Source organism: Pagrus major, chromosome 23 (genome assembly GCF_040436345.1).
Source record: "Pagrus major chromosome 23, Pma_NU_1.0".
In the NCBI taxonomy this organism is placed as follows: domain Eukaryota; kingdom Metazoa; phylum Chordata; class Actinopteri; order Spariformes; family Sparidae; genus Pagrus; species Pagrus major.
This window is the reverse complement of record NC_133237.1, coordinates 7698713-7812891: the sequence shown is the minus strand read 5'-3', so window position 1 is coordinate 7812891 and position 114179 is coordinate 7698713. Positions and strand designations below refer to the sequence as shown.

Below are 114179 nucleotides of genomic sequence, written 5' to 3'. Positions count from 1 at the left end.
GACTTGGGCTTTAGGCCAGCTAGCATGGATCAAATTCAGCTTGTCATATTAGGTCCATTCCTAACCGATTTCATGTAAATTTTAGGAATCATGATGCATTTGATAGTGGTTTTATAAATGCACCCATTCCCTGCACGCTATACCCTGTGATAATGGAACTGCAGGCTCCTTTTTTCCCCAGGAACACAACAACAGACAGATAGATGAGAAGTGTACCTTTATTACCTTCATTTATCTTTGCTTAGTGTTTTAAAATCATGGTAGCCTCTTGCATGCTCATGTCATTACTAATGTTGGAATTTTAATAATTGCATCACTTCAACAAATACAGGTTAGCTCTATGAAGTTAGAGCTTTCCATAGTAGTTACTACTACAACGGTTTTTTAACCATTTTTTAACTTTGATACAATAAATTGAAAAATATCAATACTAGTTACTACGAGGGCTATGTGGGCACCACAGCATTGTGTGTGTCAACTCGCTGTCAGAGAGAAGAGTGGAAAAAAACCCTGCAGCTAGTACCAGTGTATTGATACTGTGAAAAATGAGTATTGAAACCTTTCAAATATTCAGAATTGATACGTATCAATAAACCTGACCAAATAAAAAAAAACACATCATCATGTTATCATCTGAAGCAAATGCAAATCCCTGCATACTACTCTTTACACCTTTGCGAAATTTGCAGAAAAAAAACTCATTCAAATTAATACAAAAAATGTCTACCTACTGTACATGCGTGCCTAACTCTAAAGAGTAAACAAATTAAAAATAAAAATTGAAATCAATAGTTTGTTCCAGATGATGCCTGAAGCGTGTTTCGTCCTTCTGCCAGACTGAATTGGAAAATAAAGTATAGACCTGTGGATAATATCGATGAGTGTTTGAGCAGGACTGTCTCTGCGGGGCCATGGCAGCAGCTGGAGAGACAGACGGAGTTTCACTTTTAATATCGCAGGCATCTCGTCCAGACTGAAATGGCTCAACACAATGTGGAGCGGCTCTCTCAGAGGGCTCTCGGTGTTTAGTTAGCTCACACAGGACTCTTCCTCTTCATCATGGATGCAGAGCAGAGGAGCTCACTGGAGGATACAAGACTGTACATCAGGTTACACACACTCAACTTATAAATATGGCGGGTAATGTGTGCAGAGGCGTAATCATAGACTTCATGCTCAGGGTGTGACGGTGCCCCCCTGCTGCTTTCCTCCCGCCATAATTATTCCATATATAACAAATACCTGTATGTCTAATTATCCATAGCTTTTTTGATCAACCAGAATTACCCTAAATGTCTTCTCCTCTTTTTTCAAAATCTACATCTACAAATGATATCTCTGCTTCACTCTGCTTTTGCTGCTTATAGCTGTTTTCATTTCGACAACAGCCAATTTAAAAACAATAAAAAGAGAAATAAACCTTCAAACAATCTTTAAATAGAGACTTGAAGGCAACAACAAGTGTTTCATTTTGAGCCCTGGGTAGTCTGTTCCCTTTCCTTACCACCCTCTACAGTGCCACCGGTTGTGTGTGTGTGATCAGCCGCCCCCGTGTTGCGCTGCTGTGTGGTCAAAGAGGTTGTCCAGGTAACGTTTTCTTTCATCACCTGTCAGCACTTGTTCTGGGTCAAGGCAAGGTGCCACACAAAAGACACGCACAATGTGGTGCCAAACAACTCAACCGCATTAGATCTATTACTCTCAAAAAATAGTCAAGTCTTTCGAGTCCTTCGCGAAGTAATGAAATCACAAGCGAGCACCGACAAAAGAATCGGTAAGTAGCCTCAAGTTTGCGCGGGTCTTGACGTGGGGCAATTTTTCAGACTCCTGTTACTTATTCTGCCGCTGCTCCTTCTTCTGAACCTCCCATCATGACATTCTCATTTCAATTAAAAGGAGAAATGAAGCCACTACAGCACGCCTGACTAAGCGGTTAAGATAATGTACTTGCACCATGGACTTTTCGAAGTCATCCGGAGAGATATAGAGAGATTGTCTTTCTGTGCCGTCTTGTGCTGTCCTCCTAAATATCAAACCAGGCAATAAATGTGAAAAATTGCCCGTCGCCTTTGTCCTCCAGTTTTCATGCAAATAACACCATCGACAAACCTGACACTTACCACATAATGAGAAGAGGGCGATGAGGGAGTGTGAGCGCGCGAGAGAGATAAGTGGGAGAATTGAGAGGAAGCATTGTTCGAAGAGACAAAATGATAAAACAGACGGAGAGAAAGAGATAAATAGAGTTAAAATGAAAGAAAGAGAAAGAGTGAATCGGGGAGGAAGAGAGCGATGGGCGCTTCATCGTCCCCTCTTTCTGGAAATAGACACCATTATGCCAGTGGATTGGTCCTGGAGCCTCAGTGAACATGTGATTGTAAAGCCTGGCTGGTCTGCTTCAGTCAGGGGGCTGGTGAGTGGCTGCTTCAGAACATCATGTACAGACTCAGGTCCAAACACATCATCGCACACACACTCGCACACATCACCTTCCACCTCCACAGCAGGCTGCACAGACAGGCTGCATGAATATTTATCAGAGCGGTTTATAATGAGTTCACGCATTAGACCAGCGTTTCCTTCATATTCTCACGTATCGCAGGTTGGGCAGCGATTCCAGTATCCAGCTGATTTCGCCGCTCATCGGTATGCAGCACAGTGACCCGCTCTGTGGCCCTGGTCACATCCCCGGGGCAGCATGGGCCTCGTCTTCTCGAAATGCTACCACGACCTGAGAAATGATTTTAATATTGTCATGTGCTGTTCGCCGTTGAATCAATTTCAAATCAAAGACTTCTCATCGCTAAAGATTAGCACTCAGGTTACATTTTTCTGCCGGCTTTCATTTGGACACAAAACGTAAATGTCAGTTCTAAAAATGCATTAGGGAGAGCAAGGCACTGCTAGCACTGTTCACAACCTTTCAAACCGAATTCATCAACTATACACATGCACATTTCCACTGGCGCACACACCATTCTTGGCTGTAATGCTTCCTGTCCTGTGTGGATTTATTACTCTCAGAGCAGAATATGTTGTGATTGGAACAGAGTGCTGCTCAGTCACATATATTAAATACAAAACTTGAACAATATGGTGCCTGTTTGCTCACCTGTAATGCCAGGCGAGGTATTTTGATAGACTGCAAAGCCAATTTTCCTGATTGTGTGTGTGCGTGTTGCAGCTAGTGTCTGACCCGTCTAATAGTTGGTCTGCATTTGATACATGCAGAGATCCGCTGTGGACTCCTGCTCGTTATAATTGTGTGATTTATAGCTGACAAAAAGAATAAAAAACAAAAGAGAAGCCAATTACAGAGCTGTAATATCTGCGTCATGCCTTATATCCCCTGCTCCGTCAACTTTCCACATCAGCAATATGAGCCATGTTAGCCTTGGCGTTCATTAATGACCATTAACCCGTTTATTGTCCATTTGGGCCCATTTAGTACCTGATTTTGTTTGGTTGGGGTGGGTAACTACCTGAAACACCGTGCTCTCACCTAATTGGTGGATGCTTTGTTGCACCTGTACAGTAACAGAGGCTGAAGTAGTCATAACCAGGCAATAGGGACCGGAGTCTTGCTGTATCAGTAAAAATGTTTTCTGTATTTGAAAAAAAAAACATGTCTTCATATCCTTTAAGAGTATGTTTCACTGGGTTCGTCCTCACAGATTGCTGTATACAGCATGCAAATTAGCTATTCATCAAAATCTTTTGCGATGTGTTATTAGTAGGAATGCACAATATTGTTTTTTTCCAAAAAGCTGATAAATTTTGCCCATTTACCTGACGCTCCAGATGGTTTGTTTCACAAAATAGTTTGTTTTGTAACTGGAAAGTTGCCCTTAGGAACTGTTCATCTGTTCCATTCATCAGAGGCTAAAGTCAACCAATGAGATCAACAGCAGAAGAGCACCTTCACCAGCAGAGCCAGTTGGTAAATCAAACTTTGTTGACTTTAAGAGCAAAAACATCTTTTCCACGAAAAAAAAGCCTTCAGTGTCGTTCCTTTCTCTTCTTTCATGGAAATAAACTCTCCAGTTCTGATATGACCAATGTTATAGCAGCTGCTATGATAACCTCTTGAGGAGCCACCGTTTTTCTTTTCAATTGAACAGTCGCTTCTCTTGCTGGTCGTCTCACCTAAACCACATCTGTAGCTGCCAGTAGTTCCTCAAAGGACGCTGATTGGTTTAATGCCTGTCTTCAGTCACAAGTGCATTTTACTCTTTGGCATACAATGACTTTTTCTTGCATAGTGGAACTTCTTACAAGCTGTCAGTACCCTTTCATATCTAGGACATATCACGCCTGGGACAGAGAGAAGGCTAAGGTGCCACGGAGCACTGCCCGCTTCCTTTTGGGGCTCATGTCAACCAATTGGACTGTTCAGAGAGTGAATCTGGCAAGAAAACACACTAATAATCTATTAGAAAGATTGCATTCGCTGTTTGTGATTGTGTTTTCAGCCACCTTTTTCCAAAAATGTACAAACGTCTAATAAAGGTTCAAGATTGGGAAAAACATTTAGCTGTTGACATGAACTCCTGGATAAACACCTGTAACAACATCTTTCCGGTGTCTTTTAACTCCAAACTTCACCTCACCCATATAGAACTACTCAAAATGGGACTCACAGATGACGACACCTGTACTCACTGCATATTAGACTCTACAGATGGTTCATGCCACCTGGCTCTTCCCACCCATTCAAATGTTCTGGACAAACATGACACGTACACTCTTCAACCCCCACTGAAAAACTCAAACAGGTTGCCTTAACAATCGCGGAAAAGACAATTCTAGAAAGATAGAAATAACCGTTCAACATGCCAGCGGCCCCTTCTACTATCTGGATACATGGCTACAAAAAGACAAATAGCATTAAAAAACAATCAAATAGACTCATTTCACACATGATGGACCCCATTTATCAATATCACCTCTTTACCAATGGAACATAAACCAGTATATACACATGGACACATGACCAACCAACAGCCAGATAACAACCTCCCCCTACGGCCAGTCAAACCAGTGCCCTCCCCTCACCCACCTCATGCTTCATACAGCCCTCAAGCCCTGCCATGACCTCCCATACTACAAGAGCTGACAAAATAACAATAACAAGCCATTTATTTATTATTTTTTATATTTACATATTTATTATTCCTTCATCAATGCATACATTATTTTTTTCTTCTCCCCCATGCACACACAATCATACACACGTAAACTCAACATACTAAAACAGATCTTTTTTTCAAAAACACTAATTTAATAAGAAGTAAATACATGATGTCTATCTATCATTTTTTAAGATTATTTTGACTATTTCATAGTTGTTATACGATATCAAGTTCTGAACATCATCTTGTTTGTTTTTATCTGTTTTTGTCCAGGTATATTTTGGTAATACGTTTTGTATGTTGTAAAATCAGAATCAGAATTACAGGAGATTGTGAGGCTGAGGATCAATGAGAAGTGCCCATAAACTCTTTTAAATACTTTGAGGAAATTAAACTTGTCTACAATATTTTTTCTCCCACTATTTAATTAAACGTATGCACACATTTTTAAATAAATGCCATCACACACTTTCCCAGTGTAACATATGTTTGTGCATGTGCATTCCATAAACGTTCCCCATGTAAAAAAGATTTAAGGAAAAGCAGAAAAGTGTGTGGGGGTTGGGAGTTCAGGAGTCTCGGGCTGGTAGAGGCTATCTGCGCTCCAACCGTGTGTAACTGATACGGACGCTGTGTGCGCTGGTGTGGCTAATAGAGCAAATGGTGGGTGAGACGCTGAGGGCTGGCTGACGGGGAAATGGGGTCATTTAGTGTCACAACCTTGCTCGTGTAATCTACAGTTTAATACACGCCTTTTGTGTTTCTTTATGAGACATGCTTTGACTCTCTGTGGGACTTTTTAATGGCCTCATCTTTCTGAATGATCACTGGAGTTACACAGTGCGTTGGCTAATATAATCTGTACCCTGGGGGGAGCGTGTGTGTGTGTGTGTTGAGTGCCTGTGTGTGTGTGTGTGTGTGTGTGTGTGTGTGTGTGTGAGATATGGAGGGAGAGGGTGAGTTCGGTGTGTGTATGCATGAAAAAGAGTGTGTTTTTTCTGTGTGTGTGTGTGTGTGTGTTCGTGTGTAAAATGTGTCAGAGGTCTCAATGCTAATCTGCGAGTGAGAGGAATTGGTGTGTAAAATGAAGCCATTTTAAGGATGCACAGCAGAGTGAGTGACACGCCAGACCACATCACTGCCTTTGCATGATCAATGGTTATTGCAAAATGTGTGTGTGTGTGCTGCAGTGTGTGTGTGTGTGTGTGTGTGTGTGTGTGTGTGTGTATCTCTATGTCCATCAACTGTGTCTGTATGTGCGCACATGTAGGCCTATTTTAATTGTTGCCATGGAAACAGAGTGCTGCCAGAGAAGTCCAGATTCAAAGAGGGCATATCTCTCTCTCTCTCTCTCTCTCTCTCTCTCTCTCTCTCTCTCTCTCTCTCTCTCTCTCTCACTTTCTCACCTCCTCTCTGACTCCCTTCCTGTTCCTCTACTTCTCTTCCATCCTTCTTTCTTTCCTTTCTCTGTCTCCCGTCGCTCCTTTCTTCCTCTCCTCTCTGCCGTCTTTCATCTTTCTTGTGTCTCACCAAGGTTTTACACTCTCCGTCTCTCTCTCTCATTTCCTCCCACTCCTCTCTTCTCTGTCTCCTCGTGCCTCTTATCATCCCTCCCTCATTCCTTCCCTCCCACCTCTCCATCCTTCCTGGAGAGTGCTGTGCAATTGACTATTAACACAGGGACCTGTAATTAGAGCTGACGAACCTCCAGCAATTAGTTTTCCCTAAAGAAGTTGTTCTGTCATCTCCACATTACGTCCCTTTATCCTTCTCTCAATCTCCTTCGTGCTTTTTCTTCCTCTCTGTCATTTCCTGTCTTATTAGCTGTCAGCCTCACACGGTGGTTATTGTTTTAGTGTTTTTGTTTTTCTTTTGTACCGGCAGTCATGTATGAGATATACACACAATACACCAGTCAGAACAAGTTTATGAGCGACTACACCCCCACTGTCCTGGGTATCTCTGCCCACAAAAACAAAGTGAACATCTATTCCCACCGACTGTACACCCACGCCGACTATAGGGTGAGAAACTCAAGAGGACACATGCCCTCCCACATACTTTGATGTAAACATACAGAGAACACACACATCTTTCTCAGAAAGCTTCTTTTTTATGTCTCCAGCTGTGTTGCTGCTGCTGTCCCACCTTGCTGCCGTCATCTCCTTTCTCCCCTTGTCATCTCTGGATCGTGCTCATTTCCCCTCTCACTCTTTCTTTTTTCGCTTTCTTCACCGGCCCTTCCTCCCCTCTGCATCCCCATTAATGAAAGGCTCTATAAATAAGCACAGAGAAGAGGGAGTCGCAGAGAGAGATACGGTCAAGTAGAACGTGGGAGGGAGGTAGAAGGATGGAGGGACGGACAGCAAGCGGCTGCGAGTGCTAAACTAGGCCAGTAGGGGTTGAGGGAGGAGGGTGGGTATCATATCAAAGTGTTGCGAGTTGCTCCGAGCGCCTCCGCCGTCAATCACTTAATCAATTTCGGCGTCAGTCAGTTTGTCTGCGTCTCGGGTCGGCGTGTCACTCATCTTGCTCCAGACAGTTTGTCAGTCAATCGGAGTTTGGCATGGAGCCGTCTTTTCCTCCATCTGCCCTTTCTCTCGTTTGCATTCCCTGTTACCACTTCTTCTATCCAGCCTTCCTTCCTTCGTTTCTCTCTCACCCTCCTCCCCTGTCAAAAAGCCAGTGTCTCATCTGGAGGGACAGTTTATATCCTCCATAATATATACCATAATGCTGCTTGAGAACATTCCACATGAATTATTGATCCGTGTGAGATTATACGTAAACTATATGCCATCGTACCGTATGTTTGTGTGTGTGTTTATGCACTATTTATGTGTGTCAAGTGTGACCTCTCCTATCATCCCTCTTTGAGTCTTTAGAGCCTCGTTTTTCACAAGGTTTACCTCCTCCCCCTTTATTCTCCCCCTCAATGCCCCATTTCTGTGTACTGACATTGATATGCACTGATTCATATGATGCATGTAGCCTCTCGGCAATTCACTTTATTTAATCAATGTTGCATGGTGCTATGTTAACCTCTGTCTTCTTCTCTCTATCTCCCACCTCTCTTTTTTCCTTTATTTCCACTCTTGTCATCTTGCTTTATCAAATCTCTGCCTCCCCCTTTCTTTTTCTTTTCTCTCTATCTTCATCTCCTTCTGTTCCTCTTCTCTTCTTCCTCCATCTCTCCAGGTATTACTCTCCCACTCCTCCACCATGCCTGTCTGTGGCTGCCGCAGCCCCTCCCCGCCTCACGGCCAAGCCGGGGCCTCCTCCTCCGCCCCCTCGGTCACCCAGGAGCAAGAGAGGCGAGTCCGACCCCTGCATCCGCCCCCGCCTCCATCGCTCCACCGCCGCACCAGCGCCTCGCTCTGCCTCTCCCTCCTTCTCCTGCTGCTCTGCCTTCTCCACCTGCCCCCGGCCTGCCACTCACGGAGAGAGAAGGGCGGGGGAGGCGGTGGCGGCCACTACGTCCCTATCCCTCAGCCGCCTCCCCACCACATGGTCCTACCCAACATCCTGCGTGGCCTCAGCATCGCTGTTCTCCTGGTGGGCAACTCCAGCGAAATGGCGCTGGCCGGGGGTCGGGAGAAGGAGGACTTCCTTCACATGGCACCCAATGTGGAGGTGCTGACAATGAATGAGACGGACCCTAAAAGCATCATCAAGAGCATCTGCGACCTAATGACGGAGCACTGGCTGCAGGGCGTGGTGTTTGGGGACGACACCGACCAGGAGGCCATCGCCCAAATCCTCGACTTCATTTCAGCCCAGACCCATATCCCCATCCTCGGAGTCCGCGGGGGCTCCTCCATGATCATGGCTGCCAAGGTAGGACACTCAGTCTTTCTTCACTAAAAAAAATTTCAAACAGCACAGGTTATGTAAGAACAAAAAGTTTCCCATTTACAGTAATTGTACGAGGAAGTATGTGTGGGTGGTTTGAGTGTTAAAATAAAAAGAGCGGCTCACCTTGGAAACAGTGAATGGATGTGTTGGTCAGCACTAAATGTAGTGTCCTGAATTTACCTGCACTGAATGCTGAATGCTGTTTTTCAAACAAAAAACATCTTTCAAAATTCTGCTAAACCAACTCCATTGCTGATATAACATACAGTGTTTTTTGTTTCTTCAAAGGCCAGTCTATGAACTTCATCTTGCTCCATTTTATTTCGATTGGCTTCACTTTGCTGTCAATCATGACTTTATTTTACTGGAGTCACTCCTGTGAAACCTTGTTATGGGTAGAATACATAACCGTATAGAGTCTTTTTTCCATCAACAAAGATAGATGTAAAGACTCTTGCCCAACATACACAGCTGAAACTACTGTAGAGGTTTTGCTGTATATTTTTCTAAATTGTAACACTGTTTTGGCATTTTCACCATAAAGGTCTACATGTGCTACACACCCTGGTGAACTCAGCAGTATTAACCCAGCGTAATGTCGTTAATGCCCGTTGGATACATTTCATAGACCTGATGACGCCTATTGGTCACAAACCAATTGGTATGTTGACTACCGTTTTGAAGCCTCAAGTTTGGCATGACTGCCGTCGTCATCTTGGTTTTTTGGATTCATAAGTGACCATATTTGGACAAGAGGTCGGAGCTGGGGAGGATATCCTGATTGGATCTAACTGAGAACCTAACCTAGCAACCTGTCATTATTATCATTAGCCATGCCAAAAGCATAGCCTGCTCCATCATCTTATTTACTTGAAATGGGATCATTATTTACAAAATGAAAATCATGCTGTATTGAAGAGAAATTGAAATTAATGATTGAGACAATGATCTCATTAGGAAACTGTTTACTGAGTTCATAAATCAAGTGATATTTAGGATAATTATCTCATAACCTTAGATGCTTCTTTTTGAAATCAGTGGAGTTTCTTTCTGCTGGCCTTCAGAAACAATGCAGTTTTAAGGCACTTTCGTGTTGGTAGTGCAGTACAGTCAATGCAGCCAATGGTGTAGGCCTGGTGAACCTATTGCTACTTTATGGTCCTCCAAATATCAACATTTGCCCAAAGCAGTGATGCCATTTCGACTCATTTGGATTTCTCATCTCATCCCCTTCTGCCATACTACATCAGTATTATTAACTCTAGGCGCAGACAGAGACACAGATAGACAGGCAGACAGACAGACAGGGTAAGCTCGGGTGTTTGACTAGAAAGACACACTGCCAGCAGTTCTGATGCCAGTGACAGGATCAGCTGGAGATTGCACCAGAACAGAGAGCTAGATCTCTGCCTATTTACTAGGCCTTGCCTAATGGGATAAAGCAATCTGCTGCTGCTTTATCTGTGTCCGCCTGGAATCTGGGTTTGGACCCCATTCCACAAATATCAGTTAATTCATTTTTCTACTTTGTGCATAAATCCAGTTGTATTAAATAAGGAATAATGAAACTTAATGGGTCTTTTGTGCAGGGAAAGTGAGACCTTTGATACAACGCAGACGACATTTGCTTGATGCTGTTTGAGCCTTCCTTGTCTCCATGCTGTTGTCCTCCTGTTTGTCTGCTGACCCTCTGGTGTCAACAGGTCTTTGTACCAGCCGAGACATGAGCCGCGGTGACGTGGCCAGGCCAGCGGCCACCACTGAAACTCTTCTCACTGTTCCATCTTATTAGAGCACTAAGCAGAGAAATGGCAGGCAACCGTCCACTCCCATTTAAAACTGCGCTCTTCCAAGCGCACATGCAAAAACACACATTTTCTCACAGCCCAATGCTCATACATCCATATATGTTCTCCACTTTTTTAAATATCTAAATAACCCTAACCCTTCTGAACTGTGGCCTGTCTGTAACCCCCTAACCCCTTCTTTGAGAGCACTCCAACTGTCCTCCTGGCGCATGGGTGGCATGGAAAGATGCAGGGTTTTGGGGGCAGAAGGGAAACGGGAAGCAGTGGGGGGATAGTGAAGAAATGCACGAGCCTGTGTGTGTGTGTGTGTGTGTGTGTGTGTGTGTGTGTGTTTGTGTGTGTGTGTGCAGGGACAGTATCATTCATTAAACACACGCGCCCTAAGTGCACCAGGCAGCCGGAAAGAGCAGCGTTTTGTGGCAGAGGTTTAAATGGATTTCCCCCGGCCACAAGCCAGAGTGTGCCTCTCCTGAGAGCTTCCTCCTGGCTGCACCAGGGCCCAGGAGAGTGAGGACGGGGCTGCGCTAAGGCTCAGTCTCCAAACGGATTTGTGTCTGCCTAATGGGCTGAGACAATGGAGTGGCGAAAATACGATAGAGAGGGATCAGAGGGAGGGAGAGAGGGAGAGACATGGGGAAAAGTGGAGAAATTGAGATAGTAAGGATGAGATTGGGTAGAAGAAATTCTGCTTTGAGTGAAAGCTGGTAGGGGAGGAGAGGCGGGATTTGTTTGAGGGGTTTTGGGCCCGATCAAGTAGAGGTGATGGACAGATGAGAGGTGAGGACAAGGGCTGAGTCAACAACAGAAGATGGGACAGAGTTTGACACCTAGGGGAAAGGGGGGAGGGAGAGGGCAGGAAAAATGTCTCTGAAAGTGAGCAGGAGAGATAAAGAGAGATGAGGAGGGGAAAGAAGAAGTAAGTAGAGGAAACTTTTCTTCCTTATGGGCAGCAGAGATGGAGAAAATGCGATAGAGAGTAATTGTGGAAGGAAGAGTGAGAGGCCGAGTTTATGGAGCTAAAGAAAAATTGGGCTGCGGATGTGTATTTTTTTTATTGTGAGCGAGTGTCTCAAGGAAATGGACTGACAAAGATTGGGAAATAGGGATTGCAATATGAGGTGTTTATCTTACGGCCTCGCTCCATCACACACACACACAAAATACACACACAGATATGTGCACCGTCAAAACTGAAGGCCAAATGCTGCTATTACAGTTGGCAAGACAACCCCTCCTTTTTCATTACACATCCAAGGAAGGATGATAACAGGGAGCGACACTGAAGGCGGAGAATACAGCATTTAGATTTTTAGTGCGGGCAGAATAGGAAAAGAATTTGGAGGAACGGTACAAGATAATTCCATAAAAAATATCCTCTTGGAGCGGACTACTGTAGTGCCGCGTGAAGAGTCAGGTCGAATCAGAATCAGGAGAACAGTTTTCTCTTCACATATGCGTCTACAAGGAGTGTTACTTGGTATTTGTGGTGATGAAACACAAAGCTAGGCGTAGCATGATGTGCCAACGGGAGATACAGTCCCTCATCTAGGCCTGCACCATTGCATCACAACTGCCTCTCAATTGGCCTAATGTGAGACTTCTGACGTCTGTAACTAGAAAACATTTTTATTTTTTGGAACAGTTCCTCTTGGGGTTGAAACAAACAGCAGCAGGAGCCCAGCTATAAAAAGTGGGACTACAGCTACCAAAGTGGCATCTGTACATATAGCTTGCCAGTGGGAAGTGGCTATGTACTGTTAGTCATACAGGTGGGCGATCGGATGATTTTAGATGGTGGTTGACCTTGAAAGTGAATCGCAGAGATCAGGGTATTAAATGTCTTCTTACGTCTGTTTCCAACACTATTAGTTTGTGCCTATGTGAAAACTAAAAATTCTTCTTGTGGCTCTTCCTTGGGTAGCAACATAGAGATGGAGGAGCTTGTGTCAATAAACAACTATCTTTTATTGGGCTGTAATGATTTTTTTTTTACTGTTGATTAATCTGTGTATTATTTTGGAGATTAATCTTTTAATTGTAAAAACTTGATGATGTGACCAGGAAATGTGACCATGAAATGATGTGAAAAATGCTCATCACTAATTCCCAGAGCCCAAAGTGATGTCTTCAAACTGCTTCTTTTGTCCAACCAACGATCCCAAAGACTCTTCATTTACTATCATAAATGACAACAAAGCAACAAATTCTTACATTTAAGAGGGTGGAACCAGCAAACGGTTGTCTTTTTTTACTTAAAAAATGACTAAAACAATTATTTAATTTGTTATTGAAATAGTTGGCATGGTTAGTAGTTTTTTTTTTGATTGACTAATTGTTTATTGGTTAATCATTGAAGCTCTAATCTTTAAAGGTTTCAAGTCTGGCTGTAGTCATGATTTGGATTAAATAGAACGTGATACAACTTTTTAGCCTTATCGTCCTCCCCTCGTCTGCAGTCACTGTTAGTGCAGAGAAAGAGTCAACTTGTGTATAAGCTTGAAAGTAAGAGAGTTACATAGATGAAGGGATGGAGAGAGGAAGCCAGGCAGCCAGTATTAACAAGGAATGAGGAAGAAGGCGGAGGAGGAGGGGAATGGAGAGAGACGGATGGAGGCAAAGGGCACTCACATCTATATCAATGAGTAAGATCAGTGAGGGAGGGTTGGGCAGTAAGTAAGAGGATGAGTGCACTGAGTGCACGGCCACACGGCTGAGAAAAAGAGAGATGGAGAGAGGGAAAGGCAGAGTGACATAGAGCGTGTGTTTGCAGGGAGTGCAGCAGCAGGTGTATCAGCATCTATCCAATGTAGCCAATGTTACAAGAAAAAGAGAAGCATCCTTTTTCCTCAGGAAATCACAGCCTAAATAGAGGAGGACTGAAGGAGGAGAGAAAGATGGATAGAGCACAGCTGTACCCACATCTGTGAAAGACAGGACAAGATAAAGGAGGAGGAGGAGAAGAGAGAGGGAAGGCGTCCAAGAGTTTAAGGGTGTGTGTGTCCTTGTACATCTGTGTGTGTGTGTGTGTGTATGTGTGTTGTTACCTTGCCAACATGGTTGTATCTTCCAGTCTTTTGTCTGGAGCAGTTTCCAACACCACAACCATGCTTGTTGTCCCCTTACATTGTCTGTTAGACTGCAGCAATCAGCACAATCTAAAGCTTTGGCTAATACTCATATTATCAAGACATGGCGAGCCATTTTTCTCAGCTTGTCTAGAAGGTATGGCTTTGTAGTGGTACAAATAGCTGTAGTTGTCGCTGATCACCCCAGGGCCGCCACATAATATGAACAGTGAGCTAATCTGTGAGTGGAGGCTGCTGGTGCTGTAGATTAGGAGAGAGATAGCATCCACTTGTGCACAGGATTTAAATGTAAGATCGTCAGCAATTAATGAAAAAAGGAACAGCAGCCAACTCTGATGACCCGAGGGAAACTATAGTAATATATGAATAACATTTGCACACATGCAGGCAGACACATGGGCACGCCCACACACATGTGTTTTCATAAATATATTGTAAGATGTGTGTTACAAGGGCAATTAATGTATGAATATTAAATAGATAATGGCAGAAATGCTAAGCTGGATCCACGATGAGCTGCAACGTTCTCATCGCATACACACATGACATCAATTCAACGCAAACACACACATTCGCTGCCACACACCCACAAATCTGTTCCCGGCCATCTTTTGTGCAACTGGCAGCCTTCTTCAGGAACAAAACAGCAGGATGTGATCAATTACCTTTTGCCCAAATAATTCAGGCTTTTCAACGTTTCCAGTGTGGTGGTTTGACTGTGGGTGTCCAAGCCTTTTTGTAAAGAGAGAGACAGCGTGTCCCTGTATGTGTGTGTGTGTGTGTGTGTGTGTGTGTGTGTGTGTGCGCTAATTCTTCAGAGGAAACTGGCTTGATGATAGCGTAGAATTGGTGTTGAATTGTGTCCAGAGATAATTGTTATTGAGGATGTATATGTGTGTGTGTTTGTGTGGAGCGAGCCAGTTGAGCCATTTAATGACAGTGCAAGGAGCAATTAAATGTCCACACCTGATTTTCCAAAGAAACATGTTCCCCTTGTCCTAATATTTACCCTATGTTTAGGGGAATAATCCTATTTAATTTTTAGTCACAAAGTAATCAACTTACTCAGGTGTCATTTCCTGTTCGATGTACAGTCCATGTCCTTTTTAGTCCAGTGGGTTGAACATAAATGTGCCTGCATTTATATTCCCAATTAATGTCCTACAATAGCACCTATTGTTGTAGTAATCACTGAGGTCCTGTACTCTATTAATGTAATGTGCTGTTCAGCTTGGCAGCACTGCGTCCTTGCTAAAACATAGACGCAATTAGGAGCATTTGTAAACGATAAGAGAATTAAAAAGCGAGTGTTCCTGTGCCTGATGTCTCTCTCAGTGTTTCTCTTTGTCTGTTTTTATTTCTCTTCCCTTCTTCCTGTCTCTGTTCTTGTCTCTTTCACATCTCTCTCCCCTAATTGTTTAGTTCATTCATGGATTTTGTTGTGTTTAGTAAAGCATAGTAACCCCCCTGTAAGAGCTTTCTGATCTGGTCTTTTGTCCTGGATATGTTCTCTCCCTTTTTTTTGCTGCTCCCGTTGTCCAGTTTTTCTTTGTTAGTTGTTTTTCTGTCGGTTGTTTTTCTGTTTTCATTGGCAAAAACTTCACATTGTTTTTTTTCTTTTCTGGAAATGTTCAGAACCTGCATTTATCCTGAGTTTAGATCTTGTTTATTTTGCCAATACATCGCTATCATATCAAATATTAACTTGGTGCTTGTCATTATTTTTGTGGACATCTGGATTGGCAACACTCCATTCAACCTTGTAATCGTTAAGATTTCAGTCCTGGTTGATTTGCTGACACCTGTGGTCACTGGTGGTATCAGTAAGTGTGGTTAAGGCCAAATTCATACTTAACGCTCCTTGTCCATGCTTCTGATCTGTTGCACCAATGTGCGGTAATCTTGTCCTTGGTCCTGTTCTCGTTAAGCCATTGCTTCTTCTTGATTTTTATGGCAGTTAGTAACAGCCATATAGTGCATTACCACCACCAACTGGAATAGGGTAATGGGAAATACATCTGTGTAGAACGCCAGACCGATGTCAAGTTCATTGCTTTTCTAGGACGTGGAATACAGAAAGTAGTTGAGCCTTAAAAGTCTATAAACTCTGGGGGACCAAGCACTCCGCAGCTAGACACTACTAAAAATACAACAATGATGCAGCTGCTGTAACTTATTATAGTTCCCTAATCGTGCCACGAGCAACATCAGTCTGATTTCATGGTGTCCACAGTGCTGTAGTTTGTTCACACAACACTATGACACACCCAGTGTTGTAAAAAGTACACAAAAAGTATTTGAATAAAAGTCTTAAAGTATCTGACATTGAATGTACTTAAGTATCAAAAGTACAAGTAAAAGTAAATTATATATATTCACATGTATGTTTATACTAGAGGCTGTGGGTTGAACATTTATTGGCTATTGGAATCAGTGTTGTTTTTTTGTTTTTTTAAATCTGATTGCTGTTAATAAAATAAAGTAAGTACTTCTTTCATTGGCTACTCCCTCATCTTCCATCACACCTTGCAATATTTAAAACTGACAGAAATTGACCATGGTCTTTTTTCGTAGATATGTTTTGATAAATGGTTTTAGCCAAATGCTAACCTCAATGAAAAACACATTGTGTGTCTTGAGGTTTCTTTCACAATAAATTCCTCCCCTTGTTTTGCCATTTGAAAGCTTTGAATGTGGCGCAGCAGGAGGAGGAAATGTTCATTTTAAATCAGCAGTAACTTGACACAGATCTGATATGTTGTAAAGACAGTAAACAGAAGATAGTGAGTCTGCTAAAAATAAGATACAATTTTGCTGGAGTGCATGCATATCTAGGAGGACTCATAGACAGTCCTTTGAATAAATGAGAAAAATAAAAAACACTAAAAACGTGATTCAGAGAGACATATCATCTATAGAAAGATATTCAGAACCTGTGAACTGGGTTTCCTGGTCCAGCATGGCAAATGTCCCACTGCTAGTCTCTTCTTACCTCCTCATTGTCCTGGTTTAGAAAATGTGACAACCCACTGTGTGTGTTCCCCTTTTCTGGAGAGAGAAAGATAGAAAGAGAGGGAGAGGGAGAGGGAGGCAGAGAACGAGTAGGATAGGAAGAGGTAGTGAAAAATATCGAGAGTCCTAAATTTATGTGTCCTATTTTCCAACCCCGCTGGTCTCAATTTACTCCGGCCATTTAGAATGTGGCCATTTTTAAACTCACCCCATAACTTTTTTCTATACCTCGCCCTCCCCAGACTGCCTCACACTCACTCTCTCCATCTCACATTCTGTTTCTCTCATCTGCTCTATTGCTTTACATTGCAGACAGATTGCTCCCATACACTAGATTAACGCTGCCACTTACAATGGTTATGTGTACTTAGAGAGAGCAAGTGGAAGAATTAGAAATAAGACAAAATAGCTGACGTTTAAAGACAACTTTTTCAATGCTCTGTTCTATTTGCCCTGTTGTTCCTTACCCTGCTTCATCCTGTGGCAGCTAACAGGAGGCAGACAGACAGATTGATACCAGATGTCCAGGTGTGAATCCACCGTGCTCCCCCACCCACTCACTGCCATTCCTCTATGTGGTTCTCCTCATGCCCAGATGCCAGTAGAAGCCAGTAGAATAGAACAGGATTCGTCGGACCCATGCATCCTCACCTCCTTTTGTTTTTTTGTCTTTTTTACCTCCTCTCTCTTTCAGGCGCTGTCTCACTCCCTCCCCTCCCTCTCTTTTTCAAGCATGCCCTCTTTTCCTTCATTCTCACTCTCTGTCCCCCTGGTACAGGGCCAGCTACACCTTCCCCCCCATCCCAGCCCCTCCACTCACATCTCCTGACTCCCTCTGGACATGCCCTTACACCCCTAAAATCTCCTTCTCCATCCCTCCCTCCCTCCCTCCCTCTCTCCTCCTCTTCTTACTACATTGCAACCAGCACCAGCCTCATCTTTCGTTCCCACTCCTCTCCTAAGTCCCAATCCTTCCTCTTTACCTCTCTTCCCTGTAGACACAAATAGTCTAGCCCTCCCTTTTCCCACTTCTCCGTACATCACCACCACCACCAAGATCTACAAGCAACTCCTCCCCCTTTTCCTCCCCTTCTCTGACATCCACTCTCCCCTCTTATCCCCCCGTGGACCTTCCATCGGCCCTTTGCTGGGACCCTTATTAGCCTTATCTCCGCCTGCCCCCGCCCTCATTCAGAGGTGGAAAGGGAATGGACCTCTATCTATTCATAGGCTCAGATGAGTCAGTGCTTTCCAATAAAGCATACCATATATACAGAGAGGAGAGGAGGGGAGATACGGATGGGAAAAGTAAAAATTTTGGACTGGTTAATTATTGCCCCAGAGGCCTGACCATGAAAGGATCAAAGGGACCCTGTCCCACCCTGCATAACCCAGACAACCACCGCTTTAACCTTTAACACAACCATATCCCTCCAACTGTTGATACGTCCGCCTAGTTATAGACCTCCATCTTTCATGTTACTGGTGACAGTTGGTGAGTTAGGCCTGTAAACAAACAGTCTCAGATTCAGCCATTTTGACACCGAGAGTGAGAATATAATTGAGTGAGAGTTCATTGTAAAATACTCAAGATCAGAGTGTCATTGAAAGGTGATACAAGTTGTATTTTAACAGGCATAAATCAGTACTGAATTCATTTTGTGTCATTAGTATAATCGCTGTAAACAAATGAGACCATAGCTGACGAGCTTGGCAGCCTCTGTGGTGGATTTTATAGTCTGTGCTGTTTGGGTCAGATTTGGCTGAAACAAACCTAAAGGAGGCTGCTTCTCTTCCAATGCAAATAGAGATTTTTGTTTTAAATTAAAGGCCAATAAAACAACATGTTTCTCTGTCATGGCTGAGTGGCTTGTGTACAGGACTCCTACTGAGACGGCTGGTGTTTGTCTGTCATTTTGAACACATTATTATACTGTGCGCTCATTATTTTCACACTAAGTTAACTTAATATTTTCCGTTTCTGTTCGATGTTTGGTTAGGTTTAGGCAACAAAATAATTGGTTAGGTTTAGGAAAAGGGTTATACCCTTTTTCCTTGAGTCGCTAAGCTATGACATTACAAAAACAGAATTGGTCAGTTTCAGTGAGGGCCCTGGAGCAACATTAATTATGATTTTTCCAATGACAGCGCAACACAGCGATATCAGTTTGTGTGTGCACGTGTACATATATATATTTTTTAAACGGGTATGTTTCCCCTCTGTTAAAAAAAGAAAAGTCTCCACTTAGACAAGCCTGTAATTTGCGTGTGAACAAGATGCCAAAACACAGAGGAAATGTTAGTTTTGTTGAATATCCATATACCTGTGGAAAAGGCAAGAGGTTGTGTGTCTCGATCATGCCTTTTATTTGTTCAAAATAATACTAGTTTATTACAATTATTCAGTCATGATGTATTGATTTTAAAATGCTGTTTCACATTACATGAGTACCAACAAAATAGATATCTGATTAGAAGACTCCACTCTTTTCATATAAGTGCATTGTAACATGAGAGTTATCATTTTATTTTCAACCATGTATCACGAAAGTGTAGAATTATTAGTACTTTAACTTCATACTGTAAGCATAGTCATGAGACTTCACTACTTATAATCTACGCATCAGTTTCTGACTTCTGCTGTATGACTATGTGACAGTATACTAGATCAAAATCAATCTGTCTTTGAATATGGCACTGAGGGGAGATACCTGTATACTCACTGAGACTTGAGGTCTGTTTGTTCAGTGTCACTTGGCCCAGAGCTCATGAAATAGAGAAGCAGAGTTTGACAAAGGAAGATCACTCCGTGTGAGTCACTCGCATGCCCGGTCGTATCAGCAAGTCTGTCCTCACAGTGGGAACACAGTGCAATGTAAATAAAGGAAATAACGTGCAAGAAAACCGGCCAAATGCACATATAGAAAATCCCCGTCAACAATTTCCTAACCAGTAGCAAGTGTGAATAAAGCTGTGCAAAACTTAAAGCTAGTCGAAAGCATGATTTTGGTTATAAACCACTGCTACTGGGTGACAAATATCAATAGCTATATCACATAAAAGCCAATAAATATTCACATATAAAATAATCAAATTTATCATTAATAATAATAAAAAAACTCTTCACACACATCTATCCAAAATATCAATAACTCATGTCTGTTTTTAATTACCTTTAGTTTGGATACATTAATTTGTACAACAACACTTTGTAAAACAATAACCAAATATGATTATATTATTAAAATCTGATCCCGCTGAAAATGAATACATTGATATTGAACTATGGCTCATTTACCTGCTCAAACACATATTTGAATTTCATTTCAAGGCTATTTCCCTCTTCACTCTCCTCTAATACTTTATTTAGTTCACATTTTCCTTTTCCTTCCTTTTTTGTACTCAAGTTCCGTCAGTTTATCTCTCCTTCAGACCTCTTTTCTAATTTCATCCTTTTCTTCTCAGCGCCGTCTCCCTGTTTGCCCTTGCTTTGTCCATGCTCCGCCTCGCCCGTGGCCTCCTGTGTCGAGCAACTGTTACAAGCCCTGTATCAATGGAAGAAAGAGAGTGAAGGAAGGGAAGACGGAGAGCAAGAAAGACATTTGAATAATAGAAAGAAGGGAGGGAGGGAGGGAGGGAGGGAGGGAGAGTGGGAAAGAAAGACAGAGAGAGACAGAAGGAGAGGAAGTAAAGGAGAGAGTGAGAGAGAGAAGGAGGCAGGGATGTGGAAGAAGAAAGGCGTTAGTGAAGACTACAATGTGCTCGCTCAATTACTCACCAGTGCTGTGCCAAGCTGGCCCTCGTCAGAGCCACATGCTGTGATTCACACACACACACACACACACACACACACACACACACACACACACACACACACAGAGCAGTCTATACATCAGACCAATATGTTCAGATGTGTTCCTGCTGACCTACAGAATAAGAATTATTCAACCTAGACACTCTCTGTACTGAGCAGGGACACACACACACACACACACACACACACACACACACATATTTGCAGACACTTACATAAACTCCGCTGCCCCTTCGTGTGTGTTCATAGCCATCCAAACACATGTGTAGAAAATTATATCTTAAGCATGAGAGCATTGACAAACATACACAATCCTGCAATTTTCAGGTGACAAACCGAACTGTTTAGGTGTCAGAGGCTGTTTCCATCTGAGCCGACCCTTGTTAGCGCACATTGTTTTCACCCTGAGATGGATGTCAGGTGGGAAAACAGTCCAGCGGTCCACTATCATCAACACTCCTGACACCCTGTATGGGTGCGGTCACACACAGCTGGATTCTGATATAAAGCAGACACAGCAGCTTTCCCTGTAGATTTATTTTCTGTTACATTTGTTTTAGAATTTCCCTGAGTGCATTATTTTGAAATACCAACATTTGTCTGTACTTTTTAGTTAGAAATAAAAGTGCTCTTTTTCTCTCAAGCATTTTCATTTTTCATTTTCGTTTTTATCTCATTGCAGTTCATAGATTAGATCATTTCAAACAGATCCCAGAAATATTATATTTGCCTTCTTTTTGAAAAACTAAGAGCCGTGTTTATGGATTCATTGCCACAAAAGCGTTCCTGGGGTTGAATGAAAAAAAAAAAACAAGAAACACAGAAAAGATCTTTTTGCTCAACCCCATTCTGTCTCGTTGCATCTCTCCCTCTCTATTTTTTATCTCAACCGCTCTGGCGCTCTCCTTTTCTCCTCTCCCTCTCTTTCTCACGTCATGTGAGTTGAGGCGAGGCGAGGCGAGGCGAGCTCCTGTGATGAATGTAAATGTTGCCCCTCCCTCCACTTGTTCTCCTAAATTACAGCAAACACCACCTCCTCTTTAGTCTTCACTCCCTCTGTCTGTCTGCATTTACCCACAGCCCTGCAGTTCGTCCTCGCACGTCGACCGGCGGGCACTCTGCCCAGCCTTCAGCATCCATGCAAACACAGTTAGAGATACAGTACACACACATATGAGTCAGACGTGACAAATAGACAATGCTGCGAGACGAAAAATACACCTCCAGCATGTATGATGCTGCTCACTCTGTGTGGATACTTTCAGTACCGTTTGAAGGCCTAGACTGCCAACACAGCCTGAATACACTTGGCTCATTATCCTCATCCTTGCATTAATCCACGTCAGGAACGGGGAGGATTTTATATTTATTTATTTTAATATTTACTGTACATCAGTAGTTCTTTTTTGTGGAGTTCACATTTTGGCAGGGGAGATATTGCAAATGTGATTTAATGCAGTACAGCACTCATGGGGACAGGATATTTCTGAAATGTTGTGATCTCTTGGCACCGATCAGACTTGTAGATGCAGCAGTAAAAAGTCATTTACTGAAAAATATTTCCACTTATAAAACTATGCGGACAGTTCACTGAAGTCATACTGAGGATGCCAGTTAAACAAGACAAACTATGGATTAGTTATTTTTTTAATATAGAAGTAAAGCTGCCACCAATCTCGTCTCCACTAACATAAACCTATTGTGCTAGCAAGTGCTGTATTCTTTGTCACATTAAATTATTTCAACTGTAGCGTGCAGAGAGAGTATAGAGCTTCACACACATTGACATGCAAGAGTTGACAACATCCAGCAGTCTTTTCAGTGTTGTAAAGCCACCTAAGAAAAATGAAGCACATGATGTTTTCTCCAGTGGGCAGCACACAGCTTTTAGGAGTTCCACAACAGGCACTACTGTGTTTGTCTGGTTATCTTATGCTTTTAGCTACTGAATGAACCTTGAGTCCCACACACTGAATATACTAGGCCCAGCATCCCCATGTTTATGACTAAAGAGTCACATAATAAAACAGCTTAGAGGAGATTGCAAAGGATGTTCTTTTTAAGGAATTTATGTATAAAACCGTGGCCAATTCTTTGACTTCATCATTTGGTCAAATTATGTAAATCCCACTGTGAAAATTTGTGAAATAAGGTTTAAACCAGGAACTCATTAGGCACCAATACAGATCTGAATGATACATTACAAAACAAGAGAAAGTCTACAGCCATGCTAGCAGCTCTGTGAGGCTCTAGCCACACTGGTACTATGAGCTAGATGCTAAAATAGGCATTCCAGCCGGCAATGCTAACATGCTGATGTTAAGCAGGTGTAATGCATAGATGTAAAACAGTACTAGATAGTTCAAGGTTCATTAATTTATCATTTTACAACACCAGGGTTGCAAAATGAAACTGAGTTTAAGCCCCTTTATGCTGCATCACAGACAAACAAAAACAAGACAAGTATTTTATAGAGTGGAGTGTGGAGGAGGAATTGAGGAGTCTCACAGCCTCACAATAGAAGGTGCTCTGTAGTCTTATGATACGGCAGCAGATACTTCTGTATTTTTTACCCGATGGCAGCAGGGTGAACAGACTGGCTGGGGTGGGTGTTGTTTGGATAGTGAATCCAAAGATGGTGCCTATTCAGTCCAATGAGAATTGTTCACCAGGTGCATATGCCAAAAAAGATTCCCACTTCCAGGCTTACTTCCAGGTTATTTGGCCCACTGAGTTTGTGCAGTAGAGTTTCTGCCGCTGGCCCTGCCCTTGAGTTCCCACTCAGCCCATAGACTTTACATTGTGATGACGTCATAGATTTTTAAAATCGTTTTCCTTGGCTTATGGAAAGTTTTACAAATATAAACACCCCATGGATCAAAAATTCATAATAGAAAGAGTCAGAATTGACCATCTCTGTGGGTTGAGGTGTCCTGCCAACCTTTTTACGAATCGCTTTTATAATGGCGGTCTATGGGGAAAAACCTTTTTGGCAGCAGGGACTTTTGCTGCAATACAGCGAGTGGCCATTGGGCAAAATTGGAAGGATGAGCAGCTCCACCGCGTGGAGTTCTAAATAATACATTCATGGTATAATTTTTACCATGTATACCCGTAACTAATTTTCTATGTAATTTCATTAGTTTAACAGGTATTTGGTTAGAGGTCAAATTTAAATTTTGACCTGACGACGGCCCTTGATGAAAAGTTGCAATTCATTCTGAGGGGAACATGAATGTGTGTTCCAGATTTCATGGTAATCCATCCACTAAATGATGACACAGTTAACCCAAAACCAAAGTAGGGAGGGGGAGGGAAGTCCCAATGTCCAAAGTTATTTGTATTCATTGTCTTGGAACTACAAATGTTTGAGCAAAACTCTTTTTCCAATCTATCTTATAATTAAGTATAAACTTGATGCTAAATGAAAAGTCAGGGGTTCACCAAAGTTCTAGGATCTATCGTCTGGACATCAGGAGTGCCTGTACCCAATTTTAATGAATTTGTTGCCATATTTCAGTCTGGACCAAAGTGGTGGACTGACTGACCTTGCTGCCCCTTTAGTCACCCCTTAAGCATAGATCAGAAGATGTTCATGGAAGTTCAATCAATATCACTTTTACACAGTATGACTGTGGTCATTAAAGTTCATCCTCATCATTATGATCTTGCCACTGGACATTTTATTATTTGTCATCCCATTATCTTTATCACCATTACCATGTTGAGAAACATCATTCATCACCATCATCATCATTATTATCATTAATAAAACCACCCCCACTGGGCATTTAGTTATTGGCATTAGTTTGTTTATTTGTTCTCTGTCACATCAGTCCTCTGTCAGGCACTTGTTTAGTAGACTGGAGCTTTGGCTGGCCTGTTCTCCGCCAAAGACTGATTTGCATTAGCAAAGTCAAACAGGCTTAATAGACTTTTATTGGCATGAGGCGGCTGGGCGCTGAGGGGGGCTTTTAAACAATGCAATATGCTAATAAACAGAACGCTGTGTGCTAGGACAACAGCTAACGCAACAACAACAACAACAAAAACAACCAGTGCCATACACATGCAAGCAGTCAATCCATACGCCTGCTTAAATGAATCATTTGACTTTTTAAAGTATTTGTTTGACACATTCTGCTGAAACGACTACAGGAAAGATGGCATGTAAGTCAGGCCATTGACTGTGGGAAAAATTGATGACGCTGTAATAGTTTTTTGTGCGTCCTAGCATAGTTTCAACTTTGCCAAAGAGACACAGCTGATACTGGCTCAGCAGTCTTTATATCGCTCCTCCAACTTATGCCAAGGTTATTTTGTTAGATAAGAAGGTGGAAATAATAGACCAGACCCGTGCTGTATTCTCATCTTGTTCTGGATAAGGGCCAGTTGATAGTAGCACCTACCTACAGCATGCTGTGCATCACATCCGATCAAGAACTTCTGCATCACACTGTAGCTGAACTTTTATCTTTGTTAAGTGATGCCAGCAACAAAGATAAGGGAGTCCAAAAAAGAAGAACCAAATTTGTATCCCCCCCTTGTACGATTAGATCTTACGCTGTGTTCAGCATGATTTATGTGACCACACAAAACAAAATACATTTATCCTCTTGAAATTTGGCAATGTCATGAAAGAACACGTGTTTTCATCTTGGGGCTCTGCGCAACAGCCATATAGCTATATACTTTGGCTGTTATGTGCCCTTGCAGAACAATCATTGGACCAAATTATTCCCTCAAGATGGCTGCCTGTACATAATAGATCCACCATCTAGTTCCACAGCTGGCAGTTTATGCAGCCTTGCTTTCAGAAATCAAGTACAAATCCAGAGCCCAGTATCGCACTTGACTGTAGGAACTACATCTACAGTATTAGGCAATTTACTTTCAGTTGCAAAGCAGGACGTATTTGGGCTCTATATTTAGCAAAGCAGAGAGTAAAGGGTGTAGAGGATAGGTGCACGGAGTCTTTCAGAATTGGTGTTCCAACACAGAGCTTGGATTTAGTAACTGTACCTATAACTTTCCCAAACCATAACCAAAAATGTGATTTCTATAAAATCACCAACCTCTCTAGTAGAGTTTAGTCACATCTAAATGTAGAAAAAATCCAAATTATGTCTAAATCCATCGTGTTGACCAACTGTTGGCCACAGGCGGACGGTGGTCTGTTAATGCCCATAAGTTAGCCTCCATTTTAGAAAAAAAGTCTTGTGGTCTTAGTTGTTGATTAATCAAACTTTGATTTGAGTCTAACCCGTTATTTCCACTGGTTGCATGTACGTTGCGGAACAGCTCCACTGCGGTTTTGCTCCGTGCTCCGTCAACCCCCACCGACTGCATTTTTGAGTGCAGCACAAGTTCCCACAATAATTACAGAAGCACATGCGACCGCACTTATACGTATAAGTGTTATAAACACAACAACAAACAGACAAAAGGTTAGTGTTCCCAACCGAAGATTAGAAGAAGTGCTTGGATTTGTCTCTTTTTTTTTTAGATTTTTGTACTGGCGTCAAAGCGGAGTGTTTTATTATGAAAATTAATCGGATGTTGTTTCGGTGTCTGACTTCTGGTCTGCTCTGTGCTGAATTCGGTTGGCTTTCAACAATTATGAAATCAAGATAATTAAGATAAAACGTTTGTTGTGCCCCTCCATTTCACAGTGATGCTATTGTTTTGTGTTATAAATCTAGCACACCCTTTTACATTACAGCAGTGCGCTTTTCACCCAAACTCACTCTTAGCCAGGCTGTGGCATGTTTAGTACAGCTCACTGCAGTCAAGTGAGCCGTCGTTTTGCGAAAAACCATAGACACATCAGTCAAGCAGCTGCATGGGTTTTGATGCACATCTATTCTTGCCATTACAATACTGGTGCTTGGACCGGCCAAAAAGTATGAGCGATATGCATTTGTGCCATCATTTCTCACATTTGATATACCAAATAAAAATGACAAAGCATATATTAAATATGCCTTCATTTTAAACTATAATTACACGTCATGTTATTATTATTATTATTATTCTTATTATTATTATAATGTAATTATTATGTAGTTTTTCAATTGAAGTATATCTAAAGTTCAAAGAAATCCACTGTTTAAATACCTTTTCTTCAAAGTTTCAATAAATGCATGATGTTTCCAATGTCAATGAGTTATCATGTTAAATAATCGTGATCTCAATATTGACCAAAATAGTTGTCATCGTGATTTTTGCTTCAGTCGAGCAGAGCTACTTTGAACCTTGTTCATTAAAATGTTGACTGTCAGATGTGTTTTTAAGCTCACAGCTAATTAGAATTCACATTTTACTGATTGCCCTTCAAGTTGATGTGATTCTCTTGTGTAGCTGCACTTCTGTTTAGTCACTTCAAAGGTCTTTTTTTAACATGGTGTTTCTGTTATGTTCACCCCTTGCATATTGTGATTTACTTTAAATGCTAATGAACATTGCCGCCTCAGTAGCATTTGAAAAGCACAATCATTATATGGGCATCAATTGAACTCCCATGTTTTAGCAGAGAGTTAAACAGGGAAAAGTTGTGGCAGCGTTTGATCCAAGGTCAGCAGGGGGACACACAAAGGCTTCAGGGGTGGCCGACTTATCCACTCAGCTATCTCTGGGCACAAGCATCACTTTTCTCTGTGTTACACCCTGCAGGAGTTTCTGTTATCAAGAAGACCATTCACCCATTTCTGTTTTAGCACTACACTATTTTCAAAATAATTTCTCCATCATGCTGTCCTGCTGACTTACATGGAACCATCAACACAATTTTTTGTGCTAATGAGGGAAAGAGTCATGAAACATGCAGTTCACACCTTAAAGCCACACCTCACCCCTGCACACACACACATAGAGCACACACATCAACGCATGCTGCTTTCTAACACAGCAGCAGCTCCTCATGCATAAACCCTACCTTTGTATACACAGAGCATTTTGCACCTGACCCATATGGTTGTGAACAGCTTTTCAGCTCCGCAGTGCTATAAGTGAATAACAGTCTGTTTCTGTACGGAGAGCAACAACATCTCCCGTGCCCCAGAGCAATGCCGAGGGTTGGGAATGTGCTGCTTCCAGTACTGCTATCAACATCATGATTCTCAGTATCAGAGGCCTGATAACATTAAACCCTCTGCAGATGACCTTATAGTATCATCCCGCAAGTCACTGTGTGCTCTGGCCATAGAGTTCAAGCACATTCTCACAAGTAATTCAGACTGTAGCGACAGTAACTTCAACCACTTTTCCATCACAAGGTGGAAGTGCACATGATTAAATATAATTGTGATAGAACAGCAAGATTTACAGTGCGAGGATTTCATTTCAAAATAAGCTATAGTAACCCCTGATATGTTTTCATACCATTACTTTAAAAGGCAGTTTTTTTTTCCAGTCTCATTTTGGGATGAAACTGTTTTAAACATTTGTTTGTGTGAGCTCTTTTGGCAATAAGGAGCAAAACAAATCACATTTTATTTTGAGATGAAATTTCAGTGACACGTGGTAGGTTATGAACATGCTCTGTTTGGCTATTCGGCCCTGCAGTGGAAACTAGGTTATTGTCTCTGATGCCCTGGAGCAAAGCAGAGAGCGAGCAACATGCCTGCTGCCTATAGTAATATCAACATGCTGTCTAGTATCAGGGCTTCGAGAGAGTAATTGTGCACACTGCATTTCAGCAGCTTATATCACAGCACATGGGTTCTTTAATTTAGATGAGATAATAATATGACTTTCTGAGCTGTATTTGTTATAAATGAACAATTAGTCATATGTACTTTTGCACATAGACAACAGGTACAAGAGCATGTTCTTTGCCTCCTCCTCTCTGCCCCTTTGTCCTGCTGGACCTATCAAGATGCTGCAGAGCATTGCTGAGAGGATTCAAAGGGTCAGCAGCATGCCTTTTGTATAACAAACTATCCACATGTCTCCTGAATACTAAAGAAAACCATTTTTTGCCTGACTTTTATTCATTCCAAACGAGAATATTGTTTGAAGGGACTTCTTCAATGTACAATGTTGCTGCTATGACCTTCACGCTCCTTACCAACGGCTGCTTTATTCGCTAGTGATTTACAAATTTAATCTCTTCCTCTTGTGGATGTTTTTTGTGCGTTTCCTTTTGATAAGAGCAGCAGCCTAACTCCTTGAATGTAAATGTGTGTGTGGGGTCAGCAGTACAAAATGCGCATCAAAGTATTATCACCCCTCTGGCACATCGTTTCCAACAAGTGCACGGTGCGGAGGGCATCAGCAGAATGTGGACGCAGCTCCTCGGAGCCTGGGTGCCCCGCGGCGTGACGAGGCCTCTGTGCTCAGCTCTAAGTGTGAAACGGTTTGACATCATATAGGAGCCACGGCAGGATTAATCGCAGGTGTGAGACAGATTAGTATATGTCTGTATTAGTTTGAGCTCCTGTGTGGGCAGTGGGGAAGCGGCAGCAGGATGTGTGTTGAGTTGTGTGTTGAATAGGGGGAATAGAGCGCCGTGTGGGTGGATGCATTTGTGTGTGTGCGTGTTCAGCTTATCTTGAGTGCTTGTGTGTGTTTGTTAGTGTAGTAGCAGAACGTATAAACGCATGTAGGTGACTGGTGTGTTTGTGTGTATCCGTGTATGTGTGTGTGCGCGCCATACCAGCGGTGAGTGGCATTTCTCTTTTTGTTCCTCACTAATGGCATCCTTAGCAGGGCTGTTACGATGGAAACCACGTTGCCACGGAAACGCAGCCTGTCTCTGTGAATTAGAAGTATTTCACTCCCTCTCTCCACCTCTCTCTCTCACTTTCTGTCACACTCTCTCTCCCTCCCTGTCCTCTTTCCCTTTCCCCCGTTCCTCTCTCTCTGTCTGTCTCTTCATCTCTGATTCTCTTCTCCACCTGTCTCCCCCCTAAACCCGACAGGGCAGCAGCTGACGCCTGAGGAGAGGTGTGCATGTACATGAAAGAGCGAGGGACAGACTGACAAGGGAAAGAGAGGAAGAGGGAGAGAGTGAGAGCGAAAAAGAGGAGTGGGAGTGGAATTTTTTATGTGCAGTAAAAACTCTCTCTGAGCGTGAAGGAAAGGCGAGTGGAGGGACACATGGAGGGATGTGATGGAGCTGTTTGGGGATGGGAAAGAGGAGAATTTAAGTGGGGCAAATGTTAAAATAAAAGAGCAAGAAGCAGTAAGGCAAATAGAGACACTAAATGGGTAAAAGTAATGAGACACATGAACAAAGATATGTCATTCCAAAGCCATGCGAAGGACAAGTCTGGCATCAGGTGTTTCTTAGCCCCAAAGTCATCCATGACAATGACGATAACTATAAATATGGATACTTGCCAACAAAATGCCACATGTAGTCAAATTAAAAATATTTTATGATCACCATGCTGTTCTGTTTTTAAATATCATGAAATATGGTTCCTCTGACTCACGATTTCTGCCATTTGCATTGTGAGGCAACAGCAAGCTAAACAGGAAGAGACTCACAAGGCTGAGCCAAGAGATTAAAAAAGCTTGACAAGCTTTGAATTTGGGAGTAAAATACATTTTACAGCTTGCTTTAAAATCTTGAATTGACTTAACCAATATGAATATAGTGCTGTTTTCTGTTATATTCAAGCCAAAATAACAAACTGTCCTTTCAGTGTAGCCAAGGTAAGCTACATAGACTTGCTAGTGTTAGTTATCCTATTATTATTATTTGGTTGTTGGTGTTTAGACAGCTAAGCCTCACTGTTACTGTCTTTAGCTACAATGTAATACTGGTGCATTGATTTAGCAAGATAACAACAGGTGTATGGTTAAACTGTATGGTTACTGACAGTGAATCCACACCTTCCAGCCAGTCAGAATTGGGAATTTTTACTTCCCATGGTCTAACAAACTAAAACTCTTGACTGAAGGCTTTCCACAAAAAATGCTCCAGCTAAGGTAGAGGATAATTAGTAGGGTCGGGCAATGATGTGTCAGTAAAGCACGGCTGGCAGTTGGTGTTCCTGTTCAACCCACAGCACACTCCTGTCTAAAATGTGCTTTATGCTGTAGCATTAAAGGTGTCGTGTGAAGTTTTCTTGTAAACAAAAAATGTAATGTTTACATTCAGTGTCTCTAGCTAAAATGCATTTAGTGTGTCCTCAAAGTCTCACAAACTTGTTGAACCGATTTCTGAAATATTTTAAGATCTGCACAGTTTACATCTACATTTGCTAGCTTGCAAGCTCATCTTTGCTTTTGTTGGAGCATTGCTATTTCTGTTGCGTGTTATCATAGATACCTGTCAATCAGTGGATTAACGTGAAACCGGCAACAGTGTTTATTGTATTGCCTGCATGCTCGTACATCATGCATGATACAAACATGCTAAAAACATGGCTCCATATAGCTACTAGCGATGAATTCTACAGGGTAGCTTTAGAGGTTTAACTATGACAAACCAGGCCATATAGAGTATAAAGGTATGCTCAAGTTAACAGACGTTTAGAGAGCAGTGATAAAATATTCAAACAAAGGGTCGATTAGAACAGAGTGTCGCGATAGAGAGAATCAAAGGAGGCAGATAGTTTGAGTCCTGTTCCACATATGGAGGGAATATAAAATAGGGTGAGAAAACAGAGAGATAGAGGGGAGAACTGTGAGAGAGAGAGAGAGAGAGAGAGAGAGAGAGAGAGAGAGAGATTGATTATGTTCTCCTAAGTGCTTTCGGCATTATTGGAACTGTACTGTCCTCCCAAACCAGGCAATTTGAATTAACATTGCAGGGAGAGTGATTTAGAGAGGGAAAAAAATGGAGAAACGGGACGAGGCAGAGATAGCGGGAAAGAGTGAGAGGAGGGAATGGAAGGAGGGCGGGAGGGCGAAGGGGCGACGGGGTGGGTTGGCAGGGAGACAGAGAGTGAGAGAGAGGGTCTGGAGGGAGGACAGAGAGATAGATAGAATAAGTGGGTTCAAAAGTAGGACAGAGAGAGAGATGGCAAGAGACAAAGGGAAAAGGCGAGAGAGAGAGAAAGAGCGAGAGAGAGAGAGTGAGAAAGAGCGTTTGGGGTTGAGAAGGCTCGCAAGACGAGCCAAATTAAAAAAATCAACACGCTAAACTCTACTTTATAAATTCCAGCTGGGTGCTGTGCATAATAATCCATTTGGAGGATAATAACTTTAGAAATTCCACTTTAAATATTCATTCTAAATGCTGAATCGTCAGAACAAAAATCCATTTGGGGAATAATAATAATCCAATCAGGAACAGGAGGAAAAGATAACACAGGGGAGTGAGAGACAGAGGCATAACATGAAAGAGAATGGACAGATGGGTTTGGATAAAGTTCTGATGAAAAGGGGGAAATGATGTCGGGTGTATCAAGAGCAGAGATGGTCGGAAAGGACAGTTAAGGACACGCGAGTAAAGATGGTTGAGCGTGGGAAAAAAAGGAGGAGAGCGTGTGTGTGTTGGGCATAACAACGTACAAAGAGGAGAGAGGCTGATAGAAAGTGAGGGATGAGAGTGACGCATGTGCAGGAAAAAGTGCAGATGGGAGGAAGGGAGACGGATGTGAAGCGACAAAGCTGGAGGAACAAAATGTGTGGTGGTGAGAGGGAAAAAAAAAAAGTCATGCAAACTTAAACAAGGTTTGGAGCATTTGTCTGTTGTCTCTCCTGCCTTCACTCCCGGCTCCCTCTGGCATCTGACTTTTCCTCTCTTTTTTACCCATTCCTGCCTCTTGTCCCTACTCCCCTCTGCCTCTCCTAAACCCGCTGCCTGATTGAAGAGGAGTGACCCTTGCCCTATCGACTGCACAGGCCAGACAAATAAAGCAAACATTAAGTCACGCTTTCCGCTGCATGCGAAGCGCATTACTCTGAGGAGGACAGGGGCGGCGGCCTGATGGAAGCGAAATGCCAATGATGGAGCACCTGCCTCTTTAGTCTAATGAGAATCCTGGTCAGGTGATATTTTAATATCGCTGAGAAGAAAGAGGCAGAGCTGGAGCTAGGACGCTTTGCATTAGGCTGGGGATTTTTCAGGTTATGTCGGATTATAGTTTGTGGGCACGAGAATCCCATTGATTTCTCAATAATCCCTGTTTTTCTTCCTTCAGCTTTTACATTTGTCCCTCGGTCATGTCATAGGGCAGGTATCCCAACATATTGGCATCTACTGTTTGAAGATTAGTCTTGGAAGAAATATTCAGACTCTATTTAAAAATATGATATTTATGATTTGACCTTTTGTTAAATATTTTGTTGTGCACATCATCCCAAATGCTTCCAACAATGTTCAAACCCAGAGAAATAAGTAAAAAAAAATTTACTGAAGGTAGTGGTGGGTTTCATTTGGTCACCTGTTGGTATAACTTTAAGGAAAAGCCAGACGATGCGTGGGAGAGTGAGGAAGTCGGTGAACATGACTAAACATACTGTAATGTGACTTAGACTTTAAAACAATACCTCGTCCTTTAACATTTCTGTCCGAGTCACGTCAGAGAGAATTTCGTTGGCAATGGTGGTTATTTAACAATGAAGACAACAACTCCCCTGATCACAGATTAATTCATAACACCATCAAACTATGTGTTTTTTGTTTTTATTCTTTTAATTGAGAGACCCCTGGTGGCAGAAATTAACATACTGTGTGTTTAAGTAAAACCCCAATCCAACAATGTACAGATAGTCTATTCCAAGTAAACATCATTCAAAAAATCAAGTGGAATTACAGAAGTACTAAAAGCAAAATATATTTAATAAAATACTGACATACTGTTTTAGTGAAGGCTGATATGACATTATTAGATGGTTAATGCTGATGCATCAATGTGTAAACAACATTTTTCTGTCCTAGCTGTTAATAGCGGAGCTGAAAAATATTATATGCAAAACTGCTGCATTAAAATGTCTAAAATCCACCAGGCTTTTGTTAAATATTTTGTTGATAGGTGTACTTACATTATCCAAAATGTTTCCAACAATGTTCAAACCCTGACATATCTGTAATTGCACTCAAGGTAATGGTGCATTTCATTTGGAACATAAGATGATACGTCAGAGAGTGTGGGAGGAAGTCAGCTAACGTGACTAATCCTGATTTGGATAAAACTTTAATACATCACCTCGTCCGTGAACATTTCTGCCTGAGTCACGTGAGACAGATTTTCATCGGCAGTGGTGGTTGTTACAGAATGAAGACAAAAACTCCCATGATACCCATGGCTGTGGCAGTGTTTATGCTTTGTTAGTAAGTGTAGTCCAGATGTGACAAGGGTCCCCAAAACACTGCTTTCTGGAGGGTCTAAAAACAGCTGGAAACTGGTTTCATCTTTGATAATCCATTTAATTTAGTGGTTTATCGTCACTTTTTATGTAAAATCTTAATCTCTAACTAGTAACTATAGCTGTCAAATAAATGTAGTCTAGTAAAGGTAAAAAGTAGCATAAAATAAAAAAATACTCAAGTAAAGTACAAACACCTTAAAGATGTACTTAAGTGCAGTACTTGAGTAAATGTACCTAGTTACTTTCCACCACTGCTGAAGACGACAACGACGCAATATCTCATAAGACAGCATAATGTTAGCCTTCTGTCCTATGTGTGTCTGTCAGTGTGCTGCGTTTGTCCATCATGTCCCAGCTGGTCAGTCTCAGCTTTATAAAAAACGTAAATAGGTGAGCAGTTTTTCAGCCGGTGCACCTGCAGTTTGGACACAAATGTTTTGGCCTCTTTGAAGCTCTGTGAGTCGACTCGTGTTGCTTTGAAAACTCAAATATCAAAGTGCACCCTTTGTCATAGCTGACAAATGCAGCTAATTGGTGTTGAGTTTAATATGGCCTAACTTTGTAGCAGTGTTTGTAAACTGTGATGATTTTAGTTTCATTTTTTCATGTCATCTCTCTCCCTCTATATATCTGTCTTTATCTTTAGAGATTATGAAATTCATAATTTGACACAAATAATGCACGTTTACTTTGACAAAGTAATTCTTTGTCAGTTTACTTGCGTTTTAATTAGATTTCTTTTCTTTCACAACATCTTAATAATTTGTAGTATGATTATATATTAATGGCATGCATTTAATATGTGAGGACAAGTATATATGACATAGAATAATTAGCTAATTAAGGCATTAATGAACTTATCTAATGACCCTTTTAGCATACTGCAACTGGTTATGTTTAATAAAACAGTGAATATTCTGGGACAGTAGGCAAGTGTTTTACATATTGGTTTTAATTATGTCCTAAACAGAGTGAATGCAGTAGATATATTTGTGCATATGCATTAGCTTGTTATTATTTTTATATTATATCTCACCTCATTTCCTGGACTGAAGCCCAGCTTACCTGTGCAGTAAATACTGTTACTCCACTCGCCCTCGGCCGCTGATTGTGCTATATATTATACCCGCTTTCAGAGTTCATACCCTTAAAGTACTCTCAGAGGCAAGGCAACTCATCACACAAACTCACTTTAATGCAAAGCACGCCGCCGTACAGTGCAGCACTGTACCTCCATTACCTGCTGTGGGATTTGTCTGGTGAATGCAGCCCGCCTGCCTGTCTCTGTCTAATTCATGTTGTCGAAGGCGCTGCTTGGGTTTGCAGTTCACATGTGTCTTACCTGTATTTCAGTCCTATGTGTTATGTTGGTGGTTTCACGCTTTAGGTGAGAAACAAGGTGCGACATGTCTCCACAGCTTTAATCTCAGTGTCCAGCATTTGTTTTACTCAAAGTAATGTGCTCTCTATGTTTGATAGCTTCTTCCTTTGTTGCAAACAAGAACAGTGGTTAAATTGCTAATGTGTGTTTGTGTGTGTGTGTGTGTGTGTGTGTGTGTGTGTGTGTGTGTGTGTGTGTGCGTGTGTTTTCATGCCCCACAGTGATGCCGTGTTCTGCCAGATATTTTTAGCATCTTTTCAAAATTAATAGATGTTAATTAAGAATTCAGATTCTTTGGATGGAGAGAGATGCAGAATAGAGATGTGATGAAGCAAACAGACGTATGAGGGAGAGTAATATGAACAAGGTGAGAGGGAGATAACAATGCACACATTGTACAGATGTAGATAGAAATTATTAGACTATTTTTGGCATCTTCTTTCCTCTCTCATCACTCTCTGACATGAAGGCTGGATGATACTGCAGTGTCTGTATGTCCAATAAATACTTGTCATTATGTACCACTGCTCAGCACTAAAGCTTTAGTGTGCGAGATAGATGCATGTATTTCTATGTGTGTGTATTTCTCTGTGTGTGTGCGTGTGTGTGTGTCTGTGAGTCACCAGCTCAGTCTCCAGATGCAGGATTCAACTTCTGTTCAGTGACACAGCGTGCAGGGAGGCGAGGAGAGAGCGGATGCGACTGCCAAAAGCTGGCTTTAGTGCCACAGCTGGTGTATGTGTGTGTGTGTGAATGTGAGTGTGAGTGTGTGTCTGAATGTACACAGGTGCACTTTATGTGTATGTACACTTTCATATGCGCGTGTTGCAGCACAGAAGCCTTACATGTGCATTCATCCATGTGTGCATGCGCAACAGAGGCACAGCGAGGAAGAGGAAGAATAGCTCGCACCTCCACAGTGTGTATTCTGTGGCTGCTGTTGAAACCAACTGTCAGGCAGAGAGGAGAGAGGGAGGAGACAAGGAGGGGGGATGGGAGCAGGCTGACTAGGTGTGAAATCATAACCAGTGCTTATGGATGTAGAAAACCATACATCAGAGGTGTTTATGCGTATGAAATGACAGCCAAGGGGGTTAATCGGCCAGCAAAGGGTTCATAGGCAGCTTCCATTCGTTATAAATCCAGCTGTGCATCAGTGGCTGGGAAGAGGTGCTTGCATTGATTATTTTTAACCACCATCATTCAGGATGATCAAACACTCCTCATCAAAATGTTTGATTCAATGCCCAGAACCTTTGGTTAATATTCTCATCCCTGGTGCCTTGGGTTCAAACCTCACCACATTTCCAACTGTTTTTATAAATAAAATCAAGATATTTTTTGGCTGTGGAATCCTGTGTAGCTTGATATTTACACCAAAGCGGATCAGAAAGACTCAAGTCAGGTCAGGCTGAGTGTTCCTACGTATTTTATGGGCTGAGTTTGGCTCAACCACGCACAGAAACATATTTTTTTCAGTTGGTTTAAAGTTTCAGGCTTAAACTAAGTTTAGACTTTGAAAAATCTATACATTTGACCAGAAGTAGTGAAGGTTTCAGATACAAAACTCTCCCACAGTTACATACAGTAGGTGATGGGGGAATGCATACTTAGATCATAAACTTAAGTAAAAGTATTAATACCCCAATGTAAAAAGACTCATATGTAAGTGCAAATTAATGCACACTGTGATTAATAGGTACTCTTACAATAAGCCATTGCAATTATTTTCAAGTATAACAAAGAGTTTGGGGGTTTTGTGGCATTTAAAGCCCATATGATGGACAGAGGAGAGATGACAGGCAATTAGGTAAAGTGAGATTCTACAAAGGTCCCCATCTGGGCTCAAAGTGGGCACGATGCGGTTCATGGTCAGTCACTAAAGACCCTTAAACCTAGAGAGTTTTTAAGTAAGTTCACAGCAGGACAACTGACTATGAAAAAGTGTGTCCACAACACATATGGAAAATGAAGTTTCCAGTAATACAATAAAGGGATTTTTTTTTGTAATGCTTTTTGGCTGTAAATGGAGCAGCTCTTTCAAAGAGATCCCTCAGGACAACATCTTATAAACTCAATACAAGTAACTCCGCATGAAATAACTGCCTCAGAACTTTGCCTCTATTTTCTCTGTAACAGTCTCTGTAAATCACATTTTACATCTGGCAGGGAATTGTGGATTAATTTATTTAAATTCTTCTTTAAATTCTTGATTTAAACTTAAATTCATTTAAGGAAAGTTTAGTACAAGTAACTTGTAACTTTATCAAATAATTAAGAGTACACATTACTATATATCCGTATGGAAGGTAGTGGAATAAAACTATTTTAGAAAATGGAAGTAAGTAATGTAAGTAATGGAGTCTAAAAGATAGAAAACCCCAAATAAACTAACTCTAGCCTTTTATCTGGTTGTCAAAATTCACTCTTTGCTCATTACACAAGAGAACACTTTTAAGAAAAATCTTATAAAGCTCAGCAGTTTTTCAGTCAGTCTTTCCTGTGTCCCACTGTCCATCTCCCCCTTTTTTCCACCCTTGGATCAAAGGTTTAGAGGTGAACTTTATTGGCATGACGGACGGGTGTCGTTGCCAAATCTGTTCCACTGTTGGACCGGCAGTGTGTACCAGCACAGAGCAGGCTCTCTTTTATTTCCAAGTGCCACGTTCATGTACAGTAGTTCCTCCACAGGATTGATGTGCTTAAGTGGCTACAGTATCCACTTACTATTGACACGGCACACGACAGCAGCACGCTGAACCTCGTCTCTCTGTTCTCCTTATTATCTCGGCCTGCTCCCTCTTTTCATTTCATCTGGTTCTTTGTAAATGCCGTGTCCAGGGGTGTGAAATCTGTTAATCGATCGTGACACTGATTGTGGGCCGCTGTTGTAGGGCGACTATGGCGACAGAGAGCGAGAGAGAGAGAGAGAGAGAGAGAGAGACAGGGGGATAGAGAAAGACAGTGGATTGGTGTGAGGTGTAGTGCACGTGAGTGAGAGTGTGCACGTGCAAAAGAGAGGGTGAAAGGATGGGTGAAAACAGAAGAGGAGGAAGAGATGAAAGAGAGAGGGAGCACGTGGATGAGAGACAGGAAGAGAATAATGGATGGGTGTTTGTGTGTGTGTGTGTGTGTGTGTGTATGTGTGTGTGTGTGTGTGTGTGCAGGGGTGGCAGGGTGAATGAAATATTCCTAATTGCCAGGCAGAAGGTTGCCGGTTGCTGGTTTAACGGCTTGCTGACTCTGGGCCATTGTGTGCCATTTAGATATTGTTGTGGTTAAAAAGCTTTGGCAGCCACAGAGGACGGCTGTCACGGCAGCACGCAGAGGGAAAGGGAAGATGAGCTACACGTGTGTCAGTGTGTGTGTGTGTAAGAGAGAGACAGAGAGAAGTAGTGAAGAAACAGGAGTGTTTAATGTGAGAAGGATAAAGTACAGCTGTTTCATCTTTGAATTGAGGTGGTGGTTATTTATTTATTGAGTATATCCACAGGTGGATGCATAGAAGTTCAACATATAAACATGAAGAAGGACTATATTACATCAACAAACCACAAACAGATCCATCTACACACATACTCACATATGCATACAGTTGTGCATGCACTGAAGCAGTCATAGTAATCTACACATGTACTTACACATGCTGTATACTTTACATCTACGCATTCACAGCATCTGCAGCCAAAAAAAAAATCAGCCAGAAGTAAAACTTTTTGCGTGGCCTTACAAGATCTTAGAAGAGGAGAAATTGAAACTCAAGTGTTAAGTGGCCGCAGTCAAGAAACCAAAATAACCATCAAATGACCCATACCCAAGTATTGTATATTACTGCCCAATGGCAATACATTCCTGGCCCCTACATCTTAGTCCTACCCCTCTGTTCTGCATGGTCACGCCTAGGGATTAGGGTGTCCCTATTCTTGTTGCGATAGAGGGGTAGGGTGAAGTGTTAGGGCTATATGGCCCTCCAAACTGAGGTTTTTCAGAGGCACACTTCAAACCGAAACCTGCATCTGTTTACATTAACCCCACAGACTACAACTGACAACGTCTGAGGGTCTTGAACTGTTGTCCTATTTCAAAGAGGGAGATTTCAAGCATTACCCCGAGTAAAAATGTTCTGAGGGACAAGGGAGCAGGGGTAGGGGTAAAAATTGGAAATGGACTTGAATGAACCTTTGAATGCTGAGATATGAATAGAGAAAAAGAGGGAACAAGTTGACAAAAAGTGACAAGATGTCATCTGTATAAAGCGTCAACTTATGACTGACAGGGCCAATATGTGCTGGCTTTAAGACGAGAGGACGCATCAGTGGGAACGGGCAAAAGGTGAAGAAGGAGCATAGAAGAACAGGAAGAATGTTGAACTATTTATTTGGAGGGTGATATCTGATACCTGATACCTGATATCTGGAAGAAAGGGAATTTAGCGCAAATCCATATGGGTTATATATTTGAGCCAAACAACTTTTGAGGCAACCCCATGTCCTAAACTCTGATTAGTTTTACACCACATTATTGTACACCATACCACCCAACTATAGCTAAAAGGAAAAACAGAGACGCACATCAACTAAGATATCTACTACAGAAATGGAAAATAAACTTGAATGCTGTCTGACAATGATCAGACAACACCAGACTATCAGGGCTCCATGAGTGACCAAGAACGGATGAAGGCATGAACTATATATAGACTGAGTGACCACAAACAGACTATTGATGCTGATGAACGCAGACGAACATGGCAACTCGGAGAACAAACAACTCTGTCAATTCTGACAATAGCAAGAGGCAGACACAGCAACACTTGCTGCTACACTGCAGCATATATAGAAACACTGTCTCAAAATATAACACAAATACCAATAGTTAAACACACTCTCAGACCAAAACACAACTCAGTATGTACTTGGGGAAAATACTGACATTGGCTGACATGTAGAGGACACAAAATATGTCCCAGCATGTCATGGCGCCAACACATGGGCTCTTTCAAAATCAGTCAATGACACCTCCTTTGATTTTCTATCTTTTCTTCCATAGTTCATACTATTACCATTACTTTTTATTCTTATCATGTATAATCTTTAATTCGTATTTTTTTAGATTGTTTGTTTGCATGATCACTTTCTCTTTCATAAAAGTGCACTATATTGTATTAGTTAGTGATGTATTTGTATTCTGTATGTTGTATATTGTATAAAGTGTAGTAGTTATATTGTACACATTTGTGATTACTGTACTTAACGGTACAATCCCTAAGATTTTAGTCCTAGTCAGTGTTGCCAGGTGGTAAATGGTAAACTATTGTACCAGAGACTTAAAATTGTGGGAATTTGGGGAAATTGTGAGTCATGAGTCATAACCCCAGTCATAACCACAAGAAGAAATACGTATTTAAACAAAATTTTGACATGCCTAGCAAAGCATACTGATGTAGCTGTGATGCGTGGAAGGGGGTGTCCCTAAGTCCATCAGATTTTTGTGACATTTTTTGTGTTAGCCTTCTAATACAAAATCACACTACGAGACAAAACGACTGGAAGCATGTTGATATTCTGCATGAACAGTTAAGGCCAAAAAAACTAAGCTATAAATAATGGGCTCACTGTTGCATTCAAAAGAAGTCTACTGGACACACACACAGCATACCTCAGTGAGAGAGCTCAAGCCTCACCTTCAAATGAGTGTCGAGTGGTGGGATGGAGAGAGAATGAAAGTCGTGCTCGCAAATCAGCCATCACATTTTGCCATTGTGATCATGTTTGGAAATTAAGTTAAATGAGATAGCGTGAAATAAAACAAACTTCTAGCATCACGAAATGATCAAATTATTGTAAATTACAGCACTTTTGGCATTATTGATCATACAGAGGGCAAAATTAGGGTACAAATCTGAAAATACATCTGGCAACGCTGGTCCTAGCTGATATGATGTCACCAAGATGTGGTGCCAGATGTACCATAGTGTGTCTGTTTTACAGTACAGCCAAACAAACTCAAATGTATTTTAATACAGAAATCAAGAACCCATTCTTCAAAAAAGGATTCTTCGCAAGCAAATGGTTCTGTGCCCTTCAGAAAGAACCCTTCTTGGAACCTTTACTTCTAAGAGTGTATAGTCTGAAGTATTCATGAGTCCAGCAGCAAGTTTTGACTCCATCTGTCCTAAAGCCAAACAACCTCTCACATCTCCAGTACATGCAACTCTGGCTCTATGCTCTCTTGTCTGTTTTTAAAGCTCCACTGGCTCCACTTTCTTTTAATGAGGACAAACACACACACACGGACACAGGTAACCACAAGTGCACGCCAAGAAGGGATCTGATGGTGACATAATGAGGGAGTGTCTCTGTGCGTTAGCATCTTGACTGTGTAAAGGAGGGAGGGCAACGTGCGGAGGAGAGGAGGGTTTTAAGTGCTTGTGCACGGCTTTACGCAGCAAAAAACAGGGTTAGTTAGTCAGGGAGGGAAGACTGGAATGAGTGAGGCACGAGAAGAGGAGCATACAGATTGGCTTATTGTCTTAGCCTGTCTTCTAACATGTTCTGTTGTGGAGACAGCCCCCCGCCACTGTCACGCCAATAAAGCAGATTTGAATTTTAATTTTCATCACAGTGAATGAAAGGAGTCCTCAGTGGGGGAGATTTACAAGTGAGGGATGGGGAGGTAGAGACAGAGACGGGGTGGTCTGTGTGAATCAGAGATGAGAGAGGACTGAGGCGATCGTGAGAGGGGGAGCACATAAACCTTTCTCAGTTTTCTCTTCAGCACGTGCCTCCGAGTAATTTCTTTCTCTCATCATTCCAGTGATACAGAACATTTGTTACATCTGTCACGGAGCCGCTGCGGCGTCGACCTCTGCGCCCCTGCTTCTTGAGGTGTCTGCGAACGAGGACTTGAGGCTTGCTCTGCAGTTGCACTCGTTAAGTCACTGTGGATGAGAGCGCCGGCTAAATGCCTGAAATGTAAATGTAAAATGAGGGGACGGGGGGAGCAGCGGAGATAAAAGAGGAGGGAGATAGAGAGGGTAGTCTTTGCTTTGGGAGGGATGGGATTGGAGAGGCGAGGAGGACGGAGAACGGAGATAGAGAGGGTGGTCTTGCCGCTGACAGTGACTGAGAGCAAGCCTTTATCGTGTTGCCATGAAAAGAACACAGAAGCACATATCAACTATACTCTCTCTCTATTTCCCTTTGCTCGCGACTCGCCTCTCGTACCCTCCCCCTCCTCCTCACCCCTAACTCCTTCTCTTCCCCCTGAAGAGCGGGTGGTTGCATGTTTCACTCGTTTCTATAGGTTGAAGATGAGGTAAATGTTGACCTTTGCCCTTGCTGTGATGTATCTTCGATAAACTGCAGAATTGGGGGTTAGGGGAGGTTACGAAACCCTGAGAGTGGATTCATGTGAGATGAGAATGTGTGTGTTTGTGTTTGTGTGTGTGTGTGTGAGAGAGGGAATTCAGTTTTCATAGTGTGAAGTGGCGAGAAACAGCCCCAGCATGATGATGGCTCTGGGCCTACAACTGACAGCACAGCCCAGGTGCACCCTGGGATGTATGATAGATGGAGAGAGGGGAGGTGGAAGAAAGCAGACAGAGACGCAGCACAGGAGGAAGTTACAGATGTTGTCAAAAAACGGAGGGGGAGAAGGAGAGAAGAAGGCGAGCGAGAGGGAAGGAGGGGGAGAGGAGGATAATGTGGTGAGGGGGTAGAGAGACGAGTGTTGAGGGCAAGCCGGCGCAGGAGATTGAAATCAGCAGATATGACAGGAGTGGAAGAGATAGCAGTGGACAGACGGAGAAAGTGGAGGGGGAATAAATGGATTAATAGCAACCCTCATCTGGACTTTACTCCCCCGCCACTTCCCTCTGTCTTGCTTCCCTCCTGCTTGACCCGCTGGCACCTTTCCCCTCCTCCCCTCTGCTTGGAGCAAGGGACAGGAAAAAAGATGTCTGACTACAGAAGCATGCTCACCTCCCTGACTCCCTAAACCACTTTACAGCCGCCTTGGGACACTCTGTGGTCCTCCTGAACCTCAGCGTCTTCACTGTCCCTACTTCCACTCCCAACCCAGTGACTTTTATCTCCGTCTAGACTGAGGAGAGTCTCTTTCTGAGAGTTGCTTTGTTGACTCAAGTTGTGTTGATCATTCTTTACCACTCCCTCTTCTTTTTGGGGGTCGCTTTTTTGTGACTTTTGGTTAAATCTGTACATGTCTGTCCTGCATTAGCACCCTGGGGCTTTATTCTTGTTTGAAAAGAGAAATTCTTAGCTCTTTGCTTTGGTCACTGTGGTCAGGTATGGCTGTGGATGAATTGGCCTGAGCAAGATGTAATTTCAAACAGCCAGATTTTCTTTTTAGTTCTTTACGTCATTGAGACAGTACCATAAATCTATTCTTCATATGTTGCTTAATTTTATCATCTGTCTAAGTCTTTTTAATGGTTGACCAAAGTCCTTGTAGGCAAATCTTGTGACTCTGCAGTCATCTTGGCAACACCCCCAGTCAGTTATTTTGGGCTAACAGGACCAGGCCTATATCTAAAAGAATGGGGAGAGAGCCATAACTCCACTTTCACTGAATGTATAGAATCACCAGTAAAATCTGATTAAATCACTGTGATATCCTTCTCTTCCATTACTCTTAGAAGTCCAGTGCAGTTGCGCTAAATTGCTTGAAACTGAGTTGTGAATCTCAACTGTGTGCTTGCATCTGTGCAACAACACGACTGGCTGATGTGTGCTCCAGTTTGGCTGTGATAAAGCAGATGATTGGCTTTCACAGGGATGGGTGGGATACGTGTCATACAACTGCTATCTCTGGTTTTACAGACTTTGTCGCCTCTCTTATAATGTCTCTATCAGTATCCTCAGCATACATGGAAATAAAGCTTCAGCTTTGTTCTTAGTACAGTATGCAGTACAGGTTAGTATTTTAAGAACTGTAAGATCAGACAGTTTTTTCATTCTAAGATTATTTTGTCGTTGCTTAGGTTACAAAGACCTATTTGCCCAAGCAAGACAGGTTAGATTTGCATTATTGTCTGTATTTTCATTTTCACAGTTGCACTGTTAGCGAACATGCTTTTAGGATGAGGATGGTCCAGTGCACTTGCCAAGCATAAGGCTTTCTCAGACAACATGTTTATTTGAGAGAATTCTTGAATAAACACTTTTGGGAAATACTGCACAGTGGATGTACTATCATGGTTAGGTCCTTTTTTTAGCGTAAATTTTGGTCCCACAAAATAAACTTACCAAATTAAATTCTCCTTAATTTTGGAAGCAACACTGGGTTACCTCTGTTGGAAGTAGGGTTAAAGTGCACACCACATAACTGCATTGTCCACACTTTGACTCTGTTGCATATACCTTCCTCTAGCTCCCCACATTTCTTTTGGCAAAATACCCCCCTTCAAAAAAAACTTTGGTAGGAAGTAAGCCAGTTAGCCAGGCATGCTGACAAGCTGTAACAGATAAACAGGCAGTTGAATCCATTATTTACAACTTTACCTTTGTTTTTTAAAAGGCTAACTCTCTATGGCCAACATATCCATTGTGTTTTCTAATCTTCTTTAATATCCCACAGAATGCAGTCATACACGGGTAACACTTACTTTTCAAATGATTTATTACTTAAACCAGATATTCATTTCCAGAGACAAATGCACAGATCTAAACCATGTATACCATGTATATATATTTTGTAGACTCACCCTTCCTTCCAGCCACCCTATTTAGTCTCCTTAGCCTAACTCCAGCAGACACAGACACACACACACACACACACACACACACACACACACACACACACACACACACACAGAAAGAACTATTACCATTCTACAAGGACCAGGGGACAAACAAGAGCAGCAGCAGGAAAAGCATCAGACTGCAGAGGCCCCTCGGTGGGTCGTCTGCTAAACTTAGAGCAGAAATGGGCCAGAGAGAAACGATCTGTGCATTTGTGTGTGTGTTTGTGTGTGTGAGTGAGTCTGTGTGAGTCTGTGTGTGTGTGTGTGTGTGTGTGTGTGTGTGTGTGTGTGTGTGTGTGTGCGCGCGTGCGCCTGTGTCTGAGTGTTAAGTGGTATTAACTTCCATTCAGACACTATCTGATTATGTCAAGATGTCAAAACAAAACACCCTCTCTCCAGCAGCGTGTCTCTCACCCAGTTTAATTTGTTCCTTCCACTTACTTTTTGGGTTTTTCTTTTTTTCCTTTCCTTCTGGAAAGGTGCGGTTAGCTGTGCCAGCGTAGCCACATTGCAATCGAAATTAAGACGAGGCAAAAATTAGTCAAATATTTTAATGAAGACCTGCGTTTTTTGGGTTTTTTTTTTAATTAAGGTTCAAAAAGTACTTAAAATAAGGTCACTGTTAATTAGATGATGGTCTGACAAATGTGCCGGCTAATTAAGCTTGTATGTGTTTGATTAAAGATAAGTAGGCTTCCATGATAAGAAATGTGTTGATGAGGCACGAGAAGAGCGAAGTAGAGGGAAAAAGAGATACGCCGAGTGAGGGAAGGTTTAATTGAGGTAGAGATGATAAGTGTGTGTGTGTGTGTGTGTGTGTGTGTGTGAGGCGACAGAGAGCGAACAAGGCACAGAGAGAGATGGAGGGGGAACGGAGAGGAGGGCTTGTCATCAATACGTAATTCCAGCGTGCGGTGGCGGCTTGTGCTCACAGGCTTTATCAGAAATGAAGGCGCTTTATGTGTGTGTACCCCTGCATCCATCTCTGCTAAGTGTGTGTGTTTGTGTGTGTGCATGTGTGTGTGTGTGTGTGTGTGTGTGAATGCCTGTGGCTGTGGTGAGTTTATATCTCCAGCCCACTGTCTTTTAAATTCACTACATTCAAGTGAAGGCCAGCTGTTCCCTCTTTCCTCCTGCCTCCCACTTCAGCTCTCTTTTTTTCTTATCCCTCCATCCTCTTTCTCTCCATCTTGCTCTCCCACTCTTTTTCTCTCTCATTCTCTCTCTGGCTGGCTTCTCTTTCCATCAGGCAGTGCAGCAGCAGTCAATAGCACCCCCCCTCACCCTGCACCCCCCCCCCCGCTCAAGTTCAAAGGAGCCTTTATAGGAAGGATAGAAATATGCATTGCCAAAAACCTCCCAGCAACAGACACCATCATCTCGCTCTTGCTTGCTCTACCTTTTCTATCTCTGTCTTTGTCTTTCTACACTGTTTCTTTCTGTCTTTGCCTCCTCGCTACTTCACCTCACCAAGAAAAAATACCTATATGGTATATAGTGCACTTACTGTTTATTAAAAATGCCTTGAAATCAATATTGTTGCTAAGGGAATGACAACCTAGTATTTCTTCCAGGGATAATTAGGATGTAAGCTCCTGTTCCACAATCTCCCACATTATCTGTGGTGCTTCTTGTATTTTATATCAGTATTTCATGTAAGGCATGAAAGGTAGGGCTGCAACTAATGATTATTTTCACTTACAATTAATTTGCCTATCAATTGATTAATCGTTTGATCTATAAACTGTCTGAAAATAGTGGAAAATGTCCATTGCAGTTTCTCCAATTCCAAGATGATGTCTTTAAATGTCTCGTCTACAACCCAAAGTGATTCAGTTTAATGATATAAAACAAGGGAAAACAGGAAATCTTCATATTTCTCATCGTCGAGCTCTATCTCCATAATCTATTCAGATCCAAACAGTCATTAAAATAACCCATCATACAGAAGTTGAGAGTATGCTTCTGTTTCATGTGTATTATCCCACATGTATTAAGAGGTCTTCACAGGTCCAAAAAGTTGTACCCGATCCAAAACAGATCCCTGGAAACCTACCTGAACCTGATGTGCATCAATATGTGAACAATAGAGATCAACCGTCTTATCAGTTCAACATACCCAGGTTGTGTCCCGGCTTAACTAATCCTAACAATCACAATAATGCTAAGTGGTCAAACGAAGAGCCATTTTCCAGAGAATTGGTTTGTCAGCAGGAGGTGCTTTTACCTGTATTGATCTGTTGTCAGAAACTTAACCTGCTCCGGAGCACGTTAGGTGTTCAGCATAAGTTACCATGGCGATGTACTCTGATAAGAAGTAAACCGCTGTCCTAGACCTGAAAACCCAATTTTAACCCTAATGTTGCCTCGCTTACCACAAATCCTGCTTCGTAGCACAGACCTCTAAAGATGATTAGATCCAAAATGCATTTAAAACCTGAGAGACAGAGAACCAACGGCAACAGCAGCAGGATGTGCTATCAATTATCAAGCAGCTGTGGGATCGACATGAGCAGCTATATAATAATAACAACTATTGTGAAGACATAGGAACTCATTCCAAAGATAATTAATTTATATGCTTCATAGACTGATATGAAAAAATTATTGAAAGTATTATTATAAAAATAATGGAGGTAACTGGGCAATAGGACGATGATTTTCAAGCCAAGTTATTATCCGTGAGTCATATTCCAAAAATTACATTACATAGGGGTTTTAATATTGGGCTGACTTTGGACCCAGTCCGACTCAGGTGGTTATTCATATACAAACACATTGAATCTAAGAGATAACATATCAAAGTGACAGCACTTAGTCTCGAGATGTTAAAAACCAAGACAAACAAAATTATGCAAACACCAGTACAAACTAACTGCACAGTAAATATTCATATCAGAAAGCTCAAATACAGAAACAGCAACAAACATATCACTGATTACTAATGCTGACAATATTTGTATTGCTTCAATTTTCTGGGCAATACACACTTTGAATCTTGGCACTATTTTTGTCCATCATGGAAAATGAGTTGCTTCGCTTTACCAGTAAGCTGAGCACTAGCTGACATGAGCCGTATGTATCTGACAGTAATGTATTTCCTGGATTTATTGTATATACTGGGTCTGTCAGCTGTCAGTCATATTGGACACAGAGGAAACATACAGCTAGACCCATGGCACAGTGTATTATATCATGGCGTTTCCTGTGGTTACATTTAAAGGCAGCGTGTACAGAACGCAACGGATACAAGTGCAAATGTGTGTAATGCACTTGACCTGTGAAAGTGTGTTCCCATGTTCCCCTTTATGTGATCGCTTTACAACACACTTAGCAGTTTAGCAGTGTGCCTTGTGTTTTATCGTGTCGTTGTGTGTGCGAGTGTGGAGCCTGTTTGAGTGCTTGTGTGTCTCCACAGCAGCGCTCCAGTATTAGTCTGCGATTGCATCGTTGATTTGTCATTTTGTGTTGCTTGTTTTTGAGTGCACCTTTCTGTTTGAGGGTGGGTTTTGAATGCGATGTGTGTTTTTGTGTGTGAGGATGTCAGTGTCTTTGTTCAGAGCCAATTCAAATTTGTGTGCATTTGTAGGCGTGTGTGTTTGTGTGTGTGCATATTCCAAAGCGAGATTGGAAGTGGGTCCATTTCTTTTGCAGTCACTGATGTGCCCCTGTGTGTGTAATTGAAATACCTGAGTTATTGACTCTCTCTCCCCTCCAAGTCAAATAACTGCTCCAGGAGTGTGTGAGTGCACTCATTTGGAGGCTCTGGGGCAGAGCAGGCAACTCTGGCAGACCAAGGCCTGTCAAGCATGGACTACACACAAACACACACAGAAGCACGCACGTATACAGAGAGCCCTACTGAGGCCAAACAAATATAGACATGCAGGCAGACTAAGGCAAAATTAGAGGCACAAACACGCACATATGCATTGATAGGGACATACAAAAAACACACAGACAGATGCTGATATGTCTCTATCCCCACACACACCTCCCGTTGAGGAAGGCACACATGTGTCCCGTCTCTCTCTTCCTTTCTCTGACAGCAGCGGTCCTCTGTGGCTGAGCAACCCAGGCTTAGCCTCCTCCTGCCTAAATGGCTGGCTGACTGGCTGACACACACGCACGGCCACGCACACACACATACACACACATACACCTCCTTTTGCCTGCTCCTTCACTGACTCCTGGCTTCCTGCCCCTTCACTGCTCACTCGCTCCACACAGGATCACAGCCGTCTGCCAGGCTGCCCTCTTCCTCTCCATTCATCCTATTGTCACCACATTGTCCTCTCCCTCTGTCCCTCCGGAGGCTTCAAATCTCGGCTACATCCTCGCTGCTTTTTGTACATCTCTATCTTTTCATTCTCCCTTGCTTAATTCCTTTTCTCTCCCTTTAGTTTCCCTCTGTTTTCCTCTTTCCTCTTATCTGCTCCCTCCTCTCCGGTTTTATCTGCTCTCTTTCTATCTCTGGCCGTATCTCTCCATCTCTCTCTCCTGTCTCCAGCCGGCCATTCATCCCTCTGCATTGTGTGGTGTAGTGTATTGTTGTCTGTGTACAGTAGCCAGCGCTGACGTCAGCTGTGGATCCACAGAGAAGACAGTGACCGGCTCAGAAGCGTATTCAAAGCCTTGCTGGCTGGCTTCCCTGTGTCTGGCCGACTGACTCGCTGGCCTCGCTACCCCCTCTGGGAATTTTAATACTCACTAATCGATCACCTTGTGCCAACAGAGGTGATAATGTGGCCAGACCCTAATTATTGTTGCTGTAAATGAAGCGGTGTTTTGCAGCACTTCATTTTATTCAAGGTTTCTTAACATTCAACCCACACCCTCAAGTGATTTTTTTTTCTAAGTACCATATCTCTCACCCTGCCTCTTTCCTTGCTTCTGCGTCTGTCTTGCTCCTCTTATAGCATGTATTTTTCTCAAAGGCTAATGAAAATTCTGCAGACCTCTGGCATCTGAATGAGCGCGTTGGACAGTACATTAATACTGCTCTTAAGAAGAGAGCGATAGAGAGAGGAAGCCAGAGGAAATGGTGTGGGGGGGACATGGTGGCTGGGGTGCCGTGTAGAGGATAAAGGGGGGAGCGAGAGTGCGCGAATCTGGAAATTCAATTATAACTGTGCCCTGGCAGTAATTCCACTGGTATAAATGGGATGGCGGAGCGAGAGGAGAGATGGATAGAGATGGATGAAGGATGAGAGAGAAAGAGGCAGAGATGGAAAGTTGAGGAACAAATGGATCCAAGTTGGCCGAGAAACAGGAGTACAACATCAGCATGTGTGCATCATTATTTCATGATTTTCAAAACAAAGCATTGAATGCACATTGTTTTAATTTCACACAGCAGGAGATGATAATGACATGTTTCAACCTCACGGATGCAGCACATTATGCTCATTATTTGAAAGAGCTTTCGGCAAGTGTTTCACATGCGCATTGTTCCTCTCGACATGCCACCTCAATGGTATAGCCCTGATCTCATTAATGCAGAAACAAGGTAACGGATCAACCCATGTGCATCCCCTGGGAGGGGCAGGTTAGCCTTTGATGTTGAGTGAAGCTCAGAGAGAGTCCTAAGAAGCCAGGGAGATTTCCTCACCCTGCCTGCCTGTCCTGTCTGTCAGCTGCGATACACACATAGAGTCCACAATGAAAGACAAAACTCATAACAAACTCATTCTCATTCATATAATTTGCCACATTCAAACATGAATATCTAAGAAATATGGCTATATTGAATAGCTTCAAAGCTTCAGTCATGTGCTTTTAAATGCATGTCTATTGAGTCTGTTTAAACCTGTTATGTCTGCACAGCTCCAACTCATGTGATCCAAGCATTTCCAATTACTTCAGAGCGTTGTTAAGTCTAAAAGTCAACACTTATCAAAAAAAGATGAATAATATAATTTCCAAAATTCACAACATGTTTTTATCTAATGAAATATTCTGCGTCAATCTGTATTTGATTTCATTAAAAACATTTTAACTGGCCACAAAACAGTTGTCTCCCCTGCATGTCACACACTAAGGGAGACTTCTGTATTAACAGGGCGGTCTAGCAGCACTTCAAAAATTACATTTATATGACCACAATAACAAATAATCTATTTAGGCTCTAATACTATTAAAATTGAGAATTTTAATAGTGTTTTATTTAGTGTGATGATGCCATGAAATATTGCAACAGATAATATATTCAAAGCTTAATTTAAAAAACGTCAACAGAAGCTTTGAATGTTAAAAAAAAAAAAAAAAAAATCACATTCTGTTCAGAATGGCAGTTCAGTCATACCAAGAACATAAACACACTACTGTACATTTTATATTGTACATCACAGGAGTTTGGCTCACAGACTGGCTCAGCCACACACAGTAACAAGCTCATGTTGCAGAATTGCAGAGTTCTGTCTAGACTCGCATTTCTCACCTCCTCCTCTTCTTCTGTCCAGCTCAATATTCCATTTCAACACTGGTGGCAGGCTTGGATATCAGTCTGTGACTGATGTTTATTGGAGTGTCTGTCTCTGACTGTACTGCTGTTTGGTTTGCTGTGCATTCTGTATCACTCATATTTAGATTTAGCCTCTCCAAGGCGAGGGACTTGTGAGTGTATTATGTACCCTGTGTCCAGAGTAGGTGTGTGCCATTTCGAGTATATTCATCGTCTCATATCTGGCACCTTGCAGGTTACATTGAAATTGCATTGTTCCAACACGGCTATAATAAAACAAATTGATGAAAATGATCGATGAGATTAAGGACAGCAGCTTTGAGTCCCCCAGAATTTGCTCCAGCCGCCCCCGTGTACAAACTCATTAAAGGAGTCATAAAGGCAACTAATGAAAATCATGACCGGTATCATTACAAGCCCACTGGTGTCCTCTCGCCTTTCTCCTCTGTGAGCAAGAGAATAAAGGCAGCTAAATTAATGTTCGCACCAATATTGTTACAAAACCGCCGCCGTGCTTTTAGTAGTATCTGTTCTCCTCTGTGTGTAAAGCCAACTAAATTAAAGTTCAGGCCAATATTGTTACATAACCATTTACACTGCTCCTCTGTGTGCCTCTGTCATTTTCCAGGATGACAACTCCATGTTCTTTCAGTTCGGCCCATCCATCGAGCAGCAGGCTTCCGTCATACTAAACATCATGGAGGAATACGACTGGTACATCTTCTCCATCGTCACCACATACTACCCTGGTTACCAGGACTTTGTCACCAAGGTAACCGCGCTCAGCTGTGACAACATGCACAAATAATCAGGGCGTAAAGGCACGATGACACAGAACGGAAGATGAATTCGCTTCCATCTCTGATTACTTTAATGTCACACTAGAAATACTGCAGCCCTTTCCCGGTTAATTGACTGTATAAATAATGAACATGTAACATTTTAATATATGATGTTGGTTAGAGCCAAGTTTGCTAAGCATTCAGTGATTGGTATTACCAACTCCTGGACCTTCAGGGGTTGATTTTCATCAACCATTCTTTAATGTGAAATCGATTCTGCAGTGGTAAAATCATCATCCTCATACAATAATGCAAAAGTTACTATGGAACAAGTGTCAAATCCATAATAAAGTAAAAGTATCTTGTGCAAATGTGTTAGTAAATGACAGATAATATTGTTTAACCCCGATAACAAAGAGAATTGGGATGCTGTGTAAAACATGAATAAAACAGAATGTGACAATTTGCTAATCCACCCAACCAATACTTAACACTTAATTTTACTTCATTAACTTCATTGATTTTTTAAAGGTTAACTTTACTGAATGGGGCAAGGTTCACCACTTTGTATGTATAAAGGATATTAATAAGAAGACAAAAAACAAAAGTCTTAAAATGTAAACGCTACCATCTTCTGATCTGCATCTTCTTCCTCTGTCCGATCCAGATCCGCAGTACCATCGAGAACAGCTTTGTGGGCTGGGAACTGGAGGAAGTTTTGCTACTCGACATGTCCGTAGATGACGGCGATTCAAAGATCCAAAACCAGCTGAAGAAGCTCCAGAGCCCTGTCATTCTCCTCTACTGCACAAAAGAAGAGGCCAACACCATCTTCGAGGTGGCCCACTCTGTCGGGATCACCGGCTACGGCTATACATGGATAGTGCCCTCGCTGGTAGCTGGAGATACTGTCGTAGTGCCTGCAGAGTTCCCCACAGGTAGGAAATCTCCGATAGCAAGTCGTGGAGGTCCACTTGCAAAATTTCCACACATACACTAACTTTTGATGTGTCATCAAGTTTTTTCGGTGACTGAGATGGAATCTGTGGTTGCAGTGCTAACGGCACTTACGGCTAGCTTGAAGGCAGCAATGTCAGGTATCACTTGTGGTGATGTTAGCCTGCTGTAGCTTAAAACATTGCCCTTCAGTTACTACAGACAAATTTACTACATATTACTACAATAACTTTCTTGACTAATCGATTAGTTTGCGTCAGAAAATGATGTAAGTGTCAATCAGTGTTTTCCAAAGCCCATGATGCGTCCTCAAATACCTTTTTTATCTTGACTTTTTTCCCCCCTTAAAGCTTACTCAAACCAGTTAATCGCTTAAAATACTGTATTTGTGAATAATTTGATAGTTTACAACTAATCAATTAATCGATTAATCATTGCAGCCTTACTGAAGTGTCTAACCTTGGCCATAATGAGGCTAAAACACAAAAATGTCATGAACTACTCATGAAAGACGTGCCAATATATAAAGCTGCGTTCCAGACAATGTTTAAGGTGGAAATTTCCCAATTAAAACTTCCAACTCCCAACCTCAAAGTATTCCAGGTGTAAGATGCCAACAAACAACAAACAAAAACAAAAAAAGTTGAGGAGGAAGAAAAATGAGTTAACAGGCGTCATTATACATTTTATTTTACAGCACTTTTGTATTTGGAAACGTATCTAAACTTTTCATTCACTCACCTTGCACAAATGCTGTGATCTACAAAAACACTGTATCGCCTTTCTAGTAAGACGTCAAAAATTCTCGAGTTCCGAGTTGTCTGGAACGCAGCATAGGTCTTAGACTTAAGTTGAGAACACTGAGCCTTTGAAATGTTACTTTCAAAATTTCATTTTCCGTTTTATTTTCCTGCAAGACAAGGAACTAACTGACCTTTCCTGATAAAAAGCATGGGAGCGTTTCTCCCCCCGCCCCCCCGCAACACCACTGGAGGTCATTCTAACCTTTGAAGGTCAAATGTGGAACCAAAGTGACATCTAAGTTGGGGTGCATTAACCACACGACCTGCTCACGCAATCTGTCAGGCGCACCTGTCAAAGTGCCTCATGTAACTGGACTTGCGGTACTTGGGGGTGGACAGACAGTTTCAGAAAGGCCAGATCTCAGTGGGACTCAAACCTTTGACTGGTAGTGATGTTGCCACCATGAGAACTAATGGAACTTTCCACGACTTCAGTCTGTTTTACTCTCTGTAGGAGAGTAAACCTCAGAGCAGGTAGTATATATGAGCCTAGTAATTTGTTGGTGTTTGGCTTGTTGATTTACAGTGAACAGGAGATATTACACTGCTGCCTGTCCTCAGCAGTTTCTGGGAATTGGTTGCCAGACACAACCTGGGATCGTTGTGCCGTTCAAGCGCCGTAACTCAAACTTTTTACCTCTGCTCCCTTATTGGCATCCATGGATGATTTACTCTAAATGGGAGTTAGGGGTGTGTTTGTGAGGCTGTGTCTGTGCCAGTATGTGTGTTCACTGCCTTTTTCGTGTAATGTCTGTGTGCATTTGTCTGTGAAATGTGCGGTTGGTTCACGGTTTAATTTGCATGAGAAAATAATGGGTGAGTGTAATCAAATGGGTTGTGTGTTTGTGCTTTTGTGTGTACCTCATATGGCAAAGGGCCAGAATGTTTGCTTGTCGGCCAGATTGAACAAAACTCTGGTCGTGTGTGTGTGTGTTTGTGTGTGTGTGTGTATCGGTTTGTCTTTTCCAAATTAGGGTTCCACTCTATAAAGTTTGATATATCACCGTATCAGTTATGTAAATCACACAACAACTTCCCTCTTGATTTATGTTACCACGAAGATAATCGTGACTTGCTCATGTACTGCCTGGATGATTACAAAGTGGAGCTGGTCGTGTGGCTGCGTTGATGGACACACACAAACCTCTTTCAGTTCACACTGACTTATCATGGGATTAATCATATGCGACATAATGACAGATAGTGGGCTAAATGTCAGCCACTCATTTAACGTGCAATGAAGAAGAAAGGGAATGTGGCTTTAGTCTAAACAACAAAATGACAGACATTAGATAGAGTATATCATTTATGTCTTGTGTTTGTTTAAATACAATTGATATGCTATGTATTTATGGGACTATATTTATTGTGAAATATAGCAGTATACGTAGAGATCACATAAGAGTACTGCTGCAGCAGGATCTGTGCTTGTCACTTCTGTCGACCGCCAATAAGATGAACATAATGGAAGGATGTTACTTAACAGCTTCTGCAGCGACAGTCTGTAAAACCTGCTCTGAGAGCAGGCTCACCTTCATAATGAGCTGCTACAGCATCTGAAGGACGTATTTGGTGGCTTTTAGCTGAGTTTTTTTTTTTTTTTATCGTGAGAAAGGGTATTTTTAAACAAAATAGAACCAGTCACAATGTTTGTTTAAAGTAAGGTAAAAAAAAATAACCTGGGTCACATAGCTTACATCCACTTTAATGTTCTTTTTCCATGATGTTATACGTGTATACATCTGATTCATCTAAAATGCATGTTTGTAGTTTGCCTGTTGGACCACAAACTAAAAAAGCTCACAGCTTGAGTTTGCCCAAAAATAGCACCTAGTGAGAGTTGGATAGATTGAGCTTACAAAGCAACACAGTACATTAAATAAGCACCACAGAAACATAGCACAGGTCGAGCCACTGTGTTTAGATATAGTCTTCTATGGCTTGACAAGATATTTATATATTGTTCAACTTCACCTTTTTTTGTCTCTGATGGGCAATCGGTTTTGCAGCAAGACATAAAAAGAGGGCATGGGCAAAATACAGTAGACAAAAAGACAAAATGTAAAAGTCAATGGGGGGGGGGGCGATATATGGTATTTGATTTTGGATAACGTTATATCATGATATGACATAAGTGTTGTCTTTTCCTGGTTTTAAACACTGCTTTACAGGAAAGTGATGCAATATTCTAAACCAACCAGACTGTTGTACTCGTTCTAATACTTGCCTGTACCTTCTTAGTCATTATATCCACATTACTGATGATTATTTATCAAAAATCTTATTGTGTGAATATTTTGTGAAAGTACCAACAGTCATCCCCACAATATTGTCGCAATATTATATCAATCATTTGCTGATATTTGATATTTGATTTTGTTGCTCTGTCCTAGCATTTATGAAGTGCATTTGAGGAGATTTCAAAATATAGATACATATATAGTGTAACACAATATAGCCTTAAAATATTGCGATATTATTTTTATTAAGGCCATATCGCCCAGCCCTAATATCTCAGTTACAGCTGAAAATGACAACAGAAAATAAAGTTTGCCAATTTCACATATCTTCACGACAAAGATATTCCATGATCAAGGGGAATCATTTCAACCATCCGAAGTCAGGTGACGACATTAAGGTCAATTACATGTAATACTAAATATGTGGTTTTCCTATTAAAATGCCCGTGTAATATGTATTATTTAGGCAAAACAAAACAGGAGCTAAAAACCAGAATCTGTGAGCATAAGTGTTCTATTCGTAATTTCGATGTTAAATCATCGGTGGCTAGGCACTTCAATAGTCATAACCATAGTTTGAGTGAACTACATTATATGGGCATTGAGGCAGTGAGGATGCGTCGGAGTGAGAAGCGAATTGGAGAGACTTTGTTGACACTTGAATAAGGAGATTTCATTTGCTTGTTTCTTCTGATATAAACATTTGCTATTTTGTTCTGATATTTTGTTTGCGTGAGACCCTGTGCAGACCCGTGCTCTCCTTAAAAAGGATGCAGCTCCCCCTATTGGGATGTACCTGTCATGCTGATTGTGGTAACCTATAATGAACACACCTGTGTAGATTGATTGTGAATTTTCCAGAACGCACGCTGAAGAAGGGCATCTTTCCCGAAACGTCCGTGTTGTCATGACAGTGTCACATGATGCACACTGGCCCAAAAACACTTTCCCCCATAATTTTACATCGTGAAAGAAGCTGCTGTGAAATGCTGGATTCATTTTTTGAACAGCACAGTTCCTGCGAAATGACTCGTTTCACAATCAGAATTTGATCCATTTTCGGATCCAATTTGGTCCAATAACATTTGGAAAGTCTAGAAGAGCCGCACCGTTACATTGTTTTATGTCCATGCCCGTCCAGTGGAAGTCTCTCGTGTGCATGTTCTATGATTCCTCTATACTGGCCTGAATAAACCAAGATGATTCCTGCTGTACAAGACACTTGCACGACATTTCTAGACTTTAGGCATTCGACTGTAGAACTCAATCATTCAACCAAGCCTTATTTTTGAGCTTCGACCACAACACCATAAAACCATGTGAAGCTTGTAGCGGCAGTCAACCATACTAACTTCTGAACAGCGTGAAACAGCACCATGGCACAGCATGCCACTGATGGTGTGATGGTGTGTGCCCTGGCTGAATCCAACAGTTCAGGGTTCAGCAGAAGGTGCGTACTCGCTGCGGGCTGAATTTGCTTACAAGGCACACTTAATGATTTGCACCATGTGTGATGAAGAGCCTCAATTCTCATGGGTAATTCCACTGATGCCTTCCTTAAGTGGCGCTCTGGGGAACCATCTCTCCTCCCACCCTCCTTCCTTCCTTCCCTTTACTCCTTATTTCATGCTGTTGTTCCCTCACTTCTCTGAGTTTCCTGTCTCACTATTTCTGCCTCCTCTGACTCTCTCCCCTCAGTTTTATCTTTGTGTCTCTGCTGCCGTCTGTCTTTTTCTCCCTGCTCATTCTGTCCCTTTTTCCCTCCTCGTCGCTCTCAGCTCTGTCTCTCTCTCTCTCTCTTACTAACAGCTTCTCTGTCTATATTCTTCCTGATCAGAGTTACACACCACTGCTGCACAGACTGCGCTAACGTAACCACCCAATCTGACATCACTGACAATAATAAGCTGTTTCCAAAAATACCCACTGATACGGTGGTTCTGCTGTTACGTTCTCCAATCAATTTGGCTGCCTGTGGATACTCTGTGTCTGCAGTCTTTGTGATTTTCCCTGTATGTGTGTGTATCTGTAACAGGGAGGTAGCTTTTGCCTTTAAACAGAGACAGTAGCTTGTTTACAGGCCAGAAAAAGGCTTTACAGCTGCCATGGTGCTGGTAAGCTATAACATTGCCAGTTGACATGACTGTGCTATGACATTTAACCATGTCCTGAGAGATGTATGAACATATACGCAGCAGTTCCCAAGACGGAGAAAAGAATACATCATGCACATCTTCCTATGAAAGAATCTTACCATAAAATAATAAAAGTGAAGTGTGCAAAAAGGAACAAGCGATGGGAGTGAGTGAGTGAGTGTTGAAAAAGTGTCAACAGTGTGTGACATTAGATGTGGTCCTGGAGGGCCGGAGCTGTCAGTGCTGAGGACCCCATGAGGACGGCAGGTTGCTAGGCCGCCTGTCTATTTCTGCCCACTGACATGGTAGTGGAGTGGCTGACATGTGGTCATACTCTGTCAGATAGACGCGGACCAACTGATGGACAGAGGGGGGGGCAGATTGAAAGGCAGACAGAGAAGACAGATAGCCAGATAAATTGACTTGAAGGCAGTCCGTGCTTCACTGAGAGCTGTGTGACCTGAACCCGGAAGCGTCCAATGGGCCCCAAACAGAAAGATCGGTTATTGGCCATTTTCAGAAGTCATAAGGGCACTTGATGCTGACACTTGAGCTGAGACCTGCGTTTTGATCTGGAAGTTTCACATGTTAAATTGACCATTCACTAGATTCACCCCCCAAGTAACTTTTGCTACAACTCAAGCTTTAATGCTTAAGCACATCACATATGCAGCTCAGAGTGACGGTAGTGGCAGATTTCCTCCTTGAAGTTGTTAAGTAAGCTTTAATCTCACACATACCTCTTTTCAACCAAATTATCTCTGGTTCTTGAGGCAGTTTCATTCAAGATGTATGGAACGTTGTCAACAGAGGGCATTGCACCGTGACCTGTAGGATTAGGTTCAAACTTCCAGTTAAGGAAAACTTGCCAATTTTTTGTTCCAGCTTGGAACCAACTTATGTGTTTAGAACCAATTTATTTTTGGTCAGAATACTCAGATAAGTTCAACTAAATGGGCAAAAACAAGAATAGGACTGGTTCCATCAAAAAAAGAGAGGAAGACATAGGCCTATGACCAAAATAAAAAATGGCATAAACGATCCAGGTCTAGGCACACAAGGTGGTTTGAAAAATGTAAAAGGCCTTTATTTCATCAGGCTAGAAACATTCAAATACACTAACGCTTATTATGCGTAGTGGCTTGTGCCTTCAGGGTGTAGTGAACGGGTTCCATGTTGGTGGAAATGCCCCCAGCAGCCTTCAGCCTTCGTGGCTGTTACTCATGGATTGTAACTAGCAGATTTATCAGCTGTATTGTAGCTAGCTAACGTAAGGAAATGTTAACGCTAAAAGTCAAAGTTGCTTTGGGATTCTTTGGATGAAGGCATCAGCTAAATAAATGTAATGTAATGTATTATAATGGTTTGAAGCATGCTATAGAAAAACATACTTAATTATGCTAGTTATTTGGACACGCTATGTTACATAAGTTTGTCTTGAACCAAATAAAGAGCCGGACCGAGCTGTTCAAAAATCTGATATAAAGTAGTAGTACCCTGTAACCATAAACCAGCATAATATATCTAGCTAATGACCTGTTGGGTTACTTCTGAAGCTAGTAGGTTAGTTAGCCAGGCATACTAACATTTGCAACTAGACCGCCGTGCCTAGTTACAGGGTGGCTTTAGTAAAAAGTCAATAGTCATGCAGGCAAATCAGGGTGAGCAACGTATCTGAGCAACACTCTCTTCTTTCTTAACAGCTGCCTTGATGTAAACCTTATGGATGGCCATGACTGTGCTACTGGATCTGCTAATTTGCCAAGGATAAATAAAGATCCATGTTTCAAAATGGATCGAAAAAAAATTAGACCCCTTGTGAGCTGAGCTCAAGGGCAATCCCACCTGTTAGCTCCAACTTGATAAAATCCTGACAGCAGTGAGCAAGAGAGCTAAATGATTGGTCATTAAAAAGAGATAAACTTTGCACGCCAGGCTCAGTGCTGGGCAGGGTGCACTGTGTGTCATCAATTAATGGTGACTATTTGTCATGAGTTAATCATATTATCAATAACGGCCGTTTAATATCAATGAAACTCATTATCAAAATGTCAGCTGTGTTTTAATTGATGCATAATAGCTGAAGTTTCATAGTTAATTGACTTTGCTCATAGCATTTTTATCTTTTTTTCTTCTAGATTGATAATACTGCAAAGATTGATTAAGAAGCACATTGATAAATTAAGTCAGGTCCTTACAAGTGTACAGACTTTAAATACACACATCCTCAGCCAGCCTTTCCTGGAAAGAAACTTGAAACTACTTGAAATTCTCCGTATATCGTTCAAATACTCACTACTCACTCCAGAGAGGAGCAGTGTTGTGGGGGAAGGACAGGCATCCTGGCAAACAGCTGAATGGGCTGATGGATGGTTGGAAGGGCACCGGGAGAGACGGCCGTAGAGACAGAGAGAGAGAGAGATGTACAAATGAATGTTCATAAACAGACAGATTGTCAAAAGAGAAGAGGCAGACAGAAGGACAGATAAACAGACGTACAGACAGTGCAGAGGCCAACAAACAGAGACAGACAGTACTTTAGACAGACAGATGGACAAACACAGCAAGGTGATAGACGCTTAGTCAGGCAGGATGGGAGTGCTATTCATCTGCTCTCTGAGTCATCACGTAGTGTGTGCTCTGTCTCTTGGAGTGTGTTCAAAACATACACTCTGTATACCCTAACAGAGTTATCCCTGTCTCTACCCACTTTAGTTCCCTCCATCTGTCTCACTCCTTTGTCTCTCTGTCTCTTCACTTTCCCACATATAAACCAGTGCACCGCTCTCATTTTCATCATCCTTCCCTTCTTACTTCTCTATTGTTACTGACCCGTCTGTCCCCTTCTAGCTCACCATCTTTTCTTTCTTCTCTCCACACCTCCTCTGATCCTTCTCTCCTGTCTTCTTGCTTCGTCCTCCCAGGTCTGCTCTCCGTGTCCTATGACGAGTGGGACTACAACCTAGAGGCCCGCGTTCGCGATGGCGTGGCGATCATCACTATGGCAACCTCGGCCATGATGATGGACCGCGGACCTCACACCCTGCTGAAGTCCGAGTGCCACGGAGCTCCCGACAAGAAGACCCCCATCTCAGGCAACCCCAATGAAGTGCTCAGGTAAGTGAAGATGGAAGCTGGATTGTATGCATTGTACACAGGATTATTTACACATTGCGTTGACTTTTTATTTAGTTGAATTATTTGGTTAAAGGAAGGTTGAGGCATTTTGAGAAACAAGCTGATTTGCTTTCTGATGGAGAGTAAAATGAGAAGCTTGACACCTCTATCATATCTGTCTGATAAATATGAGGCTAAAGCCAACAGCTGGTTAGTTTAGTCCGTCCAAAGTTAACAAAATGTGTCTAACAGCACAAATTTGTCTATAACTCACTAATTAATTATGTCATTTCTAGTTATAAAAGCTTGAAAAATTCACTATTTTCTGGGTTGTTATGGGCTGGACTATGTCTTGGGTGGAACCAGATTTTAGGCAACCAGCAAGACTCCTAAGAAATCTTAATCTGTGAATTGTTCTTTTTTACACTTTGGTTTTTGTACAAATTATACAAAGGAGATATTACAAGTTCATCAGAGAGCGTTATAATTGCTGCAAAGCGAATTTTATTACCCTCTGACAGGCTAGCTGTTTCCCATTGATTCCAGTCTTACAGGTATGTGGAATTTGCCAAAACCATTTAGGACAACCTGAACTATTCCTTTCATATGATACACAGTATTTAACCAATGACTGTTGAGCACCTGAACACAAATACCTGTTAAAAACCCCATGATCACAAGACAATTTCCAAATGTATGAGTTTTAGAGCACTGCGTGAATGCATCAATTGAGAAGTAACTTGTGCAGTGAATTTTGGGATACTGAGGGCAAGGAGAGCCCACATTTGTTCTTCAAATTCGAGAGAATGAATGCATGAAAAATGTCTGCATTTAAATGCAACTTTCAGACATTATGACATCTTCATTCTGAAAAAAGCAGACTTTAAGCAGACAACCCCAGAATTGGGAAAAAGCTTATGTACAGTATATCTGTTAAATATTTGTTGACAATTATTTGTCCAGTGTATGGCATTCACAAACTAATGTATTAATATCGAGTTAGTTGTAACATCTTGGTATATTTGATATTATAGAAATGGTAGTTGTACTGTCTTGTTTCTGACTGCATTTCAAAGCTTAACTTCCTGTTGAATGTTGGCACTTGTCCGTACTCTCCCTCTGCTGGAGTTTAAATCATTACAGTATCTTTTACCGTGAGAAAATCTGAGTGCACTGCAGGCTTAATGTTCATTTCCTGTGTTGTGTGCAGTAAAAGAAGCTCACCATTTGCTCTAAAGCAATCCCGCACATACAGTATCCCATAAAAACTAGCTCTGTGCCGTACAATATGTAACAAAGTGTAAAGGCCACACATCTCAGCAGTGGTCTCATTTGTTTACAGTCACTTATTTACAATTACTCTAATGTCTCCAAATTAATGTGGCGATGATTTATGGGTGCTAAAATGCTCCACACAGCAGTTATAAAAGGTGCACAGGTCCAGGTGGTGAGACATCAACACGAGCACCCTGGCTTAGATCAGCACATCTATGGATGCAGCAGATGCCTGCACACACACAAACACACACATGTACCTTCATCCCCTGCATACTGTGATCATCCTCCCCCCCATGTAATAATACCCTACACACACAAGCACCCCCTTCACATGCCCCTTCCTCAGAAAAAAAAACAACCCCACCCCCTCAGCTGTCCGTCTCAGCAGCAGGCCTTTTGAACTGGTTGTGAAGCGCAGCGTTCGGCGGCGCTTTGCTCTGCGCGCTGCCTAATTGGTCCCAATGGCGTTTGAGTCGACGAACACTAGCCCCTGTCGTGCTGTGCTCCAGAGCTCAGCGCAGTATTATATTATATTCAGGGGCAGTTTCACCCCTCTGCCACTCTGTGTGTCTGCTGCAGCTGTGTGTGTGCGGGTATGTGTGTTTTTATGGTGCTAAAGAGACACACAAGGCCAGTGTGTGTGTGTGTATTAGGGACATGAGATTTTATCGCCATTCAGGATTAAAACACTCAGGATAAGTTAATCATTGTGAATTTCAATTATTGGGCTAGTCATGACTCTAATTATCGTAAATATCTTTACATGAGAGACTTGGAAAAGCTCAATAGCATACAGTCTTATACTGGTTTCCTGATTTATTTTGAATTGCCACAGAGGGGAACCTGCACCTTTCCTGTCATTACAAAATCCTATGCCTGTAACCATGGCTAAAGGCTCAGTTCGTCCCTCAGTTCAGTTCATCCATAAATTGGATGTGTGTACTAACTACTAACTACTAACTACTAACTACTACTGCTACTACTAACTAGCTCTACTAACTAAAGAACAACAGAGAGACAAGGGGTCCACAATCTGTTTATCCTTTCTTTTACTCTTATGATTACCTTATTTAAGGTTGTTTGATTCTTTTTTACAAAAAGCATGTGGACTAACAATAGATGCATGTCGTATCCAGTGGCGAACTTAGGAAATTTGAGGGGCAGGGGCGGTAAAATTGAAAGGGCACCAGCTTTATGCAGTAGAGGTGTGAATCTTCACTGGCCTCACGATTCGATTCGATTACGATTCAGCTGTCAACGATTCGAATGCAAAACAATTCTCGAAGAATCTTGATGCATCTCGATGTATCTCAGTGTATGGCATCGTCAATGATCTATATGATCTATATCATTTAAATTCCCTTTTTATTAGGAAAGTAATTTACCATATGGGCATCCAAGAGGACACTTGAGACCACCAGAGTCCACCATTGGTCCTGTCTGTGGTGTTCCAAGAATAGTAATTTGTTTCTTCGAATAATGTAAGGTTAAAGTAATTCCAGCAAGTTGTTGTGCTATTTGAAGAGTTTGAGAGTTTTATTTTTATGATTATGGTGATAATCGTGACATGACATCTTCAGATCGTCCCATGCATAGTGTGTAAAGGTGGTGTAAAGGAGTATTTTTCCAACAATTTCACTGTTGATTGCAGTCACACTCATCTTGAAATGCTAGTTTTCACAAAGACACATTTCACTCAGGGGGCTCCTGGAGCTCACCTTTTTGGATTGCACCATGAACAAGGGATAATTTTTTCCGCTCATGCTCCCAGCTTAACTACATCCTGCACTAAGGCACGAAAGCTTTGTTGTCCGTTCCAGCACGCTCTTTAGATGTCATTTCAACCCCCGTGTGCTTGTTCATTCCTTTCTGTGGCTTTGCATTTGTTTCACCACTGCTTACTGCTTTGAGATAACAGAGGAGTTTGTGGCAGCTGCTGTTGCCCCAGAATGCAATTCCCCTGTTCTGTTGTGCTGTGCCTCGCTGTGGTCTGCCGTGCACCGCTCTGTTCTTCCCAACTCTGCTGTGGTCTTTTTCCTGTGCTACTCTCTACTCTGCTCAGCTCCCTCTTAACTCCGTCATGTTCTCCTCTGTCCTCTCTTGCCCTGTAGTCTTCTCCTTTGTTCTGCCCTGGTCTGCTTTTATACATCTGCTCGCCTCTGCTCTGCTTTGTTCCACTTTATTCTCTTCTGTCTGCTGCTTGGTTTTCTGAACGCACCCTCTCCTCTCCTCTCCTCTCCTCTCCTCTCCTCTCCTCTCCTCTCCTCTCCTCTCCTCTCCTCTCCTCTCCTCTCCTCTCCTCTCCTCTCCTCTCCTCTCCTCTCCTCTCCTCTCCTCTCCTCTCCTCTCCTCTCCTCTCCTCTCCTCTCCTCTCCTCTCCTCTCCTCTCCTCAGCCATCGTCTGCGCTCCAGACCTGCAGTTTTATAATCAACTTAGCTGTGTTGTTGATTAGATCAGTTACGAGCGCTGCTAAGATCCTTCGCCCCTCACTGCCTTAACTAAATTTGTTTGGTGATAACCTTTGTCTTCAAGTGTTCAATCAAGAGATTAGCATTTGGCCTACAGTCTATATACTAGAAAACTGAATGAATGGCTGGCCTGCCTGGCTTGCTGGCTGCTTGCTCTGGCTGGATGGATGCCCTGCTGCCTGGTTGGTTCACTATTAAGTGAATCAATGGATGAATAGATGAAAGATGGGTGGAAAGGGAAGCAACTCAATCAAAAGGCTCTTTTGTAAGTCAGGAGATCCTTTTATTCAATGACACTCTCCAGTGAATTCATTTGTACATTTTCGTACAGACCTTTACAGCAAATCATTAATAAATCAGGTAGAGTCACACCTAATTCTTAGCAGTCCAGAATGGCGTGTAATAGCTCTGCTTGAAAAACAAAGCACCAATCGTTAAAGCTCAGTTTTTGCTGTGAGATTAGTTCATAAAAATCAATTGAGCCGGGCAACTGGAAGTCAGACTAATCTACAAACTATGGGGATTGGTTAAGCAGTTCCCAACCTTTTTTTAAGACATACCCTCACAGTACAGTGCGATGAAGTTGATGATGTTCCAAAGGTTTTGGGTCGTATTAATTTCAGGAGGGATGTTTTTTTAACTATTAATCATATAAAAGTAGAAATTTTTATACAGCTGACATGTCAGTATTTAGTTGGGTTCAGTCAAGTTTGCATTTGTACCTACCAAATGGAGTGGCTTTATGTTCCAACAATATATCAATTACTTTAAACACACTGTATGTAATTTCATCTGCTAATCAAAATAAAACAGAAGACGTAAAGAGCGTGGGATCATGGGAGTTGTTGTCTTCATTTTTAAACAACCACGATTGCTCTATCTGATGTGACTCACAGACTTATAATGTTCTTGGATGAGGTAATGTTTTAAAGTTTTATTCACGTTATGTTTAGTCACGTTTGCTGACTTTCTTTCTTGCTTTCTGACATATCGTCTCACGTTTCCCCGAAAGTTTAAGTGACCGAATGTTCCACTTTATTCTCTCCCAATTTCTCTGGGTTTGAAGGTTGTTGGAAACATTTGGGATAATGTAAGTACACAACTAGACAAAGCCGTTTTTTTTAATGCAGAAATGTTACATATAGTGGTTATTTTTAACTAACTTTTTCATGTGCTCTGCTCACTTTTGCGTTAGAGTTAGGGTTACTAGATTTCACTAGAACACCTATATAAATTGTTATAGCTATGGATGCATTTTCCTAATCAAATCACAAATGCAATTCAGTCTTTTCAAATTAGTGAAGATACTCTACAATCTCTTCAACCTACCCCCCGGGCAACAGCAGAAGTACCCCCTGAGGTACAAGTAGCCCTGGTTGGGAATTGCAAGATGATGTGACTTTCCACCCCTCAAAAACATCACCAACTCATCAAGAACAACTTTTATTATAACTGCACTATGATTCTATTTCTCTCTTCAGATTTACTCTGACACAGATTTTTGTCAGGTAAATTCAGGGATTTTTTTTCAAGAACAGCCGCCATGTTTGCAAACTTGGAGTTTAAATATAGATCCCCAAATCTGCAGCAGCGGTGGTGATGGAAGGACAACAACACCTTTCAGTCATCCATTTTACCGCCTGCTGAGATGCTGCATTTTAAGAAAACGCAAGCAAGCAGACACATATATGCCAAACTACTCTGAACAAAGCAACATTTGTGGGACATCTTTGAGACTCTCCAGCTGTGCAACCCAGTCTGATACTTAATTCTGGTAGGGAGTGTGACTATTCGTGACGATCACACGAACACTTTGTAGTTTCGATCACACATCCCATGGTCTTAAAGCTTGCAGATAACAAACGGGTTAGCGAGAGATGCATGAAAGTATGTAAATCATATCTCGTTTACATTTTGGTCCACTGTTGAGTGATGGAAAATTGCTGTATGGTCACGGTCATCTGCTTTGACTTTATAAGCCATACATTATGCCGATCCCTCCCTGCTTAGCATTTCCTTGTCCAGCCCTCAGAGCTCCACAGAATACCACAAGAGAAGGACACGTCACTTGGCTAAGTAAATTAAGTCCACTGTAGCCAGCACTGTGACATTACAGCTAATGCTACAGTATGAGCCTGACAAATGAAGATAGCAGAAAGAGGAAGAAGAAAGCAGAGCACAGAGAGCAGAAAGACACAGTGAGGGAGAGATAGGAGGAGAGAGAGAGAGAGAGAGAGAGAGAGAGAGAGGGCTGCTGAGCAATACACAACAGTGTGAGAATCATGAGTTTGACAACAGTGGCCCTGACCTTGCCAGGCGTGGACAGGTTCCAAATGAGCTCGGAGTTGGAAAGGTGTCAAGTGCTTTTAAGCTCTGTGGACATTTTTGAACTTATGTGGCCCCAGTGAGGCTTTCAATAGAGTCTATGTGTGTTTGCATGCGTGTGTGTGTTTGTGCCTTCTGTTGTGCATGCAGTATACTCTGAAGCAGCAATTTCGACCCTATTGAGTTAAGGGATGAGTGTGAGCCAGCTCAGTGGACAGTGTGTCCACCTGTGTGTGTGTGTTTAGCTGTTTCAGGGCGAGTCTATAAAGGCCAGTGGAGTGTGTGTTTATGGGGCAGGCTAGTGGGAGGCGTTCAGAAGGTACCTGTTTGTGACTGGGCCCGATTGGAACTAGGTCAGGATGCTCCTTCTAGCTTCCTCCTTTTCCTTCCCTCTCCCTTCACTTTGTTTTTTATTGCCGTCCCTTCCTCCTCCTAAATCTTTTCATCTGTTTCCGTCACTAAATCTCCTTTTCCCTGCCAGGTTTATTCAGTTCTCTATTTTTCTGTAGTTTTATTTTATCTCTCATAATCATTGCCTCTTCCTCTTTTTTTATTACATTATTTTCTCTCTTTTTCAGCCCTCAACTGCTTCCTCCTTCCTCCCAATTCCTTTTTCTGTATGCTATTGTAAGTTCTGTTTCTGATTAGGTATGTTTGTCTTTTAAAGCTTATGAAATTTTATTCAGAAATGCTCAGAAATTACAAAAACATTCCAAGAAGAATATTGCCTTAAGTGTAGGGCTGGACAATGTGTTCATATTATATCGTTATCATGATATGGGACTATATGCTGTCTTAGATTATGGATATGGTTATATTGTTATATGTATAGGTGACACCTCTGGGGATGCATTGCCCACCAATCCTGAAACATTGTAAGTAAAATCTGGTTCATTGGGTTCGTTGCCACAGAAGACAAATAGAAAGTCCTTGTTCATGAAACATTTCTACCATGTCTTTCAGCATTTTTTCACGGCGGAGTTGGTCCAGTCTGTGAAAAGGTAGTTGCCAAGTACGACACATGCTGATGATAGCCAGGGGTCTCCCAATTATGGTTCAGAGCCACAGATCTGGAAAGGTACTTTATCCACAAAGAAGCCACTTCAAAATTACCTTTGATAAAACAGCTAGGTGCTCTGTGGAGCAGACCTGCGTGCACAACCGAGCGATCAAATGTAATTAATGGTAAAAGCGGTGCGACTCCGTGCTATGCGCTGAAATTTAGAGAATTTTTCAACTTCTAAAAATCGCTAGAAAAATGAGACGTGTGATGCAAGAGAGGAATGCACGCCGGGCATGCTGTATCATTGCAGAGCAACAAAAAACAAACAAGAAAGAACCTGTAATTATGTATGAAGTGTGCCTGCAGGGACGGGGCGAAGCTGCGCCCAAACTCAGTTTGAGCATGCAGAGAGTGTCCTCACACCGTGACATCATCTAATATTACCCACATTATATCAACATCACTGATGATTGTTTATCAAAAAAAATTATATTTTGAAAAAGTACCAATAATCATTCCTACAAGATTGTCTCAAAAAAAAGGTTTGACATTTGAGTTTGTTGCTCAGTCCTAGCATTTATGAGGTGTTTTTGAGGAGATATGTAATGTGTTTCGCTGTATAGCCTAAAAATATTATGATATTATTTTAAGGCCGTATTGCCCAGCCCTACTCAAATGATTTATTAACTATCTCTGAAATGTAGATTTGATTGATTGAAATCTTTTTATTTATTTAGAGACCTTAAAAAAACAAACCAACAAAAGACTATTCTTTTGTTTTTTTTTGCATATGAAAACAGGCAAATTCTAATAGCATGTTCGAAAAGGAGTGGGAAGAGGTGTGAACCTATCTGATCCGACCCCCTCTAGAGAATCCACTCTGTTATTCCATCATGGTAACATTCGATGAAGTGCTGTCTATCATTTGTCCCAAATACACCAATTAAAGCCACATATTAAGTGTCATTTGCTACTTTGCTGTTCTCCTTCCTGTATCCCTGTTCTTGTCTTGTCATCACTCCGCTCTCTTCCCATTAGCACACTTTATTACACTGTTTACACATTCAGGTCCCATGTCTAAACACACACATGGATACTATGAGATGCATACGTGTGCAAGCACATGCACACACATGACAAATTTCACACTTCCCCCACACACACATTCACACCGTGTATCCCGAGTGTGCATGCAGCACAGCTACAATATTTGAGTATTTCTGCCACGGGGCCATATGGGGCATGTTATCGCTTTCCATATAGATCGCTCCTCTACAAATCCAATAAGTACATTGCACCACAGTAATTGCTAAGGAGTGTAATTCATGACTAATTCATGTCAGGGTTAATTTATTAAAAATGACTTATCAATTTTTCACACAACTCCTCCATTATTCAAACCAGAACATGCGCTAAAACGTATCTGTGTCAGGCCATGGAGTTAGCATGGCAAGTGTTTGTCTGCGTGTGTGTGTGTGCACGCATGTGCGTCTGTGATCGTGTGTATGTGTGTGTGTATGTCAGCTGTTCTGATTTACAAGGGCGAGAATTTGCCTCAAATAAAGAAAAAAATATAAAGGAACAATCGGACTGAAGTGTCTGCAGAAATGCGAGGCAGTTATCAAAGGGGATGTTGTCACTGTAGATTTGATTGTAGACTCCAACAGGCGTCCGGTCAGTGTCACTCGCTCTCGCTCGCCAGGTGGAGACAGCTGCTGCTGCTGTTTGAATCTTAATCCACCTGCTGTACAGTACAGCTGAGATACTCTCCTCTAACTTGAGCTGGAAACTGACGGGTTCAACAGGATATCCAAACAAGGAGTTCAGTGGGTGGATGCGTGTCCTTTACTGTATGTGCATGTGTGCAAGGCATTCTTAGCATGACACATACAGTACAGTAGGTGAATAGAGCGCAGGTTTGTGCTCACATGTTTATTTGTGTTTCTGTCACGTTAAAGAAGGCAGGGAAGGTGACTGTCTGTCATCCACCTTTGAGCAAGGCACTTAACACCCAGCTGCCCCAGTGTAGCTGCTCAGTGGCCCATAAAAGGATTCGCTGGGCAGCTTCCAGATGTGGATGTACTGTATGTACCCCTGTGAATGCTGAGTAAACCCTCACTGTTTAAAGTGTGTGTAGGCGCATGTGTGACCAAAAAATGTGGTTTTCTGAACTTGATTTGATTTTTTTTCTTCTATGATGAAATCTCCTTAAGACACATAGATCTACACATATTTTCCATAACAAGCCAAAACTTTTATTACATTTATTTATGGCCAGTTTGATAAACACCTTGTTTCTTTAGACAAGAGGGATGTCAGATGTGTCACCTAAAACTAGTTTAGGTGAACAGGGGATCTCAAACCTAATAGTCATTTAAGAATCTCAATATTGAAGCCAATCATATGTATCCAGTTATTTCACTTTATTTATTTTTTTCTCCATACAATCAAGCAAGACGGCATTGACAGCAACAGACAGGAAACCAAAAAAAGACAAAACAAAACAAAAAAAGCCAAAAGAAAAACCCAAACAGAGATAAATACAAGACAGCTAGACAATTATATTGCATGAAGCTTGAATATTTTAATGACAAAATGAGCCTGTCATATAGCAGTGGACTGTTTCTTATACACATACATAGTATGACTATATTGGGGGAAAAATGTAAAAACTACAACTACAGCTGTACAGTACAGGAAATGTATGGAAGGTATATTGCCCTCTGGTGAAAAAAACGAAATTAAGGGATTAGAATCAGGTTAACTCACGTAAATAATTTGACATTAAACTGCTGGGAAGGACAGGTTTGGTAACACTTTATAATGACCATCATTAATAAATCTTAAGTTTTTAGTTAATTAAACTTAGGTAATAGTTATTTCACTGTTTTCAAATAATTAAATCCTTTATAAATAATTAATTTAGTAATTGTGCACGTTTAAAAACATCTCTTGTAACTCCAAATAATGAAGATGCACCATGACTTTCTTGAAAAAAAAGGGGGGACAGGCAGCCTTCCACCTAATTAGGACTCATTGTCACGCTAACACTGAAGTAAATGCTATTGCATAGACTGATAATGTGTTCAGTTTAAATGGCATTGATACAGGAAGTTCAGAGGAGGTGACGGACAGCGGACATGGTCACATGGATGGAAGTGTAAACACACAGTGTGATGGGAGAACAGGGACGAGAGCGCTGCAGTCTCGTAGTAATATGTCCCACCCCTCCCTCTTTTTCTTTGAATCCCACCTCTCCCTCTGTCTCTCTCGCCCTCCCACCCTCTGCGAGATTACCGTTACCATAGTAACACAGCAGATTGGCTTGGAAGTCACAGTGGTTGTGGGTGCCATGGCAACACACATATGCTTGTGTTTCGCTCTGTCGACGTGTGTAGGATGCACACACTCACATAGACACACAAAGGCTCCACATTGTTGCACGTAACAATGGCTCGCTCAGTAAAGATTAAAGTGGGGGGGCTCTGCATCAAGTCATTTTGTAAATGGCTTATGATTTATGCAGCAGATTCTGTGCACTTTGTATCAGTGCCAAGGCTCTACAGGATGGGGCGGTTAGCTGGACACATGGGGCCTGCATGAGACGGTATGATGCTGGATGATTCTGCTCAGTACAGCCCATTGGAAATATCAATATTTAATACTTTCTAGGAAATAGAATAAGGAAGCTGGCATTAGAGTAATTGCTGGATTATTACATAAGTCAATCTGTTCTGTAGATAGATAGATAGATAGATAGATACACACATACATACATACATACATACATAGATGTATACAGCACATACAGTACATACTAAAATAGGCTATGTTCACATAGCAGGCAAATCCGTTTGTTTCTCAAATCAAATCTGAAACATGTAGTGTCCACACTGTTATCTGCAAGGAATCAGATCAGATTTTTGGGTCCAGACATCACCAACATATCTGCATGGGTTGCTCTGGTAACGCCAAAGGCGTCGGTAACTCATGCATGAAAAATCATCTTGCTTTTCAAACCATCACTAGTCAAGTCGCAGAGCAGACAGTTTATTTCTGTGTGACTCGACTCCACAGACTGTGTTGTCTTCAGACCGCTCTGCTCGTAGCAGCCTTGACTCTGCTCGGTTGCACGGATGCACTTCCGTCTCTCTGGATTTGACGACCTTGTTATGTGTCGCTTTGAAATCCGGTATGAGCAGCAAGAGCATGCAGACTGAGACGCATCTGTAGAAACCGATTTAAATCGCATTTCAAACCACCTCCAAATGTGATTTTGGATCCAATTTGCAATCTTTTATTTATTTATTTTGCTGTCCAGACTTTCTAAAATCCATCTAGATATGCCACAAAAACAGAATTTGGCTGGTAGTGTGAACATAGCCGTAGATACTAGAGTTGGGCGACCATCATTGTAATCGGCCTAGCTTCTTAGCTTTCTAGCTTCCTTGCTTAGCTTTCTCAGTATACTGTAGCTAGCCAGCTTTGTTTAAAGCCTCTGGGACTGAACATTACTAAATTACAGATATGTGGTATGGAGTAGGGTTGGGCCGATGGACGATGCCATCATTGATTGACGATGGCTAACAGCCATCAACTGCTAATCTCTGACCAACGTAACATCCAGATTTAAAAAGCTCCCTACCAGAGAGCACAATTATGTGGCATGTCCCCTCAGAGTTGCCGTTTCTCTCAGCCATGCTTTTAAATCCGGCACAGTGATGTATGTCGGTGGTAACGGGAGATAGTTTCCTCTGCAGGGTCAAACAGTTGGAGATTCATGTCAGAGCAACTGTGGGAAACTGCAGCGGCTACAGTGGTGAGCTAACACACAACTGCTGCCTCACAACAACACTGAGGGGACACGCTGCTTCAAACTCGAAGCTTCTTTCAGTTCTTTTTTCTTTTTTTAAACTTTGCTTTTGTTATTTTCATGAAAATTAGAAGAGATAACAATCGTTGACAAAAATTTGACAATCCCCTCCCCTCTCCCACTAACTGACAGCAACAACTCGATTAGACAATATCACAACAGAAGAAAATCCACACTCCTAAAGCAAAACAAAATACGGAAACATAAAATGAAGAAAAGGTGATATGTCTGGATGTTAGTGTGGAGTTAACAGGAATAATTGAGAGTGAGTTTGACTTGAGGAGTGAGAGAGGAGAAGAGAGAAATAGATAGCTCCTAGATTAAATTAAATGTCTCTACCTTGCTTTGTTGCATATATCAAATCTTTTCAGGATTCAAGCAGCTCATTAAATCTCTCAGCCAGTTTATAGGATAAGTTGCATTTGGCTATTAGAGTGGAGAAGACTGGTGTATCTGTTTGAGAGGCCAAGGAAAACAATGATTGTTGTTCTAAAGATACAATATTTAACATTTCTGCATTAAAATGTCCAAAATGGACAAGACCTTTAGTCTATGTTTTTGTCGAGTTGTGTATTTACAGTATTCTAAACCTTTCCGACATTGTTTCCAACAGAGAAATCTCAAATTTTATTAAAGGTAACGGTGTGATCCTTTTGATCGTCTGTCACTATAACTCCAGGGAGTCAAAAATTGACTTGAGCTTGAGCTTATTGATCCATTCTGGCTAACATTTCTGACAGGTTTAAAGTTTTAGACTTTTAGTGCAGCAGTGAGGTGGTGGGTAAGGTTAAGGTACAGCTGCAGTGAGGTTGAGCATCGTCGCTCTCTCTCCTGAGAAACACGATGGTTTAAGACAAACTGATTCTGCTGGTGATCATGTGACCTGATACATGACCCAGTCCGCTGTTTACACACCCCGTCAGCACACTGGCACCGAGCCAGTCCTCTACACACACGGTTACATACACACTCATGCACCTTCTTTTGTCATTTATATATTCATCTACATATATATGGTGTGCATGGTTTTGAGGCTGAGTGTTTCCATGGAAACAGTCGGAGAGATAGGAAGAGAGGGAGAGAGTAAAGGGTGAGGGAGGGAAAGAGTTAAGAGATTGTGTGTGTGTGTGTGTGTGTGTGTGTGTGTGTGTGTGAGTGTGTGTGTTTATGTATGTGTGGGATGACAGTGAAGTGATTTGAGTTCACCTGACATAAACATCCCTGTTCTCATATACACACACTTACACACTCCCACGCACATTCACCATAATCACTGCAACAGAATACAGTGTTGGGTGTCTTCGTGTGCATGTGTGTGTGTTTGTGTGCGTGCGCGTGTGTGTTTGTTGTGTTTAGTTGAAGGGAGGTGAAATGATTTCACCTGACAGAAACAATGCTGCTTTCTCTCGGTTTCTCCTTCTCCGCCACACAGAAACGCCGACTGAGGCAGACACGCAGAGAGCCAGACACACACCAACACACAGTGATCTTACAAGCTGCTGTTGGTGTTTCATATTGTACTTTTTGTTACGTTTAGACACAAACTGCATTAGTCATTTTTTTGTGCCTCCTGTCTTGGTCCCTTGCTCCAGGGCTCGCTGTACGATTTGTCAGTGAAACACAACCAGACTTAATGCAAAAATTGCATTAAGTGATGTGACTAAAAGTTTTTATCCAGTCATCCATGTGTCCAGCTTGATCATTTGTTGTGGGGCTCCTTGCCATCTTTAATGATAATTTCAGAAAAGTAAAAGATGTGTGCCTCTTGCCAAATTAATAACATTTTTGTTTTCAAAAGTTCATATTTTTTGTTCATTTGTTTTTTATTTTTTTGGGGGAAAAAATTGTATTTGCTAACTTAAAGCGAAAAATTGACTGCAATTGCTAGTCAACTTTTCTAGCGTTGCTTCTGCTGTCGATGAGACAGTGCTAGCAACATGGCTACCATGCCGCCTGGCTACTGTCCAAAGCAAAAAACAACTGTACGAATCTGAGTTTGACCTAGAAACCGGGATCTCAGTTCTATGTGTTAATAAATAGGTTTTGTTACTTACCTATCTAGTAAAAAGAATGCCAGTTTTGAACTGTCTCAAGTCCCGGTAGGAGGGGCAAACACATCGCATGGAAAGAGACTTTGACACAACACCGGAACTCCTCATCGAGTGAATGCCCGTCTGTTCCCGTCTGTTGTTTTACCTCAGTTTTTATCACTCTCCCTTTTCGCCTTCTTTGCCTTCTCCATCAGTAGGATTCCTTGTCTTTTGCAGTGTAGAGTTTCCACAGTTATTCTTGTTCGTCCCCCAGTTTTATGGGGATAGCGACCAGGGAAAACAAAGCCTCTTCCTGTTTTGGTTGCACAATAAGTTAACATAAGATAAGATAAGAAGTACCTTACTGATCCCCTGTAGGGGAAATCCGATGTCAGATGTTGATGTCAGACACGCTTCACTTGTGCTGTAATAAAGCTGTTTTAGCAGGAAAAATTGACCAAAATGTTTTGTGGACTGCCAGACGTACGATCAAGAAAATTCATTTTCACATGAGAGTGGTATCAAGCTTATTCCCCAAAATGTCAAACTATTCCTTTAAGCAAGAACAGATTGAACCTGAGATGATTGGAGAGATAATTGCTGAACTTAATTTCCCCTCAGTCTCATCTAAAAATCATCACTGCTGTTTTGCTCAAACGTCTGTCTGCAACTGATGACTAATGTATATTCATCTATTTATTTAAAAAAAACATTTGCTGATAGCTGTTTCCTGGCAGATGATGAATTTGTGTCATGCCAGTGGGTTCGTCTGAAAAGATAAATGCTCAAAAACAAATTGATACACAATGAAACTTTAATAGTCATGAGTCATTGAACGAGAAATGATATAAATGTTTTTAGGGCAAATAAAACATTTGAGAGCTGCCACTGACAAAGTGATGTATTCCTCAACGAGTCTCTTTGTCTGTCTCTCTTCCATGTTTCCCTCTACAGGTACCTGATGAATGTGACGTTTGAGGGGCGTAATCTGTCGTTCAGCGAGGATGGATACCAGATGCACCCCAAGCTGGTCATCATTCTGCTCAACAAGGAGAGACAGTGGGACAGGGTGAGCAAGAGAAAAAGAGATGTGTGCAGCGACTGTATAGTCATGTCGCTGGTCATAAAACGGTCATGGCTATAATGTGTAAACCGTGAATCAAAGACAGGGTGATAGCAACGCTACTGAGTTAGCTGTGTCTTGATGGGTTCGTCTGTCTGTCTAAATATCTTACCATCTGATTTTCACTTTTAAGCCTTAAGCTTTATAGGCGCTGCGCTGATTAGATATTATCAACTCAGCGAAGGTGCCTTTGAGCAATACACTGCAGCACCGGCTCCAGAGTGGTGAAGTCATAGACTTGCTGTAGAATCTGCTCATTTTAAAAGTTTGGGAAGCTATTACATACTACCTGTCATTTATTTTGTATTTTTATTACAAAATCATCCTTCAGTTTGCCGATGCTGCCCTCAGTCCACTAAAAAGGATTTATTTTTTCACTAGGTTTTATGGAAAAGTGTCTGTCATCATGATGACTATGAGCTCCTGTCTACCTCAGAGCAAGTCATTGTATAAATATCAACAGTGCCTATGCAAAACTGGGTACATCTAAGTTTTCATCCTAATGTTACTGAAGCAAAGATAGCTAGCTAGTTATTTAAGTATTACCAAACATTTCTACGCGCACATTCATGTAAACAACATTAACAAATCTCACCTAGGCACAGGACATTTCAGTGTAATTCATTGATTATAAAATGGCTTTTAAATCGCTCTTTGAATGTTGAAAACAGTTTCAGCATTATGGACAATATACCTGACTCAATGAAAACTAATGGTACAGAAATATCTATATAATATATTTTTTGATAATTTTCAGAATAATCCAGCCCGTAGGTAGATTGAAATGACAAATGTGACACATTTAAAAACACCAACTTCAATCAATTGCCTTAAACCTGCATTGTTTATAATGGCCAGCAGGGGACGAGTTTCAAAAAGAAGTCAGAATGTATGTAAGCTTATGAAAAAATGACCCTACTTCTCACTAGATTTATTAACTCAATAAACAGTTTTCCATTGAGTTTATGGTCTCAATTGTTAATTTCAAGTCTCTTCATATACAGGATGATATATGATATATATATATGAGATATATGATAGGATAAACAGGGTATTCTTGGGTGTGGCTACCTTGTGATTTACACGTCGCTAACACGTCGTGTCCTCAGGTTCTCAGATGGATGCAATCAGTATCCTGCCCAGCTCCCTTTCGTTCACATATGGTCACTTCTGGCTGCAAAAAGCCAAGATGGCGACGGCCAAAATGCCAAACTCGATGCTTCAAAATGGTAGTCCACAAACCAATGGGTGATGTCACAATTGGTTTACACTGTTCAAATAAGCCACAAAATAGAGCTACAAAATAATATAGGCTTGAGTGGCTTCCTCATGTGAATGTGTGAAAACTAAACTTCAGTCAAACTTTATATATTACTCAGCCATCTTTCTGTGAAGGTTAAAACCTTCTATTGTGCAGATGGAGAAATTGATAAAACTTCTCTGAGTACAGCTGGAAGAGAAGGTGGTAGAGCCGATAGGGCAACAACGATCCTGAGTCACACTCTGAACCAACAACCTTAAATGAACCTGATGCTCTCCGCCACCTGCACAGTGACCAGCATGCATCTGTGTTTCCTGATGCTCAGCCTCTATTGTATCTGTGTCCTGCAGTCTGACTCCTTTGACTCACCTTATTCTTTATTCTCAGTGTTTCTCCCTTTCTTCTGCCTCTCTAATCTATATTCTGTCCTCTGATCAGAGAACAAGGTGAATCGCTCCCCTCCTGTCTCCCCTCTCTCTCTCCCTCTCTTCTTTCTCTCTCTTTCTCCCCTTGCAGCCTGCACCACCCCGTCTCTGTCCTCCTCCTCCTCCCGCTCCCTTGCTCATGTTTAATTCTTAGCTTGACTTCCAGCTGAACCACTTTTCTTGGTTCCTAATGAGTTCCAGCTCCTACAACCATCCTTCCACTGCACCTTTGAAGTAGTGTGAAGACTCTGTAGTGTCCAGTCCAGTTTACTCCCCTCCAGGCTGATTTTAACCCTGTTCTCTCCACCTCCCTCCCTCTTCCTCTCTTTCCCTCCATCCCTGTCTGTCTCTATCACTTACTGACGCTCACTCTTTTTTATGTCCAGAGGAAGGCTGTATTGTGCCCCAGAGATACACAGTGTTAGCTTGTCCACTCCAGGCAGCCTTGGCAAGTTTGCATTCCCTGGAGTGCACTGAGTGTGTTTGTGTGTACATTTACATATTTAACGAGTGTGCAAACCTGACTTTACACACTCGGCTCCCTGTCCTGCCCTCTTTCCAATTATCTCACGTCCACTTAGCTGATGATCCATATCCATTTCCGCCCACATCTTTTCCTCAGTTAAAGTGGCCTACTGGGCACTTCTAGAGGAGAGCGCATAGGCAGAATCTGCAGGTATGGTTCCATGTGACTGGAGGGGAAATTGACTAATTGATGACGCTCATTCGGTGGAGTAGAGCCACAAGGGCTGGAGGGCCCTCCAGACTTACAGCTGGACACTCCTCTGCAGAAGAGCCAGCATTTTGCATCTGAATGAGCTCCATCTCCAGCACTCATGTGACTCTTTTGCTCCATTGCTAGTCAAGTTTCTCCCTGTTTTCTCTTTAGCTCAATCTCAGTCTTTTCTGTCTCACTTCATGTATTCCCATTTGTTTGTCCATATCTCAATGCACCATGCAACCACTCTTTGTTATGTCCTTCTCTCTCTTATTAATCTTTCCATCCACCTCCTCTGTCTCACTCTTTCTCTCCCCACCCTCTCCTCTTGATCTGAATTCTGCTCTTTCCCCCGTTCCAGTCTCGTCCTTCATGTTAACCTTGCTCTCATTCTCTTCTCTGGGTCCCTCTCCTCTCCTCTCCTCTCCTCTCCTCTCCTCTCCTCTCCTCTCCTCTCCTCTCCTCTCCTCTCCTCTCCTCTCCTCTCCTCTCCTCTCCTCTCCTCTCCTCTCCTCTCCTCTCCTCTCCTGTTCATTCATTGCCTCATTGATGTTTTATTGACAGATGGACTAATCACACTTAAGCCAAGAAAACAGAAAATGAGGCTGTTAAACCCTGATCACAGTGTGATGTTTTTGCATGACAAGCATTCAAACTCTACATTGCTGTTAGGTGATGTGTTTCAACTTTGGCCTATTTGCACAGTTTTTTTTTTGATGGATGGGACTCATCGGTCTCTTTTGAATTTTGATTCCTGCCCAGTGATTCATTTCATGTATTTATTTTACTGTTAGCATTGAGCTAACGGGAAACTTGTCTGGATAAGGCCTGTCATGATAATTACATCATCAACTTTTTTAGCTCATCGTACATATCTTATAGACTTATCAATGTATCAACATGACCTGCATCATTTTTGCGGACCTCGATATTGCCCGTTGTGTTTACATGTGTGTTTGTTTACATACAACATTACACCAACACCAACATTTTTTACATTTTATTTGTCGTATTTATTTTTGATATTTTAATGTTTTTTTCACATTCCAATTCCAGTGTCTGATTATTTATGAGAAAGAATAAAAGTCAAACACACAGTATGTGTTTGTTAAACAACCACCATTGCTGCAATTTGTATTCACGCAATGTTTAGTCTTATTCACCTACTTCCCTCCTCACTCTCTGACTCTCTCCTGGAAGCTATAGTGACAGGTGACCAAATGAAATGCATTGAACGTGGCTTTCTCTTGAAATGTTACATATTATATATTTAGAAGTTCATTGCTCTTTGAAAGTGTGTACTTCCATTATTACGCTCTTTTATTATCATCATATTGGTGTCATAAAGTGATCTTAAAATGACAATAACATGGTTTACCGTAATTATTCCTGAGACGATGCACTGTTCATTCTAGTTTAGAATAAAAATCAAAAATAAGAATATAAGCTCCATGACTGCAGTTAACTCACTGGTAAAAAAAAACAAAAAACAAACAACCAGAAATGCAGTGTGATAAAAACAAAATATTAATGACATTTTCAAGGTAGTCTGACTGTGTTTTGTTTGCGGTATGTCTCTGCAGGTGGGTAAATGGGAGAATGGTTCCCTGTCCATGAAGTACCATGTGTGGCCTCGTTATGAACTGTATGGGGGCGCAGCAACCAGGGAGGACGATCACCTGTCCATCGTGACTTTGGAGGAGGCTCCGTTCGTCATCGTGGAAGATGTGGACCCGCTGAGCGGGACCTGCATGAGGAACACCGTGCCCTGCCGGAAACAGATCAAAACACTGTGAGACTCGAAGCTCAGATCTACGTACCAAACCACTGTCAGAAGCTGGGCTAAAAATACTTGAGAAACGAGAACATGAATTAACTTAAACTCAGCACACATAGATACAGACTAGTTATTTCTGTCCATCTGCCACAGTAGATCTACCTACTGCACAGCTGACCAGAGCAGAAATCAGAGGAAAAAAATCTGGCAACTGCCTAAATTTTGCCTGTGAATGATGTTAATTTCCCACGGCAGCTGCAGAGAGCCAGAGGTGGAATCAGTTCACACATCATCTGTGTGAGACTGACAGTGCCAGAAATGCCAAATCACGACAACAATTAACAATTCATGCCAGTTCACACAGAAGTGCAGATATGATTAAATAATCATCTGTTTATCTACACAGTAATCAGACGAAGGAGTCAGGGATCTACATAAAGCGCTGCTGTAAGGGCTTCTGCATTGACATCCTGAAGAAGATCGCCAAGTCGGTCAAGTTCACCTATGACCTTTACCTGGTTACTAATGGCAAACATGGCAAGAAGATCAACGGAACGTGGAACGGCATGGTGGGAGAGGTGAGGAGAGAATTTTGTGTTTGTCTTTCTTTTGGCGCGTCTGACTCTTTCTATATTTGCAGCCCACTCTGTCAGTAATTGTGTGCAGTGTTCGTCACTCAGCCTCAAAGTGGCCACTAAATGTTCAGTCAGTGGAAAGCTGCCTCTTTGTGTTTGTCATGATCATGCATGTGTAAATTACATGATGTTCTCATTTGTAGTTTGTTGCCAAAGTTTGAACATAGATTGCAACACCATCTTGTCATTATTGAGTTCGCTGCCATTTAAAAGGTGGTTTTAAGACAAATAGGGTGAATATTGACGGAAGACTGGTGTATTTGGCAACAAGTCTGGCAAAGGAGAATAACTTCTCTCCAGAAAATGCTCCTATTACACAACAGGCTTTGGTGCACAGAGGAGTTGAAATTGACATTTAAAATGACTCCTAACAAAACAAAACACTAGAAAACAACATGAACAACAGAAAAACTTTTTTCCCTACAGACTGAGAAGGTGTAGGCTGAAGCTACAGCTTGTTGCACCCACCCTTTATGCAAAACATTCTCTACTTAACATCACAAGCAACATTAGAGAAATTGTTACTACACTAATGCCGACATTCCGATCAGACTTGTTCATATTCGTCCATTGATTCATTTTTGAACATTTTTCAAACAAAGTGTCACTCATTCTCACAAAAACTGTTCCATAAACTCACACTTTTATCAGCAATACAATGAATTTATATATTAAACCTGAGCCTTTGTTGCTCAAACATGCGCATTCCTCTCAAATCCTAGTGACTTTTTGCTCATTTTAGATACTTTTGAATACTTCAAGGTAGTTATATATTTTAGAGCCTTTAATTTAATGAACAGTATATATTTACTGGATTTGTATTTGTTTTATGCGTGTTTCCACATACCTCCAAACAGTAGGTAACCTTTGGCTGTACAAGTGAATAATATAAGCTATAAAAGTCCTTAAAGGGTGACACATTACACATTAAAGTGTGTTTACAGGTCTTGGGGACTATTACTGAATGGGAAAAAAAGTGGTATAAAGCCTTTTGTGGTTCCAGAGGAAGCTGCATGTAATCTGATAAACTGCCTCCAGTGATGTCGCTCAGTGGCTAAGTTGCATTGTGGGTAAAGTAGGCGCCAGTTCTTGAAAAGGAAGAAAAATGTGTGAAATAAAAAAGGTTATATCTCTGGATCTACTGTATCGATCTGTAACTGCCCATAATGAGTCCTACAGTGTTATAGAAGTGCAATGCAGATCAGTTGACTGCTTTTCAAAACCTGGCACATACATTACCTACAATGCAACTCAATTTACATGCAGTTTCCTCTGGAAAAAACGTAATACTAGTTTTTCACATATGCAGTACTACTCCCCAAGACCTGTAAACACCCTTTAATTGTTATAATAGGTGGAGGTGCACTTTAATTCTATGAAGTACTGCAACATATTTTCATATTTTTGCTCTGAAATGATTTACATGTGGTTGCCAACATAGTTATCTATCATTCCTTCCAAAAATTTTATTTCAGGCACTTTCAGTTTCACCTTCACGTGTCACAAATTTTTATTCCAAAAATTGGTTACCTGTTTGCCAAAAATAATGCGTTTTGTCTTACTTAATTTCAGAGATAGTTAGTCAGTTTGGTAGCACTTTTGAAGTTCCAGCTCTGTTACTACAATACACAAAAGTTGTTTCAATTTGTATCATCTGCAAATAAATTAAATCTCAAATCAAATTCACCTTTGAGTTTACAATTAGTCACCTATGTGCTTGGACGCTGACAAAGACAAAGCTACGTGCTCATACCCACAAAATAATGTGTAAATTGTCATCAACATGCAGTGAGTGTGTGCAGTCTGGTTTCTGGTAAGGTTTCATTAAACCTGCCAAGAGGTCATGAAGACTCTTGGAGTTACCTCTTTGGTGTAGGTGAAGAAAGAAAAGATCAGAGGGGAGGCAGAGTTACAGTCTGTGTTCACCCCTCTGCTATATTTAGCCTCCATAGGAGCTGCCCAAAGGGTTCATATCCTCTGAAGTGTGTTTTCATACCTTGAATTATGAGCTTTCCTTTCCGGGTCAACCCTCTGCCCAACAGACCTAACACTTAATGTCAGATGGGCTAAGCACCTCACCCACGGGTGTGTACAGTTCAGTCAGCTGCAACAGTTCACTTTGGGCTCTAAGCATTCCCTAATCGACATTGTTCCCAAGGTAAGGTCGTTGTCAGTTCTCATACTTCAACCTATAAGAACGACCTGCACTCACACTGTCTGACTTTGGCTATTTGTTAATGAAGAAAAAAAAAGGCGGGCAAACAGATCGATGGTAACCCAAAGGTCACAGGTTGAAAACACGCCATGTCGCTCCTTTGTATGGACAGTGAAGTTTGAACAACCTTCAGAAGTCACCGCCAAGATTACGTGTCCATTTCGTCCTGAAACTTTAGCTGTTCAATTTACATTAAACTGACCCATTTAATCTATTATATAAAGCTATTTAAGTCGTCCTGCCAGTCAGACGGTGTATTTAGCAGGCACAGAGCTGTGAGTGTGGTCACCTGTAATAAACTCTATGGCCCTGACTAAAAGCGCTGTAATGTGCCGTCTCCTTCTCACCTCCACAGATGAATGGTCATTGGGGGGGGGGGGTCGACACTCTTGCACACATGCAGATAAGGGGACACTTATGCATGAATGATCACAGAAATAAGAGAATACATGCATGAATGCAGACACATGGACACAGACAGACTGTTTCCATATGTGCACAGAGAAGACACACACACACACACTCACACGCACACTTCACTGAAGTTGTGCCTTATCTGCTGTATCTGCTGTATCCAACAAAACCGACCCGTGTCCTTCTCCAGTTGGAATGCAGCCAAAACTACAGTATATCTCACATCCTTAATGGACCGACATCTACACTGATGGTGACGCACACACACTCACACACACTCACACACACTTGGACGTGCCTCGGCGCACTCTTGGACACTCACCGAGATCACTGTAGGGCCTTTACGCAATTTGCCACAGCTTGGAAAGACAAAAGATCGAAAAAGGAAAAAAAAAAAATCTATGAACACAGCTTTGAGACGGCCTACATTTTGTCCTAACAGGATTCCAGCAGTCAGTGTCAGATTTCATGGGCTGCATTGACTTGTGCTGCCCCTAATACTCCCAATTTAAAATATTAGAGGCAATACACTTGATTACATGAGTTTGGCCTCGCTGGCAGAGTCACACAAAGACACTAGTGGAGCGCACACACACACACCAGCTGAGACACATACACAAGCGCAGATCCTCGCTCACTCATTCTCAATAACACCCACATGGGTCACTTTCATAACACGTAGAGAACAAGTCGTAGGAGGGAGATGGAGAGAGCGAGCGGAGAGAGAGGAAGTGAGTACACTGCTGGATGGACTCGCTCTCTCTTCCCCGGGGAGACGTTTGCACATTCAGGCACTGAACGCACACACACAAGTGTACATGCACATCGCGCTCTTACATGCTGACAGAACAAACAAGACAGAAAAGTTACAAATGCACACGTATATGTGCATGCACACTCGCTGGCAGACACAAACACTTTGAAAACTGCAGATAATGTGTGGAGTAGATGTGTAATATTCTCCCTGCCTGCCTGTAAAGGTCCACTTCACAGGTAGAGAACAAAGGTTCGCTCCCTTTTCTTTTTCTCTGTCTTTTTCCCTTTATGACTCACTCATATGCACACACACTCTCTAACACTGAAGCACATACTGGAGCTTTGACTCACACAGTCACAAACACCTTATTAACTCAGTGAGACAGTCTCGTCCCACTTTACCCCTGTGCTGTAGGCCTCTAAAATTTGGGGCTAAATATACCTGTGCAGAGGTAGTGGCGGGAGGGAGGCAGGTAGAGGAAGGAGAGGCATTGGGGCGGCTATTTCAAGCAGCCATGACCCACTGTGGTAACCCACTTTCTTCCTCCCTCTTTCCCTCCCCTGGTGCGCATCACGAGTGTCCACTCCGAGCGCTGTGTGTGGAAAGTGTGTTGGACCTCCTGTCTCCACCACCAGTGCTCTATCTTTGTCTCCAATGTCTCCATTCTCGTGTGTTTCTTCGCCTCACTTTGCTCATTCTGATTCTTTCCTCACTTTGTTTTAATGTACCCTCTTTCCCTCAACCTGTCCCATCTGCTATCATGTCAGATTTCATTTCCTCCATTTCCCAAAATGCCTTTTGACAGCTAACAGAGAGAGTGCCTTTGTCAGCTGCCTGCTTTATACATGTTAATGGAGAAGGCAAGACAAACTGTCAAAGCACTACAAGTTTTTCTCTTTACTTCTAAAAACTGCCTAAAAATTGCCTTCTGGACCTCTTCAACAATTTATTCTGTGTAAAGTGATGCATTTAGACAGAGGTTACTGCTCTTGGATTTTAAGTCCTAACATTAAAACTAATATTTACTCTTGATATTTTAGGTTGCTAAAACATTTTAGCCAAAAGTCTCCATCACATTTTATTCATTTATCCAGTGAAATGACAACAGAACCAACAACAAGATGGACAAAGAAATGCAAGGGACGTTGTAAAAAGCTGTTTTTCAGCAATGTTGAAATGTTTGCACAATGCCCTTTAGTACTGTTAAGATGTCCACCTTTGTGCGTATCAAATTCTCAACAAGAATCACTCACATTTGGAAAGACTACCAGAACAATCACCTTCAAATGGATTGATGGCTGTGATATGCTATTTTTGACTAGAGGCTATTCTTATCTATCTTATTTTGAATTTGTTTTTTGATTTTTTTCCCTGAGGGAAAAAGTTCAAGTTGAAGTTTTAGAACAGATTTTTCCTTTAAAGTGCGCTCCATTCAATTAGCTGCCTATTTTTGTGTCGTCTGATCGTTTGTTTTCTCGTTAATTAATTTTTTTTTGCGTGTGTTTTCTCTCGACATCATTGAAAATCAGGGCATGCCCTCAATGATTCTTTGAGATTTAGATTTCATTACTGTGCGGTGCTTCAGTGGTTGAGTGATGGATGAGGGATGTTTGAATAATGGATGCTCTTTCTGTTGTCCACCTTCTCTACTAGGTGGTGTTAAAAAATGCCCACATGGCCGTCGGCTCCTTGACCATCAACGAGGAGAGGTCAGAGGTCATTGACTTTTCCGTCCCCTTCATCGAGACGGGCATCAGTGTCATGGTCTCCCGTAGCAACGGCACCGTTTCGCCCTCGGCCTTCTTAGGTGAGGAGCACAGCAACCAGCTGTCAGAGGTTTGGCTCAGAGAAGCGTTGAAGGAGGAACCTGAAGGCTATGTATTTGACATTTTTTGATACTGTAGCTATGACGCTAAAACATAAAAGGCAATGCTAACGCTCAGTCTTGTAGGATTGTGATGTTTTCTACAGGTTTCTGGGAAGAAATAAGCTATATACATTAAAGGTCCCATAATGTAGAAAGTGAGATTTCTTTCTTTTTTTATTATGAAGCAGGTCTAGGTGCCATATAAATACTGTTAAGGTATCAAAACACTCATTCAACACAGAAATTCACACAGTCAGTAACCAAAAACTGAGCCTTTAAACAAGCCGTCAGGACTTCTGTAATGTTGTGATCTCACAACTATACAGTCACTGCCCACAGTCATGTCCCCAGATGGGTAGTGGTTGCAAAAACACCGTCAGAGCTCATGCGGAAACACGGTGTGCGGTGCCTGCTCAGGCCTGTGGGAGCTTACCAATCAGAGCAGACTGAGCTCTTTGGGATGGGGGTCTTAAAGAGACAGGGCCTAAAATGCTCATAGTGCAAAGGTAAAAATTTGCAGAATAGGTAGGTCAGGTGCAGTTCCAGTCACGTTTGGTACATTGAGCTGCATCATGTGCTGCATGCCACGCCCATTTCCACCAGTAAGAACTTTACTGTAGTCAACTTTAGATCTAATTAAGATATTTTGATTCAGAAACTCCAGATTGATTTTGAAGAATCTTCTGAATGAGTTTAGCAGTTGCTTTAGTTTGATGTTTATTCATCAGCACTCCTGACAGATCAAGTGCCAGATGGATGTTTGTGAGGTCACTTTAGGTTGACATCCATTTTTCCACCTTTAAAAGCCAAACTCAAAACGATTAAGTGGACACACTGAGTGATTAGAGCCAAGTTTTAATGCATTTGTATGATGAGGAGGCAGACTGGAGTGCATGGTAATGTGGCTAACTGTTTACTTATTCTCTCTTTGGCTCTCTGTCTCTTTGCCCTCTTATATTTCCCACTCCTACTCCATTTCTCTGACTCTTCCTTCCTCTTCTCAATCTGGCGCTCCACATTTGCATATCTCTCTTGCCCTCTCCCTCTCTCGCTTCATTCTCCCCTCCTCTCTTTCTTTCCGCCGCCCTCGCTCTTTTTTTCCCCTCTTCCTGCCTCTCCTGATGTCCCTTGTTTCTTCCTCATCCTTTGCCTTCTCACAACCTTTTTGTTTTGACCATCTCTTCTCTTTTCCTAATCTCTGTCCGTCCATGCCTGCTCCCCCCGTCTCACTTGTCTCCCTTCATCTCTCCCTCTTCTCTCTCTTCCCTCTCTCTCCCCTCCAGAGCCCTTCAGTGCAGATGTGTGGGTGATGATGTTCGTGATGCTGTTGCTGGTGTCAGCAATGGCCGTGTTTATATTCGAGTACTTCAGCCCTGTTGGATACAACCGCTGTCTGGCTGACGGCAGAGGTGAGAGGCCTCAGGTCAACACACACAAACACACACACACACATATACACACAAACACATCGACACATGCACGGTACCTGTTGTTTGAGGTAATAGATGTAAATTGATGCGACACTTTCTCTTCCAGTCCTCTTGCAGTGTTGCCTTGCTCATCTCTCACTCTTTTTGCTCAGAACACACCAGATGGGAGGGCACACTCAGGTTGAATTTACCAATGAAATGATACATTTGCAACGTTTGCTAAAAGTGATGTATTGCTTTGAAATTAAAGTGAGACTTTTCAGCACTCGACAGTAAATCTGTTTTGTCACAAGTGTGAGGCTATTCAGATTATCTACATGAAAACAAATGCTCCTGTCTACAGCCCACACAAATTATTTATACTGAACATAAGAAAATCATGGTCATCGGATCAAGGTGATGGTTAAATATTAAGAAAAAATGTCAACACTTATTTGAAGCGCGAAAAGAAATGTCTTTTAAAATATTTAACAAAAATCAAAAGTCCTGCACTTTGTATTCCCAAACTGCCCACGTTGACCTCCTCTCTACAATTTCTGTGCAGTGTGCAGTAGTAAAAGAACTACTCAGGTCCTTTATGTCCTATGTAAAAAATACTTCTTTACAAGTAAATGTCCAACTTAAAAGTACAGAAGTATTTTTGCAACATTTACTTTGATTTTAGGGGTGTAGCCAGTCGAGGTGGAGCTAGCTTTATCAAGATATTTTATACAGTTGGGTAGTGTAGTCCAGTGGTTCACTAGCTAACAAGCTGATTACACTGAACACATAAACATGCAGCCGGTTCGTGGAGCAGCTAACAGTACACTTGCCCTGTAATCAATGAAACTGGTTACACCAGGTGTAAGAACAGCACCAGATGTGGCAATAGTACACATCTTTACTCAAGTGGAAGTACAGATACTTGTGCAAAAAAAGTCTCTGGTAAAAGTACTGATTCAACTTCTTTACTTGGGTAAAAGTAAAAAAAAGTATAGTATCTCTCTGAAGGACATTTCTACCAGCCATTTCTATGTAAGGCTAACTGAACCTCACCTAATAATATCATTCAATATCTGAGCTGTTAGTAAGCGCACCACAAAGACAGTTAATTGTTGAGTCTCATTCCCAGGACGTCTAATACCAACATTTTGGGTTGATAAAGCCTCCTGAGCACAAATAAGAAAATCCAGTTGGAGGGCTGCAGGATCTATGCAGGGTCATTGCAGACACTAAGACGCCTTTTCTCCCCATTTTAGTCTCCTTCTCTGTCTGTTTCCATCTTGTTACGCCTCAATCAATAATTCCCCTCAAATGCATTAAAACTAAAGTAATGTACCTGTTTTGACAATGTACGTAGAAAGTACAGATATGTGTGTGAAAATGTAGGGAGTAAAAGTAAAAAGTTGTCAGAAAAAACTTCATACCACTGAGCAGCGCATAAGTGGTGCATATGTGCCGTGCTCTACAAGCCTAGAATTAGGCCAGTCTTCTATTTATATTTTCTATGCGAGGTGTTCGCAGCCCTTTTACGTAGAAATGGTCATAAAGTATAAATATTTTGTTAAATTAAATTTCCTGAATACAGGAAATGACTCTAGCTGGCTGTTGGCATTTAATAAGCAGCTGGTGGTTGCTTAGTAACTGTAGTTTACTGTAGCCTGTTGATGTAACCCACATTACACAAACTCAGAGAAAGCACAGTGCTGGATCCAAAAACTGAAGACACAACCCAAGAAACGTAAGCTCACCATCTTGTTATGCCTGTAACTCACACAACCCTATGGCATTTGTGCGTTACAGGTGTAGCCAGTAAAAAATCTATTCCACTGCACATCAGCTCCACAAACGATCTGCATATGTGTCGTGTTCAGTGTAGCTCGAGCGTAAGGATCAGTGGGTTTAAAGAAAGGGTTTCAAGCAAAAATCTAGGATTGGATAGGAAAGAAGAAAAAGTTATTTTTTTGGACTTTGGACTGAATCACATTACATTCCCTGGATTGAATAAATGATGTTTGTGGTCTTAACCCAGGCACATTGTAGTATATAAGCACATTTAGGAGGAGACGGGATTGTCTTTTGGCACTGTAATCAGATGATGCGATGATGTTTTCGTGGACACTTCTGACACAAACGCTACGCAAAGCCGATACCAGGAATAATACTTTGTCCTTTTCTTGTTGCATGCTACCTCCCACCATTTTCACTGATGAATAGATAAACGAAATCTGAATGTTTGATTTGGTTTAATTTTCTGGCAGATTCTTGGTTTATGAATAGCGTCTGAATGGGAGAATGTTTAGCAGCCAACTTGAAAGTCCTGGATGTAAGACTACAACCAGCACATGAAAGCAGCAATAGTCCTGGCAATGAAAAAACAATCTGAAATTGGAATTGTGGATCCAAATCAAGCCAAGTGATATCTGTCCACCAAATTTCAACATTCAAAGAGAGACGAAAACATGAAATATGTTCTATCTTTGCTGGTGAAGTCGACAAATTAGAATCCAAACTATGCTGAGAACATGGCGGAGAGCAATTTGGTCCTCCAGAGAAAGAGTGCTCGATGAGTAATGCTCCAACTAGTAATTTGCACCAAACAAGCAGGCACAGCTACAGCTTTGCAGGTTAATGTTCTCTCTCTGAAACAATGCCAGCTTGCACGAATCGTTTTTTGCTGTGCACAAAGACTGACAGAGACACGCACAAACACACTGCGGGCCGCCTCCACATATAGACCAGCCGTCCTCACTGACCCAATGACTTCATTCTCCTCTCCTCCTCCACCTCCTCCCCAGCGCTGCTCTCTTCTTATCATTTACAGGTGTGTCTCACTGCCGGGGTTTTAACACACCTCCAGCGCTGCTTCCTTCACACCGAACAAGCCATTTGCATTCATTTCCATATTTCCCAAAATCACGTGTCAGCTCTGACAGCAAGGGGCTAGAGTCGTGTTAGATCTCCCCAACCCAAAAAGATAAGAAACAAAAAAAAAAAAAATCAATGTCTTCCCACAACTCTATCTCTGATGTGGCTATATATAGACAATGGCTATCTTTTTTTCATTCCTCTCATCCTTCATCATGTTGTGGAGAAGATGTACTCCTCCCTAAAGCGCTGCTCTCCTCTGTGTGCCTCCCTGTTTTATCTGCTTGTAGCGCTGTGGGAGTTTGGTATCATGAAGAGTGCAGATCGAAGTTTGGACTCAAAGGATTGGACGCAAGAATGTATCAATGGCATGACTGCAGATTTGTAAAGTCTCTGCCCGATTCATTTAACCAACTTTCTTGCAAACTTCACAAAGGAGATATCTGGCACGATAAAGCCAGTTTGTCCATGAACAAAAGCCCCATACAAGAATGCACGCCCACACGCTCGCACACACACACACACACACATACACACACATACACATACACGCTCTCTCTCTCTTTCTTTTTCTCTCTCGCACACTCGCACACTCACACATACCCACACAAACATTGTGAACCAACTGCTAATCACAGAATAATAATGGCTGGAATGAACCAGTCTGCTGCCAGCGCACGGATGAATTAAACCTACACAGTTCTTCACTAACATAAATATTTATTACACATTCACATGTGCAATGTATATTCATATAATCAATATAACTTATATAAAACAATAAGAATCCACAGTCAAGCTAGCAGCTCTGTGAGGCTCTACTAAATGCTAGACCATGCTAGCCTGATGATGTTTAGCAAGTATCAGGTTCAAGATGAGCCAGACATTTGCAGAATCATCACCGGCAATCGTCACACGATTCATGCCAATTAGACTTGTGTCCGCCTTGATCCAGACCTGCTCTAATGTCACCTGCACGTGAGCAGCACAATCCTCACGAGATCGAAGCAGCTGCACTTTTTAGAGCGACCTGCCGCACCCGCTCTCCACCGACTGCGATGATGGGAAATACCTTGCTGTCACCTGGTCGGTTCTTAGTGTTGACCAGAAGCACCATATTTTGTAGAAAATCCAAATTTTCTGTGTAATTGTAATATTTAATTGTAGATTGTACGCTATTAGTATCATTAGTTGTTGTGCAATGAACGTTTAATCTGTTAACAAACATATTTTGTGTGGTTGATAGTAATAATAACAAGGGTTATCTGGATAGCACTTGTCCAAACAAACAATTGCAAGGCAGACAAAGGATAGACTACAATGCCAGTTTCCTTCAGTGACAGACACAATAAGACTCGGTTCCAAACAATTGTGTTATTCTTTCAATGAAGCGACGCCTGCAAGCAAGTTCACGCAGACAACTCAAGCTGGGAAAGCAGCCTCACTCTCGACAATCATCTACTAAACACACCCTCCCAATTTGGCGGTCTATTTAAACAGCAAAAATTGACCAACTCAAGATGTTTTGCTCATCACTTCCCAATATTTCCATGTAAACATATCTGCAGGGAGTGATGAGGTCAGAGCCACAACATCCAAATCAAACCATGTTTTGCTCCTGTAATTAACATTTCAAACGTGAGTTTACTGGCTGAAACAGGTTTACTGTTGCTTCACAACACTATAACTTGAAGTCCATCTTCATGGAAAAGTCGATGAAAAGGTATGATCAAGAACGCATGAGAGATTCCTTCAGCCACAGCTATCCAAACATGGTCTGTGGCCTGCAAATGGATCCAACAAGGTGCAACTATTTCTGTGACTTGGTATATTCTCGTCCAATAAACAAGTTCCTAGCTACTACAGTTGTTGAGGAGAATGCTGCAAGGCTGTTCTGCTGTGAAGCTCCAGATATTTTCTGTGGACTGTGAAACTTCACCTGACTTTCCATCGGCATGGGGATGAGTAGATAATGACTGAATCTTTTATCTTTGGATGAACGTTTCATTTAGCTAAAACACTGCTCAGCTGGAGCCCCAGCAGTTAATGCCAACCAAATGTGAGTCTCACACCGTGGTGTAGAAACCAAGACGGATCTGTCACTTATTATTTAACCATTGCTGTGTTTCTTTCAGAGCCTCACGGTCCATCCTTCACCATCGGTAAGGCCATCTGGCTGCTGTGGGGTCTGGTCTTTAACAACTCTGTGCCGGTGCAGAACCCCAAAGGCACCACCAGTAAGATCATGGTGTCGGTGTGGGCCTTCTTTGCTGTCATCTTCCTGGCCTCCTACACTGCCAACCTGGCTGCTTTCATGATCCAGGAGGAATATGTGGACCAGGTGACTGGTCTCTCAGACAAGAAGGTAAGATGGAGGGTTTCTGTTTGATGCCGTGCCACTCCATCTTCTTTTTCTCATCTGTAAAGCAGACATTTTACATGCCTCTCTCTCCTCCACGTTTAGTTCCAGAGCCCCAACGACTTTTCACCTCCGTTTCGGTTTGGCACCGTCCCAAATGGGAGCACAGAGAGAAACATCAGGAACAACTATCCAGAAATGCACTCCTACATGACAAAGTTCCATCAGAGAAACGTCAACGAGGCTCTGCAGAGTCTCAAGGCTGGGTGAGAAACTGCACACTGAAGAGCTTCATTGGTTTTCATTGTAAAACCAAATTTACAATTACAATCAAAGCAAAAAGACTTTCATAACAAAATGAATTTGAAGGATCACATTTATGTTTGAAACTTAAGTTCCTGACAGAATCATAACTATCATCTGGAGTAAGTACTTTATTATATTAAAAACTGCTCATTTTCAGCCTTTCTTAAATTTATTTTCATACGTTTCCCTCTCACGTATAGTGCTATTTATGCTTTGAGTTGCTGAGTTTTGGATTACATCTGCCTTCTCTTGAATATAATGGAGCTAGATGGCACTCACATGGCTCAAAAAATACATTTGAAAAACTCAACAGCAGTGTCTCTTTCTGGAAATCATGACCCTGTTACTCAAGATAATCCACAGACCTTATTGTGAGCAGTTTCAAGTAGGAGCTATTTTCTTCATCTGCTCATGGACAAGAGGCTACTGTAGCTAATTAGGCTAGCTAGCATTACAGCTCAGCTGAGGACAACACCATTAGTGTTTACACCTCACACTGTCACAAGCACGAGCCTCTCCTCCATGAGTAGATGCACACTTCCTTCTACACTGTGATTCGGTTGGCGTGTCAGAAGAAAGAAAAAAAGTTCCTACATGAGACTGCTCACAACAAGGTACGTGGATTATCTTGAGTAATCCAGGTCAGGATTGCTGGAAAGAGACATTGCTGTTGAGTTTTCAATATCTACACAACTCACACTAAAACAAGCTAGATGGTTAAATAGCCCTACAGGTAAGAAGAGAAATATGTATTTTTGATTTGGTGTAAACTGTCCCTTTAATTCGGTTTTAGTGCAGCAGTTACGATGATTTTTAAGGTAATTAAAAGCACCACAAATGTCAAATGATGGTCATTATGTTGTAGTCACATGTTATAGAAAGTGTATATTATGGGGAACAGTGTTAAATAATCCCTTTTATGTCCTTCCTACTCTTCTTCATGTAAACATATTGTCGCTGAATAACTCCAATAATACTTTTCCTCCCCCTCTTCAGTTTTCATCAAGTGAGTCTTTTCGCCAGTCTGCGTGCCAGCTCCAGCCTTTGGCAAACCAAGTGGAAGTCTATTACACTTATCAGCAGCTTAGTGCTATTTAGCAGGTTAATTGGAATGTTGTAGCTGCGATGTCTGACTCCGAAGTGCTAATTAATTGTAACCTATCTCTCTCTCTCTGTCTCCCTCTCTCTCTTTTTCATTAGCAAACTAGATGCTTTCATTTATGATGCGGCCGTGCTGAACTACATGGCTGGCAGGGACGAGGGCTGCAAGCTGGTGACCATTGGCAGCGGCTACATCTTCGCCACCACGGGGTACGGCATCGCCATCCAGAAGGAGTCGCTCTGGAAGAGACATGTGGACCTGGCCATCCTGCAGCTCTTTGGAGACGGTGAGGCCACAGCACGCTGTATCTCTGCCCTGTTTTATTCATACATGCTGCTCAGTGTAATGCACTCAGTGAACAAAGATGCTGCCATGCATGCAGTTCAGCTGTGCTGATGTGATGAGTTGTTTATTTAATAACTCAAGGATGCCAGATAGTCAGTGAGATGATGCTTCACCAGGAAGGAAACACAACATAATGTCTGACTGACACCCTTGAAGCAAAATTAAAGAACACGAATGGCTTATTTCAGCTGTGGTCTCATTTGAATGACTTTGGCCAATGTTTATATCTCTTATTGTAACGTTGAACTCACCAAGTTCACTGCTTAAATCTTATGTGTCTGACTTACTTCTAGTGATATCCTCAATTCCCAGATCTCAGCAATTAACTTGGTGAGTACAATGTTATATTAAACAGTAGAAACAATGGCCAAACCTAGAAGAATAAGAGCCAAGTTGTAATAAACCTGTATTATCCTTCAGAGCTAATTCGAGGGGCTTGATTTACCCACCAATATGCTGTGAACAAATGTTGCCTCAGGCTGTGCTGCAGGGACAAGTAACACTGGCTAAGTTTATTTCTCATGTATGTTGTATAAAATACACTATTTTCAAGAATGTTTACTCTCAACTCAGGCAAAAATAGACTTCTCAGACAGTAAGACTAAATGGTTTCACCCACTCCCATCTGTTCAGAATAAGTGTTTTTGAGGAATTTATGTGCTTGTGACCTCAATCGTGGCCATTATTTGGCTCTGCAAGTCAAATGTACAGTAAGTACACTCATATATAATAAAAGCCGACCGAGAAGGAAAGACAGAGCTGCAAGGAATGTATGTTGAGATTTAGCTCCACCATGGGGGCCCTATGCTTTATGATCATGCTTGCCTTTTATGGGAGACTGTCCAAGCTCTCCGGGGCTTGTTCTTTTGAAACACTTCATTCCTGTCAGCTCTCGCTGGAGCATTAATGAGTCTCAGAGAAAGAGTAGAGAATGAAATGAAATGTGTTCGAAATGTCCACTCCTAACTGGTATAGTACATGCTTTATGCTTTTCAAGCAAAAACTCCTCATCATAAACAAGTCCAAATGTCACAGACAACGGCTGCTCGCCCAGTTTATCGACTCTAATTTCACAATGTCCTGTTTTGATATACAGCTCAATTCAGATTGGGAAATGTAATGGAAGTTTGGTGTGTGTGCGTAGGTTTGCGTGTGTGTGTTTTTGGGCTTGGTCCAGTGTGTTGTGAGCATCCTGAACCAAGGGCCCTCCGGGGCCCACTATAGTGCGTCCCAGTTAGGGGTGCCAGCATAGCTCCTGGTGTATTTCAACACCGTGTGTGCATGAGTGCGAGGGTTTGTGTGTGTGTGTGTGTGTGTTGCACGCACATGTGAATATGGGTCAGGCCTCTGAAAATGAGAGAGCCTATGTGTGTAAGCGGGAGGGGCGCGCGCGCGCGTGTGTACGTGTGTGTTAGAGATAAAGAGAGAGTGGTGTAGAGATTCTGACTATTTATGACACAGGTTTATTTTTATCAGCCTACATACAATTCAGTAAGACTGCTGCATGTGTATTGTTTCTGACTCATTGATTATATGTTTGATTATGTATATTTTAACTCACAAAAATAACTTTTCATGGGCCTGTGTTTGAATATGGGTCGGCTGGCAGTAACCTCCCCGTGAGCCTCTGCAGAAGCATTCATACAGGAACCAGGCGGCCCTGTCTGGCCCCTCTCAGGATACCAATGTCACTTTGCCACGACTCACCATCCACTCCCCTCCTGGTGGCCTAGAAAACCATCAGACTCACGTGGAGAGCCCAGTGGCCTGGTACGAAGGCTGGAAGGGGGTCTGGGTGGTTTGACGCAGGCCTGAGCAAAAAATACATCTCAGCTGTCGTGAAAAAGAAACAGCAGATTTGATTGGTGGTTTTATGAATCAATGTTTGATGGAAAGTTTTGAAGTCATTTAAAGCATGTGTTGAGTTTAATGACCTTTTGCCCTTGAAACCAATTAGAGACCTGTTGCATCATTGCAGAGAGACCAGGCAGCGATGATGAAACGTTTTCTCAGTATTAAAACATACTTTTTTTAAATCTGACTTTTGACTCTAAGCCACTTTAATTATAGTAAATTATCTTGTTTATATTTTGAGTTATTAGAATATTTAAAGTGACATGAAGTAAGAATGGGAAACAGGAAGGAAGACAATAGGCAATAAAAATGATGTTCTGATCGACAAAAGAGCTGAAAACTTGAGGTTTTTTACTGAACTGACAGTCTACAGGTGTTCTGTTTAATTTTTTTGATTCAAGTCAAACATCAGCTTCTTTCAGTTGAGTCTTGAGATGTCTTTCATTTTATTCTTCTTGTCTTATTGTCCACAGAGTAAGCCAACATAAACGTGAAAGGAAGAGTCTTAGGGAAATATTGTTTGTTTCTCTCTAAAAAAGACTGAAATCATTCACATCTGTGAATGTGAAGCTACAACTAACAGCCAGTTAGCTTAGCTTAGCACAAAGAAAAAGTTTGCATATAACCCCTTGTGCACAAAATATAACAGAGACTAGCTCTGTTGTGGGTGTTGTTGGGTATGTGCTGTGTATAAAACATTAATCTGTCTAAAACATGATTATTGTTGTGCTGGAAAAATTCCTAGCTCAGTAGTCCTGCCTAACTTTAAGGAGCTATTTGTACGATAAAGCCAGAGTTTTAGTTTAAACCAGTGCTCTTCAATCCTGGTCTTTGGGGACCCCTTCCCTCTGTGTTTTGGATGTTTCCCTGCTCCAACACACCTGATCCAAATGAAAGCCTGATAACGATCCATTGATTTGAATCAGGTGCGTTGGCTTTTTACAGTGTTGGACCTTCCTCACAGTCCAGAGCACACAGTGTGTAACAGAGTGTGGATTTCACTTCCAGTCAAGGACAATTGTTGCATCCCCCTCTCTGCGATCGCTCCTGCTCATTTTTCTGATTCTGATTCTGTGTTTGTTTGTACTTTCCACTGGCAGCTGTCCAATAAACAAGGAAGTATTTTTGTATTTTCTAATAAATTGCCAGTGAAACATAAACATAACGGCATTGTAACTTTCAGACAATTCCCAAGAGCGTCTTTACATCAAAAACAAACTGAAGCCATTGCATTAACACGCTCTTGTCATACGTGTTATACACCACTGTCACGTGAAAATGGTTCCAGTTCACAGTCAGTTTCTCAGCAGCTATAAGTAGAGGTTACGGTATGCATCTGTATTTTTGCCTGCATGCATGTGTGTGTGTGTGTGTGTGTGTGTGTGTGTGTGTGTGTGCCACTCCTCTCCCTGACTTTGTATGCTGTGGAGCGTCTTGTGGATGCTCAGAGGCCAGCCAGTGCTCTGGTGCAAGAGTCGTGCTGACGTGCAGCGACAGCGGCTGAATGTATGATTAATTAAGCGACGCCTGTCCCGCCACAGTCGGCTTTGATAGAGAACAGCTCGTGATGAAACAGAAGGTGACCCACAAAAGAGACCAGAAGCTCAGGGACCAGCTTCAGACACACACACACACACACACACACACACACACACACACACACAAACACACAAACAGGCACATATGCACATACATATGGAAATGCTTTTTTTGCAGAGATGCGTGCACGTGTTGGCGCTAAGCTTTTATTGTGCTAAACACAACAGAAATGAGTGCAAAAAAACATCAATGTAATTAACATATGACCAATGGCGTGTGTTTCACTCTTTTCCTGTCTGCAACTAAGTCTACTGCACAACTCAAGGCTGTGTTTCACTTCTAACTCCCTCGACCCCCCCTTCCCCACCGCCTGCCCGCCATCTTCCCTCCTCTCTTCTTCTGTTGCATCATCTCTCCATCCCTCGTGTCCTCCAATACCCATCCTGTTATTACATCATATCCCTTCTCTCTCCTTTATATTTTACATTCCTTCCCACTTTTTTCACACCCCTTTCTCTACTTCAATTCCCGTACGAATTTTAAAAACTCTTCTCCGCATGTCGTCATCGTGCCGTCCCCTGTCTTGTCTCCTTCTGTTCTTTTGTCCATCCTAGTCTCGATCCCAGTTCCTTTATAGTGTTGCTATATCTCTACCATCCCTCCTTCCACCTCTCCCTGCCTCCTTCCCACTTCATACCATCTGTTTCTCTCTCCCTCCCTCTGTCCTTCCTCTCTGCCGCCCATTCACTCTCATTGCGTTTCCTCCGTCCAGGTGAGATGGAGGAGCTGGAGTCCCTGTGGCTGACGGGTATCTGCCACCACGAGAAGAACGAGGTGATGTCCAGCCAGCTGGATGTGGACAACATGGCCGGTGTCTTCTACATGCTGGGGGCCGCCATGGCTCTGTCACTCATCACCTTCATCTGCGAACACTGGTTCTACTGGCAGCTACGCTTCTGCTTCATGGGCGTCTGCTCCGGCCAGCCCGGCTTCGTCTTCTCCATCAGCAGGGTGAGCCAGGGCGTGGAAGGGAAGACAGAAATTATAGTGTGTTCACGGACTTTAGGGCTGATATCCAAAATCTTGTCAAAATCAATCAATAAATCATAAATGTATCCATCAGTATGGTAAAACACTTGGAGACACTTTCCACTGAGAAATGTCGATCAGCTTGTCATGGCTTGTTCTCAAATATTCTGATTGACAGATTCAGATTGACAATATATTCTGTTCATGACACACTGGAGCTGACACATTTCGCACCATGCCTGTCTTTTCGAGCATCGAAATCAAAGAAGTCGTCCATTAGTATCACACTTTTCTACCTCCTGCACTTTCCAAATTTTGCAGTGGCTGATACAAACAAATGGCTTTCAGGCAACTTTCCCCAACTACTCTGCCATCTTTGCCTCTCACATATGCAAGTTGACAAAATCTGCAAAGCAGACAATTTCAAATATTCAACTTATGACGAAGACAAACACATTCCTCCACTTATAAATTAAAAGTTTTATTCATACGAAATAAAGCACAGTCTGGCTCAGTTCTTTTTTTTTTACTAACAGCCTCACTTGGTCTGGTATGATCAGTAGTTTACGGTGGCTAGTTTTAGCTAATGGTGGCAAACTTTAGACCTGAGTCATTTCACTGACTTGTGCTGCTGTTTCACATCTTTTTCGTAGTGTTTACCATTATCTCTTAATAGCTAGTGGTTGATATACCCATCTGAAAAAAGGTATTATTAACTTATTCTTTGAGATTGTTAAGTCATAAGTTTGACAGAAAAAAATCAGAAAGTTCTGAGCTTTTTTCTCTTACATTTCTGACTTCAAGTCAGTTTTTCACTGAATACTACCCTTCCCTTGGCTCCATTTTTTAACCTACCATGACACTAATATGCTGTTCTACTCACAGATATGAATGAAAACACAATGAATTCAAAATATGATATTTCATCTTCATCTTTATTTCATTAAGCATACATTGTTTGGGTTGGTCTTTTCTCATTTGGGATGAAAGACAGGAAATAGGGGGTAAATTAGACAGAAGGGGGTGAGAATGTAGAAAGAGCTAAGAGCTAAGGATAGATAGATGGACTGATATTCAAAAAAGGAATGCAACCAAAGTCAACAATTAGCAACTACTCTCTTATCAGGAAAAACTTGTTTTATAGTAACAAACAAAAACTCCTCCTCGTCTGTAAAGTCACCCTGGTTACTTGTGTATTAATCCCTACAACATCAATGAAGGTGCTTTATATTTACTTTGAGGCTTCAGAGATGCTAAAATTGTAAATGAGCATGTATCCTGTGTGACCAAACCAAACTCTCACCTCCAAAGCATAACCACATATAGGAGCTTTTTCCTTTTGTTGTGAAGCTCGGGCCTTCCTGACATTCGTGAGGTAAATATTTACAAAATGTTGAGCCCAAATCAATATTTCACTCAACAAAAATCAGCCACAGAACTGGAGAGGTTAGATTACTGGATCCCGGGAGACCAAAGTCACCCCCGAGGTATTTGATTTGCATTCCAATTGTTTTGACATGGCTTCGGTGTAATTCACTGCGTGCTTCTGAAGGTGAACCGCTGCAGGCTAAAACCACGTGGCTAATTTACAGCGGAGAGCCACACACTGCCGCTCTCACCCTCCATTTGATATGCTGCTGTGGTGCCGGAGCTGCTTGTGCCAAGAAAGCAAAGCAATAACAAAAAAAAACAAAAAAACAACATAACATTTTCCCCCCTCTACTCTAATACTACGCTCCAGTGGCCAACTTTGATTATTTTGTATGGTGTTAATTTTACATCGTTGCCATCGCCTTGTTTATGGTTGTGTGTGCGTGTCCGCGTCTGTTTGTGTAGAGGAAGCATAAAATATCAGTTGTTAAAATGTCAGTTGACTTCTCATTTCCAAAGACAGGCCACTTGGTGTTGTTTTTGATTATTACATCATTATAATTTGTATGGGAGCGAGATCTGAAAGCAATTATACTTAGTATAACATTCAGTGATTGCTCTCATTTGCAGAAATTACCTCTGTCTTTGCCACAATGTGACAACATAAATGAACTCTGTGTGTCCACAAATGCAGCCAGATGATTCAGTATGTTAAAATATGCAGGGGAAATATTCATTGAGAGGGTTCATTTGCATATGTAGCACAGAAGCTCGGGCATTGCGAAACAACAACAGTGGAAATTACAGTTTATTATCTTTCCACAATCCTTGGTCTCACATCTTCTCCTTCTCATTTACTCGAGTGTTTTGTCTCCAGCTTCGTCCATTTCTTCCTTTCTTTTTCCTTTTTTTCCTGCTCTGCCACTCAGATTGATTCCGCTTTTTTAATTTCACAGCATAATCCAATAAACTTTATTGTTATTGCTGCAATTAACATTTAAGCTTCAGCAGTGTAAAAAATGAGACATCTGTCACGGTTGGCGTGAGTCACGTGACTTTGGTCATGGCTTCATGGTCGGTTAGCGTTGCCTCCCTCCGAGGGGCTCAGCAGCGTTGTGAGCAGCTCTCCCCTGGCTAACCTGCTCCTCTAGGTCCCACCTGCAACACTGAAACAAATTAATTATATCGATTTAAAAAGCCTCTAATGACTTCAGAACAGTAAATGTATTAGAGGTTTAATCACTCCTCCTTTCGCAGCCCTCACATCTCATCCTGGCTAAGTTCATTTGCATTTAGCACCATATACGTACACCACAGACATGCAGTATTAAATTATGAGCCACTGCATTTACAGTAGGCACACATACATAGGGGGCAGCTAGTTATTTTCTTGATTTCCAACTTCTCTGTACCAGTGTAATCACTTATAGATTTTACTCCGATCCCATGGCAGATTGAAAATTCTTAAGAGCCCTCAGGCCACAGTTATTGCTATTCACACATCCTGCCCAAATAATCAGCCACTGTAGAACTGGGCCGGCAGCAATCTGCCAACTGTTACATTATGTGGGCATGTGGAGTAGACAAATCTACTGTTAGACACGAAGCAGCTATCACTTTGTCCAAGATTTGATTCACTACAGCATTAGGTTGTTGTTCCCAGTTGTAGTTGTTGCCTATGCGTGTGCGGATGTGTTTTACTTACATTGTGGGGACACAGTCACATTGTGGGGACCCGCCTTACTTATTGGGACAAAATGCAACAAAAGTCCCATTAATGTTAATCATTACATTTTTGGGGTAAAGACTTTAAAAACAGGGTACGGTTAGGTTTAGATTTCTGTCATTTCAGAGGCACATTTCAGAAAAAAGACCTGTTAACTGGGGACGACTTGACCAAGTGTGGACAAAACTGTGTCCTCAATTCGGAAAAAGCTGCTTTGTGGGGCAGCAATCAAAGTTAGGGTGAGGATTAGGGTAAGTCTTCAGAAATTAATGTAAGTCTTCAGAACTTAATGTAAGTCTTCAGAACTTAATATAGGTCTATGTAGTCCCCAAAAGTGACATAAATTAACTGTGTGTTTGTCTGTGGCAAAGAATAAGAGCGTAAAAACTGCACAAATCTTCATCCCGTCATTCCCCTCAACCACCATCATTGCTCAGTACAACACAATCTCACCATCTATACAGGTGAAAGCCAAAAGGCGGAAGATCATCTCAAGATTAAGGTGGATGCTTCTGGAAAATTTAGCCCAAGAGGGGATGATTTCCTAGATATCACAGGAGGGAAGATGTGACAGATTTGGCAGCAGGTGGGGTGTAATCAGGACAATAAAGGAAGAAAAACAAAAGAGCGGAAGCAGTGACGAATTATATAAACAGGCAGATGGAAAAGAGAAACACAGATGAGACAGAGAAGGAGCAGATAAACATTGAAAGATGGTTCCAAGTGGAGAAAAAAATCTCGAAATATCACGCCTGTAGGCGTATACATTTGTCCTCCACTTCTAGATTCCATCCTAATCCCATATTTCTCCAATACTTTAAACTCATTTTGTATTTATGCTAACCTCTCTCTCTTGTAGCCACTGTCAAGCTTTACATACTTGGCTGTTAACAGACTGTGAAATTGAAAGAAGTAATAACATTATCTATAAAACCGGAATGAGGGATGAAGGCCTTTTTGCTGCAATGCAGGCACTGTCCATGTGGCTAATTAACAACCAGAAACGAGTGGTTAGGAAGAGGAGAACTGAGGGTCAACGAGTCATATTAGTGGATAAAAGGAGGAGGTTGTAAAGAGTCATAGCTTAACAGCAGAAAATGTTTGACAGCCGGCTGACCCCTAACCTCCTGGCACAGTCCTGACCTCCGCAGTGGCGAGCAGGATGGAGGTCAGCTGATTTCTGATCCTTAACAGCGAGCAGCCAAAGCATCCCTTTATCTCTGTCTACAGACGTCCAGAAAAACTGGGTAAAATCATTTTTTGGAATTGATCTGATCCTTTACGTCCCCATCTGTCATGCCTGGTCTGCTCTCCTCTCTGCATCCATTTTTATCTGAATATAGTATCGTACATCACTGCATGCAAATGGAGCAGTTTATCTTTCTGTCACTGTAATACTCAGCCGGTGTCTCCTTGGCTTGGCCTTTCCCTTCGGAGGGTATTGAGGTGTGGCCTGTGGTGCCGAGGGGTAGCGGAACAGAGGTGTTTAATAACTGCCGGAGGATATTGTTCAGCTGAATTCTAATCACATTGATTAAAGGTATTGACCAGCGGGACCCAGGGGTTTTTATAGCCCCTTTGCCTTTATCAATCATCCAGCTGCTAGTGTCTCACTTTATCTCTCACCAGCAAATACACTCATGTTATTGTCTATAAAACATGTCAAGTGTACATCTGTATTTACATACTGTGCTGTATACAAGATCAATTTGTCAGCATACAACACATGATTATTATTATTCAGTTGTAATTCCCTTAGGTACACATACACACAAATGAACAAACTATACAAACTAATTATAAAATAATAATCAAGTCAGAAAAGGTATTCATGGTGGAGGGTGAGTTCAGGAGTCTCACATCCTGCTATGACAGTGAATACTTATGTATCTCTTGCCAGACAGCAACAGGGTGAACAGACTGTGGCTGGGGTGGATGTTGTCTTTATGTGTCTTTGGGGCTCTGTGCAGACCAAATGTTCACTCTTTAATGTTCGCCTGTCTTTCCCCCCACACAGGGCATCTACAGCTGCATCCACGGGGTGCAGATCGAAGAGAAGAGCAGCTCTGCATTGAATTCCCCATCAGCCACCATGAACAACACCCATTCCAACATTATGCGCCTCTTACGCACTGCCAAGAACATGGCATCGCTGTCGGGGGTGAACGGCTCCCCACACAGCGCTCTGGACTTCATCCGCCGTGAATCCTCTGTCTATGACATCTCTGAACACCGGCGCAGCTTGGCGGGCCACTCAGACTGCAAGCCGCCTTACTTACCAGAAGACAACATGTTCAGCGACTACATCAGTGAGGTGGAGAGGACGTTTGGCAACATCCACATGAAGGACAGTAATCTGTACCAGGACCACTACATGCACCACCATGGCTCAACATTAGGGCTCAGCGGACCTCCTCCCAACAGGCCCCATAGTTTGGGCAGCGCTAGTTCTCTGGAGGGTGGCATGTTCGATTGTGACAGCCTGGGTGGAGGGGTGGCCCCTATTTTTACCACCCAGCCCTGCTCAGCACTGACCCACAGGAACATGAGCAAGTTTGACCTGCTTTCTGGACAGACTCCTCCCTCAGGCCAGAGCTTCAAGGGTGGCCTGCCAGACCTGTACGGGAAGTTCTCTTTCAAGGGAGGTGCCTCAAGTTCCACATACATCCCTGGGCAAAACTACATTGGAGGGAGAGGAGATGACGATGGGAATATACGTTCAGATGTTTCAGACATTTCCACACACACAGTAACTTATGGAAACCTGGAGGGTAATGCCAAGAAACGCAAACAATACCGCGATAGCCTGAAAAAGAGGCCGGCCTCTGCCAAGTCCAGACGGGAGCTGGACGAGATTGAGCTGGGCTACAGGAGGAAACCATACCACATCAGCCACCACCACTACCACGGCCACCGCTCTGCCTCCCCACCGCTTTTGCCCCTTGAACGGAAGAGAGGAGGAAGTGGAGGAGGAGGAAACAATGATGGGAACTATGTCTTCAGAGAAAAGGAAAGCGTTAGGGATTTTTATTTGGACCAGTTTCGGCCCAAAGAGGGTGTCCCTCAGTGGGAACATGTGGACCTGACAGAGGGCCCTGTGAATAGAGATGGAGGAGTACCGACCTGCACCACCCTGGTTCCAGTGGATGACTTTCTTAAGAGCAAACCCAAAAAGTCAGATTCAAAGAGCGGAGGAGGATCTGGGCTGGCAGGGGGAGAGTGGGAGTGCAGGAACTGTCGGGCCAGCGGGGGAGGAGGGGGCAAGCAAATGTCCATTCATGGAGGCGGTGGTGGGTATGGTGGTGGTATGAGCTGCGGATCCTCAGGAGGTGGAAACAGTCGCCCGAGCTCAGCAACCTGCATGCGTTGCGAGGGCTGTAAAAAGACAGGTAACCTGTATGATATCAGCGAAGACAACAACCACCTCTTGGAACAGATGGGGGGAGGGCAAGGTGGTGGAGGAGGAGGAGGTATGGGCGCAGGTCCTCAGTCTCAAATTCAGGGCCAGCAGAGAGGGAAGGGTAGATTAGGCAAACCACTTAGGCGGCAGCACTCGTATGACACATTCGTCGACCTTCAGAAAGAGGAGTCAGGTGGGATGGGAAGTTTGATGGGTGGTCTAGGAGGTGGAGGAGTAGGTGGTGCAGGTATGGGAGGGATGCTGCCCCCACCCAGGAGTGTTAGCTTAAAGGAGAAAGAACGTTACATGGAGGGCACCAGCCCCTTCGCACACATATTTGAGCGTCATGGGGGCTCGGAAAGAGAAAGGGAAAGAGACAGGGACCCGTTGTTTTATGGAGGTGAGGGCCGGAAAGGACCCGGCTCACCGTTCGGCCTGTTCAGAGGCGGTGACGGCCTCCACCGCCGCTCCATTGGAGAGAGAGACATGAGAGACAGGGATAGGTCTTTGATGGAAGGAGGAGCGTTCTCTTTATCCAAATCTCTTTACCCTGACCGGGTAAACCAAAACCCCTTTATACCCACCTTTGGCGACGACCAGTGTCTGATGCACGGAGCCAAACAATATTACATGAAAAAGCAACAGCAGCAGCAACAAGTTGCCAAAAACAGCCGAAGTGACTTCAGGAGCCAGATGAGCACGGCGTCATATCTGCCGGCGTCTGCCACGGCCGGGGTGATGTCCAACGTGACCCCCCGGTTCCCGAAGGAGCTCAGCCTTGGTGGAATGAACCACCACGGCTCCATGCTGGGGGTCGGCCCCCCGCGTCCCTTCAATGGAAGCAATGGCCATGTGTACGAGAAACTCTCCAGTATTGAGTCTGACGTGTGAGAGACAAAAGCGGGAGGAAGATGGCAAGGGAGACGGAGGAGAGGTAGAGGCGTGTAGTGTTAGGAGATCAGGGATGATTTTAAAGACACTGTCCACGCGCTGCAAACCTAGCCCATATTGGGACAGCAAGATGAGGTAATTGGGAGAGAGCTAGAGGAGGAAAAGACTGGAAGGTAGAGACAAGAGTAAGGGGGGAAAGGGAAGAAATCTTGATTTTGCAAGCGAACCTGGGTAAAAAATCAGGACACCCTGAGGAGGTGTGGGATGTTAACCCTCTCTCAGAAATGGCCAAAGCTACTCTACTTTTATGTCCAAACACAGTCAATTAACATTCCCCTCAGCATCACAACCGCACTCAACTCCAAGTCCATCATTTCATCCACCAGTGAGACAGAAGTCAATGTACTTGGTTATTATCGCAAAGAGGCGACACCTCATCTCAGTTTGATGTTGGACATGTGAGCCTGGTGCGATTTGACGGCTGTCTGAGAGCTCCCGCTGAGCGCTTATGAAGAAGGACTGCAAGAGCGAGGAGAGAGGAGCGAACTGCCCATCTGCCCCTGTGTCACTGCAGAAAGGAGACATTGTCGCGTTAACACAGGAGATGACTAGTGCTTCTCTCTCCTTCTCTCTCTCTTTCTCTCTCTCTCTCTCTCTCTCTCTCTCTCTCTCTCTCTGGAAGGAGACAGCCTGTCCCGTCCATCTCGCTCCGTCCCACTCTTCTGTTTCTCCCCCTCTCTCTCCTCTTCCTCTCAGCTCCCACTCCTCCTCCTCCTCCTTATCCCTTACGCCAAAAGAGCTGTTTGCTATGAGAAATACAATCATGAATGATAATAAGATATTCTTATAGAAAAAAACAGGGTATAAGAACAACAATAATATTGATAACATTGTGAATAACAAAGATGTTAGTGCTGATTATGATAACACTGCTTATGATATCACTAAGTTTTTTCTCGTTTCATGTTCTGTTGGTATAATATTTCACTACTGTTTTAGTATCTGTAGTTGTATCCTGTGTGCCCCTGGTGGCAGCAGGAAGGTTGTTTTAAGTTCAACCAACAAGCCAGAAAGACTGAATCCTCAACTCTTGTTTTTTTCTGTTTTCTGTAGAATATTTTACTCCATGCTCATACATTTATTTGCTCCTTGTGGGAAAAAACAGGATCTCGAAGACACATTTAGGGCTGACAGATCCTCATTTGATGTTTCAAGACATTACAAATCAAAGTGCACACACACACACACACTCTTAAACACACACAGTTTTTTGTCGGCCTGAACTTGTGCTACTGTGAACAACACGTTTCGTCAGAAGCTGAAGATACTGAGAGGAAGGACGTGCCTTAATGGTCTCCAGTGGATGTGTCCTCCAGTTGGCACGCGGTCCCTCGACGCGGCAGCACCAGGACGGACCAGCACGCTTTTGAGGCCGCTCGGTGGTCTCTTCACGTTTATGAGCCAAAACTGCAGTAAAATTTTACAGCGGGCTTGAGACGCTGCTACTGCTGCTGCTGAGGGTTTAGATACAAGAAATGCCGTCGGAGATGTTTTATAACTTCGTAAAAATTATTTCATATGTCGAGTACGGGCTGTGCTTAATGAAGCTGTTCAGGATGTCACGGATAGACGTCTCACTTCACAGCACGGCAGCCTTTTAGACCACTTCTTTTATTCAGGTTACACGATAACAGTCACCCGGCACTTACTTTTTTCGGCCTCTCACTAGTATCTCGCGAAAGGCATTACTTTTCACTCACAGTCTGAGGGGTGCACACAGGAAGCTTTGTCCGGACATTGTGTATCATTAATATATGCACTGTCTTTAATGTAGGCGAAATTCTACAAAATGCGTAGGAGACGTGTTGTTGCCGCACGACAATGATAAAAGCTTGAGCTGAGGACGGTGTCTGTCAGAGAGAGGCCTCTTAATCTGACCGAGGTGTCAGGAAGGCGGCCATCTTGCGAAAGCTTTGCGGCTTTTTACTTTGACTGATGTAGATAGTCTTTTGAGCTGGGGAGGCCTCGTTTATTGCACAGGACCTTTTTACTCAGTGTAGGCACTCAGTAGACATGCCTTATTGTCCCATCATCCCCCGCCCCCACGCCCCGAGCTGTCTGATGATTACTCATCATTTAACTGTACAGAATAAAGAAGCCTCTATTAGTTATTTAAAGGTTTGATCTTCGATTAGCTGGCGGTGTCAGAAGTTCAAGGGCTGCAGGAGATTGCGCAGGAGTGCTGGCCTGAGATTGGAGCTGCTGGAGTGTGTAGAGTGTGATCTTTGTCATTGCGGTCTTCTATCTTATACCCTGATCTAAATGCACCAGTGTAAAAGGTTGGTGTGGACGTGTGTGCGTGTGTCGAGGGAAGCAAATCACGATTGAATGATAAGAGCTGTTTTTTTTTCACAAACCTTCTGATAACTATTCATAAATACAACAGCATCTCGTCGTCCCTCGCTCCACAGATAACAGCGTTAAAGTGAGACTGATCGAGTTAGCCTTAAATCAAACTGATTCATCCACCCCCACCTCCCCCCATGACTCTCCTAATAAATAGATTGGGATCTCTGGAATTTTTATATACGCACACATTTTTGAAAGTTCAGGTCAACCATTATCAGCGAGACGGTATAAGAAGGAGACAGGAGAACGAGGAAATAAGAACGAGCAGAAGAAAGACTTGGGAGTGGGCATCAATCAGTGTCAGCATTTGTATGTTCAATCTTTTCCTTGTAAATAATATATTTAAAACAGTTTTCACTTTGTACAGTAAACAGACAGACAGGATGTAACTTTCAATATGTTTTACAGCAATTTAAGAAATAAACAAAACAACAATAAAAACTCATAAAATACAAAAAATACATGAACAAAAATATGCAAAATATAGTTAAGACACAAATATTACTAATCATAAGTGATATAATTGAACCTCTTTTTCTTTAAATCTCATGTTTACTTAATTATGATAGTTTACCAATCAGTATACTGATAATGTTAAGAATTATGCTTTTTCATATTTTCACTCAAGTGTTGGAAATTGAGGATAATTTACTGTAGGTGTAGACGTTTGGTGATAAACGGGGAAAGTTTAGTTTTTAGGAGTCTTTGCTAAGTTTCCCTTGAATTGTGTTAGATATCTCTCTTTTTAAGGTAAGCTATTCTTCATGCTTTTTGAGATCAATTCAATTATCTACACATTTATGTAATACAATATTACATGTATACATAGATGATATTTGCATATAGAGGCAGTATATTGTGATCCTTCATTTTCAAGCAGCGATCCTTGTTAAAAACTTCTGAGATATTTGTGTTTTTGTTGCCCATTTTTTTGACCTGGGCTCTAATGGTGATTGCACACAGAATTTAGAGCCATCGTCGGCCCGGCCTATCCTGTTCCCTCTCTATGTTTGGGATAGACATCACTGTGGTAAAGGAAAAAATATATATATGTGTATGTGTACACACATGCACACACAGACATGTATAAACACATGTACACACACAAAAACGCGCACTGGACATTTGCCAGTGTTGGTGTTTTGTTAATATTGCTGAGGATTTCAGCACAGTATCGTGGAAAACCAAGAGCGAGTGTAGTTTCATCGAACTGAGAATCTATTTGAAGCTGAAATGCATTTGTACAACCCCTTATTAAAAGGTGCAACATTTGTTCCGTCATGTCTCATTTTATGTAGAGATTTGCTTCAGGGGAATCAACTGTTGCTATATTTTAGCTCACATATTACTAAACTGTTATTTGACAGCTGAAAACATTCAAACGCTTCGGATTCTAATTTATTTTGTGCAACTTTATGCACTGCTTGTTTCTCTGTGCGAGACGGGGAGTATAATTTGTAATTTGTTGTGTACATATGCAATTCTGTTCCCGTGCAGTCAGAAATTATTTCTCCCGCTCTTCTTCTGTGTGCTACTGATTCCAATAAGTCTCTATAATCTTCTCCCCCAGCCTGAAGAGAAGAAATTCATCTCTCTTCTGTTTTTCTCCTCAACTGCTTTCATTTCTAGAGGGTTGAGTGAAAAGTGAAAAATGTATCCGTGTGCACGTAAACTCTGTTCGGTTTGCACATTTTTCATACAAGCCACAGCGTTTTTTGTTTTTTTTCCTCTTCATTTGCAATAAACAGCATGACCAAACAAAAAATGCTCTTACTGTATGTGCCAATACATCACTTCCTGTTGTTTTTTTCATGAGCCAGTTTACAGCTGCTGGTTGGGAAGTCAAGGTGCACCTGACACTGTGGTAAACATGCTATCATCAGGCCTTCACCACCTCCAGCTGCTCAGCGTGCGCAGGTCGGCCGGTGATGCAGAGTAAGCATGGCTCGTCAGAAGTCTTTATTTCCCTCACGGCCAAATTGGTCCCAGCCTCACTTCTCTGCACACGCGCATGCCACAACACATTTGTTCAGATGCTTCATGGAGAGCAAAACACTGTGTCACATTTTTTTTTTTTTAAACAACACAAGAAAATGGCTTGGGCGAGTTAGTGGGCTGGAACATCCTGAAGGTGGAGGATGTAAATATCACCTCAGCTGACGTGTGTTTTTCTGTCGGGATTACTGACACATGGGACCAAATAACAGCATGACATGGTCAGCTTAAACTAAACTGACTTGTGAAAATGTATTTTTTGTGTTTTTGGAGGAAAGATGTTTGTTTCAGTATCGGTAACATATTGAGTTGAACTGCTATTCACATTGTTTTTTTTGTTTCTTTTAATCAATGAGGCACTTCTCACGCAGACAGAAAGAATTATACTGTGATATTATCTGATTGATTTATTGTGGAGGTCCATGTAATTGAGCTGCTTATAATTTTCACCCTAATTCATTGCAGAACTTGTTTACTAATATTTTAAAGTTCTACCTGTGTGTATGTGTATTAACATGTATTGATATTGCTTTATATTGATGCATACAAAAATTTTCTATTAAATTGTGTACAGTTTTGTTTGTTTGTTAATATTGCTATTTTCCATCGCCACCATTCATACTTGAGAATGGTTTGCTTTACCTGAATGATTATTGATAACATGACATAAGGGGTTGCTACTAAATGTATTTCACAAGGTGAGCAGGTTGATGAAAACACACATCTTCACTGGAACTACACAGCCTGATTAAATTTGCTGTGGGTTGACAAAAATGTAACATATGAATAGCATCAATTGTATACATAATGATATACATAATATTATTCTTGGCCATTCTTTTCTCTTTTCGTGGCCCTTTTCTTTGAAATAATTCCCCGAATTTTTACACCATACGAACAGAAAATGACACAAAAACAAATAATTGTACAGGTTGTGTAAATACTGAATATTGGGGGGAAACATTTACCTTCTTTTTTTTGTATGGAAATGATCAAAGTAATCTCAATAACGAAATTAATCACGTCATCACAAAATTGCAAAAAAACATCATTAAGGTACTTCTAATAAGGATAATACTGATATCTACAATTATAAGTGCTCAAATAAGACTATTCTTTCTCTTTGTACATGATGAACAAAATGAAGTGTTGAGTATTAATAATAAAAAAACTATAAGTTTCACACATTTGGCACTGAGTCTTTTTCAGCGTTCTTGTGTTTACCTCTGAATTTTTAAAGGGACAGCTCACCCCAAATTCAAAGATACATGTCTCCTACCTCTTACATGTAAATTGTTTGGGTGTGAGTTGCCAGGTTTTGGAGATACCGGATGTATGTGTATGTATGTGTGCCTTCTCTCCAATAAAATTAAACTCGATGGCACTCGGCTTGTGGTACAAAAATCAAATTGGTGATCATCTGACTTTTTGTCTTGTGCCATCAGCAGGTTGAGATTTTTGATTCTTTTTGTGAAATGTTTCCAGAAATATGTACAGATATTCAGGGTTCCCAGAGGATGAACCCAAATGGCTCAGTGCTTCCATGATATTTGAGGGAAAGCAGATAACTCTACGTCCGATATCTCCAAAACTCGACAACTCACAACAAAACAATCTAGATGGATGAATAGCACTACAGGTAATAGGAAAAATATGTACTTTTGATTTTGGGGGGAACTGACCCTTTAAAAGACTTCATCTTCTTTCAAACACACACACAAACACACTGGAGAAGGTCTCCAATTTTGCATCTACTGTGCACGCCTCTGCCCATTGTCCTGGTCCATCTCGCTCTCTACCTCCTTTCTTTACCCTCTCTTGCTTTCTGTCACAGCCCTGCATTCATTGTCATTCTCTCACATACATGATCTTTCTGTTGCACACAAGCCGGCCCCCTTTCTCTCTCTCTCTCATGGCTGGCAGTAATTCCTGGGAGAGGAGAGGCCTGCCTGAGAATGGAGGGCCATATGGTGACTGTATGGTGGAGTGGTTGGGTCTGGGTTTGTCCCCTCAACAACCCACACTGCTGCTGGCGCTCCACACAGCCTCGTCTGATGCCGTCCAGCCCCCTCGGGGTTCTCTCAGGCTGCTCTCGCTCTCCTCTCCCCCCTCGCCATCGCTGCTTCTGCTGGACTGTGCAGCAGTACAGTCGACCTGCCTGAGACCTCGTCGAAGTGAGACAACTGTTGTGCGCCCTCAAATTTCGAAGGAGGTTCAAACTGAACTGACACCCATTTCACTTCACCTTTGAGGTGGCACAAAGTGGTCTATAACAGTGTAATGATTTTTTTTGGTAACCTTTATTTATCCAGGAGAGATTAACACTGAGATTGAGGATGTCGTTCACAATGCATAATAATTACCTGAGGTCAGGGAAGCGGGACAGATTGGAAAATCTAGATGATGAAAGTAAATGAAGAAAAACCCACCCCTGTCTCAGCAATTGCCATCAAACTGACATTGAGAAGGGCATTTATCTTCCAGCAGTCTCCAGCACTGTTCAGTTGCCAATAGTGTAATATTGTGCTTGCACCGAGCAGGTCCCCTGTGCAAACTTATTTAAATGTATGAATAATAAGCAGGGCGTTCTGTAGAGAAGGACACAGGCAAAACATCCCAGACAAAATCAAAGCTAATATCATGTGCATTTAGCTCGACTGCTAATGTCTTCAGATCTTTAAGCTCCTGCATTAAAAACATTACGTTTCTTTTAAGTTGTACACTCACAGCTTCTAGCCAGGTTTATGACGCTTCATGGAGATGGAAAGCCAGATTCAATGTGTCACATT

The 114179-nt window shown here is 42.1% G+C and overlaps 1 protein-coding gene across 1 annotated transcript; it reads left to right on the top strand.

The window, feature by feature from the left end:
• The first annotated feature begins 8774 nt into the window (after nt 1-8774).
• grin2ba (glutamate receptor, ionotropic, N-methyl D-aspartate 2B, genome duplicate a) lies at nt 8775-106986 on the top strand. The gene is made up of 14 exons (XM_073494669.1): nt 8775-8969; nt 52212-52355; nt 53033-53303; nt 61425-61617; nt 76550-76664; nt 80706-80914; nt 81306-81477; nt 86574-86727; nt 88071-88196; nt 93200-93429; nt 93529-93689; nt 94930-95117; nt 99342-99580; nt 104713-106986. The coding sequence occupies exons 1-14, from the start codon at nt 8775-8777 to the stop codon at nt 106984-106986; spliced, it is 4671 nt and encodes a 1556-aa protein (XP_073350770.1).
• Nucleotides 106987-114179: the final 7193 nt, after the last annotated feature.

Coding starts and splice junctions, on each gene's coding strand:
- grin2ba (XM_073494669.1), top strand. CDS start 8,775: ATGAATGAGACGGACCCTAAAAGCATCATCAAGAGCATCTGCGACCTA. Junction 52,356..53,032: donor ACCAGGACTTTGTCACCAAG/GTAACCGCGCTC, acceptor TGTCCGATCCAG/ATCCGCAGTACCATCGAGAA. Junction 76,665..80,705: donor AGGAGAGACAGTGGGACAGG/GTGAGCAAGAGA, acceptor ATGTCTCTGCAG/GTGGGTAAATGGGAGAATGG.